The sequence below is a fragment of the Cryptomeria japonica genome, chromosome 4, assembly GCF_030272615.1.
Source record: "Cryptomeria japonica chromosome 4, Sugi_1.0, whole genome shotgun sequence".
Lineage (NCBI taxonomy): Eukaryota > Viridiplantae > Streptophyta > Pinopsida > Cupressales > Cupressaceae > Cryptomeria > Cryptomeria japonica.
Window position 1 is genome coordinate 423,256,814 of NC_081408.1, and position 144,179 is coordinate 423,400,992.

Genomic DNA, 144,179 nt, shown 5'->3' on the forward strand with positions numbered 1-144,179 from the left:
TTTGTTTAATTATAATTAAATTTATAAATTTTTCATTAAATTATATTTTATTTATATTTAAAATTATTTTTAATATATTTATAGTATAAAAAGATTTTCGTATTAATATTTTTTTAAGAGATTTTTTGTTTTTTTTTGTAAGTATATAATTTATGTTATTTTGTAGTTTTATTTTTGCTTTCGTAGAGATAATTTTGGTTTGATCAATGTATTCTTAGTATACAATTTTTGTGGCAATCAATTTCATTTGTAGCTTTTATTACTATTTTGATTTGATTAATGCCCCTTTTAATATCAGTAAGCATAGAATTTAGGTTGCAAATTTGAAAAAAAATAAATCAATTTTTTAATATTTATTTGATTAATGTAGCTTTTAGGATTTGGAAACATTGAAAGGGATGAAAAAGATTTTATAGGAAAAAATTAGGGTAACTTTCATTGCTATTTTGATTTGACTAATGTGGATTGTAATGTTAAATACAATTTAAGGAATAAAGAATAACTTTTAACACTTTGCATTGAATCTAATTTTAAGGAATTAAAAAGGATACAATTTATATAAGTTTTAAAACAACAGATTGAATAGGTTGGAAAAAATACCATATTTGCCCTCATAGTTCAACATGCCATAGCCATGCACAACCCTTGCAGACAATGCACCACTAGAATGTGACACTTCTCTTCCCATGTCTAAATTTGTAGCTCCTCACATTGGTGTGAGTGATGAAACCAACACTAGCATTGACCTCTTGATTGCTCCATAAGAGCCTTCAATAGGAAATATTGATATGTGAAAGAACAAATTTAAATCTTTGTTTTCCAAGTGTGTTTACTTAGACAACTAGCTTAAATTTCTTTCTTTTTGTACTTACCATGAAATAAAATAGATTTTTAATAATGTTTCATCTGAAAACAACCTAAGGAAGAAAGAAGAGGTTGATTATAACAACTATCTCTCTAAGGAGAAAAAGTACACAATTGCAAACTGAATCTCTTTCATACTTTTTGCATTCTTAAACATTCCACAATTTTTTTGCTTATTATAACATATTTTCATCTTGCAGGAAAACTCATCTACATATCATGCAATGGTATCTTGGAATGAATGACATCAAGATCATAAAAGTCACTTCAACCTTTAGAAACAAATGTATTTAATGTACCCAACTCCAAGAACATAATGATTGCTTGTACAAATATCCTATACTATATTTAGAAATTCAAAATTCTAAGTATTACTATTGACCGTACCATTGCACCTCCAACAAGCGCTAATAAATAAAATAATTTCACCATAAATTAAAATTTTTTTTTTACCATTTAGAAGGGAGGAAAAATTAGCTCAAAGTGCCTATCCATCTACTATCTATATATTACCTTTTAATAAATATTGTTCAGCACATCATCCCCTTCAAATTTTGCCTCCGCAGGACAATCCTTATTATGAATTTCTGATACGTCCAGCAAAGGAAGAATGCACGTTTGAAACTTATACGGCAATGCAATACAAGCAAAAGTAAAATGGCAGCTATCTCGAAGTTTACACATAGGTGTGCGGGGAAGGCAGAGGTTGGGAGGGGTATGATGTATCTTTCAAATGAAAATAGTATTTATAAAGATGAACCACTAATGGCCATTCCACAGAGATTTCCCTTGACCGTGCCCAAGCGTTCTTGGATTGTCAAAACGGAGGTATTTGCCCAAATTTCTAATTACTTGGATTGCATTTTATTTTATCTGCTCTGCATCACTGGTACTTTCGCTCTTTAACAAATTCATAATTCTTGAAATTCACACTCTCCTCTCATCTATTTGTTCACCTGCTGTATTTATTGTGTCTATAACATGATGTTATGGAGCTCTGAAAATATAGAACTTATGAATATTGAACTCTGAAAGCATAGGAAAAACAATCAGGTCCGATTTTCATTCAATGAATTCTGCCCTTGTATATTGAGTTTTGTATAGCTGAAGTTGGCTTAATGTTGAAGCTTTGTGTACTACACGAGAATTCGAAAGTGGAATGGTTAGGGTCTGTATGCCCAATATAATGCTTTATCAGGATTCAAATGCATAATTTTGAGTCAATCTTAGATTTGATCATACAGGTTGATAAATATTGACTCAAAATTGTGTGTTTAAATCTCAATAAAACGTCATATATTTTGATACTTTGTGAAAAACACCATTCAAACTCTAAAATATAAATTTAAAAACAATCGCTTAATAAAAATCTCTTTTTCAAAATAGGACTCCAAAAAGTGGCATCTCATAAATCAAATTTTTGTTTCACTTTGATGATTCCAGTAAAATTTTCGCTACCTTCAATTTTTCAATACCCTTTTTTTTTTCCTTAAGCTTTTCTCCCGTGCAAAAATGTTTTACGTTTGTACTAACACTCAATTGAAAGTTAAATTCTTTACCATATGATATTATAGTAACTTTAATTTATTTAATGACTACACTTTTCTCATTTGTTTTGGGATCACTTTGATCTGGTTTTCTCTACGTGTAATACAAATTTACTGGTGCCATATTTTCGTGTAAAAATTTGGCAAATTATTTGAGTCTCGACTGATCTTGACTTTCCACATTCCAAGAATTTAGATTTTACTTGCAGATTACTTGTTCCCCACCTTAGGTTGATTCAGCAGTACAAAATTGACTCCTGTATTTTTAAACTCAAAATCTAAAAGTGGGTCCATGCTGTTGCTTTCCATCTATTCATTACCCACCAACTTGAGCATGAAATATTTCAACCATCTATTCATTACCCACCAACTTGAGCATGAAATATTTCAAATTGTATGTTAGTGTCTTGCATAAAAGGATAAGCCCTATTTAATAATGATCATCTAGGACTTAGTAAGTAATCATCCAGCAAAAGATTATAATATTGTACAACATTTAGCATTATATATCTGCAGTGAACACATGACTAGGTATATTGCATGATTGTTTGGCATTATTCCATCATTATTCCAAAGCTTTTAAAGTGGCCTGCCTAGGGCTTTGACTAGGGGAGAATACATCCTGCCTAGCAAGCTCCTTAAAAGAGTTCATTTACACCACCTATCACTTTTTACAAGTCCAGATGTCTAAGCAAACCAGTTCCAAATTATACAATCTAGAAGATGGAGTTCGCACACATGACCATTTTGCAGTATTATACTATTAAGATCTATTTCATGGCATGCTTTTGTCTAGGATTGATTTTGCAACATGAAATCAACTTATAGCTTTTAACAATCAATCTTTCAGTTGGGGAGCAATTTGTCTTACATGTCATAGGGTTTTGACACAATGATGAACATTTTACATTGCTTGTCATGGTCATATTGCATCGGAACTAGGGCTAACTACCTTTGTTTTGTTTATTTGAATTCCTCATATTTATTGTTGCATTTATATATTTGTATTAGTTTTTGCTCTATATTCTAAGATGTTTTATTTTTTTTCTTGTTTGGAAAATATGATTTGTATTAGATTATAAAGAGTACATACAGAATTCTGAAAATATAGGTTTGTGGCCTCAAATCACTGATTTAACTTTGAAATAGACCAGACCAAAAAAACTAACAGTCCACCCATAACAAACTACAAACTGCGCTTCCTTTCAATACTATGCATTAAGCTATACTGATTGATATGCCTGAGTCAATGACCATAACTATGCCTATGAGCAGAGTCCATTACTTAAATATTATACAAAATTACAAATTTACAGACTTGACAGTGTCAAAACGAACTTTCAATTACTAATATCATCATACTGTTTTAAGAATTCTTCTCTTCAGGCCACGATATGCTCACCCAATAGTCTTCCTTCTTGAACTTTAGTCTCTTCTTTGTGTTCTTGACTGCCTCGGGACCCAACTTCTGCACCTCCTGCTCTCTGTCCTGGAGATAATCTTTGATAAAATCCCAACCTAATTGGGTTTCTGCTCGGCATTCCTCCTTATCACCAGATGCATCCAGAAAAGGAAAGGCCTCAGTGGTGGAGTGAATTCTGCAACATGGAGCCATTCACTGTTCCTCGCCACAAATCCTTTGCCGGGCTTCACCATTGCAACGAAAGCCCCAATACCATACATCCATTCATCCCTCACACATTCCTTCATTACCTAATGAACATCTTCTTTGTTTCCTAGCTCCAGACACCAGGCCAAGAAAAGGGATGCAATATCAATATTCGTTCGGTACTTGTTCTCAGACTTAATGTATTCTTCGCCCAACATCACATCCACCATCTGCAAAAACATCAGGTCTTCTATTTTGAAGATATTCCTCAATCTCTCCTTCAATATTTTCCCCAAGAAAGTGAGTTGTTGCTTTCTTGTGATTAAAGTAAAATTCGCCTCCATGTTTAATGTTTGCAACCCTTGATGGTCACCCCACAGCTCACAACTTCCAAAGCCAAATGCAAATGAAGCTTGATAAGACTCGGCCAGCACTTTATAATATTATACAGCTTCGCATGTTTTCCATCGTGGTAGGGCAGATGCCTTAATTCTTCATAAATATCTCCTCAAATGGCTGCGTACAGAAATGTCCAGTCCTCGGTTTGAATGCCTTTGAGATCTTTCCATATCTCATCGGTTTAGGCATCATTTAATGCAACCACCCAATTTGATAGGGTGTTGGCCAAAGCATTCCCTTCTCGTCTTGTGTGCATGATTTTAAACTCAGCAAACTTTAATAATTCATTTCTAATAAATTTTATATTTATTTAATCTCCAAGCCACAACTTCACCCTTTTTAATTGCATTTATGATTACTAAGGAATCACCTTCTAAATGTAGTTTCAAAATCGACAATCCGCTCATCGTTTTAATTGTCAACATGGGTGCTTGGGCTTTGGCTACATTATTCATACCAACCATCAATTTTTTTGGCTCCAAAAGCGACAATATTACCATTGCAACCCTGAGCCACAAATTCAGCACTAGATGGACCAGGATTACCTTTCAACACCCCATTGAAGTTGATCTTTATCCATCCATCTTCCGGCTTGAGCCAAGTAACATTCTTTTTTAGGGGATCAACTGGATCAACCAAGGAAGGTCCATTAACATGCCGAAACTTGATTAGAGGCTATCTTGACTAAATAAAACTATCCCACTAGCTAAAAGGAGTTTTGAAGCCTTTGTTCAATAGAAGTTATTATTATCCTGTATTTTGTGATTTTATGAAGTAAATTCAAATGGGTAACTTTGTCAAACTTTGAATTGATGTTTGTTATTCATTTAGTAGTGGTTTTATATACTGCTTAGCTATTTATTTTAGCAATTGTATGATGTTGACCTGTTCTGACATTTCTTGTTGATGTAGATCTATTTGTCTCTACTGCAGCTGGTAGAAGTTGCAATTGTTTTCTGTTCAAATATTTGTTTTGCATCTGAATATTAGTCTCTGATTTAACTAGTAGGAAGTTAAATTTATTAGTTTGTACTTGATAGTTTACCCTACTTTAAATCTGAAATTTTTGTTGCAAGACTTGATTGTTGGGAGTTGAGTTTGCATGGGGCAAAACCATAGTTAATTAGCTATTTTACATTCAATGTGAAACCTTATTGCAAGATGACACCCTGTTTGTTGCACCTATATTTTTACTCTTTTCCAAACTCAGCTGAAAGATACTTTAGTCAAATAGTGTTTTCCCCCGAGGGGTGTGTGTGTGTTCAATAGTGCATGACAGTACAGAAATGTAGGAAATATGACAGTATACAACAATGCAAGTAAACAGAAGAACTCATATGTCTGTATTCATTAGTGCCAAATGCCAGTACATTCAAAACATAACTTTCTTCGACAATATCTACACCCCGAAATAGGAAACCAAGTACATATATATAGGTGTTGGTACAGGTTGTCTGCTGCCAACTGACGACAACCGTCACGTAACCACCGACCCTTAACACATGTAACATTCTAATTACAATATGACATAATTACCCGACAACATCATCCCCCCAAAAAAGGAGGTCGTCTCTTGACGACATACAACAAAAAATGGGAAATGACACTAAGACCAAACATGAAAATCAAAGCTGAGGGGGTACAGAGGGCGTCCCTGATGAAGAAGGGGCCAGTGGTGCTGCTGCTGCCAATTGCTCCCTCAGCTGGTGAACCTGTTGTGTCCTATGCTGGAGATCTCGCTCAGATACCAACTGTCTCTCCTTGGATCGTTTCACCATAAAAACTACTTCCATAAGCTCCTTCTGTTTCCCATCCAACGCCTCTAAGGTAGATGTGAGACGGGTCTCTAGGGCTGCTCGTTTTGCTACCTCGTGTGCACGCCTCGCCGTCTCCTGGGCCAATTCTACCTTGGCACGAGCCAACTCCTCCTCTAGGCTGGTCACTCGGGCTCTCTGCTGTGCCAACTCCATCTCCATCATATGCAGGCGAGTGGCTAGCTCCTCTTGAGCTGTGATGGCCGCCACCCACTCTGTCTTTGCTGCCAAGGCACCATGCTAGGTACGTCTGAGCTGGTAGTACCCGCCTCAGAAGGCTTGCTCTACCCGCTGTAGCAGCAAGTGTACTCCACCAACCTCAGCCGTCTCCTCACTCCTCCAATCTGCCAACATCTCGGAAGTCTCCACAGCAGGCCAACCCCTGGCCTCAAAACATCTCCCAAACTCCTCAACACACCCTCTGGTGGCAAAGGCGAGGAGTCCCTCAACGACAGACTGCCCTACGACCCGTGAGTAGAGATTGCCAATCTCCGTGCATTGGCCTCAACCTCTGCTGCCATCCTCTGTGCAATGGCTCCCATCTCTGCCAAAAATATCTCTATGCCCTCCGGCTGGCTCTCAGTAGTGGCCTGCTCTTGTTGCTGCATCTTTGCCATCTCTTCCTCAAACCCAACGGTGTCCTGCAAGAAGTCCATCGCCAACTCCTGCTGTCCCGCCTCCTGATGAGAACTACCCTCATTGAGGTCCACAATCTCAGGAAAAGAACGTGGCTGGGGTGAGGCAGGCGGGGGTCCCAGTGGTGTCATGGGAGGCATCTCATAGCGACCCAACCATGCATCCATGGTTGCATCATCACCTCCTGTCACTGTATCCTCTACTGCCGAAACGTCTGTATGTACCGGTTCCTTTCGTACAGTAGTCCCAATGCAAGGAGGTTCGCTGGGAACAAGTGACACTGCTGGAACGTCCTCTGCCGGAACTGCTGTGGCGACCTTAGAGGGTGTAGGCAATGAAGGTCGGGGTCTCAATTGCCCAAATCCTGGGATGGGTATGGCTGGTATGGCTCCTACCGTCACCCTCGAAGTAGGGAGAGGTGTCAGTCCTCCATCCTGAGTCAATACTATTGGTGCATACACCAGTCGGCCTACTCTTGCAGGTCGCACTCCGCCCGCCGGTAATCCACGAATTCCTCTTGTCACGTGCCCAAAAGACACTGCGTGGCCACTACTCTCCTCTGTACTCGGGGCTTTCTCTACTTTCTGCTGGCAAGGCGGAATGTGTCATGACTCTAGCTGCTCCGAGAAGAAGTGTCCTCGGAATCGTCCCCCTCCTCTGCACTACTATCAACCTCTTCTGCATCCTCTTCTTTTGCATCCTCGTCAACTGTCTCCGTCTCCTATTCCGTGTCTACTTGTGGTGGTCTCTGTCGCTTCTTGCTAGAATGGGCTTCCCCGCTACCTGCCATGGTATCCAGGTGGGTCCAATAAAAAATGAATGGCTGTGAAGGGTCCCTCGTATCTCAAGGTTTCGAGACATGCTTCTCCGGCGATACTTGTGTGCGTACAACGTTGAGGAACAACCTTATGATGTGAAACGGGATGTAAAAAGCCTTGTGTCGCAGGATCAAGAATTCATGGATTCTGTCGGACAAAACTGTTGCCCAGTTGTACACCGTCTCATTTCTCAGGCCATTCATAAGTGCAATCATGGGTACCGCCGTGTCGGATGCCCTGCTAGCTCCTGTAAGTCTACTTTTCATAACATCCAGCAGACACTGCCAATCTCTTGGAACAATGTAGGACTTTTTCAATGCTCTTCCCTTGGGTGCCTTGATCGTAGCCCATTCCTGGTCTGAGAGATCACTTCGACAAATTAACCGCAGCAGTTGCTCTTTCCTTTCTGGCGACATCTTCGTGGCATTCTTGTCTATTTTCTTTCCCTTGTCTGGGATGCCAAATACCCTAGCAAAATTGTCGGGTGCAAAGGAGATGGCCACAGTGTTCTGCTAGTAAGAGAAAGTTGATGCCCTGGTCGCACTGTCATATGTAGCCACCATCATTCGCAGACATGATTCGAAATCCCTAATGGCGAAGATGGGCATTTGAATTGCCCAATGCACCCGTTCTTTCCTGAGAGATTCTTTAATTACATAATTATCTGGGGTTTCCAGCCACCAGGTCGTGCATACATTTCCACTCAATCCTTCAAATGTAATAGTGTCAGGTGTGATTTTCTCTGGCATTGTCTTCTTCTTGGCCTTTTCTGTATCTGCTGACCCTGCAATTTTCACTCCAGACTGCAACACTCTCTTCCCCTTGTCCTTGGCTGCCGTGCTTCCTTCTGCCATTTTCCTTGACTTAGATGGTTGGTCCAATTGCTGCAACCGTTTTCTCCAGTCCAACTTTCCTAATCTTGATTTTCCTAATTCCATTTGAATGATTTAACTGTCAGCGCCAACACTTAATAAACTTTTGAAATTCCGTTATGCTCTACCTTGTACGACATCTTCTCCTTCTTATGCTATCCCTTGTACGGCCTCCCATGCATTGTGTACGGACTCTCCTGGCAATGTACGTATAAAATCCCCTGGCGAATGCTTGTACGGACTCTCTTTTCCAGCTACCGTACGAATTTCATGTTGCACACGTACGGATTTTAAAACTCCTTTTATCGTGTGTTGGATCTCAAATCAACAGATTGGATAGGTTCTAAGGAAATGCCAACTCCTATGATCAAACCCTCCAATTGACTTGGCCAACTTATAGAGTGAACCTATATGGTTACTAACTCCCTCACTTCAGGCTTTGCAAGACCTAGGCGGGTATACCTATTCACTAGTAGCTTTTGATAACTAATGCTTTTTATAGCAGATCGATTATTTTGATCTAATTGACCCCTATCTCAAAATGGCAAAGGTTCTTGGAATTGATGTCTTTTAGATGAGTTCAAGATTGTTGTTGTGGAATCTATTAGATCTTTATGCTTGAAATTTGTATGTATACACTATTGCTAATTAGTTCTATATATCCTACTCAACTACTCCTATTGCTTTAAAGTAAAAGTGATTGGTATGGTGAAAGTTGTGATTCGTGAGTGACCAGTGTCTTTCCTGTTATTTGGGCTACAGAGTCTTATATTTCCCTAGGACTAAATGTATGATTTGTGAGACAGTTTTTAAACCTACCCCCTTTGGCAAGTCTGTCAGTTACTGTTTCTTATGAGATCTGCTAGATGTTTATATCATAAAACTGCTTGAATGAATTTAACCTCAACCTTAGAGGACCATTCAAGGAAGAACCACGAGGAACAATTACAATTCGCAAGTAGATCTTATTAATCCAAGTTTCTAATATAGAAACATAAACTTCACTACAAGAATACAAATAACCTTATCTCCTTGAGATAATATCACAAACAACTACCTATAAGAAATGAAATAATTCACAACACATAAGTAGAGAAAACACAACTGATTGAATTGATGGTTCAAAAATAATACAGTATTATCCAGAGTTTATAATATATTTCTCTTCTATTTCCTCTTCTTTTTCTCCCATATCTACATTTTTTAACCACTTATATATGTGGTTGAATGGGCACCATACCCCTTTTGGGGTGAAAAGTCACCATTTTACATTAAAATTAACAAAACCCTTTGAAATTAATATGCAAACTAGTTAGTCAATAACCTTGCTTTAAGCTATCTTTCGGGTTTTTGTTTGGTCGGCAGCCTTAAACTTTAGATACGAATCTGAAATTTTTTGTGGTGGTAGGAAACATCCACTTCTAAAATGGGTCTTCGTCAGATTTGACATTTGCATACATTTTCATTCCAAGTCGACATCTTCTTTCATGCAGGTCGAAATAACATGCTTTTCAGCCTTCTTACGGTCTTCTGTATGGTCTACAGCCAAAAACACATTGTACAGATCTAACATTTTTACTGGAGCTTGGAAACTTGATTTTCTGAAATGGGTATTTCTTATATTTTCATTTTTCATTCATTTTAATTCTCTGTTCATATCATCTTTTCTACAGATCAAAAACAGTCTTTCATGGGGTCCATTGGAATTAATTTATTCATATCCTCCTCTACTCTAGTTGTTCAAATCATTAATCATCCATTACATGTCATTTCCATGAAGTGACCACCATTTTTAATAGTAGGGTGCTTGAAATTATTTGGAAATTTGAAGCCCCAACATCGTGTACGGTCTTCCTCTTGTTGCTCGCGTATGGAAGGAACTCTATTCAACGTTTGTACGACATCATACGACTCTTTGGCTTCCTGCTATCCCCACAGCGACCGTACGATGCTCACTTGTCTTCGGTTTTTGATTGTACGAAATTGTTGTTCGCTTGTATGGAATTCCTCCTTTCACCCTGACGCGATGTACGACTATGGCTCGATTAACTGTGGTTTTGTACGGTTCACGTCATACGTCCTTCGTCCCCGTCGTCTATACGGATTACCCTCCTTCGTCCATATGGATTACCCTTCGGTCACCTTCAACATGGCTGTACGGAATATATGCCTACAAATTACCATCACCGTACGGGTTGTACGGATTTCTAAATGTGCTCCTATACGGATTTTATCCTTCTCGGCTTGAAGATTGTACGGTTTTTGGTCCTGGCTGTATGGATTTCTATGGCGTGACCGTACGGATGCGTCCTCCCTTTCCGTACGGATTTCAAGTGGCAATTTTGTTTCCCCTCCATACTGCAAGTTTTGTTTTCCTTCGAATTGCTTTGCCGTACATACCGCACGATCAACCTTTATATTTTTTTTCCATCGTACGACCTCCTTGTGTTCTTTTTTTTACTCTCCGCCGTACGGTGTACAGCCTTTTCACTGTATGGTATGTGTGAACATTTTGCTCTTTTTTTTATTTCAATTTTTTCCAATTTTTTCAACTAAAAAAACCAAATAATTACCTTTTCAATTTGTCCGGCTGGGCCCCGCCTCCGGACGAACTGGGTCATCCTGCTATTGTCTGCAGTGATACACTTTGAATTTCGACTCGTTTACCATTTCCTTTATCGGCTAGTTGCCCAATGTCGCCAACTTAATTGCTCCATTCGCAGCTGCTTCGCGGATTTTAAATTGCCCTAGCCATCGGACTTTGAATTTCCTCGGCTTAATCTCATTCCGCCCATTATACTTCAACGCCCACTGACCTGGACGAAATTCCATGCGTTGGATGTGCTTGTCATGCCAAAATTTTCGTCTTTGTTGGGTGGCTTCAGTGGCCCAATAGGCCATCATTTTGCGTTCATCCAACTTGCCTAACGCGTACAGCCGCTCCTGCAGGATCTCCATATCTCCTAGGCGATTCTTGATCGCGATCCTTAAACTCGGAACCATGAATTTTGCCGGCACAATGGCCTCTTGGCCGTACATTAGCTGAAAGGGAGTCTGGCCTGTGGTGACTTTGTAGGTGGTCCTGTATGCCCATAGTACGAATGACAACTTCTCCTTTCAATCTTCTTGTTCAACTCTGCAAGACTTATAGATCACAGACACTAGTATTTTATTAGTAGCCTTAGCCTGCTCGTTGGCCCTCGGGTAGTACGGGCTTGACAAAGAATGAAAAATCTTGAATTCCGTCGTGAGTAGCTTGACGACATGATTCACAAAGTGCCACTGCGATCACTCGTCAGTCGGATTGGGATGCCGTACCTTGTAATAATCTTTTCATAAATGAACTTGGCTGTACTCAAAGCTGAGTTATCCGGCAGTGCTCACGCCTCAGCCCACTTGGTAAGGTATTTTGTCGCCACCACAATGTAACGACATCTCTGTGTTCTGCTGACCTTCAAAGGTCCAATGAAATCCTGACCCCAGCGTTCAAACAACTCCTGGGCATGGGATGGATTGAAGGGCATAAAGTCCTGCTTTAATGGTTTTCCTGCCCTCTAGCACGTATCACAGCCCACCACCCATTCCTGTGCATCATTATACAGGGTGGGCCACCATAGTTCGGCCAACAATACCTTGCGCGCGGTGGTGTCTGGACCCATGTGGCCTCCTACGGGCCCTTCGTGTGCTTCCCGGAGCACTCCCGAAATCTCTTCTTCCATCACACACCTTTTGAGGACTTGGTCGGGTCCCATTTTATACAACAACCCATTAATTAGCTGAAATGTCCTGCTTCTCAAGACCAGCTTCCTTCTCTCACTTGGTAGCATCTCGGCTGGAAATCGAGAGGTGGACAGGTATTCCCCAATGTTCGCATACCACGGTGGTAGTGCCGCAATTTGGAACAGATGTGCGTCAGGAAAATCATCATTGGCTCCCTTCGGCGGCTCTCCCGACCTAATCCGGGACAACTGATCAACGATCACATGGCTCTTGCTTGGCCGTACAATTATTGTGAATGTGAACTCTTGAAGGAGCAGTAGCCACCTGCTTATTCTGCCTTGGATAATGGGTTTATTTACCAGGTACATCAACGCTTGGTGATCCACATAGAAAGTGAAAGGTGTCGCCAGCAAGTAGTGCTAAAATTTTTGTATGGCATAGACCATTCCGAGGGCTTCCCTCTCGGTGGTACTGTATTTCTTCTCGGCTTTTGACATCAACTAACTGGCAAAATAGATGGGATGATCCAACCCATGTCCCCCTTCCTGTGCTAGCGTAGCCCCAATGGCATAGTTCGAGGCATCCACGTGTACGTGGAATTCTCGGTCCTAGTTTGGATAGGCCAGAATGGGTGCGGCCACCAGTCTCCTCTTGAGTTCCTTAAATGCTTCCCCCTGTGCCGGTTCCCATATGTACGGTTCGCCCTTGTTAGCTTGTCCAGTAGGAATGAAAGTTGGGCAAAGTTCTTGATGAACTTCCGGTAGTATCCTATATGTCCCAAGAAGGACTTTACTCCTGTTACATCAATGGGCGACTCCATCTCCACAATTACCCGTACCTTATCCGGGTTAGTTTTCAATCCAGCTTTACAAATAATATGGCCCAACAACTTTCCTTGCGGTACCATAAATCTGCATTTCCTCGGATTCAAGGCTATCTTGGCCCTCGGACATCTCTCCATGCATTCTCTCAGCACCATCAAGTGAGTGTCTTTGCTACTAAAAATCGACCAGTCATCCAAAAAGGCCTTAAAATTTCCCATAGTAATCTTATCGAAGATGTGAAGGACTATCCTCTGAAATGTTGTCGGAGCATTACACAAACCGAATGGCATCCGGTTGTACACATAGACTCCGTCCTCCACCACAAAGGTGGTCTTCAACTTGTCCTCCTCAGCTATCGAAATCTGATTGTATCTGGAAAAGCTGTCCAGAAATGAGTGCATTTCATGGCCCACCACCTTCTCCAAGATGCTGTCTGTGAAAGGTATAGGGAATGGATCCTTGATGGTGACTGCGTTGAGGCACCGAAGATCCACGCAGATGCGGATTTGGTTGGTCTCCTTTAGTGAGATCACAATCGGCGAGACCCACTCACTTGTCTCCACTCGAAATATGATGTCGGTCTCCAGCATCCGTTCAATCTCTTCGTTCACCTTGGCCGCATAGTTCTTATTCATTCAGTACGGCCTCTTCCATACCGATTGGCTCCCGGGACTAATGGTATCCGATGGACGCACAATTTTGGCGGGACCCCTTTCAAATCCTTGTAGGACCAAGCGAACACGTCCTTGTATTCCATGAAGATTTTGAATGTTGCAACCTTCAGCATCGGGCTCCAATCGTCTCCTACCCAGATATTTTGAGGGGTGGCAGTGTCTCCTAAGTTCGTCTTCTTCACAGTGGGGTCTTTGTACCGCATTGGTCTGTCCTTTGAAAACTCGTATGCCGAAACATCATTCACTTTGGTGTCTCCCTCCTTATACTCCTTGTATTCTGGCGGGAACTCATCTTTCTCGCCTGGCTCTTTTTCAATTTGCAGCATGTGACACGTAAGGTGGAATACATCATAATCTTCCATTTGCCAGTGGAAGAGTCCATTCAATGAGCAGATGTCATCTTCCGAGCGGCCATCAAGTTCGAGCACTCCTTCATTATTTGGTTCCATCTCGTCTTTGCTTTCGTAGGAATCCCACTCCCATCTGTTTGAGTCCTCTGAATCAGAGTCCGATGATGCAAGCTTCTCGCCGACGACCTAGGTTCTCAGATCAATAATTTACTTTTGCCCCCCTTTCTCCATGGAAAGGGTGTTCTTCCAATTGTGGTTCACTTTTGCTGTGACCAGCCACCCTCTCCCTAAGATGGCGTCATAGCCCTTCTTTTAAGTGGGATTACCACAAAATCCAGTAGGAAGGGTTGTGTGCCAATGGTCACGGGTTGGGCCATCAGGGTGCTGAGTGGCTTGATACCGTGCTAGTCTGCTCCGGCCAAATTGAATGTGGGTGGCCATAGTGTTGGCTTCTCGAGCTTCTTCCATGTATCCTCCGGCAACACATTTACCCCAGAACCTTCGTCCACGATGGTGTCCTTGAGGATAGCCCCAAGGATTCCCATTTCCACTTCCACAGGATGCCGACCACTTTTTAAGGCCAACAACATTGGATCAGCCGAGGGGCTGACCGAAACTTCTGTCTGGGTCACACCTGAAGGTGTGTGTGCGGTGCTTTGTACGGTACTGAGAATGGCGGTCCTCAGTTGTGGCATTGTGTCCAGAAGGTCCTTCACCCTTATCGGCACCTCCATTTGCAAGACTTGCCCAATTATGTTCTTTTCGGCTTCAATACGGGATGATGTACTCACCACCTCTGCTTTTTTCCGTCGTTCTGCCGTCATCTCCCGCTCAATGTCGGCCTTTGCCTCTCGTAATCTCTCCTTCTCCGTACGGGGGTCGGGATAAGTGGCCTTCTTGGTCTGAGCACATGTGATTGCCAGTACTTCTTTATCACCAGTTTTCTCAATATTGAGAAGATTAACCCCTGGCTTGGGGCAATTTGTGTCGTCATGGTCTCTAGGACCACACCATCTGCACAAGTTCTGTGGTGTTTCCTCTTTTTGGCAATCCCGCGCAAAGTTTCCCCACTGGTTGCAGGCCCGACACTGAATCATCGGCCGTCCTTTGGCATCATACTGCATTCGACTCCGGTTATTGTTATTATTATTGTTGCCTCTTCCTCCCCTTCGGTTACCTCTGTAACCGTCAGATGATGTCGTGGTGTTGGCTTCAGGCTGGGATGTGCTTGCTGTAGCGGAGGGCGACGACTACTCCTGGGTGAAGAGCTTCTGATTCCCTCGTGTCTTCATGTTGTAGGGACATTCTTTGGTGGAGTGTCCCGACACTTGGCAAATGTCGCAGAAGGCCTTTTTAGGATAGGAGCCTTTTGTATGACCTTCCTCCTTACATTCCGCACACCACACTTCCTCATTCTTGCTGGTGCTTCCCTTCATGCTTTTGAATTCCTTCATCATGGGATGCATATCCTTCTGGAGGGCTTGCACCTTCTTGCTCGACCCCTTGTCGCTACTACTACCCTCGGAGGAGTCCTCCTCCCCAGAGGATTTGCCTTTCCTCTTCTTGGATGTCTTTCCTTCACTTTCCAGGTCCATTGCCCGGTTATAGGCATCTTCGTAGGAGGTGGGTGGTACAATTTTCATTTTCCTTTTGAGTGACGACTTCAAACCCTCCACAAACCACCTTTTCTTTAATCCATCATCGGGCTGGTTGTCCATTTTTCCCAGCAATTCCTTCAGGCGTCGACTATATGCTTGGATGGTCTCACTTTTCTCTTGCTTAGTACTTAAGATTTCCGCCACGATTTCATTGTTGCACTGAGAAGTCGAAACTCCGTTTCAAAGGCTTTGTGTAATTCATCCCAAGTTGTTAGTTTCGTTTTATCAGCATCCGAGTACCAATTGATGGCTACCCCTCGTAGGGTGGCGGAGAATTGCACCACCCATTCCACCCTGTCGGTCACGCCATTGGCCGACCAGATTGTTTCACATGTACGACAATGCCGTACCAGGTCTTCTTTCCCGTCTCCATTGAACTTAGGCAATTTTTGCCGGTTCGCCATCACGTTCCTTGGCGGTGGCCCAGTCTGCCCTCTGGAACTCAAACTTGACCCTCCAAGAACTCCTCCTCCAAACACGAGTCCTCCAGAATGTACTCCGCCGAGATTTGGTACGTTGGGTCCCACCAAGTTGCTTTGACTACCAGGGTGTGATGAGCTTGAACCGAACAGATTGCTTCTACTACCGTGACCTTGTCTCCTCCCGACACCTTCGGTCGCACTGGTATCCTCCGCCTCTCTATTCTCGGTCTCTGTCTCCTCTTCCCTCCTGGTCTCGGCAACTCTGTATGGCGTGTACGGCTCTACCGTACTCCCGTCACCAATCTCTTCCAATGTCAGGGAAAGGTCCTCCAACCGCTTTCTGGTGGTTTCTATTAGTACAGAAACTTGGCCCTTAGCACCTGAGCCATCATTGCCAGTTGTGCTTTCTTCAGCAAGTTTCTTTAGTTGTCGCCGACGTTCTACTTGTTCTAACCTCAGCGTCCTCACGGCTGCCTCGTGCGCGTCTTCTTCTTGTCCCTTCGACACACGGTTTCTATCCTTATTTAGCGTCACGGGCATCAATTCCTTCTTTCCGTGGGGTTGAAGGTCCGTCGACGACTTTTGTCACATTCCTCCTCTCGTCGACTCCTTTCTTCAAATTGCTGCAAGATTTGTTGTCGACGGGTCTCGTGGTAGGTTTCTTCCCGGCGAATTTGGAGAGCAAGGAACGCCTGTGCCAACAAGCTAGGCAAGTTGTTCATCAATCGGTTTACGGTTGGACTTACGCCGAGGGCACTCCACATTGCGCTCTCAGGGATGTTCTCAGTCATGGCCTCCTTCCGTATGTAAGTTTCGATGGATGCCTGTAGGATGCAGGTGAAATCTCTTGTTAGTGCTCCCTCTCCTTCGAACAACTCCGTTGGCTCTTCCTCGAGACTGCTACTGGTCCCCTCGCTCACTGGTTGCCCCATTATTGTCATGCCATGTAGTATGTTCCTGTCATTCCAAGTTTAATTTGGCAATGACGCCATATGTTTTCCCCCGAGGGGTGTGTGTGTTCAATAGTGCATGACAGTACAAAAATGTAGGAAATATGACAGTATACAACAATGCAAGTAAACAAAAGAACTCATATGTCTGCATTCATTAGTGCCAAATGCTAGTACATTCAAAACATAACTTTCTTCGACAATATCTACACCCCGAAATAGGAAACCAAGTACATATATATAGGTGTCGGTACAGGTTGTCCGGTGCCAACTTCCGACAACCGTCACGTAACCACCGACCCTTAAAACACGTAACATTCTAATTACAATATGACATAATTACCCGACAACAAATAGTTTGCAGGATTGTTATGAATAGTTATTAGCTATGTAGTCTTCCTTGTGTATAGGATTTGATTTGATGATTTCAGACTTGCAAAGATTCACAATATGATGACAATACAGCAATGACAGAAAATAAACTTTATTGACTGAAATGACTGATTACAGAATAATTTTCTAAGTAACACTTGTTCAAGTACAGAAATAAGAATTAAAAATGTCAAACTGTTGACCTGGAAGAGTCCATGGAAACCTTTTTGTTAAGATTGTATACTCAGCAAACTCCAGTGTTTCTTCAAGAAATTGCCAGTAACTATTGCAAGGGACCATGCCTAAGGGGTATAAATTACCACACACTATTTTTGCACATTTTGATGAACAGTTGCATACTATGAGGATATTCACTTTCCTTGTTGTAAGGTTCATGTTTCAGATTGCAATACTTTCAGATCAATGAACAATGCATATGAATACATAAAAGAATTTGATAAACATTTATGGAAACCTTTCATATTTAACAAATTCTGTCATTATTTTCAGATTAACAGTGATACTACAGGATGAATTGCCGCTACAGGAAACAGTAGCAAAAGGGCTATATCTGACCTGTATTTGCAGATTACAAACCTTAGAAGTTACAGACCTAAAAAAACAGTAAACTCCAGTGCTTATAGACTTCCAAAGTGACTGCAAATGACCTGTGCACTGTATATTGCTCCAGCAAATGATTAAGGAGGTTGCTGTAGCTTCCACATGACATCTTTTTATGCATTAAATCCTTCTACGGCACTTCTGTTCATATTTCAGTCCCATATTTCCTTTAGAATGCTTTCTCATTCATGCCCAGCTATACTCTGAGTTTCAACCAGCATAAAGATTAAAGCAGCTGAGTAAAACCTCCAATGCCACCCTAGCGCTTGGTTTTTAGTCCTTTAAACCTCTTGTGATGTGGTGCTTTTCCTCATGCCTGTGCCAATGACTTTGGCGGCCAACATTTATAACTAGATTGCTTATCAACTTAAAATTTAAATGCCTGCAATATCTTCCTATCTTAGCGATCTCCCTAACTTCATAGGCATTCGACCCAAGAAAACACTTAGACATCAATTGCCCAAGAAAACCATCTTCTTCTAATGCCCCTCAAATATGCATTAGTAATCAACTCAATACTGCAATGTTCAGCTCTAAGCTTAGATATCACCTTTAACCATGGCATCCTAACTCCTTCCTGCAACTCACCAATACAATTGAAAAATACCAAATAAACACTTCAGAAATCTCTCTTGCAAATCTCCTCTTTGCACAAGCTGAGACTTTGATTGAATTTCACTGCATTAACTAAGGAGGATCTTCCACCACCATGGGACTGAGATGAACCAATTTAAATTTCACCAGAGAGAAATAACATAATCTGTATAATGAATATGAGCTCCCCAAATCTCCTTATACTTTTCCCACCAAACTTTCCGTATGACACTTAAAAAAAATCATTTTTTAATTAAATACTACCTTACACTCCAAAAGAACTTGTTATCAAAATAATGATAATTTTTTATACACAAGGTCCCTGTTTTATGCATCCATGATTTAAAACTTTTCATTCTCTTTCCAACGAGCTATAGCACTAAGGTGTTTTAAAAACATTTTAATAAAAATTCAACAACCTTAGTAAAATAATTAAATTATAGCCAATAATACACCCAAGTTGTGGAAACTGTTGAAAAGCATCAAAATTGAAATCTGATTGCACTGAGTGATACCGATGATGAATAAAGAAAATCAAGCCTGACCAAGTGACTTACTATAAATAGACGCTCTCTCCAAGAATCCTGGAGAACACACTAGAAGCCAAAAATCACTATGAAAAGTGTTATAAGTGTCCTAGATCATTTGAGCTCATTGCCATCCTCAAGCATTCCCTCTGGCACGACTAATGATCACTAGGAAAGCTGAAGCTAACTACAATGCAAAAGTGACCAAACATGGGGACATTGCACTTATTGAAATCTTGTACGGTGTGCATACTTGTAAATTTTGTTAATATTTTCAGGTTTATTTAGATCACAAGGAGCTTCCCCCTATAATATGAACTTGAAGAATGGCTCTATTGTACATACTTTTCAATTTTTTGTTGTCTCAAAAGAGACAAATTAGACTGCTAATAATTTTTGGTGACTTGCGTAGGAATGAGATACTACAAGCTACATAGGGTCAGTATTGGCCCCTTGGCTCTTGTAGCTCATCATGACTTTCCACAAGGATCAAGAAAGAATTTTCCAAAATCCATGGTGACAACATGCAACATCTCAATGATCATATCTGAACATAGCACAACTTGTGGTATGTTGGGGGTTTCACACAAATATGTTGTAGCTATATTTTTTGTTGAAAACTTGGTTGTAGTAGCAAATTGGTTTCATCATCTCATTGTAGGTTGCATCACCAATTTGAAAACCATATGAAGCAAATTTCTCATGCTTCAAACTAGTTGAGGATGGGTACTTTCTTTTCGCTTAACTCTCACATGTGACAAAGGATAACAATGGGCCTCTACTGGAGTTTGTTGCATAATTCAATTGACTTGCTTCATCAATGCTGTTTTATTAGAACTTTCTTTTTTGATCAAAACGTATGAAATCAATGAGTTACGAAGCCCAAGCACAAGTAGTCAAGTTGGAAGATGACATGATCTCTACCAGGGAAATCAATAAAGATTCCATTAGGCCAATGGTCTCAAGTACTACAACTCCTGTCCAACAACAAAGTAGTTACTAATATGACAAATTAGAAGAGATGAATTAGCAAAATTGTCCAGCACAACAATATCAAGGACATTTTCAAAGGAATAAGATAAACGATCATTTCGGACTACCTTCAATTGAAAGGCTTGCCTTAGAAGCTCCAATAATGGTAACACAAACACGTTTTGCCCTTTCCATAAGACAAATGACAATGATAGTCTATATTGTTCAGAGATGCATCACATGTTATGGTCGCTTCCAAGTCAAATTATCAAAGGTCTTTGAGATGATCCCAATGGCAACTCTATGATAAGATATGTTCAATATGGAGCTAGTTTGTACTAGAAAGTAAAATACATTCAACAATTTTGTATCTTCATGGAATCAACCACTAGTGGAAGAGAAAAGATTTGAAAAGAGGTTAGAACATGAGGAACATCCTGTTGGGACTCATTAAAATTGAGTCAAAGTTTAGAGGCCCATTTCAAAAATTTTGCTTTGCATGTCAGAAAAGTACCTAAATGAGTCAGTTTGAATGGCTTAGTTTGTGAGAGGGCAAAATGGAGCCGGTTGATTTTCAGAGGGTAAGGCTCGGGATTCATGTCCCACACCTTTCATTTGGCCTATGCTGTGATGTGCAACTTTCAGAATTCAATTTGGATAAGTTTATGAGGTACCCATTTTGAGGGGTGAGCTGAAAGTGCATTTTAGGCACAAATGCAGATTTTATTGAGTAGCCTACTTTGAGCGATTACATCTTTTGCCCTGTTGATCGTCATGGATAAATTCAAAGTGGATTCAATTCTATGCATAAATGTGAGTTAGTCTGCAAAATTTCAAGTCCTAACGAATCCATTTGCTCAGTTTACAAAGTCAAATCCATTTGCAGTTTGTGTGTTTTGGCAAGTCCCTGTTTCGACAGCTAGTCGGAGCCCTATTTCGCATAAGTGTAAAAGTTGCCTCAGTAAGCGTCATGCCATAATGTTTGTTCCGAGCTAATGTCAGTATAAATGAGGAGCTACGTTTCAAGTTTCAAGCCTCTGCCAATCTGTTTGATCGGTTTACAAAAGGGTTCATTTAGCTATCATTTTCAGTTATCTGTAGTTTCAGTGTTATATCAGTTAATGTAGTTGTTTTTATGAGTGCGCCATTTGCATCCTGTCAGTCTTGTGATCGAACCGTGATTTCTAAGCTTTAATATGTACTTTAAGGTACCTATGTTTCAAATTTGAGGGCCTACGGAGGTCATTTGATATTTTTGAGAAAGGCATCATGTGTTGCCAGGACATTGACTTCATCAGGTCCGCAGTGTCGACAAAGCCAGTTTGTCATTTTCGCCGATTAATATCTCTTCGCTTGGGACTCGTCTTGAGAAACCGTTTGGTAGATTTCATGCTTGCATATCAGAGTACACGCCTGTCAGACGACGAGATCCAGAAAGGTGTTTTAACAGGTTTGAAAATTACGTCTTCGCGATTAAATGCGAAAATGTGGCGTAATCGCCTGAAGGTTGCAAAATTCAGTCCGATGATCCGAAAACGATGCCGATCATTTCCAGAGGTGTGTTTAAGGTGTCTGAAGCATTTCAAAGGCCAGTCTCTTGAAAACGAATTTTTTTTTTAGTCGGACCCATTTTGGGCCCCGACTTGGCTCATGCTTGTGCACTAATTTTTGTGGCGAATTGTTAGTTTTCATGGTATGCAATCTCCCTTTTGACAAATGATGATGCTAGAGAAAGTTGCAGATTAGATATTTGTTAGTCTAATCATTGTGAAGAGAAGACAATGATGGTATGCCTTTGACGAGAAAATTGGGAATTTTATGTATGCCTAATTACCAGAATTTGCATAATTGAGGTAACCTCTTCTTTTTATTTCACGCCATCATATAGAGTGACACAGAGGACACAAAGTGGAGTCTCAAGAATACCATTCATACTTATTGAACCAGCTAATGTTATGGTTCCAAAATGGTTGGATTTCGGTGTGCTCGACCAGGCAAGACAAGTTATTGCCAGCCAGAGTTCTCCCTCCACGTCTCTGGTGGGTTTGTAGAGGTAAAAACGTAGCAGAGTGTGGAGTGGGCATTTTATTTTATAAACAACAAGCAACTGCAAATTAGTGCCATATCCTCTTTCCCTGCTGCAACGTGGTATTAGAGAAGGTGTGGAGATTGTAGAAGGAACTGCAGGAAATTTCAAATGGTCACGTGGTGGATGGTGAGGGGAGTTGAACACAGATTGTTATGAATCTTCTCCTCCCACGTTGAAAACTTCAGACCCCCCCATAGCCTAAGCAAACAACAGTCTTTCCATAGGCGTAGAATCAAGGTGGGCAGCAGAGAGATTTCCCCCTGGTGTGTGGCGTGGGTTTTGAAGGAGGCTTCAGACTTTTTTTAAAAAACAAATGAATGTTGCATCCTCCACAACGTGGTCAATGCACTCTGTGTAGAAGTTTGCTGCATGGAAGTGACAACATTGGTTTTAAACCTTAGCAAATGGCTTTTGGCAGGTGTATGCCCAAACACCACGATACTGTAGTCGCTCCCTCCTCCCCACGTGTGGCCTTTGGCAGCAGTAGGAGGACTCAGCAAATGTAATGTGATTGCAGCAGTAGCATTGATTTTCAAATGCAAATAGATGGTGCATACTCCTCCCCCCATGTGAAGAACCAAACGTGAACAACAATCTCTTCCTTTTCCTGCGTGGTGCTTGGAAAGGGAGTAGAAGTTTTCAAATGCAGCTCATGCGGTGTCTGGAGAATGTAGAAACATAAGGTAAGAGGCATATAATTTCAGCACAGAGAAACCCAAGTAAATGCCAGTAGAAGACCTCCCTGGACATGGCGTTGAAAATTGCAGAAGACTCCAGGCTTCACGTGGCTTGTGAAAAAGCAATAGAAACCTTCAAGCAAATGCAATTGGTAGGTGTGCAATTATCATCTCCTCCCTCTATGCCGTAGCAAGGTGAATAGCCCACAAAAATCGCCATTAAAGCTCAAGCAAAACTTCAAAAAATGAAGTTTCAGGCAAAACCGTTTATCCCACATTCGTTGGGAAACAGTCTATTTTGGTGTTTATATCCAAAACCACACACATCTAATATGTCAAAGCCTTTGGGCTTTTGACGGACGGTGCCTATGGGCGCCCAAGGTGGGCCCACGCGCGGGCGCGGATCCCGAGGCGACTGAGGAGGTGACTGAGCGGCGACCAGGTGGACCCCACGCAGGCACGGTTCCCGAGGCAACCGAGCGAAATTTTGCAGAGAAAGGCCGACTTAACCAGCGAGCAGGTTTGGAGAAGATCAACGGCTCGTGTTGATTCGCGAAGGGAAGATGATTGAAAAATACCCTTCGCGAAATAGCGAAATCCACGTGCGTGGAAACCGAGGTAAAGATCGAGCAGGTTCCGAGCAGGTCGACGGCTCGCGCGATTTCGGAGCTTGAAGATGCACGAAGGTTAAGGGGCTGCGAAATGGCGAAAGCCAGGTGGCGCATAGGTGGCAGGTCCAGTCAGCGGTCCAACAGGCGGGCCTCGGTGAGGTGGCGATGACGTGGTGCAGAGGGGGCGCTGAGGTGGCTGACAAGCAAGCGGACACGTGGCAGAGTGATGAGGTGTCATTTGAGGTGGCGCCCAGTGGACCCCATTGACCAATCAGATCCTGCCACGTGGCAACGCGTCAGGCACAAAAGGAGCAAAAATTAAAATTAAATGTAGATTAATGATATAGTTTAAACTATATTAAAATTCAAAAAATTTAAATGATGTGCACACATGAGGAATTAATTCGCTCAGGGTCTCATTTTTGCTCAAAATATGAAGTGTTATATATCGTCGGAAAGCTCTCGGAATGAGGAATCCGGTCAGGCAGTTAATTTTGACGAATGTGGGATATTTTGAGAGCAGTTTCCACGGGAGTGAAATTCAGTTAGAGAGGAGATACTTGGCAATTTCAGTTGCAGATTTGATTTTCTTCCCTCTCCTTATTCCGATTTCTTCTCAGTTGTAAGGGTTCCAGAATTTTGGAGGAAGTGCTCCAGTTTTCATGGCTTCCATTTTCTGAATTTCTTGACCCAAGCTTGTAAAGTTCTATGGATCTGCTCAGGGTATAGAGGCTACATTGCAGGATGACAGATTGTTTTCTAGTTGCAGGTCTTACTTGTGTCAGGCATGAGTAAATTTCCCATGATATTATCTCTGTGTATGCATTTCATTGTTATGAATTGAATCCTCAAGGAGGCTTATAATTTGTCATCTCAAGGAGATTGTATGATTGTTTGTAGGCATTCTTCAATGAAGAGTTTAAATTCTATAATCAGTCATAAACAATGGAATGTGTCCCAGATCTGATAATTTTATGAATGGATTGAGTAATGCATTAGTACAAGGTATTAATGCAGGGATATTTTGTAAGGAAAACCAATTTGCAGCTGTGATTGACATTTTGTAGTTCTCTGTGTGTGTGACTCTGTTGCCCAATGAACAAGGCACTGGTCTTTGACATATTTGGGGATGGTTTCAGATATATATTTTAAAAGACAAATCTATTTCCCTTTATGTTTAGGGGTGTGTTCTTCTCATTCCAAGCTCTGTTTTCATTTATGATTTATACAGATCTAGCCAATCTGTAGTGTGTTTCTAGATTTGGTGAGCTTGTGAAATGATCTATCTGCTTAGTGTTGATGGAGTTATGTGTCTATAATTGTTGTATTTAATGCATCAAAAGGGTGTCCCCCCCTAGGTCTAGCAGAACTTGAAGTGCAGGAGGATCAATTAGGATCCTATGTTATGTTGTCCAAGCCCTGAGGTGTTTCATTGATTGAGATTGGCTATCTCATAGATAGATTTGCAGGTGTTCTTGGGTTATCACTTTTGGTGAACAACACATCCATGGCAGAAGTTGCTAATGGTGACTTGTTTACAAGACACTGATTTTCATCCTTCATTTACAAATTAGGATAAATAGGTAGATTTATTAATCCTTGCCCATTTTCTATGGAGCACAAACTTTTATGCTAAAACAAATTTTATATTCGTTGTTTGTTGAAGAAGATACAATCTCCCAAGCATCAATTGAGCAAGGTGATGACTCGACTATTTTCATCGAACAAGAGGGTGATGGCTATGCTGAGGAATATGCATTTTGATGAATTTTTATCTACATTTGAGGGGATGTTTAAAGAATCTAGACAAAAGACAAAATTGGGGAAAACCAAAAAGGTTATGGCTTTGAGTCTAGTAGTTCTTGTGAACATTTAGGAAAATAGTGTGATAGTGCAATTAGACAAAGTGTGGTCTACTCTTTGTAGGGACAGTGGAGTTTCAAATTCAAGCGGTGGATCAAATTTGGAGTTGGAAGATTCATGACTGATCTTAGACATTTGCTTGCAACACCTCAAGTGTGGGTCATTAGTAAGGGACACAATGGACTTCTTGATGATTTTTTACTCCTCCTTGCTGTTGTCCATGATAGCCTTGCATAGCAAAAATGAAGACTCAAGAGTTGAGCATTTAGTATTAGTCAATGAGCTGATGGCCGGTTTGGATATGCTTGAAGATGAAAAATGGTTGATCAATGATAGTTGGAAAATTAATGGTGAAAAGTCTAACTTTTTCCTCCTTATAATGGACATATTCTTTGAAGACAATTGTTGTAATGAGTTTAAAGATATATAATTTTCAGCTATGTAATTTTTGAGTACTATTTATATTTTCTTGTATTTAAAATGCTGCAATATTTCCTATTTAGAAACTTCTAATTATGTCTTTCATGTTTCTATTTATGATCGTTTCCATTATGGAAAGATCGTCTTGTGTTCTCTATTTAAGGAGTCTTTTGTCTCCTTTGTAAATATTGAGCTCTTAATTATTATAACATGGTATTAGAGAAGGTCAATGGGGTTTTTAAAGTTTTGGCGATTTTTTTATTTTTAAAATTCATGGCCTCCTACTTGGAATTTGTTCTTTCTAGAAATTTTTAATCGATCTTTTTCTATGAAAAAATTGTTAGAGCAATTGTTGAGGGTTTTCGTGGATTTTATCATACACTTTTGTATGAAGATTTTTGAGAGAGATCGAGGGTTTTTATCTTTGTGAATTCGCATTCTCTTTCCATCTGAAAATTGCAGATTCTTTGTTGAAGAATTGTGATATGTTCGAGCAAGGTTTTTAGATGTTTTCCTCTGTATTTTTGAGGGCTTATCTATGTGCTAGATCGTGGGTCTCTTGGTGTGCTAGATCACGGATCTCTGTGGACGTTTTCCTTTGCGGGAACCGCAAAAAATTTTAGGGCGAAATCGCATGACGGGAGAAAACACAACTTCTGCCTTTTTTTTTATGCAACATGCTTCATCCGTGACATTTTTTTTTGGCTTCCGATGATGGTTAAAGTTTTTTTTCCGCACGATTTTTGTCTACTTTCATCTGTGCAAAGGGTTGTGGCATTATGTTCCGCACAAAGAGATTTTTGAGGGTATCTCAGAGTTGAAGGCTACTTTTCTTGTGACAAGTTCCTCCAGTTTCAAAGGATTTTCTTGAAGCTACGACCTGCTCCCATTCCATGGACCTAGTATTTGCTCGTGTTTGGCTTTTTTGGCAGTGTTTTTTGTGCGTAATCTACTCATTTCGTTTTTGTTTTGGTAAGGCGAAAGTTTTTTTGTGCCATGTTTCTCGTCGTGGGTTATGTTTGCTGTTTGTGATGGGACAACTAACTAAAATCATGGGTTTTCTGGCTGTTTGATTTGCTCGCAATGGATTGAGTTTGTATTGCCGCATGAAGGGTTTTATAAATTTTTCCTAAAAAATTTATTTTTAGGTCTTTTGATTTTTTCCAAAAAAAAAGAAGTCATGGAATGGTTTGTTGATTTGTCCACAAAATCATGGGTGATCTCAAAATCACATCAAGGGTTTGCCCATTTGTCCACAAAAATCGTGGTTTCTTGTAGTCTATTTTGGGATGTACTACTCATTTGCAACAGTTTTTGATGAGTTTTTGAACAAAATCGTGGCTATTTTTCTGAAGCAGTGGAGGGTTTGGCAATTTTTCCTCAAAATCGTTCTTTCAATTTTTTGCCGATTTTTTGTCAACAAAAATCGATGCTTTTTGAGAACCTGATCTTTGTGTCTCTTGATAAAGGGAGGGATAGCTTTGTTACCCAACATCAGGTTGGAAGGATTGTGGTTATCTTGGTCGTCTCCAGAAGTTTTGCAGAACCAGGGAGGGTCTCAACAGTAGACTCATGTTGCAGAACGTTCTAAAGAGAAGGGAGCAGCCTTCTATGCATTCATGATTAAAAGACCTACAAATTTTGTCATGTCTTATGTAGGGTAGTTAGAACGATGACCATTAAGGGAGTGTATTAAAATACTATTGTAATGTTTCTATAATGGTCATCTTAGTCATTTAGTTAGTATATAGAAACTTCTGATTATGTCTTTCGTGTTTCTATTTACGATCGTTTCCGTTATGGAAAGATTGTCTTGTGCTCTCTATTTAAGGAGTCTTTTGTCTCCTTTGTAAACATCGAACTCTCAATTATTATAATAGTGCAAGAAACAATGAGAAACAAGAAAATGAAATGAGGCTCATAGCAAATCATTTAGATGGAGATAGTGCCTTGATACATAAAGACTACGTGATATGGTTTCAGAAAGACTCTTTGGACATGCATATAGTTGCTGTTGATGAGTTGGTGCATGAAGTGAAAGACAAAACAACAGCCTTGGGTTTAAGTTCATATATTTCCAGTGATAGTGGTTCAGATAGATATAGGCTGGATGGTCATGCACAACCTTTGGAGAGGAGTGTATATGAAGATAGTGGTGCTAGTAACTTTGGGAGTTCTCTCTCACAGAGGCAGCCACTCATGAGGAGGACAATGAGCTCTTTATATTGAACAAAGCAATCAGCCCTTTAACACATGGGATCCAGGTGTGTTGGCACCTAATTATAATAAAGAATCAAGATCCTACATTGGATGAATTCCCTTCTAATGATGATCTTGAAACAAAAGCTATTTTATCTTGACATGTAGCTGAGTTTGACTAGAGGTTTAGCAAATTTGATGATTTGGATCCACAGTTTACTACTGAAAATGATAATGCAGAGGCACACGTGCTTTGGGACAGCCTTGGAGTCATTGATGGCATGTATGAAAGTTCTAGTTTTAGTATTCATCATAGCAATAGTTCACTTTTTTTTCATGGACATGATTGGGAAAATCGATTTGTGGTGGTTGCTGATAAACCATTGTTTGAGATGGGTGATGATATGATGTATGACAATCCACTGACAATCCACTTTTTGAGTTGGATGATGGAACAATGGACAACTCTTGGTTGTAGTGTTGCACTTGGTGAAAATAGTAAGGTATGGGATGCACTTGGTGAAAATAGTAAGACATGAGATCTAGGAGAAAATCCAAAATCTGAGTTGGGAGTATGGTTTTCAACCTGCTAATGATTTGAGTTCACATCATGGGGTGATTGGTTACCCTCTTGGGAGACCACCAAATATGAAAAATGCAAATGAGGAGCCAGATGAAGATTGCATTAGGAGTGATATGACACTAGGAGGCATCATTATACCTTACTACATAAGGAATTGGAAGTTAAATTGGGTATGCAATTTGATGATTTCATTTGAGGATTCTTTCTTTATTGGTACTTGCTTTGAGTTGCATCATTCTTCTATGCAGTTTTGTCTTGAGTTTTGGAGTTGGCCAGCAAGTGGGACATTTCACAAATTATTAGAGTTGATGAGTTGTAATGAATGCCCTTCAATTGTAGTTGCTGATGTATCTTCTTCATGGGATGAATTGACACACAAAGACTTTAAAAGGTTTCCAAACAATGCTCTTGAGTTTGCTGGAAGTTTCAGAACAGTTGCAAGGAAAGGAGGATTCAAGCTTGTTACTTATGAAGCTTGGGAGAAAGGAGGCCCTAAACATGAGATCTATATGTTTGGCAATCTATCCTTTGGGTTGAATGTTGTTTTATCTTATACTAATCTTTCTTTGGGATTGGTTTTGAAGACAACAATTTCTCCTTGCAACCTAGTTGTTGATGCTTACATGGATTGGTTACATGAGATTATCAAAAAGAGCACGAACTTCCAAGGTGAGTTTGATGTTATGGATGACATTTGGAGTTGTGATGTGTATCTTTCTAGGTTTGTTGGAGACCATTCTTGGCTGGGTATTCAAGCTTGGGATGCTCAACTAGGATTGATGGAGCTCATTGGAAAAGGTAGGTATGATCTTTGGAGGTATAACAACGAAAATTTCAGAATTAATAATGTTGCTCTTTTTCTTACCAGTTTGCTCATCTACAAATGGATTGTAGAGAGATTTTAAGTAAGGATTTGGAGCAATGAACGAGTAGCTGCTTTTGGGAGTGTTTCATGGCAAATAATGGTTCAGATTTTCAGTCTCAAGCTAGCTGATTGGTTGCAGGTTAGTCAGTTTACAATATGGTATGCTCTCATTCAGGGGATTTGACACATTATTCTTTATCAAGGAAGTAAAGGTTTTCAGTTGGAGATTGCTTGGAAGTGTTTCCTAGTCACTTTTGAGTTGATTTGGTGCAACACTATGCTTATGATGTAAGCTTATACTTGGGAATTCCATTGGTATTGCTGTTGTTCTTTGTGTTGAGCACTAAAATCAGATTGTACTTCATTGATTTCAGTTTTGAGCAATAGTCATTATCGTTTGCTACAGACCATCCTAACTCAGAGAGTTCATCTTTTGAAGGTTTGTGATGTAAACTTTGATAGTTTACTCTCAGTATTGGTTCAAGACACCAAACTTCTACAGTTTTGGGTCCATCATTCAAAGGCTCATGGACTTGGAACAGCAAGAGTTTTCACAAGTCTCCATGGCTGTATCAGATTAGCACATAATAGACACATTAGGTCCATGTGGTGTTGTGTTGGTGAATTAGTTGGATTCTTGCAAAGGATTGCGTTCCTTTTAGCAAGAAGATTGGAGGAGTTTGCATTTGCAATTTTGACTCTGCATGACAACTTGAGGAGATATACTGAGGATTGGAGTTGTGGGAAAAATCCCAGTGTTAGTACTATTGTCCATTTTCTGATCTGCCTATACATGGCTTCAACTTTTGGCCCACAGATGAATTGGATGACATATTCAAATCACTAGTTGAGTCCTTTATGATTGTGGTTAGTTGGTAGAGGTGATTCAATCATAGGAGATTACTCTTTAGTTACTTCCATATTCATAGCTCCTATATTTTCAATGGGATTTCAGATTGATTATCGCTGTCCTTATGTTTCCACGCTGGTTATGGTGACATCTTTTTATGAGCAAATTGATTTTGAGCCTTGGCAGGCTTTAAGGCAGCTAATTGTGGATGTTTTTCCGAACATAGTTCATTTATTTATTGCTTTTACTTTGGTGAGTGACAATCATTGTAGATATTTCATGGAGATGATATGCATATCTTCAGACAATGCCTTATTGATTGTTGTGGGTCAGGTGTGTTCAGAACCTTTCTTTTGACACTCGGAGATTAAGTGTTGATGATACGATTTCAGCTGATGATAGTAGAGGCATTTCCAGGTTGGTGGATTTGGGAGTTGTTATAGTGCTTGGTCCACTTCATTTTTGGGAGAGTTTTGTTTTTGGATTGAGCAGATCTTCCTTCACATTGCGCAGAATCATGTTTGATATAGGGATTGTAGTTATGGACTTTATTGGGATACCTCAGTTCTCACAGGGATTTCAGTTTGGGTTTTTATGATGATTTCTTTTGGGAGTTCCAAGGGAGGAGAGTACAATTATGGCTCAATGGTTTACTAGTTTTAATTAGAGTGGCACAACGTCAACATGGTGGTTCCTTTCTGAGATTGACTTGGAACCCTGGAATTACTTTGGTTTGTAGTCCAACAGTTGTTTGGAAGGAGAGAGTTTATGTTGATCTTCTTGAGCTAATTCCAATGGAGTCTCAGTTTGTTTTCTTCAAAGAGCAATGGCTTGAGGGTTTGATTGAATTTATGCAGTGTTTGATTGCTCTTCTTATAGGTGTTTTCATGGGATCTCTTGTGATGCTACTTTGCAGGACAATGTTTTGAGTAGATGGTGCTACAAATTTTCTTTTTTGACTTAGGACCTTAGGACCATTATTGGTTATAGTTTGGATAAGTCTGATGATTGTGGAGTTTCTTTGGCATTGCTTGAGGACAAGCAATCTTCGGGAAGGGCAGATTGTAATGTCTCCATTTTCAAGTTCTCTAGTAGTCTAGTTTTTGCTGACTTTTTGGGTTTGTATCAGCTTATTCAAAGGGGTGATTTGATGTTACCAGTGAGCTCAAGATGGTTTAGAGGAGCCGTATGAAGCTTTTAGATTTTATTTTCAGCTTCTAGTTTGGGCTCCAAGATTCTTGGAGGGAGTGTCTATTTCTAGCAAGTCACCCAATCGGTCTGTTTATCATCTTTCATCATCGGGATCACTCCTACGCAATCAAATTGCAATCCTGATGCTTTTCGACCATTGTCGCTTATTCGGTGTATTATTGAGCTATATTTAATTAATTTCATCAAGGTTACCATTTGAATTAAAATAACTTATTGGGCATCTTAGTGTTATAGCTTGTTGGAAAAGAAAACAAAAAGTTTTGAATATTGAGACGAGTAAAAGTGACTTTAAGTGCCAGGAATGTTTAAAAAGTAAATTAAATTGCTTTTTGGATTTAATAGGCTTAATAAATTAATAAATGATTTAAAAGGGATTTTCTGGAAAGTTCACTAAAAGGTTTTTAAAAAGGGGAATTGAGAGCTCATTTGGTATGTTGAGTTTGATTTTTGTTATTGCTTTTTTGTGGAGGAGATTTCTTCTTCATCTTTGGTTTGTGAGGACAAAAACCCTTGCAAGCAACATTTTCTACATTGTTGAGAGATACAATCTAGAGAATACATGGTGATTTCATTAAGAGGTCACATTTGGGCATATTGGAGATTATATATCAGACTTTCAGAGCTTATTGTCTATCAGATTTGAAGAGAGCAGATTCGGAGAAGATTTAAGAATTGTTTATTTCCATCTGTACCATTCCCAGCCAGCCGTACCATTTCTTGAAGGGCCACGTGAGGTTTCTAGGGCAGCCGTTGGGGTTTGTAAGAGATGGAATTTGCATTTATTGGAGTTCTTTGCTGCTGTTTGACATTTCCAAACCTAGCTGTTCATTTTGGGAGCAATATGGCACCTCTAGAATGCATATTTCGTGAGCAGCTTCATTTATTACTTGTCTGCATTTTGTGGGTATGTGGGATTTAGATATTTTGTATCATTTTATGATCTGGGTTGTCATTATATATGAGAAATATTGAAAATCAGATCAAGAATAAAATCTAGAATTTTCAGTTGCGTAATTTCTGAGTATTATTTGTATTTTCTTGTATTTAAAGTGCTGCAATATTTCCTATTTATCTCCACTATATTTGTTATCTCAAAACTATTACAAAAAACAATCAAACACATTCCAAAACAGAAAAAAATGCACAATCAGGGCTGCATATTACAACATTGGTCACTTGTTTTCAATAAATTTTGAAGGTCTCCTATAGCCTAAGTTTGTACTTTGTTCTATGGTTCCCCAAAAGAGTCAATATTTGTATCCATATGAAACTTTTCCTTAAATCAAATTTATAGGTATTAATTAGCTCATCCTTGTTATGTTAATAGTTGTACCCTTGTAGGAATGTTTAGGGAAAATTTGTAATATCTTAAATTAAGGCTCATTTTTCTTTTAGTTCTAAACATAGCCGATCTAATTTGATTTAAAATGTTGTAATATCCATGTATTTAGACACTAAGACTTGCGCCTTTTCTCACAAATCATCCATAACAATCTTTAGTATTCAGGTAGTAGAAATAGACATTCATCTCCCATAGAGGAAACAAGAATGAACAGCAGCTTCAAGGACAAAAGTTAGAGTATTTCAGTTATAATTTGAGGGGAGATGAAATTAGCAAGGTATGGCCCACTTCTACCATGCTTTCTCCATCAACATCTCTGCCACGTCAGTTAAGTCATTGCAAATGCATTACAAAGCCACCCCTAAACTCCTCCAGTGTTGGCACAAGCCAAAAAAAGGTGTGCCTAAGTTTTAAAGCATGGTAAAGAACCTACAAAACCTATAGAACTCTGTTAAGGATGAAAAGGAAATAACAAATAAATATAGACACACATTTGGATGGCAACAGTTAACAAAATTTCTGACTTAGTCATGGTAGATAGCAATTCAAAAACATTTAGGTGTTGTTTTAGAGTGGCAAAGCCTCTAGGGAGTTCCATTAGCTTCAAGCTGAGTGATAGAAATATTATAGAATTGTGCCTAGCACTTATGGATCACAAAAAGAAGGCTTCCACACTCTTTTATGGTGGCAAAGCAATCTTAAGTTCCATCCAAACTCGAAAAGATGGCAGACTTACAAGTGATCAGTGCCCACACTTGAAAAATGGCAATTGTGTTATGAAAATGTCTAAAGAAAAAAATAGAAAATTTAAGCTTGGTGCACTATTTTAGTGGCATAGCCATGAGAAAAACACACCAAAGGTGGCAATAAGTGGCGAAAAGTGCACCTATAAAGGAAAATGTTAATAATCTGACTGTAGGGCTTGACTGTTGGCAATAAGATGCTTGTATTTTGAGCAAAAACATAGTGAAGTATGTTGAATTTTTGTCATTGATGTCAAAGGTTATCTAAGCTTGTCAAGTTGCTAATTATTCATTATGGCCTATTTGAGTTGTTGGCTTTTTGTTTTGAGCTATCTACCTGCCTGGTTGAGCTGCTTGAGCTCCCTTCTTGCCTGCTTCAGCTACTTGTCTACCTGGTTGAGCAGCTTGAGCTGCTTATTTTCCTGTTTGAGGTGATTGTATGCCTGCTGGAGCTGCCTGGGTGTCTTTTTGAGCAGGGTGTGTGTCTGCATCAGCACAGTGTAAGTGCCTACTTGTCAAATGTGTTAGCTGCTATGTCAGATTTATGTGCCAAGTCATTTATGAGACATCATTGTTTGAATTTTCAAACCTTCGGTGGCCTAAAGTCAATATTCATTTCAGACTTTCAATATGTGTTTTTTGGCGATTAATGTCTCTATGCTTTTTTATAGGCTGCATTTTTATTTGTTGACTATTCTTGAGCGATGACTTTCTTCAGCTGTAAGTCTTGCATTATATTTTTTGAGACATAAGTATATTACAAAACGACTGAGAAATAATAAATTGGGAGATAGGAATTTGCCGGAAAAGAAGTAATGTGTTTCTGTTTCAAAAAAATGTGTTTGAATTTTTATCTTCGGCAGAACTAGGTGTTGAATTTGTGGTTGTCAGTTTTCTTTTTGACGTGTTTGGATCTGTGTCAGAAGGTGATGTTTCTTTTATTGGACATTGGAAATACGTTTTCTGTGTAGTGCGTGGGGGCGGTTTTATTTCTAGACGTGATTGGCAATGATTTGAATGTATGAAGAATGTGGTCAACTATTTTTGGGAGCTGCTTAAGTTTCTTTTGTGCATGCTTTTGATAGGAGTCATGCTTGCAAAAAATTATGCCTATCTTTATTGTATATAGCCGATTGGACTATCACGTCAAAAACAATGGGGTTGCTACATATTGGGTGTTGATATGGAAGAGAGTGGAGTGTATTCAAATTGGAGACCTTGTTTTCATATTATTTATAGCTGACTGAAAACATATATGGCTGATTTTTCTTTGGGTATGCAAGAGCTGAGTCACGTGTGAAAGTGTGGGCAGTAGTAGTTAGAAATGGAGATAAATAACATTGAGTAAAGTTTTAATTTATTTTTTTGGTTGCTGGAGAGGGTATGCACTTTGAATATTAACTGATTGACAAGAGGAGGTATACGAACATATTATTTCAGAACTCATTAGCATATTAGTAAAGGAGAGTAATTTTCAGTTTGTGCACAGAGGTTCAGTAAGGTGAAGTGGGTGCTTCATTTTTGGAGGAAGAGTTCTTCAAAGAGTTGGTGCTCTCTTTCAGTTGTTAGTTCTTCTGTAATTTGGGTTGGTGCCCAGTGGGTTGATGCCCATTTGTTAAGGTTAATAAAGTTTTATTAATGCCGTGGTTTTTATCCGAAAGGGTTTTCCATTAGAAATTTTGTGTTCTTGTCTTGCTGGTTATTCTTTGTATTCAATTTGGTTTAATTCTGCATTTGTCAATTGAAAAATCTAAATTGTATGACTAATCCTTCGTAATTGTTAGTGCTTTCTATCAACTAATACTTCTGTGTGTTCCCACACTCGCTGATCATACATTATGTCATTATCGATTTATATTAGTGACAATATTGTTAATTGCTGTCCACTTAGCTTTCTTACTAATTGATATCGATCACCGTCATAGCTGATGACTAGTTGCAGAATTGGTATTCAGAATGTTGTCGATTTGGTAAGGAACAATATTTGATTATGTTCTTGGAGTATCGATGTCTCCATACTCCCTTGATGACTTGTATGGTTGTCCATTATAAGTTTATCTCAAATCGATATCTTTCACACAATAAATGTCTCGTATTATTCCTCTCTATGCTAACGATATTGAAGATATTTGGATATGATACTTGCAATAGATTTGTTGAGTGTATGTGGATTTCACATGGATTACCTTTGTTGAGGCTTATACCATTTTTTGGAATATTATCAGTCATAATTATTAATTAAATGATAACATAAATAAATAAATTTCAAATAATCATTTCTTGATAATTAATATATTAAACCATAATTTTTTCATTTAGGATATATGTAGATATAACGATCAAGGAGGGGACATGTTAAAATTAGTCTCACTCGTAAACAATCGTAATCTGATAATTAGCACCCAGAATTCGATTTTATGTCACTTGTGATTTATTGGAATTTAATTAAGTTAGTATTAAACTAATTTATTAATTTGCTAATTGTGATGTTTGGTTTAAAGTATATCCGCCGGTGTAGAAGGATCGTGGCTCCACACAGGGGTCACGACCCTATGTGGAACCACGTGGTTCCACATAGGATCGTGACCCCCTGTGGAGCCACGATCCATTGAAGACATAAGATATATATCCGCCTCCCATTATCGAATAAGAAGATAAGTATGATACATACGGTAAAGGGAGAATACATATAATTAGTTGATCTTCATATCTACAGAGGCAAACTGATAAATATTAAAATCAGTTTTATATTTCTTCATATCAAACAATAACAATATAAATTCATTGTCTCAGAATTCTGATTTTTCTGAAAGTCATCACAGTCTGTTTACATTTACAGGACATGACACTAAGGTAGGTCATGGATGATTTGGCAGACATAGCCGCTCCCCGTGACACCATGCCATGCTCACCAACATCAAGAACATCTGTGTCACTAGCTGCCTCTAAATCTCTTGTCTCTGCTCGTGCTCTCCGCTCCTCCTCTGCCATGGGTACAGCCTCAGCCTCTATATCTACCTGGTCGATCCAATCAGTGTCATCATCACTAAAGACAACCATAGGATCTGTCTCAGTGGCCCACTCTGCATCAGGATCAACCTCATCTAGAATGATAGGAGAGATGTCAGCTAATGCATTCTTTCTCATTCTCAGGCGGAGGTTGTAGTGAACAAAGAGGAGATTATTCGTCTTATCCACGGATAATCTATTGCGCCTCTTGGAGTGTATGTGCTCAAACATACTCCAATTGCGCTCACAACTAGATGCATTGCATGGTTGGCTCAAGATGTGAATGGCCAACTTCTGAAGATATGGTGTCATTGGGCCAAAAAAGCTCCACCAATTATCTGAGTTTGAAATGAGAAAAATAAATAAAATCAGTCTCTCATAAATTCATTTAACAATATACAATAAAACTAAAATTAAGCCTTACAATTTATTTTTACTTGGCATCATAGTTGTCCTACTTTCTTTGGCAATAGGACAAGAGAAGGTCTCCCCTTGTGCACTTAAGAACAACTGTAGCTCTCGAATAAGCTCTGTTTGAGTAGAACCAACAGGTGCCATCTTCTCCATGATTGAGTATAACCCATTAAGGACCTCCACATCAGCCTTGAAAGTAGGGCTAAAATGGAATGCCGGATTCAAATAATAGGCTGCTGCATGGATGGGCCTATGACGCTGATGATGCCATCTCCTATCAATGATCTCCCAAATGGGACCATACTTGCTCTTATCTTCTCCATAGATGGATTTGATGCCCTCCTTCGCCCTATCCATGCCCTCATATATATAGCCCATTGCGGGCTTTTCTCCATCCGCAACTCGCAACAGAACCACCAAGGGCTTAATAAACTGCAGAATTGAAAATATTGTGTAATTTGGAAAAATGAGCAAATAAGAGAATATGATGAATAAGTTATAAATAAAAAAGTTAAATTGTAGAATTTATAAAAAGTTTACCTTCACTATCTCATCACAAGGGATCCAAAAGTCTCGCTCATAAAAAATGCAGTCTGCCATATCTTTCCTTGCAGGGGTGGCAGCTAAGGATGAGGAAGACCACTCCTCACCAACAATCATACGTCTCAAGGCCGACTTACAGCGAAGCATGGACTGCAATGTGATGAAGTTTGTGGCAAATCTTGTGATTCCTGGACGAGCTAACTCCTTCTGCTCTGTGTATTGTCTCATAAGAGCCAACATCCATGAATGTATATATACAAATTTGCACACATTTCTCGCCCTTTCTACACATCTCTTGACCCATGGGAGTTTTCCAATATCCTCCAACATGAGGTCAATGCAATGGGTGGCACATGGAGTCCAAACTATAGATGGGTGCGTCTCCATCAATAGTCTATCTGCAGCAACATAATTTGTTGCATTGTAATTAATGAAGTTACAAAATAGTAATTAATTTGCAAACAAAATTAGTTTGTAATCAAAAGTTTACCTGCAGCAACATAATTTGCTGCATTGTCGGTCACCACCTGTACCACGTTCTCCTCACCCACTTCATCAATCACCTCCTCTATTTGCTCACATAGGTAGGTGGCATTCTTGCAATGGGCGGAGGCATCAATGGACCTGATGAAAACGGTGCCCTCTGAAATAAAAAAATAAAGCAAGATCAATGATCATTCAATAAATCATTAAATGAAAAATAAAAAACTAATGCCTAAATGAAACTAAAATTAATCAATCACCTGCGGAAGAAACAAGAAAATTAAGGAGAGTTTTATTTCTCCTATCTGTCCAACCATCAGTCATGATGGTGCAACCTTTATTGCTCCATACTTGGTGTTGATCAGCCAATTCCTTCTTCACATCATTCACCAATTCAGTCAAAATGGGTCCCCTCAAATCAGACTCTTAAGGGGCTTTGAACCCCGCCCCGCATATGGTAAGTGCATCAACCATTTCTTGCCAATAAGGAGACATGCCACAAATAATTTAAATGAGATAAGTATGTAGTAATGAACTATGTAGTATGTACTATGTACGGCAAAAAATAAAACGAACAATCAAAGTATAAAAACTAAAACAATCAAACATAAAACATTCACCTGGTTGTGAAGAATGGAACACTGCCGTAGACCCAAAACCTGCCAACTACCATTTTAGCGGCATCACAGACCTCCTTGTTCCAACCAATGCTCTCAAGCGACTGTTGGGACCCAGAAGTAGTGCGAGACGCAAAGAAGGTATCCAACCTAGATTTACGAATTCTAGGTCCAATGCTAACACTCCCATTACCATTGGCAATGCTAGGAACATGAGAAGTGGCACTTGCAGAAGCAGAAGCGGAAGCACCAGCAGTAGCAAAGTGAGTGGGATGATATGGAGGTAAGGAAGAAGGCCCTCCAACACAACCTAAAGGTGTCCCTAAAGCTGCCCCTCTTCCAATGGCCGCAAGATCCTCCTTTTGCTTCTTTTTCTTTTCAATTTCTTCAACCGTTACATAGCACTCGCATATGGCCTCAGCGGTTGCTTCTGTGCATGGGTCGGCATCATGCCCACGCACACCAACAATATGGTATTTCAATCTATATATGCCTCCATGAAATATTGTTTTGCAAAAAAAACACTTTGTCTGCCCCTTTTTTTGCCCTGGAAAATCTTCATGAAATTTCCAAGCAGGGTCCTTTCTAATGGGGGGTCTAGAAGAACTAGAAGACATTGTATGATAGTTTTGTGAAACTTGAGGCAAATAAGAAAGTGAAGGTTGCTGCAATAAAACATTACAAATACAAAAAGAAATTAATACATTCATTATTTGTTGTGCATTCATTCTCATTGAACATTTTTTTCAAAAAAACTAAGGTAGGGTTTGTAAAATTAAAAAAATAAAATAAAAAATTGTAGGGTTTGTCAAACCCTACTTTTTAGAAAAAAAATTTACAAACCCTACATACAACCCTACATAGTAACATACAAAAGATTTTGGAAGAAAATGTAAAACTTTCAAAATAAATGAATAGAAAATGGAATTTTTGCATACAAGAAACAAAAAAATCTCAGAAAAAACAATCTTACCTCTTACAACAAGCTTGAAATGAGCTGCAAACTCTTCCTATCCAACTCTTGATGCACCAAATCCAAACACAATGCAACCCCAATGTGATAAATGGAAGAAATCTTGAGCTTCCTCCTTGCTGGTTTTTCTTCAATGCACCTTTGTTTTTCTTCACAACTCACTTCACTCCTCCTATTTTTGCAAGTGAATGAAATGAAGTTCACTTTTAGGGGCTTAGGATAAATAACAAAAAAAAAAGAAGTTAAAAAAACTTTTAAAATGTTTTTTTTTGTCATTTTATTTAACCCAGCTGGCGGCCAAGTTTCAGGCACGGGACTTGCCAAGTTTGGCGATTTTAGGCCAAACTCGCCAACTCGGCGAGTCTGGTGATTTTGCCTCCTAGACTCGGTTGAGTCCGAGCTCTGTAGACTCGAGAGGCATGACTCAGACTCGGACTCGCCGAGTTTGGGCGATTCTCATTTCTCTGGTATAGGAGATGACGCTAGTGGTGGTGCTGATGTTGATGCTCTACTAGAAGAAGCTGAAGTGGGGTTCATGGTGGTGGTGGATTTGTAGATATGCGAGCCACAAAGAGAGCTCACTATGCTCTGAAGTGCGTCTTCATTTGCATCAAGGCCAACTGGAGCACCCTGAGAAGTAGCTATGGCTGCTTGCATGGCTTGCTTTGACCTCTCCCTTATTTTCTCTCTTTTGCGGCTGCAAGTATGGCATTCATTTCATTTTTTATTTCCTCAGATCTAAGGACAACCCCTTGCATCATGCTTATTGATGCTTGCGAGGTGGTATTTGAGGCGGTTTATGCCTCCATGAAATATTCTTTCACATTGTATGCCAAAAATTGAACCAGGTTCTGGTCCTTGATAGGCATACTTCCAAGCAAGGTCTCTAGCTTCTTTAGGACAAGTGCCTACAAATTATGTGGAGGCACTGACCTTGAAGCTGAACTAGATGCAAATTCTTCTCTATTTGCCATTATATATTAACCTACACATACAAAGGGAAACCACAACTAACTAAATTAGTTTAAATGATTATAGATTAGTCGACATCAGTAAAAATTTAATCTAATCTAAGATTCTAAACATTTTCTTCCAAAAAAAAAGGATTCAAACTAAAAAAAAATGGTAGGGTTTGAACAAATTGTGAAGACAATGAAAAAATTAGAACAAAATTGTCAAAAATGGTGGAAAATCTTGTTCTTTGCAATCTAAATCTAATTTAGAGTATTTACATAATGGCATTGATGTTTTTTCTTAAACCTATAAGTAGCAAAACAAAGCAAAATGTTTATAAAAAAAATCAGAAAACCTACCTGGAAATCCGGTTTGCCCTTCAAATTCACTTGAAATCCTCTTCAAAACTCCAACCTTTGGTGCAAAATAGTTGCAATCAGGCTGCAAACACCTCCCAAGGGGATTTCTTGGCTAGAGGAGCAAATGAAATGCACTTTTTAACAGCCTAGGCGTTTTATTTTCTGATGGCCAAGTTTTCTTGCAGACTTGGCGAGTTTTTGGTGAACTTGTGGGAGTTTGTAGCTGGAAAAAATCGCTAGTTTTTTTTGACTTGGCAAGTTTTCTGCAAGTCTTACAAGTATGGTACACACTGTTCCATTTTGTGTGAAAGAGATAAATTAACATCTTAATGCCCCAATAGCATTTTCTTGTCTTTAGAGCTTGCTCATTCTTCATAAACAAATGAAGGAGAGTCTTACCCAGATCAGCACTTGAGAGGGTGTTTCTTCTATTAGATCAAAATTAATCATCTAATGTTCTAGGTACAAACTACTCAAGCCCATAAACCAAGGGCCATCACAAAAAATCAAGTCTCTCTCTTTGATTGAAAAGGCTGTAATGAAAAAACCCTCCCTACACAAGGAAATGCTGATATCACCTTGGAACTTTGGTCTCCATTGTCTATTGACCGAGTTTACTAGCAATTGGTAAGAAGGTCAAGCATTTGTAAACTTTCCCATCAAATTCTTTTCACAATGCTTGATAAGAAAATTTGTTGATCCCTTTGGGGAATATCAATAGAAGGAATATCATTCCATCACTAAACCATTCAAAGAGTTTCATTGCTGTGCCCTCCATTGAGGTGATTCATGGCAGCAGAATTATTCAGATTCAATGTTTTCTTCAACCCAGCCCCCACCCTAGTGGCAGCATCTCTTTAGGAGGAGGGAACCATTAAAGATAAGGAAAAACCAAAAGGCAAGCTGCAGAGAACAGGCAGCTAAAACAAAGCAGGAGAAAAGTCAAAACTGTAGCAGACCAACCATTCCCAAGCTTAGCAAACAGCATTCATAATTAGCTGAGGGTGAGGTTGGGATGTTGGCTGCAGCTGAGCCAGGTGGCTGCCTGGCCACAACTGGAACCCTAAATGATCTTGTTTGCAAAAAACACAACTTTGTTTTGCCTTCAGAAGATATCAGTTGGGTTTGTGTGGTGATGGTCACTTGAATATTGAAACACTGGTTTTTGGATCTTGGAAAAATGATTGCAAATTATAGGTATGCTCAAGTCACTCACACATTACGATATATTAAAATAAGACTGGAGAGGCAATAGAAATAGATCAGGATTAATTTAATATCTGCGATTAGATTACTGCAAGAGATTGGAGTTTGTTTATTTGGGCAATTGGGGTTGGACCACTATCAAATTTCAAATTTCAAATGGTATGTCAGGCACTGTGTTCAGCATTTCACCCTATTTTGACATTTTGAAAGTCATTGCGCAATACTGTATTGTTCAGAATATTTCTCAGCCTTTTTAATAGAACTCTTTTGGATTAGCTACTTTTTAGGTTCCTTTGATTCAGGAAAACTCATAAAAGCTAGATGCTTTGTTCCTCCTCTTAACAGGCTACAATAAGCAAGTGATATATCAAATTCAGACTTATGGGGAAAACTTATGCCAATGATAAAGGGTTCCTGTAGTGGCTGATTATGTCTTTTTTATGTTTAATTGCTTATTATCAAAGTTATCCTTTAATATTTGTACTTTGACGTGCTGCAGAGAGTTGTTTTTGACCTACACAACATGCTAAATTCAGTACTCATTATTTAAGTGTCATTAATATTTTGAAGGTTTCTACATAGGGAACTGCACCTAAATGCAACATACCTTTTCAATCTCGTAGGTTCAAGCTGATTGATAATATACTATGTTTTTCATACATTTAAAATTTTTCCTTTACAATTTTTCGGAGTATGGATTTCTCCTTAACTGCTGAATATGTTGTTTGACACTTGTATTTACTTATTTATATGTGATTGAATGTGCAAAGTTTTCTTACAAAATCACATAGTTAAACCCTATGCACTAGTGAATTACATAACATTTGATATTTTGCATTACTCATTAATTTATTCTGTCAATTGACACTGGGATAGGAGTAAAATTTCCCTGTTAAATTTGCTATTAAGGAAAATCCTCTGGGAACTGTTTTTTGGAGGGGGATTTTGGATAACCTTTAACATACCTGGACTCTTTTTCATGGACAAAATGGAGTCAAATGAAAGGTCAAATATATCCGTAGTACTCATAATCATACTTCAATTTTTTTTGTCAGATATTAATTAAGAACTTCCTAGCCAAAGTTTGTTAACTATTTTGTTTAGTTGAGAGTCTCTTTCAATTTACGAAATATGGATTTGTGCTCCATGCAGATTTCTGACTCTATGTTGAATTGGAAATTCTTTTTTACAGTCAAATGTCAGGAACGAAAAAAGAAGAAGGCCGGACCCTCCTTGCATCATATGTGAAGGAGCAGGAAAAATAAATTGCAGCAGATGCCGAGGAAGAGGTCTCTCTGTCTTCCCTGGAATGGACACATGGTTTATGAACATATTCAAATTCCTTGAATGGTACAGAAAAGATGGAAAATGAGATGTACTGTGTTTTACAAATTATAGTTTAAGACAATTGACCAAGAAGGGACACCATGCTGATGATTCCTATTTTTAATTAGTCTTGTGTTCATTCAAATTGATTCATTTGATCTGTTCATACGAGCACAACTTTTTTAACATGCTTGTGTTTCTTGTAAGTCTGAACATTCTGGAAAAAATTAGATGATTTTTTACAAAGCTGAAAGGATTATTTATATATTGACATTGATGCTGCATTAACATAGGCAGTGCTCCATTTTGTGTGTGTGGTGGGAAATTAAGGATTTTGAGTTTTGCTTTTGTTTTGATTATGTGGCCATACTTTCCATGCTTTGAGTTGAGCAGGCTGAAGTCCTTTTGTTAAGTTTGGACTCTGGCTGATTGATTCCATTCATCCAATGGCTCGTAAGAAGGTAAGACCATTTTTCTCTTTTGGTGCCAAAGCTTCCACTAATTTTCCATCTCAAAGATCTAATGGTCCATGGGGAGTGTGAAGGCAAATAGAGCTTTGTCTACTAGCTCTTGCCTTTGGTTAGCTTTGTTGAGTTGCGTAATGACAAAGGCAATGGGTGATAGTATGGCATTGTGATTGGTTGGCAAGAGCTGAAGGTAAGTGAAGCCATTTTGTTGGTTTACACTTTGTTGCTTGTTAGATCTATTGATCCAACAGTCTATGAGAGCAGAGGGAGACAAAAGGGGAAAAGTGCTACGAAGACTTGCTAACTATCTGATTGAGATCATCAATGGTGCACGATCCTTGAAAGTTGATGTCTAGTTGCAATAGAGTAAAGAGCATAGTGAAGGAATTCATTCAACTAGTGACTTGCAATTCTTCGAGAGTACTTGCCTAGAATGGATTTAGATCAATGGTGCACGATCCTTGAAAGTTGATATCTAGTTGCAATAGAGTAAAGAGCATAGTGAAGGCATTCACTCAACTATTGACTTGCAATTCTCAAGAGTACATGCCAAGAATGAATTTAGTGCTGCAGAAGTTGAGGTCGGATCAAATTTTAAAGATCAAATCCCCATATTGACGCATTCAAAGCTCAAACCACTCTTTACAGTTTCAAGAAAAATGGCTGTTCCTATTTGCAAATGCTGTACATGTGGCCATTCCCTTGGTGAATTAGGCAGTTGCAGGTGGTTGCATGCACCCAATTAGGGATATTTTCTAGGCCAAATCTTCTGTTACTTGAGATTTGTGGAAGAAAAAAATTGGTCCTGTTGCAGAGTGTTGAATTTTTCTGTTCATTTGGTCTTTATGTCTCCCTTTTTTGTAAATAAGATCTTCTTGTTTTTTTTCACGAGAGAATTTCACATACTTTGTGCTTAATAGCTTCCTTGTTTGTAATTTTTGATTCATTTTTTTTGGTAATCTGTTAAGAACTTAAGTCTATAAATTAGACTTGTTCATGTTTCCATATCTTCAAGTCTTTTTCTTGTATATAGATTTGTATCATTTCAAGAATATAAATAGAAGTTGTGTCTATTTCATTTTTGTCTTGCTCCTATGTGGTGTAAATGAATATATGTATTCTATATTACTAGTAATGTGCTTATCTTGACTGTCTGTAGACTATTGTTTCTTTTGTCTATTTGGTTCCAGCAATAGATAGAAATATTTAAATCTTGGTGCATTGCTTTCATGCATTTCTCATGTTTTCCCTTTTGTCTTCCTAGAAACTTGTAAATTAACCTATGGTTGCTCCAAGACACTTCGCAACTTGGAATATTAGAGATTGTTTGGTATCCCATGTACCTATTGCAGTATGGGACTCCATTGTGGATGTTGCACTAAGATCCCTTGCCCATAGGAGAAGATGCTACCACACCTCATGAGCACCTCCATGATGTTTTTAATTAATGTAAAAAGTGGGTTTTTGAATAGGAGAGACAATGCTACTCTGGTAATGAAATTGACCTAGACTTCAAACAAGCTTTCTAGAATTTCATCATCCAATTCATGATACCATGCATGGGGTTAGAGTATTTAGCCCTAGCCTTGTTGGCTGACCCATCACCAGTTGCCTTTCTTTTTCTATTTTGTAGTTTAGATTGAAGGACAAATAGGCTGGTTGTAAAAGTTTTAATTGTGTTTTTGCTGAACTCCACAATTTCTGCAATATTTCTCTACAATCATCTTGATTTTTCTATAGCACAGTCGTCCTCTAATTGAGGTTTTCCTATTATTTGAACGTAGTGGAGAACTTGTTTACTTATTCATCCCATAAATCCTGATCAAAAGCCACCTTGCTAATATCTCCTTCAATATTCTCCTTACGGTGAGCAGTATGAATATCTTGCATTTTGATTTTAAGATTTGAGAGCTGCCAAAGAAACCACTCAGGATGTTATTTTGGAGATCAAATTTATCCTCAAGGGCTTGAATCCTTTCTTTGAGATCTACACAATTTTGACAATAGGGATTGCCACTAAAGTTATGAACATTGTCCTCTAACCGAGTATTCCTAGGAGCATTTTTTCCTTCACAAGTTTGTTGGAGGTCAGTTTCTCATCAACCCTAGGTCAGTATGCAAACTACAAGAAGGCCCTTCTAGATCGACACTTTTACTTTTGTCTCTCCCTAGAGAAAGAGTATCAATAGGAGGGGTTTCAATAGGCTGGGAGGCCTTGGGGACACCAAAATTTGAATAACCCTAGAACCATCTTTAGTCTTTGGGTTCTATGGCTACATGGCAACCTTGTTAGGTTTATTAGTGACAACAATTTTGGGAGAATAGTGGGGAAAGATAACAAGTGGGGAATATTAACCTCTAGTGAAAGGGTTTTTTGAGTCTTGAACAAGGGAACCATTAATGGTGTGAGGAATAGGGGCTGACTACTTCTATGAGGCAATTTAGAGGGATTGACAATTTTGGGGTACAAGGTAGGGACTTGAATCTTAACAAGCTCAAACGTATACAAACAATAAATTACCCCTTGATGAAGAGGCATAGTAGCCTTGCCCAATAACACATTAACCACTGATTGCTCCAAAAAACTTAAAATAAAAATGGAAAAATCATTCTAATCCTATTTCAAAGGTGATTAAGCATTGGAAAATGCTAGGAACAAACCCTCTTGTACCTTCCATCTAGTGTAAAGTATCTAATGAAGACAACTACTTTGTTCCATGGTTTAGGTAATTTATCCTTGCTAAAACACTTTTGAAATCTAACCTTTTCTTCCTTTTGAAGGAATGCATTCATATGCTTGTGTTTCCTTGATTTAGTGGTCATCTGCAACTTTAGTCCATTCGTCTAAAGACTTGTAGCCTGAGCTAACTCTTTAGTAATGGAGAAAGAGATACCCTCAACATAGAGTACTCTTGCCTTCCAAGACTTGGTAAACTCATTAGACATGTTCAAATCCGTTCATGGCTTCCAAAAAATAGGACAAGCCACCCCTTCTTAAGTTGTTTCAAATGGTGGTATTCTTGCGTATAAGTTCACAAGAGGAAGGCTCAATTCCATGTTTTGTTGCCACCAATACTGGCAAAGTTTCTAGGAACTTTGGTATTGATTTTGCCAACCTAAATATCAGCAATCAAACAAAAGACGAGACTATACTTGCTAAGAGTGTTGTCAAAATCTTTTAATTCAATCCTATGATAATTACCAACAAAGTTGCTTTGGTGCTTTCTACAACCTTGGCTTGTGACAAACCATCTTTGCCTCACACAAAAGATCGATTGACATCATGATTGATCTCCTCTTTCATGTCTAATTAAAATTTTATATTATGATGAATGGGTTTAATTTCAACCACTGATTGTAGTCGTCAATCAAACAACCCAAGTTGGCTATAAGGTTAGCCACCTGGTTGCCTTCTCGATAGGTATGGAAAATTTCAGTGTTGTTGAAATTTTAAAAAAAGGTATTAAATGTCTAAAATGATATTATTAATGGCCTAGCGACTTAAGGCTTTAGAGTTCAATAAGTCAATGATATTCTTTGAATATCCTTTAGTCACCAAGTTAGGAATGTTAAGATTTTGTTGCTAAGTCTATTCCAAGAAGGGGAGCAAGGTCTTCTACAATGTTGTGAGTTTAAACACCCAAGTTTTTAGCCAAAGAAACAATCAACTCACCCTTGCTACTCCTAAGCATTCCCCCTCCTCTTGTCTATCCAAGGACAAGCCAAGAAAACGACAATAGCAATCACTCAACTGCTTATCCAGCGGGAGGATAGGAATGAAATTAACAATCACTCTACCGCTTGTGTAGCGGGAGGACAGTATTACAAAATCCAAATGTAGGCGGCAAGCCAGCCTCTTCCACTTTTCAGCAGGATTTGCTTCACAATCCAGAAATGGTTGATAGTACTACTATCCAACCTTACAATGATGAGATATGAATCTTAGAATAGAGAGATGATACTGTCCACTACAGATGAATACTTCCAAGCTTAACACACTTAACAAACTCAAACACACCCATTGAAAAATACCACACCACTGACTCCTATTTTTAAAAAGAAATTTCCAGTACGCATAACACGCAGAAAACAACCACCACATAAATCATTGAAATGCTCATAACTCGCCCAAAACACCACCGAATGACACAAGAACATAAGCAAATGAAAGATATGATAGAGGTGACAAGACTAGAACGCAGCATAGACGTCAAAAACTTTTAGCACACATCCCGAGGCAGCCATGAAGTGGTACGGCCTAGCAAGAAAGTTCGATTTGCATTATTAAATTCAAGGGTGCAAATTGGTAGACTCCATCACCTAGGGGGTAGAAATAATTAGAGCCAATACCCATAATGATTTGGCGAACACACCGAGACCCACGGACAGATTTCTACTTCAGCACACACACAAACCAGCAACATGAACGCTAAAAAAAAACTCCAAACATCTGAAATTGATACATAAATCTGCAACATTGTTCTTCAATCCACTCCTCTGAATGAAGAGAGGTCACAAGCTCGACTAGTTGCTGTATTGCAATCAAGAAATCAAGCGGTAGCTAGGAGGTATGCATTCACCGAAGCTTCATTCCAAATTTCGGCTGCACTTCGTTATAATTTCTTCATGGATGACAAATGAGAAGCCCGACACTCATATTTATAGACTCAAGAGGCTCAAATTTAAATTCACATGGCGCCCAAATCCTCTTTTTTTTCATTTGAATTTCATTTCATGGCACTCCAAGACTTGGCGGCCCCTCCTTAAGTCCTCTAGTCGAACTTTTCCTTGGTCAACATGTTACAACATAAAAACATTATAAACATGAAATACTTTTCATCCTTGGCACCACCTGACTTAGGAGAAATAATAAGACTTTTGAACAAAAATATGCTTTTCCTCTTCCTAAGTTATCCACCATAAAAATTAAATATTAAAACCTTAGGATGCGGTATTAATATATAATAAATCACCTTCAATTCAAAAACTAATTAATGCCAAATTGAGCTGGAAGTTGAAGTGCTGAAAACCATCAAGATTGAACTGGGTTGGAGCTCTGCATTGAACTGCTAAAAATAGTACTGCTTGAAATAGCACTTACTAAAAATAGTAAGTCTTGAAAACAACTCCAAAAAGTTTGCTCTTCGAACCTCGTGGATGAGCTCAGAAAACCCAGATAAACCTAGAAACCCTGATGGTTGCCATTAACTTACTAAATATAGTAAGTTCTGAAAACTTCCCAGAATTGAATGCATGTCACACCTTGCGAAGCTCTTAGAAAACCTAGAAGGAATCCACAGTCTGAATCGTAGAATTCCAACTAGTCAATCATCACACGGCTCATGTAGACCTCCACTGTAATGTCCCTACTAGTTAGAGATCACTTTCTTGCAAAATAGACTGATAGAATGCAACAAAATATACATATATATAACTAATCTAATTTGCAATTAAACTTCCATTACTTAATTAAAACTAATCTCAATTCTTATTTAATAAAAAGGATACGAATGCAATATTGGGACATGTCCTTAGGCGGTTGTAATGCCCGCCTTCTTGGAACCCGTCATGGTTCCAAGCCTTATCAGAAATTTGTTGGATAATTCGATTCCTGAATGCCGCCTTCTTGGAACCCATCATGGTTCCAAGCCTTACCAGGAAATTGATGGATAATTCGATTCCTGTCTTGGATATAACATCTTACATCCAAGCCTACCAAGGAAGATCGTCATATATGATCAATTCCTTGCCTTGGATGATACATCTTATCATCCAAGTCTACTAGAGAGGACCGACCAGATCCGTCTCTTCTTGGGTGAGCTTTTGACACCCAAGCCCTTAACATATATGCATATGAGTACTCAGTATATACTGCCTACCAGGGATTATCATAATTCCTGAATTAGGCTAAGGGAATTTCCTCCCAATAGCCTCCATCATATAGCCACATTATTGTTATTCATATAACACTTTTATTTCATTATCATCTATTTTTCATGCTTGCATCTACATATTCCTTAATTACTATTATTGATCCTATATACACACAAATATCCTGCATACATACATATATCTATTGCTACGTATACATGAGACAATATTATTATAAAATTATAACTCTATCAAAGAGATTGGTATACTATCACATACGACAGAACCATCATAAATATATGTGTGTGTGTGTGGCACACACGTCCACACACATATATATCCCTGTGACGTGTAAATCAACCACTTATCTGTTTCGCGGTCTGCAGCCTCTCTTCCTCCCGTTTGCTCTTCCTCCGTGCATGTTCCCCCTTTCTATCCATATTCCTATCTTTCATTAAATATCTTACAAGATTGAAGGATTGCATTGTTTGAAGGCCGAAGAGACACGTCTCCCTTTCTCCATGGGTCACTTTATACGCAAATCACATCCTTTCAGATATACTAAGGATTAGTCTTCTCTCTTAATCGATGTCACTTCATTACCATATCTTTAATTGTTGCGATCGCAGCTTAAATAGTTTCTCTTGACTGTTGTTGATTTTGGTATATAGTTACCAATTTGCCATATAGACTAATTGATTACTAATGACTCTTAATCGATATTCTTGATAAGTAATGACACTTGGTAGAATTTGGAGTTCTTCGTCTAGCAATGTAAATTCGCGCTCTTGTTCCCTCCTCTTCTCAGCCTTAAAGATGGAAAGACCAATAGTATTAACGGTTATTTTTGCTTCCTACTCCTCCTGTGCCCCCTTCGGTCTGCAAGCTTGTCGCGTTTTATACCCGTGGATGGAGGGGTTGCGTCCCGCCACGGGATCCCTTCCGTGGGAAGGGGTGTGACGGTAGTCGCAGCACATGGCTGCGACTCCCGTCCCACCACTTCCCGCGGGGGAAATAACATGGCGTTAACTCTTTTAACTTATTAATACTAGTTAATAATTAACATTATTTAATTATTTAATAATTAATTCTTCATCATTTAATATATTAAATATACTAACCTTATTTAATATATTCATTATTAATCATTTATTTCCTCATTTAATATTAATAAATATTAAATAAATAATAATATTTAATAAGTAAATAAATTTCAAATAAGCATTCATTAATAATTATTATATTAATAGTAATAATAATTGTTTCATCTAGGATATATATAACGATCAAGGACAGGACATGACATCCACAAAAGTTGGAAACCCTAATTTCTGCTTCTAGTTAGCCTATAGGTCTCCGGAATAGGCTAATGGCCAACTGAACTTCTCACCACTAAGAAGGGGACATTACACTTCATTATATTGTTCCATATTGCTGAACCTACAAGGAAACTGAGTGAAGAGATTAGGAAAAGACCATTTTAATTACTTAAATATATAGCTTTCATTATGTTGTGTTGACGAGGCTAAAGTCGGATTACCAACTCCTTCTGGTCAACGCAAAATAGAATGCAGAGAATCCTATTCTCTCTTGCATAAGGAATCCCTAATGTTTTTTTTAGATGATCAAAGGGGACAACCTCAAGGTTCCAAATGTCAGGTTTTGACTACGGGATAGCTCAGTGATTGATGTGTTTTGTTGGTAACACAAGGGGCTTACATTTACAACAAGCTTTTTGCATCCAACGGTGCTGCGATTCTCAAACTGTGGAAAATAAAAGCAAAAGAGAAGGGTTATGGGATCCTAAGGACAGTGATGATAACAGTTAATGTAGCTGGTAGGTAGATTTCCATAAACTAATTCTTGTTTTGCCAGAGATACCCTCACAATTCGAGAAGAACAGTGCAAGTTCCAAGGGGATGAAGGATTTTCAGACTGGTGGTACTCATTCAGGCACCCAATTTTGGCGCAACCTAGGTCGAATACCTAGAATTGAACTAAGCACAGTTTTGGGTTCAAACTAACCATACACAGTGACCTACAATCAGCAGGTTCCCAATGGTATGAACCTGAAATGCATCAAATACTCCCCACATTTCGCCATTAAAATCACTGAACTCTACTTAACCAGTTGGTGGGAAACCATGCAAACAACAGAAAACCAAAATAACAAACACTAGACTCAATGTTCATATGTTGATTTTAGCTGTCATTACAACAATTTCTTCCAGCAGTCCCATTCAACTCCTCATCTGAAGATTGCATCTAACTATTCTAAAATCTAATTCCTAAAAACCTAACAAATTCTAACTACTAAAAATCCAACCCTTTACAATGAGAGGCAATACCCTTTTCATAGATTTTACAATTTGAATGAAAGGCCAAGTTTGACTGCATCCAATGGCTCTGATCAACCCTCTAGAAGCTTGGCAGCTTTAACCCATACCTATTAACTTTTAGTTGTCCTCCCAACTACCTCCTCAGCTACCGACCACTATTTGTCACCAATTTGGTCAATCGGGTAGTTGAGGAATAACTGAACTATGTACACATTAAACAAGGCCCACAGGTAGCCATTTACATTGTAACAATTCAGTTTTACAAACTGATTTTCTGGGATCAATTCTAGCTTTGTATTTCTAAGAATGCATACACTTTGTAGCCCTTTGAGTTTTCTCCTATCTTCAATCTTGCTGGTGGACTTCAAATTGTGGTTCAGTTGTGGCGTGTATCTTCAGCATTTGCTTTTAGCTATGCAATGAGCTCTTCATTGGCAGGGATCTGGGATTGTCGTTTTGATCTTGCCCTCCACATCTTCGCTTCCCGGCGTCTATCGCGATCATGTCCTCAATCTGCGCTTTAGGTTGCCACCTTAGTCCTTCCCGATGACGTCTATCTGCAAACAATCAATTTCGACTTGAATCAATCACCTCGAAAAATATAAACAATTCTAACAAAATTTAAATTTTTTCCAAGGCAATGTCGGGCTTCGTTTTGGCGAATAAAAGGGCAAGATAAAAATATTCACTTTTTATATTAATTCGAATCCCCCTTTTCTCTTTTACTTGGCCGATTCAGTGAAAGGGTAAAACTCGGCCCTTGGAGAGAAAATGCGCAATTTTAGTTTTTCTTTGGTCTAATAAACCCTACTTTCTTTAAACACCAAGTCGTTTGATTGGAACACAAAGAAACAAACCCCCAACTTTGATAGAACTCGGCTCCCTTTGGAAAACTCGGGCTTTTGAAGAAGAAATGTGAGAATGCCTTTCATCGCTAAAACTCACAATTTGGGTAAAACTGCCTTACTTCTCTTTCGCGTTTTGCCCTTCTCTACCTTTATCGCTTGCGTTTGAGGGAGACTCGGGTTTATAAAGAGAATTGCGAGCTCTTTTACTTCTCGCAGAACAAACAAATAAAAACGCCGACTCTTTCTTTATACGGCCCTTTTTTATTTTGAACTTGCAAAACTCGGGCTTTTCCAGAATTTGGTTTTTTGAAAGCGTTAGTGCGATTTTTGTTCCTTGAAAACAACTAAAAATGCTGACTTTGATTTGATTTTCACTTAAGAAAATTTGGGCTTTTACAGGGAATTGTGCGAACTTTCTGTTCTTGCAAAGTTAAAAATAATGCCAAACTTTGCCCTCGCTCATTTCCTTAAGAAGAAATTCGATCTTTTTCAAGGATTTGTGCGATTTTCTTATGAATGCCTCCCTTTGTTACTTTGGCATTTTGAGCCGAAATGCAAGATCTTTATTTCTTACAAAGCTCATAAAAATGTCGAACTTCTCAAGTGACTTCGCCTATTGCTAAGTAAACTAATTTTTTTTTTAGTGAAAATGTGCGATCTCTGTTTTGAAATGTCTCTCTCTTTGCACTTTGCAAAACTCACAAAAATGTCGAGTTTCTTCAATTTCGGGATTATTCTGGGGTTTAGAAGGTCAGATTTCACTTGACATTGAAACACAAAGCCTTTTATTCGGGACTTTCTCTACTACACGGGGATTTTTGGTGATTGAGGTGGTCTGAAGGAAGACATTCAAATCCATTGTGTTCTTCACCTTTCATATCCGCTTGGCCTCACAAAGGGTCGGACTTGGGCATTTGGCTCTTAGACAAGACTTTAGATCCTATCTCATGTCCTTCAAAATTTCGACTTCCACTTGCTTGCAACCAGGATTCAACTTGGTTGAAGCACAAACAACGCACATTCAATGCATTATTGGCCATGGAAGGCTTTGACAAGCTCAACTATTCCGGGAGTTTCCTCTCTCTTTACCTGGTAGGCAAATTGGGTGTCCCTGGCAAAAGGACGGGGATGTGGTGCAGTACACACAACAAATGGCGTCTCGGCTGGGAAATGTTCCTGAACATTTCAAGGATGACTATCCAGATCGAACCCAGAATCTTTGGTTTAACCCACCGCAGACCAACCCTAATGACAAAAGACAGATTCAAAGTAAAATGAGATCGCAAACTGAATCAAGTCACCAATCTTGAAAATCAAGTGTGTGTAGTGAAGTTCATTCCAGCTTAAAGAAAGTTGAAACATCATGGTTCGATCATGGCAAGTTACGTAGGGTGACTCTATCTTCATAAGCAACTTGGATGTTGCCTCGCTGCCAGCGAGCGTCTATAGCCGTGACGAAGTTATCGCCTGTAAGCTCATAGAGATTGCTCTATTTCCGGTAAATTTTCTTTTTGAATACCGATAGAGGTGTCTGCACTCCCAAAGCCAAGTGTTTTTGATATTTCTTTGCTTTTCAATTTCTTTTCTTTTGATTTTTTCTTTTGTTTTCACTTTTTCACTTTTGGTGGTAAGCAATGAAGCCTACGTGGGATTGAGCGTTACAGTGGTCGCTGAAGCAGAGCTTCAAAATTTTCACTTGCAATGACTTCCCTTTGACAAAACAACAAACCTAAGCAAAATTAAGCATTAAATGTGCAGTGATTGCAATGTTGGTGATGAGATGTAGTAAGAAACTAAATTTTTTAAATGACTAAGCTTTAGACCAAATGAACTAACTATGGGGGCAATCGTCAATTAGGTTCTCTACCAAAGTCGACATCCAAGAAATAGACCATAAAACATCCTGACTTTATACGTCAAAGCTGAGCAAAACAAACATACCCCTACAAAAATGACAGGGAGACAACCCCTTCCGAAAGCAAACCTATACTGCCGAAAACAAAGCAAACTAAACTAAATAAAAAAACGGGAAATCTAAACTAAAAGAAGAAAACAAACTACTAACAAAAAAGAAAACCTAAACTAACTATATACAAGGAGAAACTGATAGTACAAAATGTGGACTATATGCATGAGTCCCTAACCCAGGATGATTCCTTAGTACGTGCAGCAATAACAGGGCAGTGGGGTTAGTCCTAAGTCTAGCTGGCTTGTCTTTGTATTCTGAAAAGAGAATTTTCAGTTGGCCACTCTCAGGTTTAATCATGACATCGAGCAATATTAACAGCTAAGGAAGTTCATTAGGTCCATGGTTAATCCATTTACAGGTTGCTTTCCCAAAATATTCAAAATCAAATTGAAAATTTTCAGAATTAACAGCAGAAAGGAAAGAAACAACCTGGCGCGTTTCTGAGTCATGCAGGGTGTCGAGCGGCGGGAGATCTTCAGCAGCTTCAGGAGGTCGCAACTGATGGTGCAATATCCTGCTTGCGTCCGGTATGTGCAAAGCAGCATCAATTTCATCAGAGGGTTGCATAGGCTAAAAAGCAGTCTCGAACTCAAACTCAGGAAAGTGGAGTGCATCATCCTCCGTTGCATCTTTAGGTTGCATAAACCATGCATCCTTATGTGTTTCAGTCAACACATCCTTAAACAACAAGGATTCTTCGATGGATTGGTCTTTAAAAACATCCCCAACTACCTGTTGGACTGTATCCTCCATTGGTGGGGCTTCCTCAGATTGTTCTTCAGCTTGTGGCTGATCCGAGGGTTCACTTGATCTGCTTATTTAAAAACCCCTTCCTTAGGTGCAAGGACAACACTGTCATCTGCTGCCACAGTGTGATTGACAGGTTCATCTTGGTCAGCACGTGTCAACTGCATCTTTTCACCCTCAGAAAGTGTGGTGCTGCTGCGATCTTGCATTCTTCTGTACTCATCAGTAGCAAGGTATGCAGTCCACACTTTGCTTGCGATGCACTCGTATGGTGATTCCGGGAGTCCGTACTGGGCTTTGACTTGATTGACTGCCTCTATGCATAATGAGCAGGTGAATTCTGAATGAGGGGTGCGATGAATTCTGCACCTTTAAGGTGACAACACACTCTCCAAGCATAATTCTTCATTGAGACCAAACTGGTTCTCAATCAGATTCTTAAATCATGTAAACTCATCAATGCTTGATGGAGGATTGGGAATATCCGGTTGTATGAGCTCCTCTGACTTGGGGATATCCCAAAAAAAGATGTGTCCCTACAGCGCTAGCTCGACTCTTGATAGAAATGTCAAGCACTATAACTCTTCGTGCTCCATTGTGTCATGAATCCTACAATTACCTACGGATGCAAACTCAAATAACCTCCTAGGATACAGTTGTGCACCCAATCTTTTCATGAAACTGGGAGAGATCAGCCCAAAGACCATCTTTACAAAGTTGCTGCTCCCACATCTTGACTCAAAAATTTTTGGTATTTTTTCAGATTTTTTGGTTTTTTGGGTATTTTTTGGTGTCACAGGGATCTAGCATATCCCAAATGTAGCATTAAAAGGGCAATAATAGAATCAACTTGCTGCAAGGTCCTAATAGGGTGCCCTCTTTCTAGCGCCAAATCTGTTGACAAGGCTAAAGTCGGATTACCAATTCCTTCCGGTCAACGCAGGATAGAATGTTGAGTATCCTATTCTCTCTTGCATAAGGAATACCTAATGCTATTTTAGATGATCAAAGGGGACAACCTCAAGGTTCCAAATGTCAGGTCTTGACTGCGGGATAGCTTAGCGATTGATGTGTTTTGTTGGTAACACAAGGGGCTTATGTTTACAACAAGCTAGTTGTTGTCGGGTAATTACGTATGTGTTAATTTGTGTGTTAAAGGTCGGCGGTTAACTGACGGTTGCCGGCAGTTGGCATCGGGTAACCGTGTCGACACCTATATAGTCGTCCTTGTTTCCAGTTTGAGGTAGGATAGTACAGGCTTGATGTTATCTGATGCACTGGCACATGTTATCAATAAGAATGCAGTATTGAGTTCATCTATTTGTTTGCATCTATGTATATTGTCATATTCTGGTTATCTGCAATGCACTAAACACACACTCACACTCGTAGGGGAAAACATCTGGCGCTGTTGCCGAAATTAATTTGGAGCACGAGAATATACTACATGGCACGTGGATAATGGGACAACCATTGCCCGAAGGGACGAGCAGTAACCCTGACGAAGAGCCTGAAGAACTGTTCGAGGGAGAACTAGCACTTACGAAAGATTTCTCCTGCATCCTCGAGGCGGTGATTGAAACACACGTACGAAGAGAAGGCACCATCGAGGATGTTCCAGAGGATGCTGTGTGGAGTGCGCTTGGTATAAGCCAGGCGGTAAATCGTTTGATGAGCAACTTGCCCAACCTTTTGGCACATACATTTTTGGCTCTTCAAAACCGCAGGGAAGACACCTATTGGGAGAACCGACGACAACAAATCCTACAGGAGTTTTACGAGCGCCAAGAAGAGGAGCGCGATGAAACCGAGCAAGAGGTAAATAATCCCTGAACTGTGTACGGGCGAAGGAGAATAAACAAGAACACCCCCATTGTAATGAGTATGTCAGTGACATACATCACATACCAGGGATGAATTAATAAAAGTGTTCTTTTTAATATGATGTCTTGTTCTATTTCATAAGGAGAATTTAGAATTAATGCCCAATTTGCTAAATAAGGACAAAAACAAAATGGAATACGTAGGGGATTTTGAAGCCGCCCAACGAGCATTAATTCTCGAACAAGAAGCAGAACGAAGAAGATTCAAGAGAATTGCCGAGGAAGGAAGCGGCGGAAATGGCAGCAATGGCTCTGGCGAGGGCCAAGATGCGGTGCTAATCGAAACCACTAGGAAATGGTTGGGGGATTTGTCCCTCACATTGGAGGAGATCGGTGACGGGAGTGTGGTCGATCCGTACACACCATTTAGGGGAAACGAGACGAGAAGGGGATTGAAACCGAGAACATAGAGGTCGAGGATACCAGTGCGGCCGAAGGTGTCAGAGGGACACAGGGGCACGGTACGAGAAGCAATCTGTTTGGCTCGGCGACATCCAATCCTAGAAGTCAGAGTCACGTAGTAGGAACCAACGCACCTGTTTTTGGAGGACCAACCTCTGGAGGGTCGGGTTCGGGAGGCACAGGCATAGCGCAACCAAGAAGTGTGATGGCAAACAAACAGAAATTGCCAAAGTTTGCGGGGGATGGAAAGGAAGACCTCGTACGACATTGCCATACATGTGAGACCATCTGGTCCGCCAATGGGGTGGTGGACCAGGCTGAGTGGGTGCTGCAATTTCCAGCCACACTGAGGGGAGTAGCCATTGATTGGTACTCCGACATTAACTTACAAAAAGAATTTCAAGTAGAGTTTCGGCTACTACGACACGATAATGAAATTGTGGCCAAAATCTACAATACAAAACAAGGCAAAAAGGAGACGGTCCGTGCGTATGGCCGGAGGCTGAAAGAGTTGTTGGGGAAGATGGATAGCTAGCCAGCAGACGGGTTGAAGAAGAGATGGTTTGTGGAAGGATTGAGGCCTTCTCTTCGGAAATAAATGAAGTTTGTACCGCCCGCATCATACAATGATGCTTACAACTGTAGTCGGGAATGATCAATTATGTTATTGTGTCGTCATTATGTTGTGTCATCATCGGTAATTGTGTGTTATGGGAGTCAGTCAGTTCACCCGAAGGGCAGTTGGACGCGGTTGGTCGCACCCCCTCGGGTATTATATATTGTATCTTGTTCCCTCGGGAAATCATGATTGTAACTTGAGACTATATGAAAGAAAATATACTTGTACTTTGTAGTTATAACACTTATCTTATGGCATACCGTTCACCGGTAGGTTATATTGTTCACCGGCAATAAGGATGACTTGTTATCATCTGAAGATCACTTGGTTATGTCGAAGACATGGTTTGGATACTTGGTTTTGGTATTTTGGTAAATGGTCTAATCGGGTTGACATATTTGCTGTTACCGACAAATTGGTCTAGGTTATGGACCGGCATGCATTATCTATTCTAGATCAGCACGACACGTTATGAAGATGATTTATTAATTGGATATTGTTGTAAATGTATTGAGCCGACATGATGCATCGCATCTTGACTTATTTATAATTGATTTTATTGTAAATATTCTTAGTAAGCCGACCTACACATTTGGTCTTAGGTTCTGGTATATATGTAAGATCTCATTTGTGAGATGAAGAGAGAGAAGAATATTGTAAGTAAGGTTATGGTATTGTAACATGGTTAGTGGCCTTGGCTATGGAATCAAATTCCGCTGGTGTAAGATTTTTGGAGACCATGCGTATCCAATGTTCTTTCTGGTCCGCGTCCGTGTTCATCTTTTGCGCCTTCATATCTACTTTCTTCCCATTCCTCCCGGGTATGCCAAATACCTTGGTGAAGTCGGTAGCCATGAAGGAGACTGTGACTGTGTGCTTCATATACTCGAAAGTGCTTTTCCTGGTGTTGGGGTCGAATGCTGCTATCATTGTCCGCATCGGTGGCTCAAATTTCTTGATTTGAAAAACCGGCATCTGAACCACCCAATGCTCTCCTGCCTTCCTTAACCAATTTTTTACGTCATGGTTGTCAGGGTTTTGCTGCCACCACCTCCTGCACTCTCCTCCATTGACTCCCTCGAATATAATCGTGTCGGTTGTAACCCTGGCTGTTGCTTTCCTCGTCAGTGGCTTCTTTTTGCTGCTACCGGCAACCCTCACCCCTGAAGGTAAAACCCTTGCTGTTTTATCCATGCTCTTCTGCAGATTCGTCTTCCACTGCCTTTTCCCTGCTGAATGCATTTCTCCTACTTTCTGTCTCCAATGCCTGAGGTAGTTACGCCGCCTTTCCCTTTATTCCTGGCTGTAATCTCTTTTTCCCTCGCAATTGTGTCTTTGGCTAGGCGTGGGCACTTTTATTTGTTTTGGCTGGGCGTGGGCATTTTTATTTGTTTTGGCTGGGCGTGGTTTTGTTGGGCATCTTTCATGGTGGACAAAATGTTCGAGTTCATGACATTGCAGCATCGCACGTTTTATATGCCGCACTACGCCATTAGGTTATTTTTGGAGGCAACGCTTTCACAGCTTCCAGCAAACAAGCTGGAAATTTGGCCGGAGGGGAACTTGGCACCTGGCGAGCGACATATTTTTCAGTGGAGGCATCTTGACATAGGGTTGGTACCCGGGGTGGGGCAGAAACGACAAAGGCAGGAGGCGTCAGAGTCTGAGGATATTGACAGTGGGAGGGATGAGACCTCGGAAGCCTTGAGTGACTCAGAGGGAGATAGTGAGGAGAGCCTAGCAGAGACTGTATGGGCATCCACACCAGTCTTGTTTGCTACGGCCATGCTGACAGCCTCAACACATTTGAGTCCGCTGACGGTAACGGTTGCATCTATCCCGGCCTTGGGCCAACAGAGGCCGCCGGTTCACATGGTGCCGCTAGTCGTGGCAGCAGAGGAAGTGAGAGAGGTAGTACCATCCGAGGGTGTGGGGGAGTCCGTACCCACTGTAGAGGCGCAGGAATTGGGGAAGGATCAGATAGGTACTATGGGCGAAGAGGAATGTTGGCTGAGGGAGATGGAGATGACACCTATGTCGCCTAGGCCGGCTACTACCATTTCTCCCCCACAGGCAACTTCTGGGAGCAGGGACCCTCGGGAGGACGTAGAGGTGGTTGACATAGACAGCCACGGTCGCCCTGGAGATATGGCACATTTGACAGAAGTGCAGGGGAGAGAGTTGGCACTTGCACAGAAGATAGAGGTCCCGTCAGACAGAGTGGAGGTTCACACGGAGAGCAGGCACCCAGGCAGGGTAGACGTGGAGGCTTACCTCTAGGATGTGCTTGGTCGAGGGCAAACATACTTCCAGGAGATGGTGTAGACTTATCTGCAGAATGAGGTACGCAGAGGGCGGGAGGTCATAGCATCCCTATAGGCAGAGGCCTCGGAGAGCACAGCCCAGGAGTTGGAGCGGATGCTCAAGTTTGTACGAGAGGGGTGTCCTCAGGCATTTGCTGCCTGTTTCGAGGGAGGGGGATGGCCAGAGATTGAGACAACGGAGATGTTGAATGCATGGGCAGTGAGGGAGCCAGTAGTGGAGAGTAGGGTCGAGTCTCTCGCGAGGCAGGTTGAGTAGGCTTTTAGGGAGGAGTATTACACTCTTCGTCGTATGGAGCACATTTCTGCAGGGCATGAGATTGCTCGGGTGGCCGCCGAGAGAGCTCGGGAGGAGTTGACCACCAGAGTTGCGGAGGTGTAGAAAGACTTGGACGTCGAGAGGGCTCAGTTAGAAGCCGAAACGACTCAGTTCACTGTCGAGAGGTACCAGTTAGCAGCAGAGTTGGAGGCCGCCAAAATGGAGAAGATGACCCTGAGTACGAGTTTGGTGCAGGCTAGAGAGACCATGGATGAGAAGGAGAAGGTGGTACTAGAGGCTGCTAGGATGGTTAAGCTTGCCATAGAGAACAGGAAGATTGCAGGGCGGGACTTGAGGATACGGACACAGCAGGTGTACGACCTGCGAGCACAAGTGGCATCAACATCTTTCTCAGCCCCACCACCTGCTGCTGATTCAGGGACGCCTTCTCAGCCCCCTTCTTTGTTTGTTCCTTGATTTTGTCTTTGATAGTCATGTATGTCATCCCTATTTTGTTTTGAGTCGTCAGGAGACGACTTCTTTTTTGGGGGGGATGATGTAGTCGGTAATAATCAATTGTGTTATTGTGTCATCATTATGTTGTGTCATCATTGATAATTGTGTGTTATGGGAGTCAGTTAGTTCACCTGAAGGGCAGTTGGACGCAACGGTTGGTCATACCCCCTCGGGTATTATATATTGTATCTTGTTCCCTCGGGAAATCATGATTGTAACTAGAGACTATATGAAGGAAAATATACTTTTACTTTGTAGTTATAACACTTATCTTATGGCATACTAGCATTTCTTATTCTATATTGTGCATTTACTTCCTATGTCTCGGAAATAGTTTCCATAGGCGAAACAACAACAGGGCGATGGACCTGGAGAGTGAACATAAAACATCTAAAAAGAAGAAGGACAAATCCTCGTTCGACGAAGACAACTCGGAAGAAAGCAACAGCGGCGGGGAATCTAGCAAGAAGGTCCAGGTGCTCTAGAAAGACATGGAGCGAATGATGATAGAGTTTAAAACAATGAAGGGGAGCACGAGCAAAACCAAGGAAGGCGATTTATCGTGTATTGAATGCAAAATTGACGGGCACACGAAAGGTTCTTGCCCGAAGAAGGTCTGGTGTTACATTTGCCAAATAATGGGACATTCGACGAAGGAATGCCCTTATAATATGAAGATGAGGAATCAACAGATCCTCTCTACACAAGAGCAGCCGTCAGCGTCCGCAGTAGCGGGCACGTCCCAGCCCACCAATAACAATGCATCATCTGGTGGGTACCGGAATAACCGGCGGGGAGGAAAAAGCAATAACAATAATAAGAATAACAACCGGAACCGGATCTAGTACGATGCAAAAGGGCGACCAATGATCCAGTGTAGGGCCTGCAACCAGTGGGGGCACTTTGCCAGAGACTGCACAATGGAAGAAACCCTGCAAAAGTTGTGTAAGTGGTGTGGACCAGAGATCATGACGACAAAAACTGCCCAAAATTCGAGGTCAACCTACTAAACATCGAGGGAACGGGAACAGAGGAACCGGTGTTGGCTCTCACAAGGTTGAAGACGAAGAAAGGCACCTACCCTGACCCATGTACGGAGAAACAACGAACACTGGAGGCGAAAGCCCAAGTGGAGAAAGAGATGATGGCACAACAGAGGGACACCTACAAGGCGGCAAGTACCTCACGCTTGGAGGCAGAGGAAAATATTCTGAAGCAAATGTTGCAGATAGAAATACCCGTAAAAGTGAAGGACCTTCTGGAAACAATGCCTCAACTACGTACGACACTCTTGCGTTTAGTACAAATAACCGCGCAGAGTTGGATAACCCAGGGTACAGATGCCTCTGGCGGGTCAGCAACAAACCCCTTGATCCTAACATTGAACAACGGTCGGCATCCAACAGTCGTGGAAATGGGCATACTCAGGACCATCCTAACGGACACCATTGTAGATGGCGGGTCTGGGGTAAATGTCCTTCCTGAAGAAACCTGGAAGAAGCTTGGCAAATTGACACTATGGCCACCAACTTTTAACTTGCTTGGCGCGGACCAACATGGGATAAAACCCTAGGAACACTTATGGCACAACAAGTGACGATCGGAACACAACCATTTGTCCTAGATTTTGTGGTGATCCCACTTAAGAAGAAGGGCTACGACGCCATCTTAGGGAGAGGGTGGCTGGTCAAAGCAAAGGTGAATCACAATTGGAAGAACACCCTCTCCATGGAGAAAGATGGACGAAAGTACGTCATTGACCTCATGAACCAGGCCGTCACCGAGGAGCTCGCATCGGACTCTGATTCAGAAGACTCAAACAGATGGGAGTGGGATTCCTACAAAGGCAAAGACAACATGGAACCAGATAACGAAGGAGTGTTTGAACTGGACGGTTGCTCAGAGGATGACATATGCTCATTGAATGGACTCTTCCATTGGCAGATGGAGGATTATGAGTTGTTCCAGTGTAACAGGCTCCAACTAGAGGAGCCAGAGGAGAACAGGTTCCCGCCAGCGTACGGAGAGTACATGGAAGGGGACGCACCCGTAAATGAAGCACCGGCACACAAGTTTGACATGGTGAAACCGGTACAAGGAGCCTTCCGTAAAAGCCACGATCCTTGGTGAAGAAGCTGCGCCTAAGAATATTCTGGTAGGTGATGATTGGAACCCTGTATTAAAAGCTGCCGCATTTAAAATTTTCATGGAATATAAGGACGTGTTTGCATGGAGCTATAAAGACTTGAAGGGCATACCACCGGAACTATGTGTACTCCTGATTCCTTTGGTACCGGGAGCCATACCTGTACGGAAAAGGCCGTACAGGATGAACAAGAATTATGCGGCAAGGGTAAATGACGAGATTGAGCGTATGCTCGAAGCAGGGATCATTTTTAAGGTGCAAACCAGCGAACGGGTATCCCCGATGGTGATATCCCTGAAGAAAGAGGCCAATCAGATCAGAATCTGTGTCGACTTCAGGTGCCTCAATGCAGTCACTATCAAGGACCAGTTCCCTATACCATTCACCGACACCATTCTGGAGGAAGTGGTCGGGCACGAAATATACTCATTTATGGATGGATTTTCTGGTTATAACCAGATATCCATTGCAGAGGAGGATAAGTTTCGAGAGGTCCCTTACATTGGCAAGCCGTCACCTGTCGCCAGGAGGATAATTGAAAGTGGCATTATCAAGGCGGCCGGCTTCCCTCCAGCAATCCAGTGTCATGAGTTGATGATCGAGTGTGCCCGCCATTATGATCCACAGTCCAGATCGATAGTGTCCAAGGAAGGAGACACTTTTGCTTATCTTTCAGAGGAAGCTATCAGTGAAGCTCTTCACTTGCCAGAACATAAAGATATGATTTATAAAAGCTTAGAAGGAGCCAGGTCCATGTATGAAGATGATCTAGACACTTGCCTAAGCATCATCAATAAGAATTGGTTACTCAAGAGTCGTCCTCGCCTGAGCAAGATTCCGAACACACCACATAGGATCGACTTCCAGGAGGAGTACAAAGATTTGATAACACTACTCAACCGTGTCACAGGAGCCCCTCAAGCCTTCTATTTTGAGAAGTGGATGTTTTACTTCATCCAAGTGATAGTTCAGGGAAAAGGAACAATCCATTGGGCTAGAATGATTAGCCATTGCTTGGACGTACAGTTAAGGAGATTGAAGGCTACCAAGTCCTTCCACATGAGTTCATACATCATATATGCCTTGATCAGGAGTTTTGAATATGTGGGACTACCTCACAGAGGAGTGATTGGAAGAGGACCTGGCGAGGTCAGAGTTTGTGATTCCTATGTTCACTTGCATCATCCGCCAGGAAGTAACTACAAGTTAGTCAATGATACATTCACGATGAACATCACCAGGACATTGCAAGGCGGGATTCACAATCGGCTATCTCAAGATGCACAAGAGCTTGTAAAGAGGTACGGTGCATGGTTTATCCAATTCCAGAAGTTTACATATATTAGAGTTCATGGATGTCCTTCACCTCCCTACATGTTGCCAAGATATCCGACAGACAGAATAGTGTTACTTGAGGTAACAAGACAGTTGGCAGCTTATGTGAAAGCATTCAGACACAGACATGGAAATGGAGTTCCTGTGCCTATCATATTAGGGAATTCAGTTGAGGTATGTCCTAATGCTCTAGCCATGGATGATGCAGAGAAAGAGTTAGCTTTATATTCATTTTCATTCTTTGCCTTGAGAGAGAGCTTTGATCCATATGGGTATATAGAGGAGACAGTCGGAAGAAAATATAAGCATGAGTTTCAAATAGAGGACTTTGTGATGAATCTCTTGGATGACCTTGAAGTGAAAAGAAAGATGCATTCTAGATTGCCTTTAGACTTTATCAGAAAATGCAAAATTTACAGAGTGGCCGACCAAGCTCAGGACAGTGGCAGACATCTCCAATCATCTTATGATCGAGAAAGCAAATCAGTGAGGCTAGATTGGAATGAACCCGAGGTTGTGGATCTAGATGCTTTGATGGCTCCAGTCTTGTCTTGTACTCGCAGATGGGTTGATGTGCAGCATCAAAAGTTGAGAGAGCAAGGCATATCTATGACTTTCACTTTGGAAGAAAGACCAGTTGAAGGAGGAGCAAGTGTAAGTGAGGGTAATCCTAATCCCAGAAATGCAAGCGAAGGCAACCTTCGAAGTGTAAGTGAGGGCAATCCCCATCCAAGAGGCTCGAAGAGGAAAGAGAGACCTGAGAAAGGAGAATCTTCCAAGAAGAAGCAAGAGGCCAACCGAGATCGTTCATCCAGCACATCTTCTCGACCTGAGAAGAGGACACTTGAGATAGAGGAGTCTATGGAATCAATGGTATAGAACGATAAAGAAGGACAGGCACCTCGAAGGTCACCAAGTGGGTCTCTCCAAGCTAATGAGCTACATGAAGATAAGGAAGATAATGAAGTAACATCTCCTCTCAGAGAAGAAGAAACATTGCCTAATGAGATACAGGTTAGAGAAACAAGATCTGCCATTCCAGATTGGTTAAAGGAGAGACTAACAAGGGTGATTGTGATCGAGGACGAAGATAATGTGATTGATTTAGAGAGCCTTGTTGGAAATTCTCAAGAAATGACAGAGAAGAGGAAGGCTACTAAGATGTCCAAGATGATCAGAGATGAGACAGGATCCAGGAAATTGCAGATAGCTACACCAGCAGTGGACAAGTATGAAGGTGAGATCCTCGCAGAAGAATATGATGTAGAGACATTTGAGCTTGGTCCACTCACAGCCGAGCAGACACTAGATGAGGCCACCGATTCATTTGAAGCATTGAAAGACAAGCTTAGGGAAGAAATGGAGAAAAATAGAAAGCTTGAGCGAGAGGTCAGTGCTTGGAGAGGCTACTTTAGTCATCTCAATCAGCCTTTGAGACGTCAGGATCCAACAGTATCTCCTACACAGGCACTTCCCCTTGAATCAGTTGGCGAGGCAGAGAGAGTCAGGAGTTTGGTTCAACTTATGAGCTCTTGGATTGACAAATCCCATACAGTTGCTATTGAATTTGCAACAAGGATGATGCAGACCATTCACCGAGCTATTCAAGTTCTTGAGGTCATCCACAACCTAATGATAACTGTAGCTGCTTTTGCTCATACTAAGGATGTTATCATTCCTGTCCTGCAAGTAATCAGACAAACATCAAGGAAGGTCCTAGCACAAGAAAAGATAATGGATGGAGGACCTCATAGTTTACTCCAATGGTCAACTTTACTCCAGATGAAGGAAGTTCTTTTTGAGGACATCAGTAACAAATGCAATCAAGTTGAAGAGATTATCCATCCGATCCAGGACAAAGTGTTCGAAGTATTATGTGCTATTCTTGGCAGGAGGATTGCAGTTGAGACAGATGTGGATTTGCAAGAATTAGAAGATAGAGTCAAGGTCATCTTTTGCAAAGATGAGAATGTTATTACAAATGAGCAACGAGATCAGATGTTTGCCACCATGCTCCTGATTGAGAAGATCAAAGAACTTGAACCTGGATGGGACGCTGCTCTTCTCAAGGCTTTCGATCAGGTCATCCACTTGGAGGAACGAATGAAGAATCTTCCCGAGATTCCAATTGCTGAGATCGAAGGAATCGTGTCTAGATTCATTGCATATGCTAAAAAGGAGCATTGGAAAGGGAATAAGATTCTAGAAGAAAGGTTGTTATAGATGATGTGGCACCTTAATTGTCATTGGTCTATGTCTCCTAGATTTTCATGCCAAATTTAATATTTGGCTATGCATTTAATATTGTTCAGTAAAAAGGGGGCTATTTGTAATAAACCCTAATTAGGGTTTAGGTGTCATAATCTTGGCCATTGATCTTCTTTTTGATCTGGACCGTTCATTGTAATTGAGGATGCTATATATACCCTCATTTCTTTTCATTTTGTAACTAAAAAACTAGAGATTAAGGAGAAATTAGAGAATTAGAGAGATATTAGAGATTAGCAATTTGATTTGTAGCAAGATTGAGCTTTGAGGAAGGAATTTCAAACAATTGTTGTTCATGATGGCTTTGAGATCAATAGAATATTGAAGTTATGGTGTTTTATTGCAATTCTTATGGTTATCTTCATGGTTGTTCACTTTCTTGAATCATTCTCAATCAAAGTAGTATTTTAGTTTGACGGATAAAGTGTTGGACTTGATCGTCGGTGAGATTCACTCTCCAACCCACTAGCTTCTTGCTGATTGTAGGAATGCCTTGCGTGGTCAACTGGATAAACTTGAATCACTTAAACCTTCAATCATTGTTGTATCTTGGATATGTGCCTTTGTGGTAGTGTCTATGATCCTTGATGAATTGAAAAATCATTTGTTACCTTAGAAGATCGCATCAATCTCAATTGAGTTGTTATTTTATGGCAATATTGAAGTTGGTAGAATCTTGCCAAGTCTCGTCCACATTGAGTCATTCTTAGGGTTAGATTAGACTAGATCTCTTGCAAGCCCTACTCTTTTGATCTTTTTGAGAATTCGTTTAGTTTAGGAAATTCTACTTCGGAAACGTAAGGCCCCTTGATGACACAGCAATCACAACGACCACTGGTGCTTATCCACACGCAGAGACCCTACTTAAAAGAACATTGAAGTCACCCTAACTGATCCTTCTTGCGATATCTTCAGCAGTTAGAGATTTTATTCAAGAGAGGATAAGATACCCTTGGGTATTTTATTCTGTGTGTGATTGTGTACAAAATACACGTCAACAGAATTGGCGCTAGAAGGAGGGCTTTTGAACCAAATAATCCGAAGGAACAATACTATCCAGAAAATTTACCAAAAAAAAAAAAAAAGAAGAATACATTTCAAGCATGATCATGAATCACGATGGTGTTGCCACATGAAGGGTTGAATCAAGTAGTGCAACCTAATTTGCAGATAGGCGACATTCAAGAAGATATTGTTTCGGGATTGAATCACTTAGCGTGGAACGTAAGGAGAAGCGAAGCTGAGTATAACAGAGTGAGAATCATCTTGGAACAAGAAGAAGATAGGGCTGAAGAACACCGAAGAGTCGCAGCTAGAGAGCTTCGCAATCAAAGGAACCTACAATAATCTTTGCAAGACTTCACGCTAGATCGCATTGGTTCTTTCTCGCCCGAGAAACATCAAAGACTATTAAGGTCAACACCAGGCATCAAGAATCTAAGTGAGCTTCAGTTTACTTCAAAGGCGAAGCGAGTCAAAAGAGAAGATACTCCCAAGGAATTTGAACTAAGATTGGAGGAATCCCCTGAGTCATCACAAGCTCCGTCTCTTCAAGAACAAGTACAAGAGGCGATTCAAGCAAGTATCCAAGCAATTTCTCAGACAAAAGGCCAGGCTAGTTCATCAAGCCCCTCGACAAACTTCCAAGCCTCGAAGAGTACGATGGCACACCATGCTCCTCCTCCTCCCCCTCCTGCTCATGCACTTAATGGCGCAACTTGGCTAATCAACAATCCCTCACGATTGGAATTTGCGGTCAATCATGATATGCCAAAGAATCCAGAACACTTTTGTTCCAAATTTAATGCCAGTGATTTCAATCGTATAGCGGAGGATCATATCAAGATGTTCGAAGATCATCTTCGTAACAGACAAATCTAATATGGAGATGTAGCATGTAGGCTTTTTCCCTACTCATTAGGAGAAGAGGCGTATTTTTGGTTCATTCATTTGCCTATAGGGTCAATTAGGACTTGGGATGAGATGAAAGATGCATTTATTGCCAAGTTTGGTATACCAACCACACTAGCTGAGTTGTATAGACAATTTGTTGAGGTCCGAAGGAGAGAACATGAACCAATCACTTCTTTCAACAACAGGTTTCACCGCGCATACACGATGTTACGGCATCCTTATCTCATTGCAGACCCAAGGGAAATCTACTATGGGGCTTTAGATCATCTCACTGCTATGTTTGTAAGGACACATCCTATCCCAAATGATCTAAACGCAGCATATGCAAAGGCTATTGAAGTTAGTAAGCACATGGGACAGAACATCACTGGACCACTACTACACATGGGACCTGTCGCAGCACCAAATCAAATGCAGACAATGGGAATGGCGTTAGCTAACCAGACTCCAGTTATGAATCCGATTCCTCAAACAACATATCCGAGCGTGCAGCCGACAAACCAGTTGGTCCTTCATCCTGGAGTTCCGATTTCACAAGCTCCACTAGCACAACCTGTGTACCTGCAAAATGCAACAAACTCATCAAGAACACAGGAAGAAAAGGATGAAATGAAAGAGTTGATTGAACAAGTCAAGAAACTGTCAACCGAAGTAACCCATCTAAGGAACCAGAATAATCAACTCCAAAGTATGCAGAGGGCCAACCACGGCCAACCTACGAACAATCAAAATTTCCAAGGAAATAACAACCAAGGTTTCAGGAATAATTATCAAGGAAATAATAACCAAGGCTTTCAAAGGAGACCATGGAATACGGCTCCCAATAATGGAAATGTGGTGACGCCACTAGATAACCCACCAAATTCTCAGAATCAAGAAAATCATTCTACCAGTAAAGTGTTTCTAGCAGAGGCGGCCTTGTCCAGTTGGTGTAGACTTCACAACACGAACCAACATTCTGAGTTGCAGTGTCCTGAGTTCAAAATTGCAGCCAACATATTCCAGCAAGAAATGCGTAGCAATGATCCACCTGAAAATCCACCCACGACTGGATATGAAATGGTCCCAACTACACGATATGATCAAGCCATGATTGTGGAAAGCTACAGATATTCACGAGGGGAAGATAATCAAGCACAAAATGGGAGATTTCCACTAGAATCTGCTAACGGACCAATGGTACCTCCGGGTTCCCAGTTCCCACCGGCATCCGCAAATGGACCCGTTGAAGACTCAGAGTATTATTTTCCGCCTTTGAACAACAGTGTCCTAGTCGAAGGAATAAAGGAGGTATTCCACCAATCTTCAGGAGGCATGAACCAAAGGGTTTATCATAGAAATCAAAGAAATCAAGAACCCCTAACTACATCGATCCCTCCGAACAATTTCTCTACTCCTCCGGATCCACAAGCCAGCAACAATCCAGAATATCCACAAAATACACAAGGATACAGACAAAGGAATATTGCACCCCCCGTGGGCAATGATATGAAAAGATTGGCCACGTTAGTGCTAGAAGAAATCAAGAAAGTTAAAGTTAGCCTACCACTCTACGAATTGCTCAAAGTTTCAGAAATCAAAGATGCAGTGATCAATAGCCTAAGTGAATCTAGTACAGTAAGGTCACATGTTCAGGACTCGGCCAACAAAGCTCAAGCTACCATCAATATGACCCAAGAGGAAGCCGACAACAAAGAGCAATCTGAACAAGACGAATGCATGGTTCAGACCATAACCTTCCCAGCCAAAAGGGAAGACATGTTGGAAGGAAAGGTGTTACTCAAAAGAGGTGAGACTAAGAAAACTCAACATACTATCAAAGAAGGCCTCGCCACTAGCCAGATTCTTCCAGAAAAGGAAGTTGCCATTAAAAAGGATGTGGTCAAGAAAGGAAAATCTCCAAACAAAACTGATCACTCAGAAGAAGAGGGTCTAGTAAAGGACAACAATCCAAGGGTCAATGAAGTGAAACATCAAGAACACAGTGGGGATTCTTCAGCCCTTTCCCATGGAAAAGATGAACCAGCCCCGTTCCTGCTGTCAGTCAGAATTTTCGGGAAATTACTACATAACTACCTCTATGATTCAGGAGCTTCCAGTAACGTGATGCCCCTGGCTGTCTGTCAAAGACTAGGTATAACTCCCGCTCCTACCAAAAGAAAGGTCACTCAGCTAGACAAGACAGAAGTTCCAGTCATGGGCGAATTGAACAACATCCACATGCAATTAGCCGCGGACCCAAGAGTCCAGAATTTTATAGACATATCAGTCGTGGATATTCCTGATTCTTATGGGATGCTCCTGAGTAGAGATTGGTCACGAAAATTGAATGGGTATGTGTCGATTGATTTCGCGCATATGTGGCTACCATGGAGAGGAGTCCCAAATCAAATCAAAATCGACAGCACTCCAAGATTGAGACTTATGATAACCGAGTATGGGGAAGACAATGAAGTCCTGTTCTTAGAATCGGATTTAGGGACATACAAGCCTAAAGTAGGCGAGGTCCTGATGATACAGAACATACAAGATAAAGATGGTCAGCAAGAAGTAATAGAATCTACAGAAATTGTTGTGGAAAGTGACCAAGGATCCGACCAAGAGGATGACGGAATGTTTGAAAATTTCAGAAAGTTTGTACATAGAAACTTACAGCAGAGTGTGCAACTGGGTAACTTGGCATCCGTTCGAGATCTGCTCCTTCCCAACTAGTGTAGGATGCATAATGCCGTCCATTCAGAACTGTCTTGTGCTTTATGTCAGACCGCATTAGAGCAAGTATACAAAAGGGTCACGCAGATATCGATTATGGAAGAAGTTCAAGATTCAGAAGTGGAAAGCTCCTCAGAAGATGAGACTTTATCCGACACATCAACCGAAGGCCAAGAAGGCCAAGAGATGGAAGATCAAATATGGACACTAAGGTTCGATGGATCTAAGTCCAAACAAGGATCCGGAGCAGGCTACGAATTAATTAGCCCGACAGGAGAAACTTACCTTGCCGCTCACAGATTACAATTTCCTTGCACCAACAATGTGGCTGAATATGAATCTTTGGTTCATGGGTTATTGTTAGCTATCAGAAAGAAGGCAAAAATACTACAAGTGTATGGAGATTCAGAAATAGCTATAAGGCAAATCAGGAAGCAATATGTCTGCCATGACAAAAGGTTGACCAGATACCGGAACCGAGTCTGGGACCTCATTGAAAGTTTTGAGGCCTTCAACATCAATTCTATATACAGGCATCAAAATCAAGTAGCTAATTCCCTTGCGCAAGCCGCTAGCTCTTTGATACCATTAGCGATGGAAGGATTGAAGAAGTTCACTGTTGAGTTAACATCAGTCCCTTCGGTCCCGGATAACATCACAAATTTTCAAGTTTTCGAAGACGACAAGCACATACTGGATTTCTTAACCAACACAGATGTCTTCCTAGCCCAGATCATTGATGAAGAAGTGGGAGAAGCAGAATTTGATGCCGAAGGAGTTTTGAATTTAAAGACAAACACTATTCCAAAAGGGATGGTAGAATTAGAAAGAATTTTTGATCCTGACAAATTGAAAGAGATGAAGAACCACAGCATGGAAGGAAACATGTGTGACACGATCAACGTAGGTGACGACATGCAAACTAAGAATGTGTTCATTGGAAAGTCCTGCACCGCAGCTGAAAGAAATGGAATCCTGAGAAACATGAGAGATTTCCCAGACGTCATTGCATGGAGTTATGAAGATCTCAAGACTTATGACACCGCAATTATTACTCACACCATCCCTTTGAAGCCAGGAAGTAAGCCATTGAGGCAGAGGCAGAGACCAGTTAATCCTTTGTTGGAACCCCTGATATATCAAGAAGTTAAGAAACTGCTCTCAGCCAAGATCATCTTCCCAGTAAGACATTCGACGTGGGTCGCCAACTTGGTTCCTGTCAGAAAGAAAAGTGGAGAGATTAGATTGTGTGTTGATTTCAGAAATCTCAACCGAGCTTCAGAAAAGGACAATTATCCGCTACCATCACTAGATGAAGTGTTGCAAATTGTCAATGGGTCACAGATGATGTCTTTTCTGGATGGATATTCAGGATATAACCAAGTTCTAGTCGAGCCTGAAGATCGACTAAAGACCGCATTTACCACCAAGTGGGGAACATTTGCATACAAGAGAATGCCTTTTGGACTTATCAATGCCGGGGCCACATTCCAGAGAGCCATGGATATCGCTTTCAGGGACTTAATTGGAAAATGCATTATTATATATATGGATGATATCACAGTTTTCTCCAGACAAAGAGAAGATCATGTGGATGACTTGAGAAGAGTCTTCCAAAGGTGCAGGAGATATGGTGTATCTCTCAACCCGAAGAAATGCATATTTGGGGTAACAGAAGGAAAACTTTTAGGACATGTTATTTCAGAAAGAGGAATCTCCATCGATCCTGAAAGAGTAAAAGCTATATCCACTATCAATTTGCCGGCTAGTAAGAAGGAACTCAAATAATTTTTCGGCAAGATTAACTTCGTCAGAAAATTCATTACCGGATTTGCTGAGATAGTCAGACCCTTGAACGAAATGCTAAAGAAAGATGCAAAGATTGAATGGTCACCACAGGCCAAAAGGGCATTCGAGGAGATAAAGACGGCAATTGCAGAAGCGCCAGTTTTGATCAGCCCTGATTACCTCAAGCCCTTCTATCTATATTCCTTCGCTTCTGACTACACTTGTGCTGCTATCCTCACCCAGAGAAGTGAAGAAAGGGACGAGAATCCAATTGCATTCATGAGCACCCCACTGAAAGATGCAGAACTCAGATATCCCAACATTGAGAAACAAGCATACGTGCTGGTAAAGGCCGTTAAAAAATTCAGACATTACCTCTTAAGGGCCAAGATTTATGCAATAGTGCCAGATGCAGCAGTCAAGACTCTTCTCATGCAGAATGAACTAGGAGAAAGAAGAGGCAAGTGGGTCGCCATTATCCAAGAATTTGATATCGAAATCCAGCCCATGAAACTTGTTCGAGGACAAGCATTGGCGATTGACGGGCCAGGATTAGTCCAACAAATTTATGAATTAGAGGATGTCACTCCCGATGAATGGTACAAAGATATTGTGACATACCTGCTTAACAACAAATGTCCTGCTCGCATGACACCCACGCAGAAAAGAGCACTAAGAATTAAGTGTCAACATTATATGCTTCAAGGATCTGTTCTATATCGTAGAAATCACGAAGGTATATATCTGAGGTGTGTTGGTAAAGATGAGGCCAAACAGATAATTGAACATTTTCATTCCAAATTTGGGACCGGACATGGAGCCAACCTCGCTACAGCTCATCAGATCCTGAGGGCAGGGTATTACTGGCCTACACTTTTCAAAGATACATTTAATCATATCAGGACTTGCCACACATGCCAAGTCGCAGCCTTCAGAGAAAGAAATCCGGCTATGCCACTGAATCCAGTGATTGAAGCTAGACCCTTTGCCAAATGGGGAATGGATTTCATTGGTGTCATCAACCCCGCATCTTCGGCACAACACAAGTATATCATCACAGCTACTGATTATTGTACCAGATGGTCGGAGGCACAAGCTCTCAAAGTATGCACTACTGAAGCTGTAATCAAATTCCTGGAGGAAAACATCATCACAAGGTTTGGGTGTCCTTATGCGTTGGTTTGTGACAATGGCTCGGCATTCACATCATTGAGATTTTCAAATTGGGCTTTCGAGTATGGAATAACCCTCAAATTTTCATCAAATTATTATCCTCAGGGTAATGGATTAGCTGAGTCAACCAACAAGAATCTACTCAGTGTTATCAAGAAACTGCTAGAAAGAAGTTCGAGAGAATGGCATACTCAGTTGAGATTTGCTCTATGGGCAGACCGAATCAGGACCAAGAACGCATTAGGAATTTCACCTTATTTTCTTGTTTACGGCCAAGACCCAGTCTTCCCCATGCAACTCAGGATCCCGACCCTGAGATTTATTCAGGAGTACATGGAAGACACGGATGCTGTTCAAGCCCGATTAACATAGTTAATGAATTTGGAAGAAAAGAGAGATCAAGCATTGGAAAATTTTGCAAAACACCAAGGAGTGGTGAAAAGATGGTTCGATCGGCAGGCCAGAGTCAAGGCATTCCGGATCTCAGATCTTGTCTTGTACTGGGACAAAGCACACGAGAAAAGGGGAGAACATGACAAGTTTGATAAGCTTTGGAAAGGCCCTTATCAAATTTCAGAGATTTTGGGAGAAAATGCATTTAGGTTGAAGACTTTAACTGGAGAAGACATCCCATTGCCTGTCAATGGGAGGTATCTCAAACATTATTTCCAATCCTGAGATGCCCAAGGCCTTCCCTTGTACATAGCTAGTTTAGTTTGCTTTCGTTGTTTCTCGTTTGTTTGCTTTCCTTTCGTTTTGGTTTGCCTTTCTCTGTGTTCTCGTTCTTAGTTTAGGTGTTTTGTCTTAGGTTAGTTGTTTTGTCTTGAGGGGGTATCCGTTTGAAATTGGGTGATTTTGTTATATAACACTCTGACTTCCCGCTAGATTGTTGGTTGCACTTGGACAATCATGAGGTCTTTTGGAACTACAAAGGGGTTTCTTTTAGTAAAGCTTTGAGTCAGGACGTATTTGCAATGAAGCAAGATTAGCTTATTGAACTCACGTATTTTGTCCTCCAGTTATTATATCTTTTCACACTTATAATCTCCGAGTCATTGTGTTTTCCAGGCAAAGCTGTGATCGGTGAAAAATCTAAAATCTGACTTCAGCGCCACCGCAATCCTCAAACCCTAGTGAGCTTCACTACTCACAAGCCAAAAGAATTGACGGAATTGAAAAGCAATATCAAAAGAAAAAATGAGAAAATGAAAACGAGGAAAAAATCAAAAGAAAAGAAAATGAGCTGACAAAGAAATATCAAATTGGCTAAAGGGAATATACGAGTAACTCCATTTGGGCTATAGACGCCTAGCTGGCAATGGAGCAATGTTCGTGAGCTTGCGGCGATAACCTCGTCGGAACTATGGACGTCTGACTGGCAGCGAGGCTCTATCCAGGATGCTTTTGGAGTTCAGATAAACTACGTAGCTTATCACAGGGGAACCTGGAGATCATGATTGTCTTGTTGAGGGGAATTAACTCATTTGCACACACATGGGTAACTGTGGACTTGATACTTTGTCTCAATATGATGGTCTCTTCTTGTAAGTGTTTCTTAACTCCTGGTTTTGTTAAAGGAGGTTTTCTGAGTTTTCTTTAAGAAAGATTGATTCCCAAATGCTTTCCAACATTTCTTAGTGGTGTCGCCAGATGTTGTGACCATTTCACACATCGCCCCATTAAAATGGGGACCCCCTCTTTTTTGCTCGGTTTTGCCTGTTTCTCTCTCTGCTTTTAGGGTTTTGGGTTAGTGAGTCAGTCGTCTGGATTGGGGTTAAGCCTTAGGGTTTTCGTTTTGATGTTTTCAAGCCGGTGTCTAGTCCAAATTTTGAAGATTGTTGAGCTTCCTCTCGTAGGATGCAATTTTGAAGTAAGGTGAATCTGTCAGGGGGTCAAATGAGTTTGTCTAGGTTCAGTCAGATTTTTGAATGCAAGTCCAAATTTTGCCTAAGTGTTAATGATGGAATTATGAATTTTGTCCGGGTGATTTTTGGCTAATTTTTGAGAATTTTGATAATTGAGCACGAGCATTGGAAATGGCCTAATTTTGCCTTGTGAAGTGACTGAAGTCTTAAAATCTTGGTTTTTTGGCCTATGGAAGTGAAATCGCTCCTGTCCCTCAGCCAGGGACCAGGGCGAAAATGATATTTTATGCATCTTGGTTATTAATTTATTTCATTTGTCTTGTGCAGGGTCGCCAGGAGATGCAGTTGAACTCAAATTGGAGGTTTTGAAAGATTTTTGAGACTCAAAATGGCAAATTTTTTGAAGTTTAAGGCCAAATTGCTCCTGTCCCTCAGTCAGGGACCAGGGCGAAATGACTTACTTAGACCATTTTGACCTCATTTTGATCAAATTGAAGCATCAAGGACGCAATGGAAGGTGAAATCAACATGATGGAACGCCAGGATTCAGCCGTTTGCAATAAAAGTTGAACTTTTGCCCTCAAGGACAAAAATCGCTCCTGTCCCTCACTGAAGGACCAGAGCTTGTTTCTTAAAATTCAACTGTCCTTGCAGGACTAAGGCGATTTTTGGATTGGAAGAGGTAAAGGAGGACATCTTTTGTCCATTGAATATAATTTGAAGAAATTTGCAAACGAGGAAACATGCTATGAAGACAAATCGCTCCTGTCCCTCACTGAAGGACCGGAGCTTGAAATCCAAAATTGCCTTGTCCTTGAAAGATTTGAACGATTTCGCGATTTTAGAAGAACAAGGGAGGTACATTTTACTCGTTGAATATAATTTGATTGTACCTCGAAGGAGAAAATTGGCCCTAGAAGCAAAATCGCTCCTGTCCCTTAGCCAGGGACCAGGGCGAATTTTAATGGTAGTTCCCGTCCCTCTCTTAGGGACCAGAGCGATTCCTCCACAAGACAAGTTTTTGGCGAAGTGAAATGAGTTTTTAAGTTTGAGGCAAGTAAAAGGAGGCGTAACGAATCTATTGAATATAATTTTGAAGAGTGCAAGATACCAAATGAAGCCCATATTTGCCTAGGCACTCCTGTCCCTCTCCAAGGGACCAGAGCGATTTCTTCTTAAGACAAATTTCCCACCAAGTTGAAGCGACTTTCATGTTAAAGATAAGTGAAGGGGAACATAATGAGTCCGTTGAAGACAAATTTGAAAGTTGGCAAAGCACGAATGAGCTTATAAGTGAAAGTTCGCTCCTGTCCCTCAGCCAGGGACCAGGGCGAAATCAAGGCTATCTAATATTCCCCTCCAAGTTTAAACCACTCGAGGCCAAGGTATAAGGGGGCAATGATGTTTGGAACACCTCGAAGAGAAACAAAGTTGCAAGGACCGCGAAAAGTGATGGAAATGGTCAAGTTCGCTCCTGTCCCTCTCCCAGGGACCTGCACTGATGATGTGACCCAAGTAGAGCAACTCTTCCATCCCAAATTCGCACTTGGATTCCTTGGCGAACAGGGATTCAGATTCTAGTATGCCCAACACTTCATCCAACTGCTGAAGATGCTCTTTACATGATCTGCTGAAAATCAGGATGTCATCAAAAAATATCAACACAAACTTCCTCAACTGTTCGTGGAAGATCTTGTTCATGCATGACTGAAATGTAGCAGGAGCATTCGTCAAACCAAAGGGCATGACTAAGAACTCAAAGTGCCCAAAGTGGCACCTGAAAGCAGTCTTCTCCACATCTGAAGCTCTCATCCTAATCTGATGGTACCCCGATCTGAGTTCGATTTTGGAAAAGAACACTGCCCCATGTAGCTCATCAATGAGCTCATCAATCCTCGGAATAGGATACCGATTCTTGATGGTCTTCTGATTCAGCGATCTATAATCCACACACATGCGCATGGTCCCATCCTTCTTTCTCACTAGAACAACAGCCGAAGCAAAGGGACTTTTGCTAGGCCGGATGTAACCCATGTCAAGCAATTCCTGAATTGCTTTCTCGATCTCATCTTTCTGCTTTTTGGGGTATCGGTAAGGAGTAGTCATGACTGACTTAGCTCCTTCCTCAAGCTCAATAATGTGTTCAGCACCTCTTTCAGGAGGTCTGCCAGGAGGTGGCTTTTCGAACACCTTGCTTCTCTTAGTTATCAAAGCTTGAATGTCTTCAGGATACTTTCTGTGCTCTTGTTGTGGTTCTGAAGGTATCACCACAATATTGCTCTTATCTTTGACCATCTGAAATGTCTGAGGAATAATTGCCCTTATCCACCAATGGATTGGAAGACATTATCAAACACTCCGCTGCCCACTCCACCTGATTATGGCGGATCAGCCTTTCCATTCTTTTCAAGGATACAACCTTAAGTCCCCCATGCGACATTCCTCTCAAAACTACCTTTTTCCCTTCAGACATGAATTTCAGCTCCATGGTTTGTAGGTTTAGTGTGATCTCACCAAGAGATCTCAGCCATTGAATCCCGAGGACTGCATCATCAGTCCCTCCAATGCTTACCACAAAGAAATCATCTCTGATTTCATGATTTCCCAACTTCAGAGACATGTTGGAAATCATTCTATTATAGGATATAGTGGAGCCATTTGCTACCATGACTTTGAAGCCCTCAACTTCCTCTGCCACTAGTCCCTTTTTTGCAACAATTCTTTCATCAATGAAGTTGTGTGTTGCACCTGTGTCAATGAGAGCTATGACACGATGCTCTCCAATCACACCCCGAACTCTGAAAGACTCATTCTTGTGAATGCTTGAGAGTTGAGCAACCACTCCTCTATCTTCTGACCCAAATTCGGGCCCTTCAGGAGCCTCTTCATACTCGCTGTCCTCAACTTCAGTCTGCTGTTCTGAAATTTCAGAATCTGATCCATCTCCAGAATAGCCTTCCATTTGATGTAAATTCCCCTTTCCATGGCACCTATGCCCAGGAACCCAAGGTTCTCTGCAAGAATAGCATAGATTCTTTCTTCGGAGCTCTTGACGGAGCCCATCATCCATTCGCGGAGGGAACCTTTTGGTCTGATTAGTGAACTTCCTCTTATCCTTTCTGAAAGGGAAAGGCTTGGACTGAATTTTACTCTTAGGGGCAGCCAACTCCATACTTCTGGATTTTTTTATAGCTTCTGCCAGTGTGGGCGGATCAAAAGCTTTGACCCATCCTCTCAATGGTTCTTCAAGTCCTTCAGTGAAAAGGACAACCAGTCGCTTCTCTGAGATGCTACTCACCATGACTGACAGGTTTTGGAATTCAGTCACGTAAGTGTCCAAGGAACCTTGCTGCCTCAGTTGTGCAAGTTCTCTAAACTTCACCTCTGGATCCCTGGTGTCAAATCTCTCAATTAGCTTGTTGGTGAAATCAACGTAGGTGGTGACTAAGTTGTGACCAACCCATGGTACCACCATTCGTGGGCCACTCCATCCAAGTGCAAGGTAGCAAATTTGATGGCATCCTCCTCCGGCATCGTTCTCAAGGACAAGTAATTGTCCAACTTCTGTACCCATGCTCTAGCAGTACCCTTAGCGCTCCCATCAAAGTGTGCTAAGGTCACTCTTCCAAGAGCTTGCTGGAAATCTCCTGGGGCAGCAGACTTGTAGTCATTCTTCCGTCCTCTTTTCATTTTCTGATTCATGAATTGATCCAGAGTTAGGATATCTCGGATCTCACCAGGAAGGGAAGCATACTCCATGTAGCTATTTCTTATCTCATCAGCTGTGGGTATCTCTGTTTCAGCTTGTTGTACTTCTTTGGGCAAAAAGACAGGTTGTAAAGGCCTTGGGGCTGAACCTCTATTGTTACTCCCGTTATTGCTCCCATTTCCAATGCTTACAGGAATGTTAGAAGTGCTGGCTTCCGGTCCATTGTTGGGCTGATTAGGGGTCCCAACAATGTTTTGGTTGAGCTTTGACAGCAGTAAAGACATCATGTCCATCATGGCATTGAATTGCCTCTCTGCCTTCTTGTCGGGTGCCTCATTTGTTTCTGTAGTCTTATCTGCCATTGAATCCACTGAATCTGAGGTATCTAAATTCTTCCCTCTGTTTCTCAGTTCTTCTGAAAATGTGTCCTCTTCGGGCATTATAGGAATCTGAAACTGCTGTCTCTTCTGTTCTCTGTTGTAGTGTCTGACGTCTCTGTTACTCATGGAGACTTCTGAACCCACTGACTCTCACAGGCTGGCAGGAAAACCAGCTCTGATACCACTGTAATATCCCACTAATTTTTTTTTGTTTTTTCAGGCCAATAGCAATTCATCCACAACAATTAACCCGTTAAGGTTAGAGTAATAAGCAAAACAACTGAAAGGGAACCCTTCCACCTTTTGTTCACCGAGAGCCCAGACTGGGAGGGTGAGAGCATACGGTGTTCTGGGGATCGTCAGCATCAATAAACAAACTGAAAATTACAATTGCATGGGCGGCAAGCCATCCCTTTCTGCTTATCCAGCAGGATAGAAACTAAACGTCTTGGGGGTGAACCGACCAAGGGAAAGATTACAAGAAACAGAAGTTCAATCACTCTACTGCGTATTTCAGCGGGAGGACAATACTTTAACAATCACTCTACCGCATATTTCAGCGGGAGGACCAAAAACATTGAACTTATCACTCGACCACTTATTCAGCGGGAGGACTGAAAATTACAAATTATTGCATATCAGGCGGCAAGCCAGCCTCTTCCACTTATTCAGCGGGATGAGAATTACCAGAGAGAACTGGTCAGTAGTACTACTACCTAACCTTACAATAATAGAAAAGATAGGAGAGTAATGCAGATTTCTGTAGTAAAAATATAAATTTCTGTTACAACCAAATCTGCAGGCTGGAAACACAGACCAGCAGCCCAGATAAATGCCAAAATATTCATATCTCCCTCATTTTACATCCGATTTAGCTCAAACAAGTCCCAAACCCACCGTACAACATAAGCAATGCTAACCAATCAAAACAACACCCCAAAAAGACCCCTATTTATTTTGCACGCATCCCAATGCAAGGCAGAAAACCCACGCCTAGACTAGGAATTTCGATTTTGCATAATTAATTCAAAACTCAAACAAACGTGCTAAAAACTTACAAACTTATTCGCCAATGCTGGGAAGGAAGATAGGATTGATACCCATAACTGTCAGACGCTCCAGCAGAGAGATGTGAGCAAAAATATGCTTCAGCCACAGGCAAAACCAGCAAGTACAGAATCGTTGCAACACCAAGATGTCAATGGCAAAGCTCTGAAAACGGTAGAGGAATACAAGGCACAGCTAGGTACTGTATTTCAAGTACGAAACCGGGTAGCACTAGGGAGACGCACTCCGAAGCCTCAAGTTCTGTCACCAATCCGGCAGCATAACATTACAGATTTTCAAGATGATGCAAATGGGAACCCAAGCCTCATATTTATAACTTCATTCAACAAATTCAAATACATCCCTCCAAATTCCACGCTTGCATTTGAATTTCATTTCCACTTACATGTGGACCCAAGTGTAGCGCCCAATCTCCTAAGTCAAAACTCACGCCCAAGAAGGGGGAGGACCCACGTTGGACACTTAGGCACAAAATGGTGATGTAAAGTGAAATAATATCCCTTTTAAAAATATTTCACATCCCATAAAACAACTGAATTTCGCTCAAACTTAGGATTAAACAGGCATTAATCCCAAATTTAATAAACTAGTAGCCAATAAATAGATTAATTAAATATTAACCTTAGGAAAGGAAATAATATTTAATTATGTTGCAAATGTCTCCTGCACTGATTATTATCACCTCCAAGATGAAACTGAGCCCAGACGACCACAGATTGCTGCAGAATTCAGACCCCTGTCTACTGCCAAAATTAGAAATGTGCCACCCAGCCACTTACTAAAAATAGTAAGTCAAGAATTAAGGCTCAGAAAAATATGATCATCGCATCCAGAGGCAAAGCAAGGAGTGCTCAGTAGGACAATGGCACCAGAACGGTCATCCCTTGACTTACTAAAAATAGTAAGTCCTCGTTTCATCGATGCTAGACCCTGATTACTCATTCCACCTAGCCTACGGGTCTCAGGAATTGGCTAATGGACCACTGAAAGAACATCAATGAGAAGGGGACATTACACCTTAACTTCTTCAAACCATAAAATCACTTTAATCTTGCAAAGATAGTGCAAATTTGAAATTCAGTGCTCCGGTCCTTCAGTGAGGGACGGGAGCACTTTTTGCCCTCTAAGCCAAATTGTCTCACTTTTCATCTCGAAATTCCTTTGCTAGGGAAGATTTCATCTTACTTCACGCTATGAATAAAAGTTAATGTCCAAAAGAGGTCTAAAATTGTGCATATAAAGAAAAGTGCTCTAGTCCTTCAGTGAGGGACGGGAGCACTTTTTACCTTCTAGGCAAAAACTTCATCATTTCATTGTTTTCAATCAAGTCTGGATGCTTTATCATGTTCATTTCGTCCTTCACTATGCCTATGATGTCTCAATTTAACCAAACAAGGCCAGGAATGGCTCAAATAAGTCATTTCGCCCTGGTCCTTCAGTGAGGGACGAGAGCACTTTTGTCTTGGTCCCTTGGAGAGGGACGGGACCACTTTTTCCTTCAACCTTCAAAATTCACCATTTTTGTGCCTTCAAAATCTTCAAAAGTATCAAGTCATGTCCAATTATCATTCTGGAAGACCCTGCACAAAACAAAATAGAAAAGTCAGTGACAAATATGCATAAAATAACATTTGTGCTCTGGTCCCTTGGAGAGGGACGGGAGCACTTTTGGCCTTTCTGGCTAAAATATTCAAAATTTAGGTCTCCAATCATTTCACAAGGCAGAGTTAGGTCATCTTCAAGGTCAGGAATCAGTTAGCAAGCCCTCGCAAAATAAGAAATTGCACTTAGAATGAAATTCGCCCTGGTCCCTTGGAGAGCGACGGGAGCACTTTTTCTGTTTCAGGCATCATCCTGCCTCTGAAATTTGATCAAAATTTACCTAGGCAAGAATATACAATTTCATCTTCAAAATGCTAACACTTAAACAAAATTTGAATTTTCCCTCAAAAACCCTGACTAGACCTAACCTGGGACCTATCTGACCTCCTGACAGACTCACCTTACTTCAATAATCAATCCTCGAAAGGATGCTTAATAACTTTCAAAATTTGACTGGACTCAGCTTGAAAAACATCCAAAAGAAACCCCTAAGGTTTAGCCCTAGCCCCGACAGACAACTCACTCATTCAAAACCCTAAAAGAAGAGAGAAGAACAAGCAAAACAAAAGCGAAAAGAGGGGGTCCCCATTTAAATGGGGCGATGTGTGAAAACATCACAACAGGTCGCTATGCAACTCCCCCCTTGACGTTGGTGGGATCACCGCCCGTATCCCCACGATCACGTCCGAAGGCTGTTGTGGACTTGGAGGGGGATAGTTCTTCTCCCCAGCAGGAGAACACCAGGACACTGCATGAGACAGAGGGGTTGGGAGAGGAGGCCCCTTAGCTAGATCTACAGATTGGGGACCCTGCGGAGAGCCAGCCCAGTGGGATGGGCCAGTTTTTAGCCGAGGTTGAGGCATGTGCTCGACGGTGGGCGACTTTAGTGCAAGAGCGAACTCTCAGCCCGCCAGGCTTAGAGGGTATCCTCGCATTTGCCAAAGGGGATTGCGCCGAGGCGTTTGGGCGATGTTTTGAGGATAGGGGTTGGCCTGAGGTTGAGCTCCCTGTGATGTTAGAGGAGTGGCAATGCTCGGGGGTGGCTGGAGAGAGTGGGATGCAGTCCCTACGTAGGAGAGTGGAGCAGTCTATTCGGGATGGTTATTATCAGCTCAGGCAGACTCAACACAGTGCGGAGACAGCGTGGGTGGCCGCCCTAGTAGCTCGAGCGGAGCTGGCCACCCGTGTTCCACCTCTTAAGTTGGAGCTTGCCTAGCAGTGAGCCAGGGCCAGTAGCCTAGAGGAGGAGTTGGCAGTTGCCACGGGTGAGCGAGCATTGTTGGAGACCCGACTCACTTCTACCTTGGACAAGCTTGACGGGAAACATAAGGAGCTTATGGAGGCTATCCATATGGTGAAGCGGTCGAGGGAGCGACAATTGGTCGCCGAGAGGGATCTTCGCCACCGTACACAACAGGCGTACCAGCTGCGGGAGCAGATGGCAGCCACACCAACGGGCCCTTCTTCATCAGGGACACCCTCTGTACCCCCTCCATCTTGAGTTTCTTTTGTTGTATATGTTAATTCATTCCCATTTTGGTTGTATGTTGTTCAGAGATGACCCTTCTTTTTTGGGGGGGATGATGTTGTCGGGTAATTACGTATGTGTTAATTTGTGTGTTAAAGGTCGGCGGTTAACTGATGGTTGTCGGCAGTTGGCACCGGGTAACCGTGCCGACCCCTATTTAGTCGTCCTTGTTTCTAGTTTGAGGTAGGATAGTACAGGCTTGATGTTATTTGATGTATTGGCACATGTTATCAATAAGAATGCAGTATTGAGTTCATCTATTTTTCTGCATATATGTATATTGTCATATTCTGGTTATCTGCAATGCACTAAACACACTCACACACGTAGGGGAAAACACTAGTTTGCATCCAATGATGCTCGGATTCTCAAACTGCGGAAAATAAAAGCAAAAGAGAAGGGTTTAGGGATCCTAAGGACAATGATGATAACAGTTAATGCAATTGGTAGACAGATTTCCATAAACTAATTCTTGTTTTTCCAGAGACACCCTCACAACTCGACAAGAACAGTGCAAGGTCCAAGGGGATGAAAGATTTTTAGACTGGAGGTACTCATTTAGGCACCCAATTCTGGCGAAGCCTAGGACGAATACCTACAATTGAATTAAGCATAGTTTTGGGTTTAGACTAACCATACATGGTGACCTACAATCAGCAGGTCCCCAATGGTATGAACTTGAAATGCATCAAATACCCCCCACATTTCGCCATTAAAATCACTGAACTCTACTTAACCAGCTGGTGGGAAACCATGCAAATAGAAGAAATCCAAAATAACAAACACTAGATTCTCTGTTCATATATTGATTTTAGCTATCATTATAACAATTTCTTCCAGCAGTCCTATTCTACTCCTAATTTGAAGACTGTATCTAACTATTCTAAAATATAACTCCTAAAAACCTAACAAATTCTAACTACTAAAAATCCAACCCTTTACAATAAGAGGTAATGCCCTTTTTATAGATTTTACAATGTGAATGAAAGGCCAGGATTGACTGCATCCAATGGCACTGATCAGCCCTCTAGAAGCTTGGCAGCTTTAACCCATGCCTATTAACTTTTAGTTGTCCTCTCAACTACCTCCTCAGCTACCAACCACTATTTGTCACCAATTTGGTCAATCGGGTAGCTGAGGAATAACTGACCTCTGTACCCCCTTTGTTTTAAATGCATTAAATAGGGCCCACAAGTAGCCATTTACATTGAAACAATTCAATTTTACAAACTGATTTTTTGGGATCAATTCCATTTGTGTATTTTTGAGAATGCATACACTTTGTAGCACTCAAAGTATTCTCCTATCTTCAATCTTGCTAGTAGACTTCAAATTGTGGTTCAGTGGTGGTGCATATCTTCAGCATTTTCTTTGAGCTTTGCAATGCACTCTTCATTGGCAGCGATCTAGGATTGTCATTTTGATCTTGCGCTCTGCATCTTTGCTTCCCGGCGTTGATCGTGATCATGTCCTCAATGTGCGCTTTAGGTTGCAACCTTAGCCCTTCCCAACGACGTCGATCTGCAAACAATCAATTTCGACTTGAATCAATCACCTCGAAAAATATAAACGATTTTAACAAAAAATAATTTTTTTCCAAGGCAATGTTGGGCTTCGTTTCGGCAAATAAGAGGGGAAGATAAAAATATTCACTTTTTAAATTAATTCGAATCCCCCTTTTCTCTTTTACTTGGCCGATTCAATGAAAGGGTAAAACTTAGCCCTTGGAGAGAAAATGCGCGATTTTAGTTTTTCTTTGGTGCAATAAACCCTACTTTCTTTAAACACCAAGTCGTTTGATTGGAACACAGAGAAACAAACCCCCGAATTCGACAGAACTTGGCTCCCTTTGGAAAACTTGGGCTTTTGAAGAAGAAATGTGAGAATGCCTTTCATCGCAAAAACTCACAATTTGGTTAAAACCGCTGAACTTCTCTTTCGCGTTTTGCCCTTCTCTACCTTTATCACTTGCATTGGAGGGAGACTCAGGTTTATAAAGAGAATTGCAAGCTCCTTTACTTCTCGTAGAACAAACAAATAAAAACGCCGACTCTTTCTTTATACGCCCCTTTTAACTTGCAAAACTTGGGCTTTTCCAGCATTTGGTTTTTTGAAAGAGTTTGTGCAATTTTTGTTCCTTGCTAAACAACTAAAAATGTCGACTTTCCTTTTTTGATTTGATTTTCATTTAAGAAAATTCGGGCTTTTAGAGGGAATTGTGCAAACTTTCTATTCTTGCAAAGTTAAAAATAACGCCGAACTTTGCCTTCGCCCATTTGCTTAAGAAGAAATTCGATCTTTTTCAAGGATTTGCGCGATTTTCTTATGAACACCTCCCTTTGTTACTTTGGCATTTTGAGCTGAAATGCGAGATCTTTATTTCTTACAAAGCTCATAAAAATGTTGAACTTCTCAAGTGACTTCGCCTATTGCTAAGTGAACTCGTTTATTTTTTTTAGTGAAAATGTGTGATTTTTGTTTTGAAATGTCTCTCTTTGCACTTTGCAAAACTCACAAAAATGCCGAGTTTCTTCAATTCTGGGATTATTCTCGGGTTTAGAATGTCAGATTTCCTTTGACATCGAAACACAAAGCCTTTTATTCGGGACTTTGTCTCCTACATGGGGATTTTTGGTGATTGCAGGTGGTTTGAAGGAAGACATTCGAATCCAATGTGTTCTTCACCTTTCATATCCGCTTGGCCTCACAAAGGGTCGAACTTGGGCGTCTGGCTCTTAGACAAGACTTCAGATCCTATCTCGTGTCCTTCAAAATTTCGACTTCCACTTGTTTGCAACCGGGATTCAACTTTGTTGAAGCACAAACGACCCACATTCAATGCATTATTGGCCATGGAAGGCTTTGACAAGCTCAACTATTCCAGGAGTTTCCTCTCTCTTTACCAGGGTAGGCAAAAAAATGGGGCTCCCTGTCAAAAGGACGGGGATGTGGTGCAATACGCACAACATGTTGCTACATTCATAGTTTGCTGTTAAGAGTTTCCACCCAATCTTTGCTAGTAGAGCCTTGTTCATTTTTTCAATTTTTGCAACCTTGGCCCATCATGGCTATTCGGAAGGAAGACTTGATCTCAAGCCATGAGAGAAAATATTTGCATATCCTTCGTTTCTAACCCTAAAATTTGTCTGAATTTGTTTGACTGTTTTGCCCAAGAAATAGGGGATTTTGAATAGAGATAATAACTATAAGTAGATAAGTATGCTCTAGAGCAAGCTTTTGATGAGTTGGAATTTGCCTGCTTAACATAGGAGGCAACCTTTCCAAGCAGCAAGCTTCCGCTAAATTCTCTTGATTAGACTATTCTAGGTGTAGTTTTGAATTCTTCCAAAGCTCAAAGGCAATCCGAAGTACATTGTTGGAAGTTGGTTTATGCTGCATCCTAAGGTAGCAGCAATTTGATTGTAAGGCTTGATTGGTGTTGGAAAAAATAATCCTCTTCTGTCTAGAATAATTTGTTGTCTAGAAACAATAGCATATTAAGAAAGAATCTTTTTCCAACCCTTAGTTTTAGCAATATTGGCTGTCCCTGATAGAAATTTTTCATCCACAAACTATTGATGGGAGATAAATTTAAGGAGGATATAGCTTTGAAACTTTTAATTATATTGTTTTTGATATTCTGAGATAATTTTCTACCAAGCACCTCAACTAGAATGATATATAGGTATGAGATAAAAGATCTCCTTGTTTAAGGCTTCATTTAGAGGCAATTTGGCAATTAGGAGAGCCGTTAATAATCATAAAAAACATTGGGGTAGTAAAGCCACATTTTAAAAGATTTAAGACCTTGCCTTGGAAGTCAAGTCTATAGAATTTTCAGCAAGTCCTGAGGGACTTTCATATGCTTTTGGAATATCCAGCTTAAGGGCCATACCCTCCATCTTACTCTTGTCCATGGAGTGGAAAACCTTGTAAACCTAAATGACATCTAAATTATGCCTTCTTGGAACAAAGCCATTTTGATTAATCTGGATGATTTTATCTAGGAAAGGCTGAATTTTGAGTACCAAAAGTTTGGATAGAATTTTTTAGATGGTGTTATATAAGCTTAGTGGGTGGAAATCCTTCATTTCATCTGCACTTGTCTTCTCGGGGATGAGGATCATCAACCTGTTGTTAACTTTAGAATACTAGCAAATTTTGTAACAGCTTTACTAACAATATCCCAAAAGTTTGGCAAAGGGATGAATACATTCAGACCTGAGGCTTTGTTAGGGTTAAAAGAGAAAAACTTCCTCCCCCATCTCCACAATATCATTTTGCAATAGGGAACACGGAATAGAAGCCAAAAGATCCTCTTCTTTGGATGGGTCAGTAGTAGGGATAGAATTGAGCAAAGAGTGGAAGAAGCTAATCCCTTCCTATTAAATTTCCTTTAGAGATTTTAGTCTCTTCCTCTCTAATCAGCTTAGTAATTTTGTTATATTTCCTATACCTCAGCATTGATTGGTGGAAAAACTTGGCATTTCTCCTATTTTTAAGCCATCAGTTTCTTGATTTTTGTTTCCAGAAAACTTCCTCTTTTTCAATGCTATTATGCAAATTGCAAAGCACATTTTTTTCTTCTTGGCATGTTTTTTCAAACGCTCCATTTGTATCCATATCTTGTTGGATTTTCGAAGTTTTTCCCTTGGCCTCCAATTTTTGTTGAAATATGTTACCAAAAGAGTTCTTATTCTAGAGCTTAATGTTCCCCTTAACATTCTTAAGTTTGCAGATCAACCTGAACATTGCAGTCCCTTCCACTTTCATATTCCACTAATTTCCAGTAATATTTTTAATATTAGGGTGGAGTCCATGTTATTTCGAATCTAAAAGGGTAGATTCCTTTCTTGTTACCCATTCCCCAACTGAACATAATAGGTGTATGATCTGATCTGTAATGTTCCCATTTTATGCCATCTTGTTCCACGAGCATTGGTCAGTTTTCAGGTTTTTTGGTAGGTTTGCAAATGAACTGGGATCTTGGGTTCCAATACTTTTAGCAAGCTCAATTTTTCAGTTTCAGTGGATTTCAACAGCAATTGCTATTTGTAGTAAGTGCTTGCATGGCACTGATTTTTTTGGGTTTTCCTTGGGCTCACAGAGAACATTTCTATTTATAGTATGTGCTCATTCTGGCTTTGAGCATCATTCTTCAGCACTAGTAATGTCTTGACATGATTGGGTTTCAGTTGCTGATGCTTTGGTGGGCCTCTCTGCAATGTGCGTGGAATTATTATAATATTTGCATTAAATTTATAAAGTTATGTTTTAATATTTACTTTAGTGTTAAATATTATAAAGTTATGTTATGTTCCTCAAAAGTGGATTCTTAGGGAGATGGTGGAGAGGGCTTTGCATATGAATTGTTATTAATATTTCAAAGAGGTTTTTTTGAGTGGAGAATTGCTTTTTCAAAAAAGCAAAAAGTGTATTCCTGAAAAAGCAACAAAAAGAAAAAATTGCTTTTCTATACAATTAGTGAAAAAAGCAAAAACGTTTCTTTGAAAAAGCAGCAAAAAAGCAAAACGCTTCTCTCTAAAATAGCTCTCAAAAGTTATAAAAGGAGGACTGGGGTTCTTATTTGCAATGTTCTGAGTTTGCACACATACAATGATGCTATCAAAATGAACTTTGGATTATTGAAGACGACAATTCTCTGCAATTGGTCTGGTTTCGGTGGTGAAAGACCCACCCTAGCTGGTTATTGGTTTCAATCAGAGAATACATTGGTTTGCTTGAGTTTTTGGTGATGTGGGTTTTGGTGAAAATGAAAATTTGAAGTTTTTTAATTTGGTCTTCACGGTTTTTGTGTGATTAGATGATTTTTGAAGTGTTGTTTGAATTTAGAGAGTTTGGGTTGAATTCTCGTCTGGCCATACATTTTCAGCTACACAGAGACCTACGTTTTGGTTCATAACTCTGGGTGGAAACCTTTTTCTACTTCTGGGTATTGATTCTAAGCCTTCCTCTCAGTTGGGTGATGGAAATTCATTGGTTATTTGTGAGTTTTTATTAGCATTTGAATTTACTAAGAGGAATCACCCAAGTACGGGACCTTACCCTTCCTTTGCTTGCACATGGGAAATTTCCAGGGATAAATTTGCTTTATGGTCTGCCAAATCACCTTCTTTTTGAGGCGCTTGGGTGCTAAGAAGTTATTCTGAAAGTTTTTAGCAGATTGAAGAGCTAGTTTGGTGTTTGGGAATTTATAATGAAATTGCCCTTGTAAGGATTGAGCACTCAGCTGCTGTAGTAGACTTTCCTGAAGATATTTTCGGTCTTGATGCCTTCAAACAATTTGTGGATCATCAATAATCAGGTCTGAGATTGCGAGGAATTTGGTATATGGTTTGGAAGATCCTCGAAACTTGTAGCCCCTTTGAAGAATGTAACGATTAAGCCCAAAAGAGTTTTCAGTTTATGCTGATGACAAACTTCAGTAATTTGCTACTCCAGGTCTGTACATGTTTAGATTCATCTCATTTTCAGATTATATGTAATATGAATATTGAAGAGTTTGTGGTGTTGTGTTTGATTAATGCACATTAGGTTTATCAATCTTTCCTATGCATTGTGCTTTGCAAATGTTCTTGAATGGCAAATGAATGAAATCTGGAAATTACTCCAACCAGCAAGATTATGTGTTTACTTCATTGCAAGTTATCATTCATAAACCTAGCAAACAAAATAAAATCATGGGTATCCATTATATGATCCTATTCTTGTGAGAGTTGAAAGACCACATCTTTCTAAAATTGGTCAATTTGAAGAAATGAGAAACCTGTCCAATCTGAGTTAAATTAGGTTGTTGTCTACTCTTTTATTTGACTAAGTGAAGTGAAACCACATAGCTCAATATCCAATAATTCCGTTGTTGAACAAAATCAGTCAAATCTTTGATACTGCTCGAATAATCAGAAAATCCCCCCATTTTTTTAGTATATAGATGAGATTAAAATGCCCCACCACCATCCATTAATGATTCAAAAAATATTTCTTGAAAATGCTCAGTTGTTCCCATATTTGTGTTTGTAGTGATCTAGTGTTTGGGGCATAAATGTTATTTTAAACCCTAGGTATGTTAACCAGATTTATCTAATTGATTATGCCCTAGGTTGTATTCAGATTTGCAGTATTTTAGTAAACCAACATAGATTAAATTGTGCCCTAGATTGTAATCAGATTTGCAGTATTTAGTAAGCCAACATAAATCAGAAATAGCACAGAAGACAAACAAGCATACCCTGGGAAAACCTCTAAGGAGGAAAAACCCAGCATGAAAGACCCACAGGTCAGATTATATATTCTCCTCTAAAATATAAGTACAATACTTAGCTCGAATCTGATCTTCATATATCAGATCTGTCCTTGTATGCTTCAATGACTTGCATCAAAATCTACCATGTCCCTTTGGACAATTTCGCACCAAGCTGAATAAGTTCGCACTCTTCCTTAAGTTCGCACAGCAGAGCTAAATCACTTTTTGATATGATTAAACTTTATTGAAATGACTTGCAAATTGTCATTTACTTATATGCATCTTTATTCCTTTTAAGTCGGCCTCCTTGTAAGTTGGCCTCCTTATTATTTTGGCGCTAATGTTTATTTTGGAGTGTATTTAGCGTGGCATGGAGAATAAGGATGGGGTCACGTTATTTTAGGGTAGGACCTGGTCCTAAAAGGGGTTCGGATGTTGCCTTAAGGCAATCTGAACCCCTATACCCCTAGTTACAATCAACACTCCCTCTTAACTAGGGAGGAGGAGAATACATAATCTGAACCTTTTAAGTTCCATCTAGCACACAAGTATAGAATGGATCTAGCACACAAGCATAGAATTACATCTTCCACCTAGCACACAAGCATAGGATGGTTCTAGCACACAAGCATAGAAAGTGTAATACATCAGTGGGTCTTTACATTATTACAATTATCCATCTAGCACACAAGCATAGATCGGATGAAATTCATTCTTGCACACAAGCAAAGAATGATTCAAAGTGCTACCAATAGTCACTGAGATTGAAGCTCCCTCTCAATCAGGGTTTTGTTTTCCATGACACCAAGTCTATCTCTGAAGTACTCGAACTTCACTCTGGATAAGGGTTTGGTGAGGATGTCAGCAATCTGTTCATCTGTGCTAATGTACTTTAGATGAATGGCGCCTCTCTGCACCATATCCCGAATGTAATGATAGTGTGTTTCCACATGTTTGGACTGATCATGAAATACAGGATTTACTGACATCTTTATACAACTTTGATTATCACAATGAATGGTGGTAGGATCATTGACTTGACCAAATAATCCAACAAGGAGCTTACGAAGCCACACTGCTTCTCTGGATGCAACAGATGCGGCAATGTACTTAACTTCTGCAGTACTTAATGCTACCGAAGATTGCTTTCTGCATGCCCAAGAGATCATTGTGGAGCCCAAGTTGAAGCAGATGCCTGAAGTGCTTTTCTTGTCCTTGACGCTTCCTGCCCAATCTGAGTAGCCTTTCAGGAGGATTGGGGTATTAAGAGAATACTTCAGCCCATAACCAATCGTGCCACGTAGGTATCTTAGAATGTGCTTGGCAGCAACCAGGTGAACATGCTTAGGTGAGCTCATGAACTGACTGAGAGCATTCACAGCATAACAGATATCTGGCCTAGTATTGACTAGGTACATCAGGGAGCCAATCAACTGCTTGTACTCAGAAGGATTTGCAAAATCCGAGTTAGCTGCAGAAACACTTAACTTCTTTAAGTTAGATTCCATAGGAGTACGCATAGGTTTACAATCTATCATTCTAAATCTTTTCAAAATGTCAATAGTGTATTTTCCTTGACTTAGAAAGATTTCATTAGCTCTTTGCCATACTTCTAACCCTAGGAAGTAGTGCATTAGACCTAAATCCTTCATTTCAAATTCTGAGGCTAATTCCTTTTTACATCTTATGATTAATTTATTTTCACCCGTGAGAAATAAGTCATCTACATACAAAACTAAAATAAGCATCTCATCATTATAAATTTTCAAGTAAATGTTAGCATCAGCATCATTCTTGGAAAACCCTAAACTTAGTAAGTACTTATCATTTCTTTCATACCAAGTGCGAGGAGCCTGTTTGAGCCCATATAAAGCTTTCTTCAACCTGCAAACATGAGAATCTCTTTTATGGATTACATAACCTTCTGGTTGCTCAATATAGACTTCCTCCTCAATGACACCATTAAGGAAGGTTGTCTTAACGTCCATTTGATGCAGCTCCCAACCTTTGGCTGCAGCAATAGCTATTATAGACCTAATAGAGGTATATCTAGCAACAGGGGCAAAGGTTTCTTCATAATCTATTCCTTCATTTTGAGAAAAACCACGAGCTACAAACCTAGCTTTATATTTTTCAATACTACCATCAGCATTATGTTTAATTTTAAACAACCATTTAGAGGAAACGACAGACTTACCTTTGGGTCTGGGTACGATGTCCCAGACATCATTCTTGATGATAGACCCATACTCTTCATCCATGGCTAATTTCCAGGCATGATAGGACATAGCTTCTTCGATATTGTGGGGTTCAGACTCAATCATATTGCACATCACAGAAATGTAGTTGGCATGATTTTGGACACTCTTGCTATTTCTGAAGGTTCCTCTGGGAGCAGCAAACCCTTCAACATCTTGAATTGTATTTCTAACCCAAAGTGGTCTCTTCTTGCAGACCACAATATCTTGAGGTATATCGGTAGATTGCATGGGTTCTGATGAGTCATTCTGAACTTCCTGATCTGGAAGATTAGTAGACTCCTCCTGTAACTCAGGGTTAGTATCAACAATTGAATCTTGTTTTTCCATCACCATATCATCATTGTTGATTAATGAACCTTTAGATCTTTTGAAAGCAATATCTTCTTCAAAAGTTACATCTCTACTTACCTCAACATACCTTTGACCTGAAATGTAGATCCTGAAGCCTTTGGAAGATTCGCTATATCCTACTAGGATGCCTTTCTTTCCAGATGGATCCAGCTTGGTTCGTTTTTCTTTAGGCACATGAACATACATAGAGCTTCCAAATATCCTTAGTTGACTGATGTCTGGTTTGATTCCTGAAAAGGCTTCTTCAGGTGTCACATTCTTTAGGACTTGATGAGGACATCTATTCTGAATATAAACTACGGTTTTGGATGCTTCTGCCCATAGGAAAGGTTGCAAGTCCTGATCATGTATCATGGCTCTTGCAGCTTCAACAATGGTCTTGTTCTTTCTTTCGGCAACTCCATTTTACTGAGGGTTGTAGGGAACACAAAACTCCCTCTTAATTCCTGCTTTAACACAAAAGTCATAGAAACTACCTGAGGTGTATTCACCTCCATTGTTAGACCTCAAACATTTAATTCGATTTCCTGTAGTATTTTCAACTAAGGCTTTGAATTATTTAAATCTGTTGAGGACTTCTTCAGACTCTTTAGTTTTAAGAAAATAGATCCATGTTTTCCTAGAGAAATCATCTATGAAGATAACATAATATAGGAAACCGCTAAGAGATGCTACTGACATAGGACCACATAAATCTGAATGAATAAGCTCTAACCTTTCTTTAGCCCTACTATCGCTTTTATGAAAGGGATTCTTTACATTCTTACCCATTGCACAACCTTTACAAGCATCATCATGAGATAAACTGAGATTAGGCATACCTTTGACCATTTTACCAAGGGTGGGAAGAGCTTGAAAGTGAAGATGACCCAATCTTCTATGCCATAGCTCGCATGATTCAGGGGTCTCATGAATGAGAGCTTGAATTGGATTAGCTGCAAGCTTATATAAACTATCACATCTATTTCCAATAATACGAGCAGATTTGAAGTTAGATTTCTTAGACCAAGCGAGTACTTTCCCTTCAAAAAATGCTATTTGCAAACCCTTATCTTCTAACGCAGAAATGGAAATAAGATTTCTTTTAATACCAGGTACAAATAGAATATCACAGAGTTGTAAGGAAACACTAGAATCTAGTTTTAAAGAGGTAGTGCCAGAACCTTTTACCGAGTATCGAGCATCATCACCGATTACTACATGAAGATTGGTGTCTTTTTCAATCAGATTTGAGAGATGCTCACGAAATCCCGAGATGTGTCTGGAGGCACCACTGTCAAGTATCCACGTATTGCTGTACGTAGGAACATTGCTGAAAAGAGCAGAGATAAGAAGGTAGTCTTCACTTTGTTCGGCAACTTCATTTAAGTTAGCTTCCCTTTCCTTTGGGTCATTTTGACAATCTCTGGCATAGTGACCATACTTATCACATCTGAAGCAACGAATGTGAGAGGAATCTCTTGACTTTTTCCTTGGATCATAGGAGGAGGATCTAAAATCTTTGCTTCTCTTTTCTTTCTTACAATGACCACCTTTCCTAGATTTAGATAAGAGAACATGATTGTCTTTAAGAGAGTTCTTGAATTTTCCTCTTACCTCAATTCGAGATTCCTCTTCGATGCAGTCAAATTGAAGACGCTCAAAGTTGGGACGATCGGCTCTTCCACCAATGCTACGAATGAATGGTTCCCATTCATTTGGTAGACCATTTAATGCAATCATAACAAGGTCTTTATTTGAGATTTGGCAACCAAGAGTGCTTAGCTTGTCCTTTAGTTCATTGATCTTCATGAAGTAGGCTATGATTGAGTCTTCTTCTTTCATTTTCATGTGAAGAAGTTGCTGTCTTAGGGCAAGAGCCCAGCTGAGATTGTTGACTTCATAGATCCCTTCCAAGTGTTTGATCATTTCTCTGGCAGATGTAAACTTTGATATGACAGTGACAAGATGGTTCTTGACGGACTCAATTATGATCCTTCTAGCCTTGAGGGAATCTTTCTTGAACAGTTTCAACTCTTCAGCATCTTCTGGAGGAGACAACCTTTCTTCTTCTACAAATTTCAGTAGGTCATTTTCTTCAAGGATCAACAGAATACGAACTTTCCAAGCAGCAAAATCAATGGCTCCCTCAAGCCTATCTTCAGCCTTCAAACCTGACATCTTTAATCTGAACACAAACAACAGCTATATGCAACAATCGATCTGCTAAAATCAGAAGTTAGTGACACCTAGAGCTCTGATACCATGTTATTTTAAACCCTAGCTATGTTAACCAGATTTATCTAATTGATTATGCCCTAGGTTGTATTCAGATTTGCAGTATTTTAGTAAACCAACATAGATTAAATTGTGCCCTAGATTGTAATCAGATTTGTAGTATTTAGTAAGCCAACATAAATCAGAAATAGCACATAAGACAAACAAGCATACCCTGGGAAAACCTCCAAGGAGGAAAAACCCAGCATGAAAGACCCACAGGTCAGATTATATATTCTCCTCTAAAATATAAGTACAATACTTAGCTCGAATCTGATCTTCATATATCAGATCTGTCTTTGTATGCTTCAATGACTTGCATCAAAATCTACCATGTCCCTTTGGACAATTTCGCACCAAGCTGAATAAGTTCGCACTCTTCCTTAAGTTCACACAGCAGAGCTAAATCACCTTTTGATATGATTAAACTTTATTGAAATGACTCTGCAAATTGTCATTTACTTATATGCATCTTTATTCCTTTTAAGTCGGCCTCCTTGTAAGTCGGCCTCCTTATTATTTTGGCGCTAATGTTTATTTTGGAGTGTATTTAGTGTGGCATGGAGAGTAAGGATGGGGTCACGTTATTTTAGGGTAGGACCCGGTCCTAAAAGGGGTTCGGATGTTGCCTTAAGGCAATCCGAACCCCTATACCCCTAGTTACAATCAACAATAAACATTGCTTAAAATCCAAAAATCTCAAGAATATTTGTTAGAAAAAGAATATTTAAAAAATTCTCATACATGGAAATAATAGTACCTTCAATCAGTGAAGGTTTCTTCATGGTGATGATACTTCTTGAAGCACCTTATGCTGCCACAGCCTGAAACTTAGCATACAGCCATACCTTTTTATTGATAATAGAAAAAAGAATTAATAGAGATTTTGGTTTCTCACAGCTGCAGAATATTGGGGTTGACTTATTTTAGATAGTTTTTTAGGATGTTCTGCTTATGAGGGCTATTCAACCCCTTTATAGTCTAAGATAGGATTTTGATCTTTTAGTCTTCCTAGAGAATGTTATTACTTCGGTCTTTTGTTTTCCATTGGCCACTTTACGAGCAACTTCCTTTGCTCTTGTTTCCCTAAGGAATTTTCTCCCAAAACTTGTGTCCACTTCAATGCAATTTTTCTTCCATCTTTGGGATTCTAGGTGCCCTTGTCCTTTCCTATTTGAGTTGAAAGGGAGAAAGCAAGGACCTCTATCTTCTTACCAATTTCCTCCTTCTGTGAGGGCAACTTTTTAACTAGGAGACACGATCGATGGTCTATGATTTCCATCAATAATCATCGATGATTCCTTGGCTCCATTTTCCATTGGAGTTGATGGAAACCTTTTTGGAGATTGAATTTGTTCTATATTCCTCAAGTTTTGGTGTTTTATTCCTCCCTTTTATTTGGAGGGTGCACAATTTATTTAGAATTTTCTAGAGTTCGCGTATCATACTGTTGTTGGTGGTGACCTTTGGGATTGCAATATTTACTCCTTAGTCAACATTCAACTCACACATTTTGCCTTTATGCTACTTTATAGTTTTTGCACTATCCATTTTCTCTTTTGTTGCCCTAGGACAAGCATCAACCAATTGGCCCAATTTTGAGAATTCTTGACAAAACAATGCAACATTCTTATATTGAATGAATTGAGACTGTTGTCCAAGTTTTGATTCTAAAGTGATGGATGTTGGGAGGATCGACATAACGCAACATTCATACAACATCTAACAAAAACCAATTGGCTTTTGTTCTTGGTGATGTTGTCGAGGGTCAAGAAATGCCCAAATGAGTTCTCTATGCCTGCAACGATTTATTTGTCCCTATAAATCTAAAGGAATACCAAGGAAGGTGGATCGAAGTAGGAGCCATTGAACAAAACTTAGCTTTTGGATCAAAGTGTGGCTTCCACTTTTAGAGTGAAACACTAGATTTCCTTAGGAACCAAGGTTCAGAGCATGGGTCAGGAGGGGCCTCACAAGGTGGAAGAGAAGGTTGATGAAATCAAACCTTCAAGCGGGTCATGAGTAGCAGGTAAATGGTGAGACAAATGGTTATTTGCAACTGGACCATAAGATAGGATCCAAGGATCTCACATAGGAGAGAGTGTAATAGGGGATAGCTCCTTGTGACGTAACCCAGTGTAATGCTTCCAAGTTAAGAAAATATTGTTGCCATTGCTTTGTGTTATACTTTGCAATATATGTGTTTAGGGGTGTATCCATGGGCTATGAGAACGGGCGTCCCGTAATTGGGATATGTTTACATCTTTTTCCATAGTATTCAAAGTGAATAGAAAAGAATTGTAATGATGTATAGATAAATCCTTCTTGGTATGGAGGCCGATGCACAAATTTTCATTGGGGTCTACATGCATAGTGTCAAATGGGCGAATACCATGCGGTCCTAGTTAGCATGTTTGGTGGGCTTGATATGTATTTTGTGTTTCACAGTGATATTGAAGGTTGGTGATGTGTCTTGTCCTCATTGGGAATGGTTAAATGGATAAAGGTTGGGGCCTTGTATTTCATTCTTCCATTTTGCCTTGACATTCAATGCTTTGGTTTAAAAGGAATGTAAAATTACACTTGGCGGCATGTGTGGGTGATTTTGATCGGTCCAAAGACCTATGCACAAAGGTTCATGGGGTTCTTTTGTGCAACAACAATATGAAGGTGCACCACTTGTTTTGTGGTGCTGCAAATTGTTGAGCCCGTTATGTATTACTTGGTTAAACACTCAACTACATAAGGAAGGCACTTAGTAATATAAAGAAATAAGCAATGTGTTTGCTTCTTATTGGGAACAACAAAATGACTAAGAAACTCATGCACAACTTAATCCTCAATGCTGCATCCTCAACTATTGATCTTAAAGAGGTCATCTTGCATTGTTGATTTGTGATGCAATTTCAAAAGACATTTCTCTTATGCAGTTTATAAAAGAAATAATGTTGTTGGTCCTCAAAAATTTTAGATTTGAAAACGTATAAAGTGTTGGGAGGTCTCTTTGATCCTAAGATCTAGTCAAGGTTTTAATATAAGTCGTTGCTCACCAAAATGCAATTCACTGAAGGGAGCAATCAAATTGGCTACATAATTTACCATGGCATTCCTTGGAACCAATAAGGGGTAAATTTTAAATTTGAAAGGTGGCACAATCCACCTACCTCTTGGAGTAGTAATGATGGCTAGAGTTCATAGTGACTAATAGTAGCTGCTGATTTTTCCTTATTGTTAACATTTTCACATCCAAAGACGTAAGTTTCAAACATTAAGAGTAGAGAGAAAATTCACAGTCCAAATTGTTGTAATGTTTCACTTACTTGCATGTGTTCTCTACTATGTTTGCAAAGATCAAAGGTTTCTCTCTTGTGTGTTGTGTTTACCAAACAAAACTTGTATTCGAGGACTAGATGATATGAGGGAAAAGAGGATCTTTAGAGTGACCATGTTGATAGAAGTCATCAAATAGTCATCCCAACATTACCCCTCACTCTTTCTCATCTTAAATGATTTGTATTATCCTAAAAGAGAAACCCAATAAAAAACCTGGAAGTTTCATCCATACTATAGACAACACTATAGTGCAAGATGATGTAGATAATCGTAGAGTCAAAATTGAGTAAATCTATCATCTTTGTATGGAAGGATGCTTTTGTCAAGTTTAGAAATAGAAGTAGCCTAGATGAAGCCTTTGATGTTAGAATTTGGTCTATGACCCTTGCCTAATACATGATCCCAAGAATTCACCTATTTCTAGAGTTGATTGAAGCTACGGCATTGGTGAGTAGCAAAAATTGCCAAGCACAAAGCAAGGCAAGTGCATAGAAAGCTCAAGCGCCTTTGGTGGCCATTGAATTGCTAGCAATGAGGGGTCAAGTTCTTTCACTTGCAAGTAGCGGACTCACCATATCAACCACAACAACGTAACCGCTTTGTAAGATAAGGTCTCCTAGAGGGAAGAAAGAAGGGAGACAATCATGCAATGCTCAGTAGAACTCATGGATTAGAAAGGAGCACAATCAACCACAAGTGGTAGGTCGAGTCAAAGAAGAAAAAACAAATAGAGATCCCAAAGAAACTAGGTGGGAAGAAAAGAAAAGAGATGGAGCAAAAGCAACAAGAAACAGCCTCAATGCATATCTAAACCACTATATCTTCTATCCCTTCCTCTTCTCTTTCATCTATGCCCCTAGGTTTTGTAGCAGCTGGATTGCCTTCTATTACTTTTGCAATCCATATCACATCCATTGTTGTTATTCTTGTTAGTGCTAGGGGCTGGTTCTCTTAATATTTTCTCAATTTACTACCCTAGCCCCTATGATTATATTGTCTATCTTCCACATCAATTTACTTTTACAATTCCTATCAAACCACTAGGAGCATCTATCCCTTCATCTTCTCTTTCTTTTATGCCCCTATGTTTTGTAGTAGTTGGATTGCCCCCTATTACTTTTGTGATCCCTATCACATCCATTGTTGTTGTGCTTGTTAGTGTTAGGGGCTTGTTCCCTTAATCTTCCTCTTCTCAATTTACTACCCTAGCCCAACATTCTCCAATTGGAATAGCCGATCCTCAAACCTTACCTTGCCACCCTATAGGCAATCTCAATCTTTCCAAGATCTTCTTCATTCTTAGGATCTCCCAACATATTATTGCAAGACTATTCATTTCCCTACCTTCTCTTGTCCAACCTCTTGCTATCCTTGCCTTGATTAATGATCTAGTAGCCTATGACCAAACCATTCAAGAACCAAGGGGAAGGCCAAATAATGTAAGAAAAGTGATAAGTAGATTGTTGGCAAACAACAAGCTTAGAAGAGGATTAGAACAATATTTGATAAGCAAAGGAAGACCTTGTTCTCTGCATAGGTCACCCCTATGGTCATCAAGCATATCAAGTAGATGTAACAATAAATTATCAAGTTTAGGGTTTTGGAATCAACATGAAGCATTGAGGGGGAACAAACCAAGTTGAATTAATGTAACAAGGCTTTTAGAGTATAGATGCAAGGGCAAAGCTAAGGTCCTATAGAAAGAAGTAAACATGTAGAAGAGTGTAGGTGGCCAGTTCCTGAGGTCATGATGAGAAAAGTAAAGGAGATAGTGAAGGAGATGCAACTGAAACTAAAATGGAAGAGTTGAAAAATGAAGTCATGGTTCTATGAGCCTATTTAGATGCAAAAACGAAAAAAAGTGTATACTTAGAGCTTATAGACATTGCCTTGAAGCAGGTGGTAGATGCTCTAAAACAATAGGTCACCTTCTTGAGTAGAGAAAATAAGAATTTGGAGGAGGCTACAAATTGGAAATTCAAACTAGATCAATTGACTTCCTAGATCAGTCAGCTAGAAGGAAAGTTGGAGGAAATGCAAAATTCAATAGTATAGCACTAGCTTAGGGTCCACACAATAGAGGAAGGTAAGGAGAAAGATGAGAAAGAGGCTGCCCCTTTGAAGCTAAAAGTTGGCAAGTTGAGTGAATTTTGGAGAAGAGCAGAGGAGCACAGAAAGAAAGAACAGGAGTTGCAGGCTTAGGTTGAAGGCCTCAAGGTCACCGAAGACAATGTAAAAATTGACTTGACCATAGCTAGGGAAAACTTATCAGCTGAAGGTAATACCTTGGACCAAATGAACAAGCAACCGGTAGAATTATGGGAGAAAGAGGAGTTGAGGCCAAGGTGGAAGTTGGGGTTATAGACATAACTTGAATCCCTAGACTTGGTAAAAGAAGTATACAAATTCTATTGGGATAGCGTTGCCCAAACCACCAATGCTTTAATAACTTTAAGATGTGTTGATGATTTTACTAATGCCACCCGTGCATAGGAGTAATACATCTAGATCAAGGTTGACTACATCACAACCACCATAGCTCCCATGATTTTAGATGTGGAGGCATTTAGTTGTAAGCTCTCCACCTTGCCAAATGATGTACTAACCAATGCAAGCATTATAGATAGAAGGAAGTTGATTGTAGGGGTTTTCAAAGTGTAAGTACCCGATTGACAATGTTGTAGTGCATGGTTACGAGCATCCTAGTTCATATTTATTAGCTAATGAATAAAGGCCTATTGTCCCCATATGATGAGAGTAGGAGGAAACTGATTGAGTATGATATATTCGGGGTTAATCAACAAGAAGATGGATGACCACATTCTAAAATTGGCCATTAGAACCAACTACAGAGGAACCCTACAAGGTGATCAAACCATTGACCAAGTTGGAGGTCCAAGTCCAACATTTTGCAGCAAAGGTAGGAGGCCTTTGGGTTTGAATGTCATTTTTCATTTTTAAGATGTTGGAGGTCTAGGGACAAATGTGGACAAATCAAGCTACCTTAAATGGTTTGTAGCCTTGTAGGTATTTGATCATAGTTTTTGTGAAGTTTTGCTTTGAGTTTGGACTTGGTGCCCAATGGATTGTTGGGTTCTTCCATTTCTCTGCCAAATAGTTCCCTATGAGTTGCCAAGAATTTTAGTGGGAAATCATTACATGCTGGATTTTGCGTTTTGCTTCTTTTTTTTGATATATTTGATGATGCTTTCCGTGCTTTGAGTTTTATAGGTTTAAGTCCTATTGGTAGGGTTGCACTTTTGCATATCATTGATTCCATTCATCAAATGGCTTGTGGGGAGTTAAGATCATTTTGCTCTTTTGGTGCCAAAATCTTCTGCCAACGTTTCATCTCAAAGATCTTACATCATTAGGGAGTGTCAAAGGAAATAGAGCTTCATCAATCTCGGCCTCTACCATTGGTTGGCTTTGTTGAGTGTTGGCCCCCTTTGACAATTCTTTAGCTCATGTAGTGCGTAATCACCAAGACAACATTTGACAAGGTGACTTTTTGATTTGTTGGCGAGAGCTGAAGGCATTTCATTGGTTCACACTTTGTTGACTATTAGATGTCTTGATCTAATGGTCCATGCAAATTGTAGGAGATGAAAGGGGAAAAGTGTTGTGGGTGTTTGCCAACCATTCAATTGAGCTCAATTAATGGTTCACAATCCTTGAATAGTCAAAGCCTAGTTGCAATAGTGAAGGCATTTACTTTTAGCCAATGACTCAATTCTTTAGGAGTACATGCCAAGGAAGAATTGAATGCAGAGTTTGAGGTTAGATCATATTCTGAAGATCAAATCCTTGTTAGTGCTCTGTAGTTTCAAGACATGCGGCAATTATTCACTGCAAATCCAGTACATGCAGGATTTCTTCTACTGAATCCTGGTAGGTGCAGGTGGTAGCCGGCACTAGGTTAGGGAGGGATATTTTTAGGGCCAAATCTTTTGTTCCAAAGACTTGCATAGATTGTAGTGCAGCTGGTAAGAGTATTGATTTCCACCATTCTTTTGGCTTCCTTATCTCCCTCTTTTTGTATAAATAAGAGCTTCGTGCTCTTTGTTCAGGATGGAATTTTGCATGCTCATGCTTAATACTGAGTTTTATTTGTAAACTTCTTTCACATTCTTTTTTCTATTTGCTAATTTTGGAAATGAAACCTGGTTCATATGTCTAGGGCTTCGAGCCTTTCCTTGTAAACAGATCTGCATCATTTCAGGAATATTAATATAAGAAGTAGTGGCTATTTTATTTCTGTCCTACTTCTATGTGGTACAAATGAAACTATGTTTTCTGTATTATTGGTAATGTGCTCTCTCTCTCTCTCTCTCTCTCTCTCTATATATATATATATATATATATATATATATATATATATATATCTTAATCTTGGCACATTGCCCTTCTTAGATTAGGATTTCATTTTCATGCATTTCTCTTTTTGCATGCAGTAGGCGGCTGCAATATCTGAGTGACAATAGTGTTCAGGATGAACACATCATAGTGCCTCAGTGTATATGGATTGGTACTATAAGTGGGCATGCTAAAGTGTATGGATTGTCCAAGCAGTAATTAAGTACTAGCAAAAGTTTTCTTAAAAATTGAAATTCATTAATGTTAGGGATCACACCATGTGATTCGTTAGAATCAGGAACTGTGTTAGATTGCAGATCAGAACTGTACATAAGATTCCAGGTGGGTTTGACCAAAATAGAGAATTAAATAAGGATTGTTTTTTTATTGTGACATAACCATTAAAATTTAGCTCTTAAAAATAAGCCATTAAGTGTTTGGTTGCAACCACATAATCATTTTATTAATGAATTCATTGTACTCTTAGGTTGTGGATACAATAAATAAATAAATTCAATAGATAACGTAACTAACTGTTCTTTTGGTTAGTGTACCTTCTCAAAATTTGAGTCTGATGGGTCTTCAAGAGTGGCTTAAGCTTAAGACCCTTATCTCTATTTAAGTTAAGACGGTTACCAATCTAAATAGCCCTTTATCAATCGCGGTAGAAATGTTCCTCCTTAGTAATGAGCTCTGCTGCATCAATGCAAATATGGTGTTTTGTTCAAAACTTCGAAGTATTCCGCCAACGGTAATTTTTGTTCTTTGTTAAGTTGAATGTCAGCCAGGTGCTTTCTATCGCTCGTCTGAAGTTTCCTACCACAGAGCACTTAGTATCTACTTTTTAGTTTTGACTTAAGGATCAACTTGATCTTAATACCCTATTGCTTCAAAATCATGGCAATTTTAATGGAAACACCTTGAATAGGGTAGAAAAGCTTTTAGAGGGACTGAAGAATCCCCATCATTTTGTCATTGTACCTATGACCTTTTATCCTATCTAAAAACCTTAGCTATCTGCTTACCATTGAACCTATTTTATACTGAAGAACACACCCAGGTTTCTTTTACTCCTAGATTTTCCTTATCTGAGATCCTAAAAGCTCAGGTTGCCAATGTCTGAAGGACCTTTTCTTTCGTGAGGAGTGATGATAAGATGAAGCCTGTAGGTAAAGATTTGTGTGTGCTCTTAATATAGAACTAGCGAGCATAAACCATCTTCTTTTCTCTTAATGAGAAGTAGAACATCTAAGATGACCTCCAGCTTCCACTTCCTTTGTCAATCAAATGTTATTAAACAAGCTATTCAAGTCTGCATGGAACTCTTATATGCATCATGTTTTCCTACTGAAGTAATCAGAGCTGTGTATTATGTATGGATCTGTCTCAACTGGTGAGATTTTCTAGATTGCTTCTCATTTAAATATTTTAGGAGTACATCCTCAAGATTTTTCCATATTACTTGACCTTGAAGCAATTTATACTTTTGATCTATTAGCTTCAATTTTCTCTTGTTATTTTTTTTTTCATCTTGCTCTAGTGGGATAAATTATTATGCGGTCGCCATAGTCCATTGCCCTATCCATCATACTCGATTCAAGTGTGATTCCTTGTCATATTGTCTTGTGTTGACATCTAACATCTCCCATAAAACTACCATAATTTTTAGAATGAAAAGGGGTTAAGGGACATTTCTTCAAAATGCTCCATAAAGATGCTGGACCACTGGCTAATGGAGGTGAAACTAGTGACGCACCTTCAGCCTGCTCCTGAAATTTATCTTTAGACTTGAGAGAGTTGCTTCCAAGCATAGCTCCATTACTACTGATGTCTAACAGATCAAATATTTTTCAAACTTTCTGCAGCTGTTTAAGCAAAGTCTCGTTGATTCAAAGAGACTGGGATAGTTGTAGTGTTGTTTGGATTCACTGAACAAATGTTCATTTCCCTAGATTTTCTTTTATATTTTTATTTCAGAATCATTTCATTGGTGTTGTCAGTTGGCAAGATTTTGTGTTTGTTGACTAAAGTAAATCGAACTGCTGACTGTGATTGTCATCAAAATTTATGGCAGCTCAATCGATTCATTTCATGCACCTAAAGTTTTCTGATGATGTTATTGTTCTCTTGGATGTATGGTACAGGTCGTATAAATCTCATACATCTTGCTATGCTTCCTAAGGGCGAATGGCCAAAATGGTAAGCAATCAATCTTATACTATATAATATATATGTTTTTTCTTCATAAATTGTACAGAATTAAGCCTTCATTCTGCCTGGACAAGTTAATTATTTTTACAGTACCAAATTTATCTGCAAGCAGGTGTGACAACTGTGGTGGAAGTGGTTTGATTTACTGTTCCCGTTGCCGGGGCACAGGGAAGTACAGAGCAGGATTATTTGAATTTCCAATGACAGATGCAGGGACTTCCAACAAAGAGGCTGTGGAAAAACAATTAGACATTCAGGAAGGAACTGTAGGTGAATCACGCAGAAAAACATAAACAGCCTGTGGAACTGTAATCTTAAGATGCAGATTATTTTTTGTGGATTTTTATTATGCGTCATGTACTAAAATTTGTATACAAAATAAAACAAAATATCAGATTGACTACAGCCAACTACCAGGTTCACGAGTTATACATCATATATAATATGGACATTGGCAAGATGGTTTTTAAGGTTGCTGATCTGAGGAAAAACATAGCTAAATGTTCTTTTGATCCAAGTACAGATTTACTGTTGCAAATAGTTGAGTTAGTTATATTATAGCAGAAGTGGGTCTCTCCTCATTTGGTAGAGTGATAACATGTTTAGCTAGTATATTGACAACATGATATCTTCAGCGTGTTCAGTGAATAGTTTGGATATTTTTAAATTTTTTGACATCTAGAAGGGTGCATGTATTTGCAAGAAGAGATCAATAGATGCTGGTTGGGCATTGATTAGGAAGTTATTTTCCACGTTGGATTAAATGGATGACACCATAGCATCTCTTTCGGTGGACAGATTATTACTCCAGTGTTGGTTAGCGATAATAACTCCCCATAGACATGATAAGAGCTCGAAAGTGAAAAACATTGATTATGTTTTTTCCACGATCCACTCTATAACCCTGCCTTATAAGGATATCATCAAAATTGAGGCTCCATTAAAATTGATCTTGATCTAACGTTTAGGAGATCATTGAATAAGTGGATGAGTTGTGAACCATATGTTTTTGTAATGAAATGGTAGGCATTAGTACTGTGATGTATATTTTTGGATACATCATGTTGCTTGTGGACAAAATATTTTGTTTGGGTTTAATAAAAGCCATTATAGCTGTACAAAAATTAGTGTTGATAATGGTGATGATCTATTGGGGAGTTTTGTATTTATAATTGAACAAACGATTGTTTTTTTCTTTCCAGAATTGCAATATGACAGATCTTCAGACAAAATCCACCAGTTGCAATATTTGGATCAGTTCTAAGCAAAATCCATTTTCAGAAAGCTTGCCATGTGTGGATGTTGACCTCGGTTTTCCAGAATGACCAAGCCAGTTCATACAAATAGTGTCTTCGAAAGAGGGCAATCTTCAAATAAATAAGTTTGCATTTCTTGACTGATTTGGCAATTTGGTCATCTTGTGGGTGCATAGATTCCCTTTTTCACAAGATTCGTTAGGAAAATTCTAGGTTAGAAAAATGTTTCCTCAGCAAATCCTATAAATAAGGAAGTTGTCTTCTATTTATGAATTTAAGTATTAAGATTAAAAAATAATCACACCAAATAAATCTATGAAAAACTTAAACACTTCCATGCCACTCACTTAAAAGATTTTTATGATTTGTTCATCTTAAAATCAAACTTTTCCTCTTTTTAGTTAAAACTAGTCTTTCTACTTAATAGTTTTAAAGTAAACGTTGGACTTTAGGGAAATTTCTATATTTCATTTATAAGTTATTAATAATAGTTCACATTGCATGTCTTTATCATTTGGCGAAGCTGAAAGTGTGTGGATGTTGTTTAATGATTAGACTAAAGGCTAGAAGAATCGAAGAATCGAAGAATATGGTGACACTATTCCACCATTCATGACATTAAATTGTTAGCGTTTGGAATATAAAGTTATAATAGTCACAATAGTCTTAGTGATGGAATTAGTAATAAACTCAGTTATCTATCAAATAATGTAAATATGAATAAATTTTCATTTCAAGTCATTTTAGAATTGTTTTTTTTTTCACCCTAGTATTACAGGCTATGTTGTTACTTATATATAAAGTGGTGATTGTTTTTTCTTAACATAGATCAGAATTATGTCTTTTGAATTAACTTATGTTTTTGTTTGGTTTTTTTTGTATGTATTGGCTTTCACATTATAAATGTTTTTTGTGTTGAATAATTGCTGATTGGTGTATCAATTTTGTTTTATTTATACAAGGGAAATATAATTGTGATTTGTGTCATATATGAATATTGAAAATTGGATTTTTATGTTGTTGATACAAGAAAAAGCATGGATTTGTTGTTGGTTACAAATTTATACATAATAACTAGGGCATGTTCTTGTATTATTGAATTTGTAGTCCATTTTTACAGAGTAGAGTGATAACATATTTAGCTACTATATTGGCACTGCAATTTCTCTAGCATGATTAGTGATGAGTTTGGGTATATTGGAACATTTTAAGGAGGCCTAGAAGTGTCCATGTGATTGCAATAATAGATCAATGAATGCTTGTTAGGTTGATTAGGAAGTAATTTTCCATATTGGATTAAATGGATGATACTCAATAATCTCTTTCAATGAAGAGATTACTATTTTTGTGTTAGTGATAATAACTTTTTGAACACATGCTAAAATCTAATCCATATTATTAGAGTAGATTTCAATCCCTTTAGATAAAGATAAACATTGATTATGTTTGTCATGATCTGTTCCACTAAATTGGGACTATTCCATTTTTTTAAGGCTCCATTGAAATTGATTTTGATCTAACTTGTAGGAAGAGATTAGGGAGGAAGTGGATGGATTGTGAGTCATATGTTTTTTGTAATAAAGGGAAGGCATTAGATTTGTGCAATTTTCAAATGCATCATGTTGGTTGAGGTCAACTATCTTGTTCCATTAAAGTTGTACATATTAGTATAAATAATGACGATGATCTATTAGGGAGTTTTGTGTTTATGGTCGAAGAAACTATTATTACTTATTTCTAGAATTGTAATATTTAGGCTTTGGACAAGGTTAATTATTTGTTAAAATTTTTGCATATTTTGAGCAAAATTCATTTCCTTAAAGCTCACCATATAGTGTTGACATTGACCTTGGTTTTTGAGAACGGACCATGCTAGTTCATACCATAATGCCTTTACAAGAGAGAAATGAATAATAAATATTTTTTAAGTTTCTTGATTGATAAGGCATCTAGACATCTTATGCAATGACCATACAAAACTCAACCTAAAAATTGGTCAAAAGGTTAACATTTTATTTTTTTGCTTATTTTGGTGAACTAAAATAACATTGATGATGTTGCTTATTAGTTGAAAGCATCACCTACCACATACAATTGAACAACATGAGGCTTGCTTACACAACTCATGGATAGGTCATTGGAAAGAAACAAATGTTGCTAGGGCTCAATTGAAGTGGACAATCAATGACAATAGAAGAAAATGACATGTAAAGAGGAGAGGGGTAAACATGTGGTGCACAACTTAATGCAACAACACACCTACCCTAGAGAAAACCAATTGATACTATTTTCATATGATCCAAAGTGGCTAGGTCATGAAGGTTGAAATTTCAAAGAATTGAAATGACTATTTATAAGTTAAATTCACTTCTTGAAGTGACTTGATCATAACTTATATCCGCTAGTCACATTGGCCCTCTACGATTTAAATTTACATTATTATATTAACTAAAATGCCTTAATTGAAAGTTAGGGTTTCATATGGATGATCATAAAAATCTCATCCATTAAATTAAATCTCATCAATTAGATGAGATTTATGCTCATCGTTTGATTTAGAACAACTTCAAAAAATTTAATCCTTAAGAAACTCATATAAGAGGTTTCCATGAGGGAAGCCTAATTTGGTAGGGTGGAAGTAGAGGAGAGGAAAGAGAAATTGATGGAGGCAAATCCATGCCTTTTCCTCTCCTTCCTCTTCCGGCCCTTGTTAATAGGTACTAAAATATTAGGGTTAGACTGGATAGGATTTTTTTAGTTTTCTTTGTTTCGGTTATTTGTAATAGTTTTTAGGTGCAGATGTATGAGTTGTGTATGGGATGGAATGTGAATTGATGTGAAGTGAAAGTGAATGATGTGCAAGCAGATTTGATACTGCGAATGTGCGAAAGTGAGTTTATAAAGAGCTTTGAAGGTGATATATTCAGTGTCACAATGTTATGAGACAGTGGTGGATGTCAAATGTGTTTGCCATGATATTGGTTGCTTGACACAAAGGTTCAAGAACAATTTTATGACCAGGAGACTCTTTTCATATCAGTTCTGCTATTCTTTTGTGTTGCTGAAAGATAGTGGATCTCTTGGCAATCCTTTGTATCTTGCCCTGAAGCAATGTGCCTCAGTTGTGCAAGTCCATGTATCTTGCCCTAAGGTAGTGTGCCTTAGTTTTGCAAGTCCATCAAGTGCATGATGCCTTTTGGCAGTGAACCTAAACATTGTAATCAAATTATATTTATATTGTGAGCATGATTCTCACTGTGGTTTTTTCCTATTGGGTTTTCCACATAAATTTGGTGTTTATGTGTTTTTGATTAAGGTAAAACCAGGTTTTGAGGGGACCCAAAAACCCTTACAAAAGAGAACCAGGGATTGGAACCCAACAGATAAGGTTGCTCAAATAGATAGACATAAAACACCAGCAACCCTAACCAACACAAGAAAAAGGATAGCAAGATACTATCCCAAATACAGGCACCCTGAACTAGGGGGGATGAGGGTTTTAGCTAGCTCCCTCAACCAGAAAAGAACAACACATTAATTCTTCCCTTTATGGGAACAAAGGGTCATATCAAAAGTATTCACAGATTTAGATTTTCTCCTTTTCATCGATATCCACCCTTTTTCCACCTTCGCAGTGGAATCCATCCAAGAAGTCAGGTGCAAAGGACTCAAGAAAGAGTCATCCAAGCCCATAGAACCAACATCCAAAGAGCCAACGGTATCAACTTCCTCCCTGTCAACAACAGGAAGGACGACCTCATCAGAAGAACCACCAGCCTGTGATCCACAAGCCCCAACAGCCAGCAAAGGCCGCAAAGAATCAGAGCCACCCTCCCTAGAGGAAGCCACCCCGTTTGCCAGAGGACCCTCAGTAGCAGCCTAGCTAGCCTAAGCAACCACTTGGGAGAAACTTCGTTGTGAAGAGTTCTTCACAACAACATAATGTTGATCTGAAGCACCGTTCCACCAAGACACAAATCTTTGTAACACCAAGGTCACATTTAGCAGCCACATGACCCGTTTTAAAGCACTTTCTGCACCTGAAGGGAATCCCTTCATAGTCCAAAGGCTAAATCCAATGGTCCTTAAAAGACTTAAGCTTGATCTCTGCAGGCAAACCTTTAGACACATCAATGTCCATTAAAATGCGAGCATAGGTAGAATGACGAATATTAAAAGAATCAGCGTCGAACATCAGAAAGTCCCTAAGAGCCTCACCCACTTCCTCCAGAAGAGAATCCACCCAAAGATGAAGTGGAAGGTTAGGGAGCCTAACCCAAATAGGCATCTTGTTGAAAGTTTCAGAAGAGGGATTGAAATCTTTGTGCCAAGGCTTAGCCATTAACATAAAACGATCATCCCAGCTGAAGAAGTGATCACACAGAATACAGTTTCTATCCACCTCATTCTCAAATTTTGCTATAAAAAACCCTTTAGCCAAAGGGAAAATATGAACTGTAGCAGACAGAATGGGGCCCCAATGCTTGGATATCCATGCATGAAGACTAGGGAGACTGGGCCAAAAACCCCTAAATTGCAAATAATACCATGAGCAGCAAAAGCAGAGGCAACATGATCAATCTCAACCTCAGTATCCTCCTCCAGGGAAATGGCAATGGACTTGTAGACAGAAAAAGGTTCAGCCACAGGGGCAAACTTCTTCTTTATCCCAGCATTGGTTCCCCCAGGAAGCGGAGCAAACACAACACCCTCCCCCAAAGAGGGAATAGCCCACACAAAAGGCGACAGTCGAGCATCCGAAGCGGAAGAACCAGAACCCCCCGAACCACCCACCTTGGCATAGACAAAAGACCCCACAGATCCCCCTTTCGCAACAAGGGAGCGAGTGGGAGCCACAGGCGGGATGACTGCAACACCAGGAGAACGAGTGGGAGACAAGACGACATCGGCAATGGCAGGGGAGCGAGCGGGAGCCACAGACAGGATGGGCGTAGCACCAGGAGAACGAGCGGGAGGCAGGACAACATCGACAACCTGCATTAGGGCATCGGTAGACGACATCGTTGTATGTACGTTATTTGGTGTTTATGTGTTGATATATGATGTTTTCAGTATTCTTGTAGATGTTTAAATATTTCTTATAATTTGATTGATCTATTTTAAAGTAATTCGGACTAATTCACCCCTCCCCTCTCAATCTTGTCGTGGGTTCAACAATTGGTATCAAAGCAAGGTTTCTCTTAAAAGAGCTTAACCGCTTGAGGTAGATCCAAAATGGCTCAGGAACTTAATTTCAAAGCATAGAGATTTGATGGCACAATTTTTTCTTATTGGAAGGAGAGGATGGAATCTGAGAAATTGTCAAAACTGTTTTACGCCTTCACCAAATGGACCTCAAACTCCGGATGAACTTAAGAATCATGAGAATAATGCAAAGGCTAGAATGGTAATTATCAGTTGCTTGAATGATGCAGTATTTGGTAAGGTTAGCGGATTGATAGAAGAAAAAGAAGTTTGGAACAAGTTAAGTCAAACATATGAAAGAGATCATAAGATAAAGCAAGCTAAGCTAATGAATTTGAAACAAAAATATGAATGTCTAAGATGGCCGATGATGGAAGTGTTGAAAATTACATACAGGGTAAATGAGATTGTGAATGCTATTAGAGGTGTTGGTGGAAAGATAGAAGAAGGTGACATTGTGAGAAAGATCTTGCTTACTCTACCTAAACCCTACAAGTCGAAGAAGTGTGCTATTGAAAATGTCACGATTTAGATAAGTATATAATTGATCAACTTCTTGGATCATTATCTACCTTCAAAATATTAGAGATAGCAGATATCAAAAGGGAATGAAAAGAGGTTGCATTCAATGTTTCAAAGATAGTTGAAGATGAACTAGAAGCAAGTGAAAATATGGGTGAGATCGAAGAAAACTTTGTGAGAAGACTGAAGAGAGAAACTAGAAAATACGAAGATAATTTACCTCTAAAATGCTTTAATTGTGGAAGAATTGGTCATTATGCTTCTAAACGCATGTATAAGGAAGATTACAAAAGATCCGATGATGATGAGAAAAAGAGTAGATACAAAAGATATGGTTCAAAGAAAAGGACAAATGATAGAGATAAAGGAGAAAGGAGCCTATGTTCTATGGAGACACATTCATCTGAGGATGAAGATGGTGATGACTCGAATGAAGAATCTTTGTTTGTGGCTACAGAAGAAAAGAAGAAGCAAATGCCTTGAAGATCAGAAGGAGTAAAGAACAACAAAAACTCAGTATGTGAAAAAATTGCATTGCATACCAAAGTAGAACTGAAAGCTTGGATCATCGACTCCAGATGCTCAAATCATATGACCGGTGATAAAGAGAAGTTCATTAATCATGAGAAGTATGATGGAGGATCAATGAAATTTGTAGGAGAGGAAGTTGCACCTATTTGTGGGATAGGAAGCATTACGATTGATGGTAAGCATAAAACTAATGATGGTTACTATGTTGAAGGTTTGAGACATAATTTGTTGAGTTTTAGTCAAATGTGCAATAAAGGTTTGAAGTCTTATTTAGTAAGTTAGGATGTGTAACTAGAAAAGAAAAATCTAGAAGATTAGTTGTAGAAGGTATTAGAACAAATGGAAATGTCGACTACATAAAGGATAAGAGTGGGAGCAAACATTTGCTCCCACAAAGAAACGAATGTTGCTTGTGGCATAAAAGGATGGGATATGTCAATTTTGATACCATTATGAAGATAAGTACCACAAAAGCAATGAGAGATTTACCATGAATTATCAAATCTACTAATGTTGTGTGCAGGGAATGTCAACTAGGAAAACAAATGAAGAGGAGATTCAAGAACGGGGAATATTATACTATTAAACTTTTAGAGCTGATTCACACAGATCTTTGCGGAGGTACAAGGACAAAAGGACTCAATGAAGAAAGGTACTTTATGATACTTATTGATGATTACTCTAGGATAAGATGTGTTACATCCTTGCAAGAAAAATCTGAAGCTTTTGAAAAGTTTAAAGTGTTCAATTCAATTGTTGAAAATCAAGTAGATACCAAAATCAAGTGTTTAAGATCTGATAGAGGTGGAGAGTTTACTTCAAATGAATTTGATAGATTTTGTGAAAAACATGGAATTAGAAGGCTTTTTTTTGCCCTAAGAACCCCTCAATAGAATGGTGTTATAGAAAGAAAGAATAGGACTATTATTGAGATGAGTAGAATTATCTTGAAAGATGCTAACTTGGCTAATGTGTATTGGAAAGAAGATGTGCATATTGTTGTCTATATTCTTAACTAGGTACAAATAAGAGTAAATCATACTAAGACATCCTATGAACTTTGGAATGGAAAACATCCTATCATAAAATATTTCAAAATTTTTGGAAGTAAGTGCTACATCAAGAGAGATGAAGATGATCTAAGAAATTTTGATACCGGAACAAATGAGGGGATATTTTTAGGATATGCTACAAACAACAAGGCCTACCGGTGTTACAATAAGAGACTAGACAAGATAGTAGAAAGTACAAATGTAAAAGTTTGTGAAGAATGGGGTTAGACTGCCTTTGAAATGAGCTAGAGACTAAATTTGGGATTATTCCACTTGCTACATAAAAGAATATTTCTCCAAAAGACAACAGTGGAAAAGATACAAATGGAGAAGAAGAAGAAGTGTCCAAGACTCTAACGAAATATGTGAAAAAGAATCATTTAGAAGATCATATTATTGGAGATAAAAATAAAGGTGTTGAAACAAGAAGAAAAGTTGTAGAAGCCAATGAGAAAGCTAATTATTGTTTCCTTTCACTTGTTGAACCAAAATCTTATGAGGAAGCTAACATAGAAGAAAGTTGCGTAAAGGCAATGTAAGAGGAACTGAATCAAATATAGAAAAATCAAACATGGGAACTGGTACCCAAACCAATGGACACAAATGTCATAGGAACTAAGTGGGTGTTCCAAAAGAAGCTAAATGAACAAGGACAAGTCACAAGGAACAAAGCAAGACTGGTATGTAAAGATTATTCACAGGTTGAAGGTATTGATTTTGAGGAAACTTTTTCTCTAGTAACTAGGATCAAAGCTATAAGAATTTCTTGCTTTTTTTTCTTATAAGAACTTTAAGGTATATCAAATGGATGTTCAGTCAACTATTCTAAATGAAAAACTTGAAGAAGTATATGTTGCACAGTCAAATTGATTCAAATTGTCAAAAGATTTGGCTATGGTTTGCATATTGAAGAAGACTTTATATGGACCAAAACAAGCACCTAGGGCTTAGCATGCTAGATTGGATAGATATTTGTTACATAATTTTTTTAGAAATGTTACTATTGATAGCAATCTTTACTTTAAAGTTGAAGGTAAAAAGCTACTGATTGTTGTTGTTTATGTTGATGATATTATATTTGGAAGAAATGATGATTTATGTAAGGAGTTTGTAGAAGAGATGTAGAAGGAATTTGAATTGTCAATGATTGGTGAGCTATCATTCTTTCTTGGTTTACAACTTACGTAGTTAGAAGATGAAATTTTTTATTTCTCAAGCCAACTATGTCAAAGAGATGCTAAAGAAGTTTGAAATAGATAAATCTAAACCGATTGCGACCCCTTTGGTTGTTGATTGTGAGTTGAGCATAGATGATAAATCTTTGGAAGCTGATCAGAAAAATTACAGATCCACGATTGGAGGACAGCTATATTTAACTACCTCTAGACCATATTTGATGCAAGTTGTTTATTTAGCTACAATATTTCAGGCTAATCTGAGGCAATCACGCGATCAAAAAGTGAAGAGGATTTTTCAAGTACGTAAAAGGAACTCCCGATTTCGGTCTTTGGTATAAGAAGAATGGAGATTTCATGCTCAAAGCATACAAAGATGTTGATTGGGCCAAAAGTATTGATGGTAGGAAAAAAACAAGTGGGGGTGCAGTTTTCTTGGGAGACAGGTTGATTTTTTAGTGAAGTGAGAAGTAGGATTCAATAGCTCTATCTACTACAAAACTAGAATACATTGCAACAACATCCTATTGCACTCAAGTTATGTGGATGAAAAAAATGCTTAAGGATATAAGAGTAATGTATGATGAAGTTATTCCCATCATGTGTGGTAATACTGGTGCTATAAACATTTCAAATCTGGTAATGCATTCAAGAACTAAACATATCTCAATCTGGTATCATTTCTTAAGAGAGAAGGTTGTAGAAAAGGAAGTTAGATTGGAGTATATTTCTACAAAAGAACAAGTGGTGGACATTTTTACTAAAGCATTGGTGAAGGATTCTTTTGAGTATCTCAGACTTAAACTAGGGGTCATTGCCCCTCCTTTCTCTAACTAGATGCATAAATGAGATGCATCTTTCTAGGGGAAGATTCAAAGCTTATTCTTTGTAAACTGGATTGATGTTGTTGTTGCTCTTAGGGAGAGCAATGGAGTGTGTTGGAAAGTAGTGTCGGATGGATTGATATAGAGATCAATATGTCATGTTGTGCCCTTTGTCTTTGATGTAAAAGGGGGAGATAACTCTTGATTGATGATGTTTCTATGCTTATTTCTCAAGTGTTGTCATCAATAGAAAAGGGGGAGATTGTTGGAAATTTGAGTTGATTGCTGGATAGCTGAGTTGTGTTATCATTGATGCTAAACTTGGTGGTCCAGATGGTGCCTTGTTCGGATATGATCTTGTATAAATGCGGGTTTATTTAATTGGTGTTGTTGAGTTTGATACATGTTTTTTTGTCTAGTGTTGTTGAATTTGTATTAGTGGAATTTATCTGGAAAGTTACAATTGTGACAAGTTCAATATGCATGAAAGAGTATTTAATGCCCTAGTGGAAGGATGTTTTTTATTACTCCAGATGATGAAGATTATGTTCCTCTAGATATTTTGTGTGTGTTACGAGGATGTTTTATCATTTGGTTTCCTAGTTCATGTTCATGGGTTGCAAAAGTGCATTATTGTTGTTTTTTGAAAGTAAGGGCGTCTGTCTGATTGGTCCAAAAAATACTTGATGGCCTTTGGATTTGTATAATCTTGTGTTGCGGTTTGGTGGACATTTGTATTTGGTTTGTGCAGTATGTCAGTTCAATTCTCTGGTGTTGTTTTTGTTTTGTGAGTTATGTTGGTTTGTGCTTGGTATATTAAGTTGTGTTATGTTTTAGGTTGCCCGGTTGAATTATCTTGTTTGGATCATGTCGTTTTGATCTAAATTTACATTGGAGATTGAGATAGAACATTTTTATGGGTCTCACTATAGTGCATAGAGATTTGTGTTAGGTAATTTGCATTGAAAAATATGTTTTTTGGCCGATTGGTTGTTGAGTTTTATTTCTTATCTACACGTTCTATTTTGTGTCGACTTTGGAGGATGTGTTAGCATGTTTTGTTTGTTGGATTTGACTTGGAAGGATGTATTGTGATGGATTTGGGTCCCCTCTTTCTCCTAGAGTGTACTGCTTTGGGTATTTTGGTCTGAGTGGCTAATTTTATGCACTATTGTTTGTTTTGTTTGTGGCAGACCCTCAACTAGGTTTTTGATGATCTAACTTGTATTTAAGAAGTGTGGATGTATGAGTTGTGTATGACATGGAATGTGAATTGATGTGAAGTGAAAGTAAATGATGTGCAAGAATATTTGATATTTTGGATGTGTGAAAGTGAGTTTGTAAAGAGCTTTGAAGGTGATATATTCAGTGTGATAATATTCTGAGACAGTTGTAGATGTTAGATGCGTTTTCCATGATATTGGTTTCTTGACACAGAGGTTCAAGAAAAATTTCATGATCAAGAGATTCTTTTCATATTAGTTATGCTATTCTTTTTGTTGCTAAAAGATAGTGGGTCTCTTGGTAGTTCTTTGTATCTGGCCCTATAGAGGTGTGCCTTGGTTGTGCAAGTCCATGTATTTTTCTTTAAGGTATTGCACCTTATTTTTGCAAGTCCATCAAGTGCATGATGCCCTATGGTAGTAAGCCTAAAATATTGTAATAAATTCTATTTATATTGTTAGCATGATTCTCATCATGGTTTTTCCTTGTTGGGTTTTCCACATAATTTTGGTGGTCATGTGTTGATGGTTGATGTTTTTAGTATTGTTGTAGAATGTTCAAATATTGCTTATAATTTGATTGATCAATTTTAAAGTGATCCTGATTGATTCGCCCCTTCCCTCTCGGTCCCGTTGTGGGCTCAATATTATATACAATTAAGAATACTGCATAGGAAGGAAGAAGAGAGACATGCTATTCTTCCCATAATGAAGAAGATCCAATGTCAATGAAGTATGCCTGGAAACAAAATATGATACAATGCCTACAAGCAACACATCTCCCCTTAGGAAGAAACAAGTCCACCAAATGATGAAAAAGCCACTCCATGTCCAATTGAAAGAAGGGAAGTCTCCAAATAGAACTCTATAAAAACTTAATAGGAGTCTCCAAGCACAAAGCAGCCACCACATAATCATGATTAATCTCAACCAAGAAACATGACAAATCAAGAGAAGGAAATAATCAATGTCAATCTCCAAAGACACTATAAATGAATCAATAGTCATGTTGAAACTGTGATCAGAGAGGAGAGAAATCCCCTCAAATGTGTCTCCCAAATATGTAAGATGAGACTCCACAAACAAGCTTGAAAACCTGACAAATACTCATCCAACAAGGAAATGTTTGAAAAACCATGATCAACCTGTTCAAGAGGAACTCAAATCTGATGAAGAAGGTGGTGGAAGAGGAGGAAGCTCAATACTAGTCTCAATAACACCACGGTTCAAATGACCAAACTACTCCTCACAAATGTGATTCACCCTTGGTGGAAGGGTGTGAACATCAACCAAAGGAATGTCATCATTAAGAGAAAAATGAGAAAATGAATACAATTGAGATGCATGATCCACTACATCTGTAGCAATGATATCTCTAGTCTCCATATCTTTATTGTATAAATGACTAGGAGTGATCTCAACCATTTTATCTTGTGCACCATGATTAATTAGATAAAATGAAAGGATACTAGTGGTCAAGGAGGGTACACAAAGGACATCATTAAATGATCTCTTACCCATATCAATAGATCCTTTCTGAAAAACTATCATATATGTATTCTTACCCATCAAAATGTTAGGAGTCTTACGTGGCTCAAAAGAAGAGAACAAATCCAAAGAAGATGTCATATGATGAGATGCAGCTAAATCAATAAGCCATCTCCCATTTTCAAGAATAGTGGAAGCCAAGAGTTCTTTACCTTTCAACCCATTTGCTAATCTTGTGTTCCTTGACTATGTAGATGAAGATGTTCCCAATTGAAAGGTTGAAGAAGAAGGAGATGCTGATGAGGACAACAAGATGTTGTTCTTTTGAAGGTGTGTAAGATCGTTAATCTTTTTATCATAATACCTATGGTCATAATATCATGATCCTTTGATATAAGCACATTTGATCTTCTTTTTGGATGATTCCTCTTGAGAAGAGGTCTTGGACTCGAGAGTAGGATGGAGAATCCTTAGCTCTCTCATTAGAATTAGAATCCTTTTTCTATTTCTTGTCCTTTCCACTTGAAATTTGGATTTGGGTCTTTTGTAAGAAGTACTTGAGGCCTTGGAGGCATCAATATACCCATTTGTACCAATTATGCTTGTTCCCTTGTGAGATTAGCTACAAAACCATCAATAGAAGGCATTTTGTTTGCACTTCCTAGAGCATTTGTGGTAGCATAAAATGTAGAAACAAATACAAAATATAAAGAATCAAATATTCATCATGTTTTGTAACCCCACATTTAGACAACTGCAACATGTGAGAATTAATCTTGGTGAAGAAATCTTAGATATTATCAAAATGTTAAAGATCAAGACTCATGAGTTCATTATCCAATCAAAATTTTCTCATCTTATCTAGCTTACCAAAGAGAGTCTCTAGGGTAGTCCAAATATCATTTGGATGTGTACAATATGCAACACGATATCGAAGATCAAGAGAAATGGACAAATTAAGTGTTTCAAGAGCTTCATCTCTTCTATCAAATCATTTACTCTTTTCTATAACACTTGTGGATTTAGGATGTTGGCCTAATGTGACACACTTTAATTACAAATTTAACTACAAAATCTCTATATCATATTTCCACTTATGATAACAGTATGGAGTTAGAAGCTCTTTTTTAGGTAAATCCATAATGAAAGAAGAGAATGCAACAAATATTCTTCACTGTATAAACAACTAATCCCTTTGTTCACAAGAATGGAGCAAAACCAATATCTAACTTTAACGGATTAAAAGCACCATCAAACAACAAAATATATGAAAAAATACCTCAACCACCTTGAAGTTGAGAAAAGACCTAAAATATCTAATTTGCAAAATTTTGCCTTTGTTTGCCAAAGTTATGCAAAATTGAAAAGAAGGCCTATAAGAGACACTTTGGAAGCACCAAGGGGCTAATATCTAATCGCCCACGTGACCACAAGTCTGGATGGGGACAAAAACAGGGTGATATATTTGGCAAGCAAAACATTGGAAAGAAACTCCAAAATTACCTCACCTTTTCTCCAAGCACCAAACCACACCAAGGAATCTCCAAGTTTACCTTAACAACACACAAGCCCCACCATTAGTAGCCTTCATCATGAAGGATTTCCCGTATAGAAAAAGAGAAAATAGAGTTTATGTGTTATCAATATGAGACTTAAGTCCCAATGACCACACCACACGCTAAGCCTGATTCCACCACAATTATGTAGAACCCTACTTGATATGCAAAAATAAATATTTTGTGTGACTTTAGAAAAATCCACTTCAGAATAAATAAATCGATCCAACCAAAATGAAGAAATTCGTACAAGACACAATGATATGGAGCTTTGCCAAAAAATAGTGATTGTCCTTCCTTTGCAAGACATAGCACCTCGAACTAATATTGAAATTGACACCAAGCGATAAAAGCACGAGCAAATGGAGGTATGTAGAATTTTGACGATAAAGTTTGCCAACCCAAATGGAAAGCCAATAGCAATAAGGAACTTGTTGGGCCTGGCTATGAAAGGGTTGGTCTAATTTTCCAACCAAGAAAAATGCACAATTATAAAAAGCACTGAGGATTTTTTGCAAATATGAAGGAATTAAGATAATTCGGTCCCTCACAAAGGCCAGATGCATGCCAAAATCAAACGAAACCTCTTGACATAAAAAAATGGCCAATGTGAAACTGCAGGTAACGCTTTAAAGGAAACCTATGAGATTTTGCCAAGATCAAGAGGCAATGGAAAGCACAAATAAGAGAGACAAACTATATGATAGAAATAAATTGTATTCTATCAAGATGAAAATAATGATCAACTGGATCATCAATCGATACATACAATGAATATGAGCCTTCTTATATAGGCAAGGCTATATGGATATGTGAGCACACAAACATGACATGTGGCTCAATAAGAAACAAGGGTAGGTAGAAAATAGGTGTGGGTAGGTAGGATAAACAATATAATATTCCACATGAGGTGGATCACCCACTGAATGTGGAGTGTAACAACAAGATCAACACCATAAAAGGTGGAAATTCTCCTACACACACTATTCCAATGTGGCACAAACACCCAAGTGTCTCATACCCATACTACTATGAAATGCATTTCCTAAGTAAACTTAAGTAAGGTGTAATAATATCCAAGATGAATAATTATTTACACCAACAAAACCTACCCTCTAACAAATTTGTGGCTTTGTAGAATTAATATACCGATTAGAAGTGAACTTTTCAGCCAAATCAAAACACAAATTGATGTTACAAGGAGAAATTGTGTAAGGAAGTTAAGTAGCAAAACAAATTCCTACACTAATCTTGAGAGAAGGGTAAGAAAAAAAAATTGTACATATCCTTACAACAGTTACAAAAAGTTAATAGAAATAAACATAAGTGTCATGCATACCACAATACAATGATTTACATGGGGAAAGCCACCCAATATACTATTCAAAAATAAATAATAGATTATAATATACTTGCAAAGCAATATTTTCATAGGAGTATCACCGACCAGAGATCCAAAGGTAATCCAATAGCTATAAGACTCTTACACCCAACCTCCATCTCACACATCTCATATATAGGGAGACACAACACATGAAACCATCAAACAATATTACAAAACCATGGGCTAAAACCATCCAATAAAGTGGAACTCATCTTATCTCCAATCCTAGATGCCCTTTGATGTGTCAAAACACACATCAAGTGTACCTCCCTTTTACAACTCATTTATGTGTTCGACATGTTTTTTATATTTCTTATTTTAGATGTAGACCCAACTTTTGAAGGCCATAACTTATGATCCATCTTACACATCTCATATATAAGAGATACAATACATGAAACCGTCAAACAATATTACAAAACCATGGGCTAAAAACCATCAACTAAAGTGGAACCCATCTTATCTCCAATCTTAGATGCCCTTTGATGTGTCAAAACACACATCAACACGTGTACCTCCCTTTTACAACTCATTTATGTGTTTGATGCGTTCTTATATTTTCTATTTTAGTAGACCCAACTTTTGAAGGCCATAACTTATGAATAGAGTGTCTGATTTGTGTTGGACAACTTGTGACGTGCTATATCAAGATATATCTAATTACGCTATTTATGGACATTTTTGGGCCATTAGGTGCCTCTAAAGCCCTCAAAATTGACACTAAAACTTTCGTTAGCAACTTTCACAAACAAAAACTTTAAGATATTCAAATCTAGGCATGATTTTGTATCAAAAATTTAGTGGCATGTTTATCTAGCCAATCCAAAGCTTTGGGCAAAATTTTTGGGCCAATTCATGCTCAAATGAAAAATTAATATAAATAGCAAAATTATATAAATACAAGGTTGAGACACAATTTTCCTAAATTCTCCCACTTGTCAAACACCTTGCAAGAGAAAATGGAGTATCTACACCATAAATTAATTGATAGGGGCCATGAAGCCCATAGACTCTGAACACCATCTAAACTTACCTAAGCTCATAGCATTAGTTAAAGAATCTACAACATTCATCAAAGTCTCTACCTTAACCAGCTTCACCTTGCCATATTTAACCACATCTTTGACAAAATGATACTGAACATCGATGTTCTTGGCCCATAAATGAAATGTCAAGTTCTTAGCTAGGCAAATCATACTTTGACTGATACAATAAACTATAATTGCACATTATTTTATTCTAATATTTGAACACAGTCTCTTAAGCCAAATGGCTTCTTTACAAGAAAGAGTAGTGCCCATATACGCTACTTCAATAGTGGACAAAGCAACCACAACTTGTCACTTACTCATCCAACTAATCGTGCTACTAAATAAAGTAAACACATAAGCACTAGTGGATCTCCTACTATACATAGCCATAAATATCAAGGGAAATAATATCTCCTATCAAATTACCATGATAACAAAAATAATATTCTGATGTACCCTTCAAATATTTGAAGACCCTTTTAACTGCATCCTAATGAATTCTACTAGGATTAGACATATATATAGAAAGAACTCACACTGCTTGGGCAATGTCTGATCTAGTGCAGACCATATCATACATAAAAATTCTAATTGCACTATGGTAAGGTGCTATGCTCATGTATTCCATCTTTGATGAGGCTATAATATAATCTAAAATAGATAAATTTGTTCCAATTGTAAAAGGAACGTATAATGGTCTACAATCCTGCATGTTGAACTTTTGTAAAATTCAATTCACATACTTACTCTGGCCCAACCATAGATTTATATTCACTCCATCTCTTCTAATCTATATCCCAATAATATGTTTCATTGCACCAAGATATTTCATTTGAAATTTAGTAGTAAGATGAGACTTCAGTTTTGAAATCATACATTTCCCTTTACTAATGAATAACATATAATCAAAATATAATGCAATGTACAAGAAATGATCACCATTATATTTATAATAAACACAATGATCTAATTTAGAATGCTCAAATCCTAAACGCAACACATATGTATCAAATTTCTAGTACCACATCCTAGGGGCTCTGCTTGAGGTCAATTTTTTTTTCTTTAATTTACATACTAAATTACTTTTACCTTTCACCACATAGTGCTCTGGCTATGTCATATAAATATCCTCCTCCAAATAATCATGAAAGAAAGTATTTTTAACATCCGTTTGCTCAACCTCTAAGTCATAAGCAACAACAATAGAAAGTAATAATCTAATTCATGTCATTTTTGCAATAGGAGAAAATATCTCACCATAATCAAAACCCTCAACCTGAGAGTATCCTTTCACAACCAACCTTTCTTTATACTTCTCAATAACTCTATCTAAATCAATTTTTTCTTGAAAACCCATTTGCAACCAATAGGTTTGTGTCCTTCAGACAATTATACAAGATCCCATGAGTCATTCTTTTTCAAAGCTACCATTTCTTCTTCCATGGAAATCCTCCAAGATTTTACATCATTCATACCTAATGCCCCTTTGACAAATCTTGTCTCATTCATCTGACTATTCAAAGAAAAATGCATCTCCAATCATCAAGTGAATACATTTCAAGTGGTTGTCTATGTCTTGTAGACTTTTGAGCAAGGTAAGTTGGAGGTTCTTCCTTCTCTTCTAAAGATGCAGAGGTCAATATATTCTCTTCAACTTTATGCCTATCTAGGGGTCTTGATTCAACTCTTTCAAATGTAGAAGGAAATTGAATCACATCTTCTTGTTGAGATTGTTTTTGCTATAATGTAATAGGAGGAGGCTTAGTTTCTCTTAAAATAACAATATAACTATGTATAACCTTCTGTGCAATGGGGTCTCAAAGCTTGTATCTTTCACACCATAGTTGTATTTGTTGAAGATAAATTTCATGGCCTTGTTCATCAACTTTGTTTACTTCTCCTTTGACACATTTGTATATTTATCACAACCAAAAACTCTAAGATGTCTCAAAATTAATGATCCAACCATGCCTCCATAGGCGTGTTGCCAACAAGAGTTGATGCATGAGACCTATTAACTAGGTAGCAAACATTGGCAATAGCTTCAACCCAAAAATTTTGTTCTATACCAGCACCAATAAACATACTCCTAGGCTTTTCCATCAGTGTCCCATTCATTCTTTCTACAACTCCATCATGTTGTGGAGAATACAGAGTTGTCTTTTTTTCTTTTAATGTCACGATCTTTATAGATTATATCAAAATCATTAGAGAAAAATTCACCCCCATTATCAGTCCTCAAACATTTTATTTTCTTCCTAGTTTGCAGCTCAACCATTGCTTTAACTTCTTTAAATTGACTAAAAACTTTAGATTTACTCTTTAGAAATGTTAGCCTCCTTTAATGATTTAATAACTAAGCCCTTAAAGTTGTAACTCAGAGATTACACATATATACTAAGTAGCTATCAGACTCATTATGAAGGTTCATTTAACTTATCAACCCAGGCACGTGAACTTGAAATGGTTCAGCGTTGTATGTGCACTACGACCCTGTTATAGCCATCATAACTTAAGCAAAGAAAAATGTTGGAATTGAAATGTTGTAAATAACTAATGAAAGAAACTAAACTTAGATTAACAATTAATTTGAACATGCAAATATTAAATTCACACAAACTACGGGAATAAAATTCCAAACAAATAGACAGGAAACTATTATGCCCGCTTTGGTTGTAGGAACAGACACAAAACAGAGTTTAGTGGCTACAAGAACAGTCAACTGCTGGAACAATGCTAGCTACTGAATGAAGAATAACTACTAAGCTAACTGAACAAAGTTCTCACCAAGTGGACCCCCTTGAGTGAGAATTCCCAGATTAACACAAATGCTGGAAACTTAGAATATTGTTTCATTCATCAGAACAAAAGTACACAAGATATGACAACATGCTCTTAAACTGTATTCCCAAACTGAAAGTAAACTTACAACATTAGAATATTCAACCTCTACAAGAGATTATCTAAATCATTATTTATAGAAGAAAAACTACCAACTAATCTTAACTAATTGGGCCACCAACTCAACAACAAGGAGGGTGTCATTTATTGGAAGAATGAAAAAGCATGCATTACAATTTGCAATCAACAAACCACAAATGGTATGAACATAAGAAGTTTCGCCATAAATCAACAACAATGTCTTCCATTCAACTAAATAACTCCTTTAAAACTGATCTAAATTAACTTGAGAAGTAGGAACCATGCTAACATTCAAAACAACACATAGGCTCATCAAGCTTCAATGAGTTTGTAGTTATTTTGGTTGTATCTTAGCAACAATTCCACAAAAGTCTCTCTTTACAAATGAAATGGGCAAGCTTTATATAGAGCTCCCAATTTAAACCAAGGGCCCAAATTGATTTGAAATCAATAGCCAAGATTAAGACAACCAAAACCCTAAAGGAGGGTAGTTACAACCACCACCTTACCAACTAAGTCTACCAATGAGATAACAAATATTTTCAACAACACAAACTACAAGGAAGAAGAGCAAATGAGAAATTCCCATGCTGACTAGGATTACAACAAATTATCATCTAGGATGGTATGCCCTTTATCTCTTTCTTTGATGGCAAATTCGATGAACTTGGACATGATAATTTCGAGCCCATCCTTTGGTGCACTTGGCATATTCTCCACTTTATACTCATTGATTGCCAAGTTAGTAGTAGATGTGGCAAGAGTCTTTTCCCATTTTGATCCCAATTCTTGGATACCATTCATGAAAATCAGAAGTAAAGCAACATTTTCCATATGATCCTTCGAAAAAAGAAAGCTCATGCATGCACTTAGACAAGTCAAATAGGACTTCCTCAATGGAGATATAGCACAACATGCCCCTAAATAGACTCAATTGTTTGAACATGATTAGTTAAAAGGTAGTTGCAACATTAAGTAGAGAAATCTCCTCTACGTTGGTTACTTCTTGACTTCTTCAACAACCGACCAGCTGGCAAGAGTCCTGCTCCTTGTTGCAAGCTTCATCATAACACCTTTCTTAGTACAGACCTGCAAAACATGTTAGCACATACAAAAAACCACATTTCCCAAATGATCTTGAAAAAACATTATTTTCAACACATGCACATTTAAAAAATAATTACATAGCATATGCATTAGTATCATGAATTGTTTCAAGGTTAAACTTAAGCCCAAAAGGTAATAGTTTTTAAGAAAATAGTATAGTGAATAGTGACATCATAGTATCAACATCTAAATTATTATCATAAACAACATAATAAATCCTTAGAAAATGGGACTATAAACTTGTCTCATCATTCCCCCCAACCTAAGGTCTTGTTGGTCCTCCAGCAACATTATTCCTTAGTCGGGTCAGGGTTCTCATATCACAAACTACTCACTGTCCTACAACATTGGTTGCATCTTCTGAATTAGGATCCCAATAAAATCCATGCCTATGTTCCAACCTATTCCACCTTGGCCTTTCTTTTTCTATATCATACTGATAGTATCTATAGTCTGGCACTGGCCATAACAGAATGGGTGGCTGGAATATTAATGGGAACCAATAATGTTTCTATGTTTTGCCAAGTTGTATATATCTGGTACATCTTTTCTTTGTTGCATAATAATTATGCAGTGAATGTGGCTTGGCTTGTCGTAGATGATAAGTCAAGCTATCCCATCTCTTTGAAAAGTACCTTGCTACTGTTTTTCCTATAGTATCCTCCACTTGTTTATATTCTCCATAGTCTTCTTCATGTAGAGGCAACACTATGTCCTTAATATCCCGCCTGTATAGAACTTGGTGCCATTCATAGAACATTGTTGTAGGATCATGAGATTCAGTCCTAAGAGGCAAGGGTTCTTGTAATTTCTTCTCTCTATAAGCTCTAAACTACACACCCCAACTATTTTCATTTTGAAGCCAGGACATAAATGCCCTCAAATGGATATCTCCAATATACATCAGTGGGATCCATTGATGGTTATCTGGGACAACATAATTATGTAGGTACAATTCACAAAGTAAATTCTTAACCTCTGTTGGAGATTCTCAGTAGGTTTGAAAGAATTCCTCAAGGGTTTTGATGGAAGGGTTTAATCCCAAAACTACCCTAGAGAATCAAAATTTTAGATACCTCTCCTTTAAATGCAATGTATAAACCCTTGGAGGGATCCTGCATTCTATTAATTGTGGCACTAATTCTACCACATCATCCACTTATTTCTTCAATTTAACAATCTCCTCATCTTTCTCCCTAATTTTGTTATCCTTTTTCTCAATTTGTTTCTACAATCGAAGGTTTTCTTCATCCCTCTTTTCTATTTCATCCAACAATTTCATCACTACACTATGCCATGAAGATACAAGGGATCTATGAATACCTACCAAAAAAATTATGGCAGCATGCTTTGATTGCATTATTGGTGGTTGCTCGAATTCCTGCTGAAAGGGTTCATCCTTCTCTTGATGTGGTACTTCCTCTTCTTTTTCTTTCTCTACAATGACATCAAGCCGATATAACCCCGTTTTTTCATGTTCCTTAGATACATGTTCTTCAAAAGTTCTCTTCTCTTCATCATGTATCTCTTCCTCAGAGGTTGTTGACACGTTTCCAGCTGCTTCCTTAAGCTTAGGGATTTTTCTATTTTTTGCTGCTACAAGAGGAACAATGTCTCCAATTTTGTGTTTGGAAGGGCTAGGGCTAGGTTTTGTTGTTTCAGGAGTCTCAACCCTAACCCTTTTCTTTCCCATTTTCTGCTTTCTTCTGTTGTTCCTCTACTTTTTTAGTAGCTTCCCTAGTTTGGTGTGGGGTTTGGAGCAAAGTATCACCATCATGGCTTGAAGAAGGAATTCCTTCTTCTTTAGATTCAAAGGAATCAACTTCTATAACCACACTGGCTGCAGGAGGGCTTGCTCTGGGTCTTACAGCAGAGGTAGATGCCTCACAAGTGGCTGAAGTAACCTTCCTCTGTCTGCTAGACCTACAAAAATGACTCCTATGTTCCACATTTTCTGGTCTAAACTGATCTACATTCTCAAATTCCTCCCATGTCATACCAGAAAATTTTTGTAAAGATTTTTTAACTAGCAATTTTATCAAATAGTGGTGAGACACATAATTGGTCCTACCTTTTTGGGTTTCAGCTGTCATGATCTCCAACAATTTATAGAGCACATTAGGCATGTTCATTCTCCTCCCATGCCTTAAGTGGTTTAAAATATTGAAATGAATGGAGTGTAGACAAGACTGATGATCCTCACATGTAATATATTTGCAAATGTGCACAGTTGCATGCATCCACTTGTTTGGCAATGATGTTCTCCTTGTTCCCTATTGATCCACAACAAGTGGTGGGTCACTAGGTTTAGTGAATTATGACCATGTTGTTCTTGCGTCTCGAGATACAGGGTATGGTTCCCCATTAGTGGGCAACCCTGTGACTTCTGCAATTCTCTCCTCTGTGACTACCACTTCCAATCCTTGTACCATTGCTTTACCATTTGAAAAAGTATGGGTAAATTCTATAGCAATGTCTTCATTGAAACTCTGCAACTTCAAGAAGTAGTCTAGCCAACCATAATTTTGAAATTCCGCTAGACAAACATCATCCTGTAGAATTACATGATCAATAGTGGGTTCATTCCTAATTATCTACCCACCCATCTTTCCTGCAATCACTCTCTAAAACACTCCCTCTTGTTCTATCTTCACTGAAAGAGTCAAAAAAAAAATTGAAGTTGATCTTTTCTGATTATTCAAACCCTACAGCTTACCTTTTTGTTTGAATTTGTTGATTAAGACAGGGAAAAATCATTAATGAAGGTTTTGGAAAGGTTTTCAAGAAAAATGACGGTGCTTGTTACTTCTCAAATGTCACATCATTATGTCAAATCAACTAAAGGACAACTAATGGTGTATCCTTCCTTCCCCCAACCTAAATTAAGGCATGTGTCCTCACAGGCTGGAGTTTGTGTGAAAAAAATATGCTTTGCAAATATCAAAATTAATGAACATGATGAAAAGTAATGACATTTAAGATAATTATAGAAGAAGTAATCATTCGCTCGTAGCTGATAAAGTGGATTTGCATGTCCAAGATATATGGCGTGCGAGTACCTGTCAATCAATCAGTTAAGTAATAAATGAACTATGAGATGGAGCATAATGATGGAGAGAATGTTGGAAGATAGATAATTATGGAGTTAAGGTGGATGTGCGGAATGATTGAAGAATTGGATTTACATTTAGGTGGAAATCTTTATTATGATATTATGCATATGTGTATTATGCAGAAGGATGGACACATGGTCTGCTTCCTTCAGTTGCAGGAAAGTCGGTGAATTGCTAGAGGAATTCCACTTTTGAAGTTGGTTTGTGATATAAACGCAAGTGATGACCATTGACTAGTAATTTTAATCTAATAGGGTCAACTGTGGTAAGTTGAACAACTCCATTTGAAAAGACTTTGGCAACCTTATATGGCCCTAGCCATCTAGTTTGTATCTTGCCTACATCTTCCTGATATCAAGAGTCGAAAAGAAGAGCCCAGACACCTTGTTGAAACTACTTTTCTTTGATATATTTATCATGCCACTTGATCCGCTGAGTTTGCACAACTTTTGTGCGATGAAGTGTTGTTTTCCTCATTTCATCTACGTTATTGAGTTGCATGATCCTTTCTTTTTGTGCTTCTGATATGTTTATATTCAGATCCAATGTAGTTCTTAGAGTTGTATGCTCAAATTCAATTGGCATCATGGTTGTTTTTCAATACAATAATTCAAATGGTGTGAAACCAATTCTTGTTTTCCATGTAGTTTTGTATGCCCAAAAAACTTCTGGCAATCTGTTGGCCCAATCTTTCCTATGAATGGCCACTGTGTTTGTTAGAATTGATTCAGTTTCCATGTTGGTTACCTCAGCTTTCCCATTTTCTTGAGGATGATAAGGGGTAGATTTTTTATGCCTAATATTGTATTCATTAAGTAGTGTTGTAACAAGGGTTGATGTAAATTGAGCTCCTTGATTTGTCACTATCTCTCTTGGAACTCCATATCTTGTGAAGATTTCCTCATAAATAAATTATGCAACCTTATTATCCCTTGCATGTGTCATTGCCTTAGCTTCAACCCATTTAGTGACATATTCATTGCATACTATGATAAAGGACTTACCATTGGATGGTGGATCGATTGGACCCACAAAATCAAGGCCCCATTTGTCAAATGGTGTGATAATGACTTGAGTGTAAAGGGGCATCTCATCTGATTTTGTTGGTCATCCCATCCTCTGACATCTATCACACTTTCTTGTGTACTTGCTTGCATCTTTATGAAGTGTTGGCCAATAATAACCTATGTTGAGAATTTTCATTGTTGTCCTTTTGGCAACAAAGTGTCCTCCATAGGGTTCATCATGACATGTATGCAAAATGTCATAGGTTTCATCTTCTCAGACACATCTTCTTCTCACATGATCTGGTCCAGTGTAGAAAAAACATCCTTCAATCCATGAGAAAGGAAAAGTTTTCTCTATGAGAATTATCCTCTCTTTTGGAGAGAAGTGAGAAGGCACCTTCCCTGCAACCAAATATTTTTCTATGTTTGCATACCAAGGTGTATGTACGTTGATTGAAAACAAGTGCTCATCAGGGAAAGTGCTATTAATTAATTGAGTATCTTCTAATGCGGTCAATATAGATAAGAAATCTGCTACAACATTTGCTTTGTCAGGCTTGTCAATTATGGTGATATCAAATTCTTGCATCAACAGTAACCATCTTGCCAATCTTCTCGTGATCAATGGTTTATTAATAAGATATTTGATTGTTGCATGATCAATATGGATAAAGATCTGATATCCTATGATATAATGCCTGAATTTGTGGAGGGCATATATGACTGCCAACATTTCTTTCTTGGTGACTGTGTAATTAAACTCGGCCCCTTGCAGGTTCTTGCTGACAAAATAGATTGCATGTTCAACTGATTCCTCTTTCTGGCCCAAAATAGCTCTTATTGCATAATCAGATACATCTATATGAATGTGGAATGAAAGTTCCCAATTAGAACCTTTGAGCACATGTGCTTGTGTTAATGCTTCTTTGAGATTAAAGAATGCTTTATCACAATCCTTTATCCAATGAAATTATGCATCTTTAGTCAAAAGGTTATAAAGTGGTGTTGCAATTTTGCTAAAGTCTTTTATGAAGTGCCTATAATACCCTGCCTATCCTAGAAAAATCCTGACATCTTTTTACTTTTCAGGTGTAGGAAGACTAGAAATGACTGCAATCTTGGCTGGATCTACCTGTATTCTTTTTTGAGAGATTTAGTGGCCAAAGACCACTCCTTGTTGCATCATCATGAAACACTTTTCACTATTCAAAGACAGATTATGATCTTCACATCTTTGCAACACTATTTCTAGTCTTTGTAATGCTTCAGCAAAATTAGTGCCATAAGTAGTAAAATCATCCATATATATTGCCATACATTCATATGAAATGTTTGAAAATATACTTAGCACTACTCTTTGAAAGGTTGCAAGTGCATTGCAGAGACCAAATGGAAGCACTAAATAGGCATAGGTTCCCCATGGGCAAGTGAAATTTGTCTTCTCCTAATCTTTTGGTGCAATTTGTATTTGATTGTAGCCACCGAAACCATCTAGGAAGCAAAAGTATTGTTTTCCTGCTAGTGAATCCAATACTTGATCTATGAAAGGAAGTGGAAAATGATCCTTCTTAGTTTCAACGTTGAGTTCCATATAATCAATACGAACTCTCCATTTACCTCCCTTTTTAGGCATAATTACTAAAGGAGATACCCATTGGTTGTCTGAGATTGGGTAGATAAATCCTGCATTCAAGAGCTTCCACAATTCTTCCTTCACAATCTCCCTTAATGCATGATAAATTCTTCTTTGTGGTTTCCTCACTGGTGCACAATCATCTTTGATATAGATCCTATGAGTGCACAATTTAGCATCAAGACCCTTAAATGTTTTTTAATAGATTTGTCAAAGATAATTGTTTCTCTTGGCTAAGCTGACTATTAATGTTCAAATAGTTTCCTTTTGAAACTGGTACTTGTGTAGTCAACTCTATCATGGTTGTCTCACCAACATTTGTCATTTTCAATTCTCTAGGTAACAATGTGGGTATAATATTTGTGGTTGTAGCAGGAGCTACCGAGAGAAGCATTGGCAAAGGTCTTTTTGAACTAGATGCATGATTGGATGATGTTGCATGAGCCTCATAATGATTTGGGATTATTTGGGATAAAATTGCATCTTCATCATAATGTTGCAAGAAATGGCTTCTATCTATCATCATGAGCTTAGCCATTGAATTAATGTCTTCAACTTCCTCGTGAACGTTTGGCCAAATAGGATTGTCTAGGTCTTGGGTTGGTTGAGCAGGTGGATAGATTAGCAACTTTTTAGTATTCCTACCATTAGAGATTGTCATATCTCTTGAATGATATCCTATATAAGCATCTGTTGTGGACAACCATGGCCTTCCCAAGATAATAGGATATCCTCCTAGTGTGGCTTTAGGGGAAATGATCATGAAATCCATTGGATACTCCCATGAATCAAGAGTAACCATTATATCTTCCACTATACCATCTGGTTTGACAGTAGAACTATAAGCAAGTTGCAGGATGGTAGCAGTGGGTCTTGGATTGACAACATTTAGTTGCTACAGGATCTCCTTAGTCATCATATTAATTGTTGCACCTAAATATATTAAGGCGTTGTTTATTTGCATACCATTTATGATGACTCCAACTATTGGGCTACTTGGGTCAACATACTTGGGGACAATTACTTTCCCAAGCATGGTGTATGCCAATTGGCCTACCACATGAACAGTAGTGGGCTAATTTGCCTTTCTTCCTAGCTTTTTGAGACATGCCTCTTTTATTACTTTTTTATAGATTGGGACATCCTTAATGCCCTGAAACAAAGGTATCTCGGCACATATGGGTTTCAATTGATCCAAAATGTCAAAGGTGGTCTCTTCCTTTTTCTTGACAATTTTCAACCTTTGAGGAAATGGTGGTTATGGAATAGATAGGTGGGTTGGTTTAGGATCCTTGAAATATTCTGGTTGAGCAAGTGCCTCAGCTATATTTGGATGCTCCTCTTCCTCCTCAAGGAACTTAGTTATGAGAGGAGTGGAAGGAATAGGCAATGTAGTTCCTGAACGTATGTGAATATCACCTAAACTCACAACATATGCATGATAGAAATTTGGATCAACAAAATAAACATGTTGTTGTTGTGGTTTATTATTTGGATTAGGTGTGGGTTGAGCTGGCAACTGAGTAGGTCAGTGTCTACTAGCATTAGGATTAGGAGGGGGCATGATAGCTTGTTGTTGAGGCTATGAAGGTGGTTGCATGTAACTAGTTGCTTGGTTTAGCCATTGTTGTCCACCCCTCCACTAGGATGTTTGTTGTCGATTCCCTTGGGGTTGCTACCAATTCCCTTGAGAAGGTTGCCATTGAGGTGAGGCATTTTGGTAATTAGGCCAAATAGATTGAGGATTATTACAAGGTTGTGGTGGATCCCCCCAAAATTGGATGGATATTGGTGTTGCCATTGGTTATTAGATGCATAAGAATTCATGTAAGGTCCACTAAAATATAATGGATCAGGTGGCAGTGTAATGCCCCACCAGGAACCCCAAAGGAAAACCCACAACAAGGGTGAAACAATTTTATTTTTTTAAAGTATAAACATAATAGGTGCATAAAACACAACATGCACGATAACACAAGCAGAAGACTTACACCAAAATTCCTTAAGGGTTACCAACAAAGAATTAAAACCAAAAGATAAATTCCACAATTAAGGTTAATCCAATAATCCATCATTAACTCAATGATCACAAGAAGCCATATGCAATAACAAATTACACCATTGAAAGATTGAAAGGATACAATATAATTTCTCTTCAATAAGCATGTATGCTTACCATAAAGGAAACTGATAAATAACATCCCAATCTAGGATTACATTGTTCTTCCAATACTTGGCTTCTCAATATACATATAAAGATACTTAACCGATTACAAGGTTACAAAAGATCATGATACAATGACCACATAGGTCTCCAAATAACAATAATCTCCAAACATGAGATAGAGCATGAGCCACGAACCACAGAAACACCTGAGAAGCCAATCCTCGCATGAAGGTACGAACAAGAACATCCGATGGGAAGTGGCACTACCACCCGACCATGTAATTCCCCAAAATAGAATCACCCCACCGTGCTAGGAGATAGCTGAGGACCTTCAAGAAAGCAAAAGCATGACATGGTCGACAAAACAATACGACTCCATGACAGCACCATACGACTCCACAATAATCCAGGTGACTCAACATCACAAATACACATCACATACCACAAGTGAATCGACATCACAAAACACAAGTGACCCTAAAGAGAGAGTGTCATCACATAGCTTACGATGGTTACCATGGTCGGCCTCCATAGGTCCCGACTCACTATCCTGGTAACCTTTCCCGAACCTCTGGCTCCAACTAATTCTCATGTGGACCCTACTAGCCTTTCGTGAAGACAAGGTGGTTGGTTTGCCATTCTAGGCCTTCTCACTACATTATGAGCCTCAATACAAGCACTCACCTATGTGTGAGGTACAATATCTTTATTAATGTTTGAGAACTACCCACCTAATCAATTAATTAGTTTATCACTTATTATCTTACTTTCGAAGGGTCATCCTGCCAACCTCTTTGGGCGCAGCCCCCATTTGAAAGCCACTCTCTCAAAGGACACTAAACAAACATGGTCACTCCATGAGGACCCTATGGCGAAGAGGACAGCCATAACACCACTATCCAAAAACAAGTGGGCAAAACAAGGACATGTTGACTCTTGGTTAACCATAAGGCAAAGACACTACATGGTTAAGATAACGAAGCCATCATATATCACTTGGTCAAAGGTACCAAATACGCCACCACAGGACGACTGAACCACAGACCAGGAATAACACAATATAACTCTTGCAAGGAAAACTAATTTTACTAAGTCTGCACTCAGACAATCTTTGAGAAAATCAGCATCATAAGCACTTGCAACATCATTGATTGAAAATTAAATAAAACACTCATTTACCATTCACATCTATTCAATTTCCAAATCAATATTCCATCAAGAATGAAATTCACGTCAAATATTCAACCGAATAAAACATGAATTCCTAATAGGCATTTAATTCATTTCCAGAATATATCCAAATTAACCAATTTGAATTACTAATTCATGCCTTGATTTCCATAGATAACTTTATTAAACCACATAATAAAAATCACTTGAAAATTACTATTTTATTTAACATAAAAACCACTTTAAAAATATTTAATTTAATAAAAAAATTTAAATTCATAGCATATAGGAATTGTACCGCTAAGGGTACAAGGTCACGCATAGGCCAAGGCCAACCTGCAGTAGTGTTGTTGCCGAGGCCGCAGACAATACTTGTCGGTAGTGTTGTTGTCGATCGGTAGCAGGCCTACCGACCGATAGTGTTGCTACCAACTGGTAGCAGCCACTACCGACCAGTAGCACTGCTACCAACCGGTAGCAGTCCTACCGACTGGTAGTACTGCTACCGATCGGTAACAGTCCTACCGACCGGTAGTACTGCTACCTACGGGTAGCAGACACTACCGACCCGCATGGTGGGACTAGCCCGCCACGAGTAAGGTAAAGTCCATATTAATAAAAATTCATACTTCCCAAGGCATTTAAAAATAAAAATGATACTAAATCATTTAAACATGAAAATGATTCATTTCCAGATCATTTCACGGGCACACACATAGTGCCAAGATCCAAAATTCAAAGGGATATTTTCCAATAAGGTAACCGGTGAAATAAACACACAGGAACCCAATAGATAACCAAATCTTGGGCAATTAGATATTAGGAAGCACATAGCAAGCTAAATCTAATTTATTCTATTCCAAATAGAAGAGGCAATCCAAGAAGTTGATTTTCAAGAACACAAAAACATACAACAAATAGAGAAATGAACCATTTCTTTCCTATAGGCAAACATATGATATAAGCTTCACAAAATCAACAATAACAGGCATTTCTTCTTCCATTCCAATCATTCCACAAGAATTTACAAGGAGATTTGCATCTTTTCAACACACAGGAAGCAACTGAAAATTTCAAAATTAAATTTAAAACAAGAAGAGAGCATCCAACCTTGAAGCAAACTAGCAAGCAAAATGATGGAGAATCCCAATCCTTGCAAACCAAATCGAATTCCAGCTCCTTCTTCGGAATGGTTTTCCAAATTTCTCTCCAAAAGTTCTGCCTCCTCTTCTCGTGAATTTCTAGGAATTTATGGGGAAAATATTTTCAACCTAAACTTTCTAGGTTGAAAGTTTTCTCCACCAATCAGATTAAATTATTTAAAAAGTAAAAAGCAAATAGATTTTCTCTTTTCCAAAAACAATTCTTTTCCAACAATTAAAATGAAAAAGTCAAATGGAAAGGTAAAAAGAAAAGCTTTTAATTTTATTTTCTATTTTCCATAATACTTTCATTCAACATAATCATTTAACACTTAAATGGCTAGGCAATTATTTTATTTCCTTCCACAAAATATGTTAATGCAACTTTACACAATGAAATAAACCATTTAACCATTTAATCTAGCAAATCATTAATTTAATTAAATCAATAATCTCAGAGTATAATAATTAACTAATTACGCCAACATAAGATAGCATCATCCATTCAATTAAATAACCATTCAGATGAATGAAAGCACACAAAATGAAGAATGATCAAATGACGACTCACAAATGTCCAAACCAAAGCACTATGACTCACATACCATCCAGACAGGACAGACAACCGACTGACAACACTCACACGAGTGTAACTGCGGGTCAAGTTAGGGTCCAAAAACTATCTCCTCCACTCCCATCGGACATATAAGGCATGCTCAGACCTGTGAAACCAGGTGGAGTCGATACCCCGTACCTACTCGGTACTTGTACCTGAAATGTCCTGCACCAAAGAACCACACGTGCATATATATATATGCATACATGACACGCACACTGATGAAGGAGAATCGTGACGTTCCCTGTCTCATCGGAGTGAGTGAAGGAAAATCATCTCCTCGCATCCCATACACATGCAAACATGCAACACCTAAATAATGCATCGCACATATAAGGTAAGAGTGCGAGTCCATGATAATGATCTATAAAATAACATTAATCATAAGCACTGAGATGCTGCATAAAATCATACACCACAAATCCAGATAAAGCATGAAATAACATCGCATAAAATCTGAATCAATATACAATAATGTTCCACTGAAGTCAATCAAAAACATACAAAAAGAGTCTGATCAAGGAGGGGTACTACAGGCATACCTTGTCTTGGAGGCCATGGTCTTCTTTGTGCAACATAGAAGACTTGTTCTTCATCTCCCTCAATCAACTTGAACTCGGGTGGAATTTGCTTGCTGTCAACATTTTACATTTGCAATCCTTCTTCTTCTACCTACCCTTGTTTCTTCATTACTTGCGGGGTATCCAACTGAGTAACCATATCATTTATGATATCTTGCTTGAAATTTGAAAGCAAATTAGTAATCTCCATCCTTGAGACCCCATTAGTAGATGATTTTCCCATTTGGTAACCTCTTCCTTTATTGACAGTTTCTCGGGAGTAGTTCTATTATATCTTCTTAATGTCGTCCCAAGGAACTTGAGAAATGTCTCCTCCTCCTATTAGATCCAAGGCATCAGTACAACTTTCACTGATTCCCCGGAGGAAAAACAACTTTTGAGATTCTTGGTTAAGAGTATGGTCTGAGGATTTCTGTATGAAGAACAAGAACCTTGAAATGTAATCCTCCAAATTTTCATCTTCCCTTTGTTGCATCCTAAAGATGTTATCCACCCTCATATTACCACTTCTACAATATTCTTTGTACTTCTCAAGAAATTTTGTTTTCATAACATCCCAACTGTTGACAACATCTCTCCCCAAGCTCATAAACCATCTTAAGGTTGCTTCCTTCAAAGTACCAGGGAGCAACTTGAGCCTATGAGGATCATTGGTGTAATAAATAACTTGAAATGGGTCAGCACTGTATGTGCACTAAGACTTTGTTATGGCCACCATAACTTAAGCAGAGAACAATACTAGAATTCAAATGTTATAAATAACTAATGAAAGAAACTAAACTTATATTAGCAGGATAATTTGAGCATGCAAATATTAAATTCACACAAACTACGGGAATGAAATTCCAAACAAATAGACAATAAACTATTATGCCCGCTTTGGCTACAGGAATAGACACATAACATAGTTCAGTGGTTGTAGGAACAGTCAACTAATGGAATGGTGCTAGCTACTGAATGAAGAATAACGACTAATCTAATTGAACATAGTTCTCACCAAGTGGGCCCCCTTGAATGAGACTTCCCAGATTAACACAAGTGCTGGAAACTTAGAATATCATTTTATTCATCAAAATAGAAGTACACAAGATATGACAACATGCTCTTAAACTGTATTCCCAAACTGAGAGTAAACTTACAACATCAGAATATTCAACCTCTACAAGAGATCATTTGAATCATTATTTATAGAAGAAAAACTACCAACTAATCCTAACAAACTGGGCGACCAGCTCCACAACATAAGGAGGGCACCATTTATTAAAGCATGAAAAGAGGAATGGAAAGCTCATGCATGCACTTAGACAAGTGAGATAGGACTTCCTCAATGAAGATATAGTGCAGCATGCCCCTAAATAGACTCAATTGTTTGAACATGACTAGTTAAAAGGTAGTTACAACATTAAGTAGAGAAATCTCATCTACGTTGGTTACTTCTTGACTTCTTCAACAACCAACCAGCTGGCAAGAGTCCTACTCCATGTTGAAAGATTCATCATAACACCACTTTCTTAGTACAAACCTGCAAAAATACGTTAGCACATACAAACAACCACATTTCCCAAATCATCTTCAACATTTTTTTAACACATGCACATTTAATAGATAATTACATAGCATATGCATTAGTATCATGAATTGTTTCAAGGTTAAACTTAAGCCCAAAAGGTAATAGTTTTTAAGGAAATAGTATAGTGAATAGTGACATCACATAATCAAATTCTAAAGTATTATCATAAACAACATAATAAATCCTTGGAAAATAGGATTATAAACTTGTCTCATCAAGAAATACACCCATGATCTACTAAAATCATCAATAAATGAAACATTATATGTGGATTTTGCAATGGAAGGAACATTTACACGATCATACACATCAGAATGAATAAAATCCAACACACCACAAGATTTATGAGAACCCGAGTAAAAGTGAATGCGATTTTATTTTGCATAAATACAATGCTCATAAATCAAAATCAAGATTACAATCATTCAAACCTTCAACAAGGTTTTTCCTTTTCAAGGCCCTTAGATCCTTTTCACGAATGTGCAAAAGTATCTAATGTCATAACATAGTCTTATCTAAAGGTAAATTTGATTCAAAAGAAAAAGAACCCTTAGGAACCCAAAAGTCATGACCATTTGTTGAAGGTGAAACCTTCACCTCTTCCAATGAAGTATTCACAGATTTACTTTTCACAAAAGTATTGTTACAATCAACAATGTATTCATCCAACTTATACAACGTGCCAAATATGACACCTTTAGCACTCACCATAGCACCTTTGACAATTTTTCATCCCACATCAGAAAATACTACTTGCACACCCACATCTATCAGTTTGCTCACATGCGATAGATTTCGATCTAGTCTAGGGATTTGCAACACACCACTAATCCTTTTTATTCTACCATTAGGAAACCCGATTATAACTTTACCTTGACCAACAATATCTAAATGAGAATTGTCATCCAAGTTCACCTTACCTCCATTAAATTATTCACATTAAAAAAACCAATCTATATTGGAAGTCATATGAAAAGATGCACCTAAGTTAATTAGCCATACATCATTACCTGCATGAGTGGCCAAAGTTGCAATGAACACGTCACCATCTTCCTTCTCAAACTTGGAATCAAATTCAAAATTCTTTTTCTTCTTCTTTTTAATCCTTACGAAAGTGTCCTGATTTACTGCTATTCCAACAAATGACTTTGGACTTTCCAAGAGACTTGGATCTCCCTTTGGACTTGGATTTGTCACACTTCTCATTCTTCTTGCCTTTTTTCTTAGGTCTTCCAGGAACAATTAGGGCTTCCTTCAAACTAATGGATACCTTCTTCTACATCTCTTCATAACACAAGGCACCCACCACATCTTTAGACTTCCAAACAACAGAAGCACTATGGATAGTCATAACAAGAGAATCCTATGAATCAGGCAAAGAACAAAGAAAGATCTGACATTTCTCCTCCTCATCCATCTTGACACAAACATATGCTAGTTGAGCCACCGACATATTGAATTCGTCTAGGTGGTCTATAATTCATCCATCCTCTTCCATTCTCAAGGAATACAATTTCTTCCTCAAGAAAATCTGATTCAATAAAGATTTGGTTTGATACATCACACCAAGCTTATTCCATAACTTATTTACAGAGGTCTCTTCATGGACATTGATTAGAATTTATTCTACCAAGAATGATCTGATTAGACCCTTAGCTTTATAGTCCATATCATCTTGAGCAGTCACAGTAGGATCTGAATGTCTCGAGACATTTTCATCAATCTTGATCTATTAGCAAATCCTCTATCTTCAACTTCCACTTCTCAAAATTACTTCCAAAAAATTTGTCCACCTCTATTCTCCCTAATGAACTTCTCATCCAAAATTCCTACAACTAGATCAAAAAGTATCTTCTGCACAAGCTTCCACTCAAATCTAGATTAGTTCAAAAAATGCAACAACCCAGAACTAAAACCAAAGGCGATCAAACTTCGACACCACTTTCTTAGTACAAACCTGCAAAACAACTTCGTACACTAACCTTGAAAGGAGGGTAGTGAATTTCTTTTTACAAATCCTTACAACAGTTACAGCAATTTGATAGAAATATACATAAATTGCATGCATACCAAAACACAATGATTTAGGTGGGGAAAACCCTTTTCGGAGAAAAACCCCACACTCCAAAAATTGTATGATATATTATTTAGAATTCAATAACAGATTACAATATACTTGTAGAAAAATCTTTTCACATGAGTATCACCAACGAAATATTTAGAGGTAACTCAATAGCCATAATACTCTTACACCAAATATCCATCTCATGCACCTCATATATAGGACATACAATACATGAAATACTCAAGCGGTACTACAAAAGCATGGGTTAAAACCACTCAATAAAGTTGCACCCATCTTATCTCTAATCCTAGATGTCCTTTGATGTGTCAAAACACACATCAACATGTTTACCTCCCTTTTATAGCTCATTTATGTGTTCGATGCATTTCTTATATTTCCAATTTTAGGAGACCCAACTTTCAAAAGTCATAAATTTTGAACTGGGTGTCCAATTGATGAACCATTGATGTTCTCTATCAAGCTATAGCCAGCTACAT

At 39.0% G+C, this 144,179-nt stretch overlaps 1 protein-coding gene across 1 annotated transcript; it reads left to right on the top strand.

The window, feature by feature from the left end:
- Positions 1 to 1,323: 1,323 nt before the first annotated feature.
- LOC131030712 (uncharacterized) lies at positions 1,324 to 108,399 on the top strand. Its single transcript, XM_057961608.2, has 4 exons — positions 1,324 to 1,692; positions 43,448 to 43,544; positions 107,276 to 107,330; positions 107,455 to 108,399. Exons 1-4 carry the CDS (start codon positions 1,522 to 1,524, stop codon positions 107,633 to 107,635), a joined length of 504 nt encoding a protein of 167 aa, XP_057817591.1. The 5' UTR covers positions 1,324 to 1,521; the 3' UTR covers positions 107,636 to 108,399.
- The last annotated feature ends 35,780 nt before the right edge of the window (positions 108,400 to 144,179 follow it).

Bases quoted from the DNA above. Each gene is read 5' to 3' on its own strand.
- LOC131030712 (XM_057961608.2), top strand. From the start codon at position 1,522: ATGGCAGCTATCTCGAAGTTTACACATAGGTGTGCGGGGAAGGCAGAG. The intron at 1,693-43,447 runs GTATTTGCCCAA...TCTTTTTTACAG, and splicing joins CTTGGATTGTCAAAACGGAG to TCAAATGTCAGGAACGAAAA. The intron at 43,545-107,275 runs GTCTCTCTGTCT...TGTATGGTACAG, and splicing joins CAGCAGATGCCGAGGAAGAG to GTCGTATAAATCTCATACAT.